The 115,434-nt window shown below is 56.6% G+C and overlaps 3 protein-coding genes across 7 annotated transcripts; 1 reads left to right on the forward strand and 2 right to left on the reverse strand.

The window, feature by feature from the left end:
* The first annotated feature begins 11,745 nt into the window (after positions 1-11,745).
* On the forward strand, positions 11,746-22,588 carry KCTD17 (potassium channel tetramerization domain containing 17). Of its 4 annotated transcripts, XM_059082301.2 has the most exons (9): positions 11,765-12,014; positions 13,204-13,312; positions 15,621-15,712; positions 16,685-16,780; positions 18,538-18,663; positions 20,027-20,120; positions 20,307-20,389; positions 20,722-20,813; positions 21,736-22,588. In XM_059082301.2, the coding sequence occupies exons 1-9, from the start codon at positions 11,772-11,774 to the stop codon at positions 21,803-21,805; spliced, it is 1,005 nt and encodes a 334-aa protein (XP_058938284.2). In that variant the 5' UTR covers positions 11,765-11,771; the 3' UTR covers positions 21,806-22,588. The 4 variants fall into 4 exon arrangements, 2 of the variants coding, with proteins under 2 accessions (XP_058938283.2, XP_058938284.2); XR_010835931.1 differs by having other exon boundaries at positions 20,307-20,763; XR_010835930.1 differs by having other exon boundaries at positions 11,762-12,014; positions 20,027-20,763.
* A 2,616-nt stretch (positions 22,589-25,204) lies between these two features.
* TMPRSS6 (transmembrane serine protease 6) lies at positions 25,205-62,876 on the reverse strand. The gene is made up of 18 exons (XM_059082282.2): positions 62,666-62,876; positions 56,815-57,011; positions 52,677-52,810; positions 51,381-51,448; positions 50,633-50,817; positions 50,320-50,361; positions 47,135-47,339; positions 44,176-44,312; positions 42,766-42,878; positions 42,353-42,462; positions 33,844-33,989; positions 33,343-33,441; positions 32,269-32,382; positions 30,473-30,589; positions 29,967-30,135; positions 28,330-28,601; positions 26,531-26,667; positions 25,205-26,012 (listed from the first exon to the last, which is right to left on the reverse strand). The coding sequence occupies exons 2-18, from the start codon at positions 57,008-57,010 to the stop codon at positions 25,854-25,856; spliced, it is 2,403 nt and encodes an 800-aa protein (XP_058938265.1). The 5' UTR covers position 57,011; positions 62,666-62,876; the 3' UTR covers positions 25,205-25,853.
* A 13,240-nt stretch (positions 62,877-76,116) lies between these two features.
* On the reverse strand, positions 76,117-95,337 carry IL2RB (interleukin 2 receptor subunit beta). 2 transcript variants are annotated; one of them, XM_067008326.1, is made up of 10 exons: positions 95,229-95,337; positions 91,948-92,068; positions 91,399-91,612; positions 90,472-90,550; positions 87,496-87,601; positions 85,882-86,030; positions 84,398-84,563; positions 83,717-83,840; positions 82,223-82,307; positions 76,117-79,201 (listed from the first exon to the last, which is right to left on the reverse strand). In XM_067008326.1, exons 2-10 carry the CDS (start codon positions 92,033-92,035, stop codon positions 78,443-78,445), a joined length of 1,770 nt encoding a protein of 589 aa, XP_066864427.1. In that variant the 5' UTR covers positions 92,036-92,068; positions 95,229-95,337; the 3' UTR covers positions 76,117-78,442. The 2 variants fall into 2 exon arrangements, with proteins under 2 accessions (XP_066864427.1, XP_066864428.1); XM_067008327.1 differs by having other exon boundaries at positions 76,123-79,201; positions 91,399-91,581; positions 95,229-95,275.
* Positions 95,338-115,434: the final 20,097 nt, after the last annotated feature.

The following is a 115,434-nucleotide window of genomic DNA, read 5'->3' on the forward strand; positions in this document are numbered from 1 at the left end:
AAGTGTCTCCCCGGCTCCACAGGGAGACACCTTGAGCTGAGTCGTGAGATTTAAACAAGGAGATTTGGTTAGGCTCCCACCCCCCTCCCCAGACCCACCATCCCTACCCCGCTAGCAAGGAACCCCGGCTGATTTGAGCTGGGGCTTTTTCCTCCTGGGAAGGTTCTCCATGGATCTGGACAGGTTCAGAAGCGGGAGAAGGGAGATGGAGGCGTGCCTTTCTAGGTTTCTTGGAGCTCTGGTTGGTTTAACTTCGCAGGAGTTGGCTAGGAAAGACCCGGGGCCCCCCTGAGCCCTGCCCTGCCTCCCGCATGTCTGAACTCCCAGAATAATTAATTAACCACTCCCTGCAGAGTCCAGGCCTCTGCCAGCACCTGTCCCACCCGCCCCACGTGTTCCAGGCAGGAACTTGCAACATCGGACAGCGGGGATGATGAAATTTTTGTCCACTTGGCAAATATTTGCCGAGCACCCCCTCTGTGTCAGGAACAGTTGGAAGATTGCCGACCTTGTCTCACCAGCTGCACTGGCTCGTTGCCTCCAGGGGTCGTGGCCCGAAGAAGCCCCCACCCCACACAGTGGGCTGAACAACAAAGCGATACGCTTATTTGGTCCTGGCACTGCTCGAGGCCCCAGAAGGTCTGCCTTCCAGACCCTTCCCGTCAGGGCCTCAGTCATCCCATCTGGAAAATGGGAGCAAACTGCCCTGTCACACACAGGGTGGGTGTGATGTCAGATAAGGGAAAGCTCTAAGGCGTTTTCTATTGTAGGTCATTCCTGCTGGAAATAACCCCAACTAGTCATTATAGAAGCAGCATGGAGCTTTATTACCCTTAACACATGGAGAATGAGTCATTCGGGAGAAGATGAGATTTTCAGGTTAACTGAAGGTTTATAATTTTAAGCACCCCCAAATTTAACAGAGGGTGGGACACAGTGTACTGAGGGTACCCGAACTCTTTGTAGCTCTGTTTCATCGCTTTATTGTGGGGGCAGTTTGCCCCTAAGCTAGATGGCCCCCACTGCTGTGACTCTCCAGTCCTCGAATCCTTGCAACTCCAAATCATCCTTGCCAACTGTCCTTCGCAGTTACTATCTGTGCTCTGCAGTCTCCACCTGCTTCTAGGTGGGCCCACTCCCTCTGGATAATGCCCCCTATTCTGGGCCTTAAACCACTGTGTTGAACCAGGGCTTCCAGCAGCCTGCTGGGCTCAGATCCCAGTGTCCGCCGCCTGCTGGGCCCCTCGCCCTGGTCCTCTGTGCATGTCCCCTGTCTCAGTGTGCATGGCCACCACACAGGGGTCACCTGTGCCCAGACCCGGCAGCCAGTTCTCCAGATTGGGCCTCCCTTCCGCCCAGCCAATCAACACCCAGGCCCGTGATTTCCGCCTCTATTCCCATTCCCTTGGTCCGAGTCACCGCCACCCTGCCCCCCGGCCCCGTGCCCGAGACACACAGATGCAACCTGTCCAGTTGTTAATTCCAGCACACACCCTCAGGGACAGGCCCTGTACCAGGATCTGGGGCATGGAGGATAAAGACAGACTCTGAGAGGGGGAATTGTCCTAGTGGCGAGGGGCGGACAGACAGACTGTGGCAGGTGTGGCGAGGGGTATCAGAGGTGAAACGGAACAGGAGAGGGTGGAGCCGGTGGTTCTGGGTCTGAGAAGCAGCTCTGCACAGACCAGTAGCCCCTTTCTGAATCCCCTGGACCGTTCCCCCTCGCTCCATGTAGATAAGCAGCAGGGGATAGGGTTTAAAGCACAGCCTCTGGAGGCATCTGGACCTCCAGCTCCCTGGCTGTGAGTGTGCTTTGATTTCCTCATCTGTAATGGAATAATCCAGTACCCACCTTACAGGATCAGATTCATACAAGCCCTGAGAACAGAGCCTGCACAGTAAGCCCTACATACATGCATTATTCATTGCTCCTGCCTCCCTGAGCTGGCCTGGAAGCCCTTGAGAGTAACATATTTTATTCATGGTTCTCTTCCTGGCCCAGCACAGTGACAGGTCAGGGCTTCACAGATGTTTGATGTATACATATTATTTATTTTTTGGCCTCACCGCGTGGCATGTGGGATCTTAGTTCCCTGTGCCCCCTGCAGTGGAAGCACAGAGTCTTAACCACTGGACCTCCAGGGAAGTCCCTGTTGGACATATACATAAATATCCTGGCCAGGCTAAGAAAGACCGTAATAATCCCTCTTTACCTAGCACTTTCCGTGTCCAGGGAGGATGCTAAGTGTTTTGTACCCACTTAATCCAACCCTGAGAAATGGGTGTTATTATATTCCCTATTTTACAGGTAAGGAAGATGGTGGCTTAGAGAGGTCAGGTGACTCGCCTGAGGTCCCAGGAAGGGTAGGGCTGGGATTGGAATTCTGGATGGAATGATTTTATCATTGTGAGACAGAACTAGGGAGGGGGTCCTAGATGCGGGAGTGGGGGTTCTGCCTGGGTGGGGGGTTTCAGAAGCCCCGTACAAGCGCACTCACACATGCACACATCTCTGCTCACAGGCGAGGAATAATGGAACCAGAGCCTAACTGGCTTGCCAGGCTATGTGTGCACTCTGATACGTTTCTCCAGGACTCTATAAGAGATGCACTTCCCTGGTGGTCCAGTGGTTAAGACTCTGCGCTCCCAATGCAGGGGGACCAGGTTCGATCCCTGGTCAGGGGACTAGATCCTGCATGCCACAGCTAAGAGCCCTCATGCCACAGCTAAAGATCCCGCAGACCACAATGAAGATCTCACGTGCTGTAACTAAGACCCGGGGCAGCCAAATAAATAAATAATTTTTTTTTTAAGATGTACTTCCTCTCTTTAAAGAACGTAGTAGCAGTTGGCAGAGAAGAATGCAAGGATGGAGGCAATCACTGAGTGCTAAAAACCATGCACGATGATTAGGTGCAAGCATGTGATAAACTGCAGAATTTTGTGGCCCAGAATGACGTGGGAGGGGCTTCCAGAAGTTCCTAGGTGAGCTGGGTACCAGGGAGGCTTCTGGGAGCCAGTGCAATGGTGCGGCCCGCTAAGGAGGCTGGCTCCTGTCCACTCTTTCTTCTCACCTTCTTCCCCTGTCAGCCTCTACTCACTCTCACTCCTGCCTCTTGCGGTTTTCCCCATTTCTCAACCATGAAAGGCTTGAAAAATCACATAGATACTAAATGAAACTGCATATGCCTTTACCTTGTGAACCAGCCATCCCACTTCCAGGAATTTTCCCTGAAGATACACCTCCAACAATAAGAAAACACTTGTGCATAATTGGGTTACTTGTTACAGCAGTACAGTATTTGTCATGGTAAAATATTGGAAACAGCCTAAATATACGTGTACAGGAGAATGGTTGAATAAATTCTGGTACAGCCACACAATGGAGAGCTGTACAGATGTGAGAATAGTGAGGAAGATCTCTACAAAATGATGTGGCCTGATTTCTAGACTGTGTTGTTAAGTGCAAAACAGCAGTGGGAAAGATGCTACTTTTTGTGTAAGAAAGAAGGGGCAGTAAGAAAATATGCATGTATCTGTAATTCCTGCAAAAAGAATACAAGAAGAATAAACCAGAAATTTTATTTAATGAGACTGACTACCTATGGGGATGGGTGGGCACAGTGTGGCACAGATGGAGGGGGGCACTTTCTACTTTTCTGTATATGATTTCTTGCATTGTTTTGACCTTATGAGCTATGTTATGTTTTGCGCACTCAAAAATGAATTAGATTAACAAGTATGGGTGGAATAAAATGTTAATGCCAATAGAACAAGTAAACCTACCTCTACTTCAAATGGATAATATAACCACACTGAATAGGGGAAGAGAACTAACCCAGTAAACTCCCCCCACCCATCCAAGTAACTCTTGAACATGGCTTTTTTTTTTTTTTTTGGGCCATGCCACGCTGCTTGTGGGACCTTAGTTCCCCGACCAGGGATTGAACACAAGCCACTGCAGTGAAAGCACCGAAACCTAACCACTGGACCATCAGGGAATTCCCTGAATGTGGTATTTTGGCTATTTCGACTATATATATCCTCTCAGTCAAAAGACAGAAGAAAAAAAAAAAACCTGAAAATAAATATTGAACTCTTGTTAGTAAGTTTGTTTTTCACAGCGTTATGGGTTACCAGTTATGAAGCTATTACAACTGAGCAAATAAGTAAATATATTGCAGTTACGGGGAACTGACATTTTCCGTATTGGAGAGAGGAAAACAAATATGGAAAGGCTGAAGGCTAGAATGAAATCCGTGGTGCCAGATTGGAATTGGACGTATCCGTGTGAACTCAGGATTTCTGAGATAGAGATACAAATAGACATGTGTGCACGTGTGCACGCGTGCGCACATGTTTCCTAACTGGAACTATTCCATGAGAGGGCCTGGAAGCAATGACACACTAGTCCAAAGAGCCTAGCTAGGGCTTACCTTGGCTCTAAATACTGTTACCATCGAAAGGAACTGGAGGTGCTAGGGTGGGGAAAGTCCAATGTGAGCCTGGACCATTTTGCTGTGCCAGAAGCTAAGGAAGTTCTGGCACGGCAAAAGTGAAGGGCAGGTGTCAAAAGGATACAGAAAAGGCGTGGGGGGGGGATTATTGTTTAGTGCAGGGGTTGCCAACCCCTAGGCCGCACAGCAGGAGATGAGCGGAGGAGGGCCAGGGAAGCTTCATCTGCCACTCCCCATCCCTCCCCATCCCTCCCCATCCCTCCCCATCGCTCCCCATCCCTCCCCCTCCCTCCCCCTCCCTCCCCCTCCCTCCCCATCCCTGCCCATCGCTCCCCCTCCCCCTCCCTCCCCCTCCCTCCCCATCCCTCCCCATCGCTCCCCCTCCCCCTCCCTCCCCCTCCCTCCCCATCCCTCCCCCTCGCTCCCCATCCCTCCCCCTCCCTCCCCCTCCCTCCCCCTCCCTCCCCCTCCCTCCCCATCGCTCCCCCTCCCCCTCCCTCCCCATCCCTCCCCATCCCTCCCCCTTGCTCCCCCTCCCTCCCCCTCCCTCCCCCTCCCTCCCCATCCCTCCCCATCCCTCCCCATCCCTCCCCATCGCTTGAGTCACTGCCAGAACCAACCCATCAACCCCACCCCACCCCATCAGTGGCAAAATTGTCTTCCAGGAAACCAGTCCCTGGTGCCAAAAAGGTTGGGAACCGCTAGTTTAATGGATACAGATTTAAGTTTTTCAAGATGAAAAGGGATGGTGGTGATGACATGGCTATAATGTGGATATGCTTAATGCCACTGAACTATACCCTTCAAAATGGTGAAGATGGTTACCGAGGAAAAACTTGTCCTCTACCCTCTCAGGTTTGTGTTTTGGGGGCCAAGACAGAGAGAAGAGAAGAGAGTTTTAATTTTTTGTTTGTTTGTTTGTTTTTGTTTTTGCTTTGTGGCTTGCAGGATCTTAGTTCCCAGACCAGGGAATGAACCCAGGCCCTGGCAGTGATAGCGCCAAATCCTAACCTCTGGACCACCAGGGAATTCCTGAAAGAAGACAGATTTCAATCACAGACATACATATGGGAGTTCACAAAGAAGTATGACTCAAGGAGGGAATTTGGGGCTTAAATACTATTTTAGTGAGGGAAAGGGAAGGGAAAACAAATTACTTTTAGGAAAGATAAACGGGTCCTTAGTTTTGAAACAATATCTGTTTAGGGGTGGTTTGCACTTGCAGTCTCCAAGGATGAGTCAATTTTCCCTGGTTGCTCCTGGAGAGGGGATTTACGACAAGTTCTTTTGAGATTTGGGGGAGTCTCTGCTTTTAGGCTGATAAAGTAGTTCAGGAAAAAAGCCTACTTTCAAATGCCTTCAGCTCAAAATAATTTTTCTGCCACAGTGGCATAATCTGGACCACTTCAATGGTCAGTTTTATGTTAAGTGTATTTTACCACAATTTTTTTTTTTTTTTTTTTTTTTTTTTTTGCGGTACACGGGCCTTTCACTGTTGTGGCCTCTCCCCGTGGCAGAGCACAGGCTCTGGACGCGCGGGCTCAGTGGCCACGGCTCACGGGCCCAGCCGCTCCGCGGCACGTGGGATCTTCCCGGACCGGGGCACGAACCCGTGTCCCCTGCATCGGCAGGCGGACTCTCAACCACTGCGCCATCAGGGAAGCCCTAACACAATTTTTTTTTAAGGTGAAGCATTTTATTCAAGAAAGTATTTTTTTTTTTTAAGATACAGGAGCCAGCTTAGAGGAGTTCCTATTGACCAACTCTTAGACTTTCAGCATCAAAATACAGAATAATAGTAACAGTGCTAGGGCCCCCAAGGACCCGGGCAGACTGGTGCGCCCCCTGCCGGTGAAGCCGAATCGCCGGCCACAGTCCCGCAGGGTCAAGACCGGCCGGGAGCCCACTGAGCCCCCGCCCGCTGGTGGAAGAGAGCAGCGCGCAGGCTGAGGGCATCCAGCCGGGCCCCGGGCTGGGAAAGCGGTACGTTCAAACCCAGCTGCACTTTTGTGCAAACTGGAGAAAGGCACACCTCCTTCCAGACCCTTGGCTGCCCTTCCGCGATGCGAATGGCGCCCCCTGGAGTCTGCACACATCGCAGGCCTACAGTACGGGCTCTTCAAGGGGAGTGGGGTCCGCATCTCCATTTTGGAAACGCTAAAATGGGGCACTTGGGGCAGGCTCTGTGAATATTTGTTGACAAATTAGAGGAAGTTCCAGGTAAATGCGTTGTGGCATACTTGTTATCTTATAGATATTCAAGTTTGTGGACCAGTTATCTCTGAGCCCCGTCTGTAAAATGGGTATAATGATACCCATCTGGGCTGGAGTACTTCTAGCCCAGGTGTGGCACACAGTAGGTGCTCAGTCATAATAGCTAACATTTACTGCATGTAATAACACTGAGAAGTATGAATAACATTACAATGTAAATATTGCAAATGGTGTAAAATGAGAGTTGAAGAGGTTACATAACTAATTAGCGAGGTCTCACAGCCAGGGAACCATGGAGCAGAGATGCAAACTCTGGACCCTGGGCCTCTCAAAGCATGTTTGAATACTTCTGGCTGGTCAGGACATGCTCTCTTTCACTGGCTATGCTTGTTCTTCTGTTCAGGTGACCTGAAAAGGTGCCGACTCAGAACCAACAACCTCCACGCCAAGATAAGAGGCAGAGCTGTCAGCCAAGGCAGTGATAGGATTGGATTTGATGCAAAAGAAAAAGCGCACACAAAAAAGGAAGACTTGAGACTAGAATGTTCTGACATTCTGAACGTGGGGAAGAGGAGAACCGAATCCAAAAAACCCAGCAGGGATGAATGATGTCTTAGTCACGGAACTGACAGCAGATATGAACAAACCCCTCAGATGTGGGGGACGCTGATTAGAAGATGAGAAGGTTCAAAATAGGACACAGTGATGTGCTCAGGTGAGAACTTCAGGATGCATTTTCTGTTCCTTCAGCTCTATCTGGCAGTAAGTAGAGTTTCCCAGGTCCATTTAGGTCTTGGGGGTTTAGCATGAGGAAATGGCAGCCGCCCTGCTCTGGAAGCTGGGTCATTTGGGGTGGCCTTTCTCTCTGCCTCTCCCTCCGACTCCAGCAGGGAAGTGTTTGTTGGGTTGGTTCATCCCTGGCCGATGGGAAATGGATCTTAAGGGGCAGCCTTTGGCTCAGTCTCTGATCTTTGGCCCAAACGACCACAGACAGAATGGCAGGATTCGTTTCACGAAAGCCAGTATTCACTGAGGCTTTGCCCGGACAGTGTGCTGAGTGCACTTCACGTGGCTTCACGTGTTAGTTTATTGAATCCTCACAACAACTGCATGAGCTAGATACTATTATTCCCAATTGAGATATGGGGAACTGAGGTTCAGAGAGGTTAAGTAAATTTCCCAAGGTCACCCAGCTGGCAAGCTGCAAAGCCTGGGCTGGCATCCTTAGCTGGGAGCTTCGTGCCCCTTAATCACCTCTCTGTCCGGTCTCACTTTCAAGCCCTCTTCAGAGCCATGTTAAAAAACACCCGAGAGCTACTCTTCCCAGAAGGGGACAGCAGGGGGCAGTGCAACCGGCCGGCATTTGAAGTTTGGCTGTCCTCCAGGGTAACAAATCTCCAGAGAAAGTGTCTAAGGGATGTTTGGTTTTATCCTCTAAATGGAGAAAACATGCATAAAACTATGAAGAGTACCAGTCTGTGATTACAAGCAGAACAGTCTGGGATTCCATCTTTTGTCAAAACCTCTCAGACTCACCTCCCCCTAATCGAAGCCCCGTCTCGGGCAGGGACTGCCTCTGGCGCCTTCATCTCTGTGTTTCGATGTCTGTCACCTAGTTGATGCTCAACAGACAGTCATGGCACTGAAAGATGGTTGGTGGGAGGGAGGGTGTTGCTTCAGGTGGGAACATTTTAGATGCTTACTGAGGGGATGCTGGTGTCTAGGGATCGTTGGGGGTTTCTGAGGAAGGAGGTGGGTAAGACTGGTTTATCCAAAGCCTTCCCCTCCACTCTGGGACCAAAAGTGCTGGCCTAGCCTCCCCGACGCTTTCAGGACCCCAGCCCACGATGGTGATGAGCCCTGGTACTGGGCTAAGCGGGCCTGCACTGGACCACCCAGTGGTTTCCTCATCTGTACCCGGCGAGCTTAAGAACGCCTGTGCGAGGGCGCATCGGGACTCCATGTTGGCTTGGACTTCAGAGTCAATGAGACAGGCTCGGAGGCCGGCTCTGCCCTTGGTAGCCATCCCCAGCATCACTTAGGGAGGCCCCTGATCTTGGAGCCTCAGTCTCATCTTCCATAAGATGGAGGTGGGAACAGGGGCAATTGCATGGGGCTGTTGTGAGAATTATGCACGGGCTTGGCCTGGTCCAGAGTGAACCCTCCATCGGTGACAGCTGCTGTTGCTGTTACAGAATGCCTGGGACACGGTCTCTGGCATGTTAGATGAGTAAAGGGTAGCTCCTGCTATCACCTGTCTCCCTGAGCACACCTGTTACATGGGGTGATGCGCTTAGAATAGCCTCTGGCACATAGGAAGCACTGAAGCAGTGAAATAAAATACAGCGGAAGCCAGTGTGAAGGAAGAAGACCGATCCCTGCCCAAAAAACACTCCCAGCACTGGGGGTGGGGTGAGGTTGTTCCATTCGCCCCTCCTAAGCCAGGACCAGTGACACCTGTGATACAGCAGCCCAGGGATGGTGTCTGTCCTCAGAATGATCACTGTGCAGTGAGGGAAACACAAGAAAACAGGACATGAGCAGGGAGGGGGAGGGGGCTCTGGGCAGGTCACCCCCATTTCTCCCCCCCGGCCCCAGGATCTCGCCCCAACCCAACTGTGCACCAACACCAGATTAAACTTCCCCAAGTGCCACATGGATGACATGCCTCCTTAGCTTCAAAGCTCCATGCTGTCCAGGTGTGCTGCGTGGACATGCTCCTCGCCAGCAGAGGCAGCCCCAGGTGGGCGAGGGCTGGCCCAAGAAACCTGGGGTCTGCTCCACATCTGCCGAGTAACGCCGTGCAAGTTTTCTACGCCTCCCGGCCCCGGCTTTGTCGCATCTGCAGCAACAGGTTGGGTCAGGCAAGCCCTGGGTTCCCGTGGCTCCACGATGCTACACTTGCCTTCTCAACTTTCCCTCCTCATATGAACTTGCTCATTCCTACTGGCCCCCTCTTGGTCTCTGGAGTATAGCTCTTGTTCCTTGCTCTCCAGACTCTGCCCCGTCCTCTTCATCCACTGGAGCCACCCCCTGAGAGGGCCTTCCTAGGCGCCTCCCCACCCTAGGCTCAGGACAGCCCCACCTGTCCTCTCCAGTCCATGCTGCTTTCCTGAGTATCACACCTGCAAGGACAATTTTTGCTTGGCCCACAGGCACTGCAGATGCAGGCTCCAAACCGACCTCCTCAACGCTGATCACTCCCCATATCTGCCTCTCCTGCTTCAGGGAAACACTGTTGGTTCAAGCCAGAAGCCAGGGCTGTCAGTGTGGCCCCTCCTCCTTCCTCCTCCTCCCTCCTTCCCAGTCCCTTCAACCTTCCCTTCCGCCTCCCAAGTATCCACTGAAGCCGCCCACTCCTGTCTGGCCCAGTTGACAGCGCCTTGGTTGGGGCTTCCCCACTTCTCACCCAGGTGGCCTCCTGGCTGGTCTCTTGAGGCTTCGAACCATCCCCTCTGCAGCCCCCAGAGTGATCCAAGTTACATATCTGACCACACCACCCCCTGCCTACACCCCTTAAGTGGAAAAGAAATATTCCCTGCTCTGGTTTTGTTTTAGCTGACAATGCTTGAGGACTCACCAAGCGCCAGGAGTGCTCCTGATCTTCCAAGGCCAGTTCATATCCTATAACCCAATTCATTCATTCACTCATTCATTTATTCAGTATACTAAAAGCCACGGGCTATGCCAGGTGTTTTACCGACATAATTGAATCTTAACAACGATGTTCTCCAGTAGCAACTATTCTAATTCCCACTTTGCAAAAGAGAAAACTGAGGTCCAGGGAGGAAGTTGCTCAAGATCATACTTGAATTTGTGTTTAAGAGAACGCAAGTTCCCAGGAGCAGGAGGCTAGCAGCTGTGACCCATTCCCTGCCAAGGGGAAAGGTTTATGGAGAAAGCAGAGCCCGAGGGGTAACAGAACCCCCCCGCCCCCCCGCCACTGCCATGCAGGGCCAGGCTGCCCAGTGTGGGGGGCCTGTGTGTGTGTGACACTGAGATCACTGAGGGGAGCCTCAGACCCTCCCCCCTTAATCCAGGACCAGGACCGAAACAGTGAGAAGGAAAGGAAGTTAAGGAGGACAGCTTCCCTTCAGCCCTTGTCCTTCCCTGGTCCCAAACCACATGAGGAGCTGCTCCCTTCTCTCATCCTGCAGGGTCCACGATAGCAGTCCCACCTCTGAGTTATCTGGCTCAGAAGGGCACCCACAGAACCAATGTGTCTTCCCCGTCCTGAGTTACAGATGGGTAAACTGAGACCTCTCCCAGCCCTTCACCCTACGAAAGCCAGGATGAAAACCCAGTCCTCCAAACATTCATCCAGCACCCTCTTGACTCTTCCTCCCGAGAAAACTCTCCCAAGGAGCAGGAAAGGGGCCTTGGTGGTGGAGATACACTTGGAACCCCCCTGGGTTCATGCCAGCCTGCCACGCACCAGCTGTGTGAGTCCAGCAGGTCACTTCACTTCTGTGTCCTCATCTGTAAAACGGATACAGTAATAGCGACCTCACAGTGCACCAATGTCTAATACTGGGTTGGCCAAACAGTTCGTTTGGGTTTTCCATAAGATGTTACGGAAAAACCCGAACGGTTTGGCCAACCCAATATAATAGATGCATAAAGCATCTGGAATATGGAAGGTGCTGAGCCAACTTTTAAGCCTGACTGTGAGGTCCTCAAAGAATTTATGTGGGGAAAGAACCCAGCTCTCCTCACCACCACCACCACCACCACCCCCAAAGGCAGAATGAAAGAATATTAGAAAACAGATACAGGTCAATGCTATAGGAATTTGGGGAGGGAGAAGTTTCTTTTCCTGTCAGCTGTTTGATAACCCAAACTGGACAAAGGGAAAACAATGTGGAGACCAAATGGGAGGATCGCTGATTTGGGGTGCCACTATTTTCCCAGTGACCTCGAACGTGACCTTCCCCAAACACAGAGTAACTTGGCCAAAGAGCTTCTTTAAGAAATTCCCGTTTGTAGGTCTCCCAGGAAGGGCAAAGTAGGGCGGAGCTGGAGAAGGCGGAATAGAGGGCGTCGGCTGACCCTCACCCCTGGCCACGCTCACGCGGGGCGGCGCGAACTACAACTCCCGGCATGCCCGGCGCGCGGTACATGCCCGCCTCCAGCCGCCTTGCCGGCAGGATGCAGATGCTGGGAAGAGCGATGAGGATGGAGGCCCGCGAGGCAGCGCCGCCGGCGGGGGCGGGCGGCTGGAGCAAGTGGGTGAGGCTCAACGTGGGGGGCACGGTGTTCCTGACCACCCGGCAAACGCTGTGCCGCGAGCAGAAGTCCTTCCTCAGCCGCCTGTGCCAGGGGGAAGAGCTGCAGTCTGACCGGGTGAGGCCCGCGGGGTGGGCGGCGGTCGGGGATTCTTAGCTCGCCGGAATCTGGTTGTGCAGCCTGGCCCGCCCGCGGGGCTGGAAACCCAGCTGGGTTTATTTCCGAAGAGCTGGAGGCGGGAAGAACTGGCCGGAGGAGGGGAGAAGGAAATGGATCGGAGAGTGAGGGAATGTGCCCATTGCCGTGGCAACAGGACAACGCCGGGCTGCGCCCATTTGGAGTTTTTGAGCGCTGATTTGGGCTCCCAACCCAGGAGGCTGATGGATGGGGACGCTCCCCCTCCTTTGGGGCTGTGGGAAGAGACAGACACCTAGGGCATTCTCTCCTGCCCAAACTGGACTCCTGCACCACGGAAGGAGTTACTGAGTCTGCTTCTCCCCGCCTCCCCGCCCTTTGGGGTATGGGTAGCCTTGGGGTACAGGGAGCTGGGTGGAGAAATCCTGGGGTGCCTTCTCAGCTGGGCTTCATCAGGTAGGAGCGCTGGCCTGGGGCACTATTTCTGGGTTCCCGTCTCGGCTGTGCTGCAAACCTCCTGCATGACCTTGGGTCAAACCCTTCCCTGCTCAGCCTCCTGTCTGTAACCCCAGCGGGCTGGCCTGGCGATGACCTCTAAGGCCCCCTCTCTCCTGTTTCCTGACCCTCTGGTGCTGTGACCTTGGGCAAGTCCCCTCACCTGTGATGTCTCCGTTTTCTCTCTGTAGAGTTTTATTGATGCCTGCTCTGCCTCCGTGCAGGCTGAGGGTATCCAATGAGATAGCGGCTCTTTTGGAAACTTGTAAACATCCCCAGAATGACAGGGGATCTGACGGAGACAGTGTAGGGCTGGCTTCGGGGAATAACGTCTAAGAGGGACAATCCCTGAGCCCTACGCTGGGTCAGGTGCCACTCAGACCTCACCGGATGGTCACAATGCTCCCCAGTTATGGGAAAGAAGAGGGTGGCTCCGAGAGGCCAAATCACTGGCCCCCGCGTCACACAGTCAGGAAAAGGCCGAGGCAGGATTTGAACCTAGGTGTATCTGACCCCGAAGCCTTTTTACTCCATCAGGACGCATTCTTCTGGGGAAGAGCAGACACTCCGCCCCCTCCCGCCCTCCCTCTGATCCTTTACTGGGACTGAAGTGAGAGGTCGGGCAGGGCAGCGGGGTTCACTGTCCTCTCACTGCCTGTGCCCCTCGCCTTTGTAGGATGAGACTGGGGCCTACCTCATCGACCGCGACCCCACCTACTTCGGGCCTATCCTCAACTTCCTCCGGCATGGCAAGCTGGTGCTGGACAAGGACATGGCTGAGGAGGGTGAGTTGGTCCGGGGGCGGCCGGGGCCCATACCCTAGCCCTGCCCTCTGCAGTCTGCTGGGGCCTCCTGTGGAGGCGCAAAGCCATTTCGGCCGTCCTCAGGGGACATCTGCTTTCTTCCATGTTTCCTGCTTTTTCTCATTCCTGACAGGACTGACTCCCAAAGCCTGTGCCCAGGCTGAGCTTAAGGACTGTGCCAAGGTGACTGGCCCGTGCTTCCACTGGCTGCTGCTGGGGAGGTGACAGAAACACGGAAGCAGAGGATAGAGGGAGCCAGTGAGGCTGGGCAGGGACGCCCTTTCCCCTGGCCTTCTGAGAAGCCAGTTGCGGGTGGAGATGGCCATGGGGAGAGGTGTGGCTCTCTTTGTCGGGGTGATGGGGTATCTCAGATGCCTGGTGAGGGCTCACGTGGGTCAGCAGGTGGGTTGAGTGGGTGACTCCTCACCCAGATCCGGCAGCCCTCGCAGCACGGTTGTGGGTGGAGGCAGGGGTGGGCGGAGCCTGCTCTCAGGCAGGGGTGTGGTCCCCCCCCCCAGGCCTGGCTGGCTGAGGCCCTGTAGATGCCCACTTCCGGGCCCAGCAGACAGTGGGGAGCCATGCCTGGGAGAAAGGCTTGTTGGCAGAGCCCCTGCCAGGAGCAGGAGTGCCAAGTCCACTCTTCCTTAGGGCACAGGGTGTGGCTTGAGTCACCTGACCCAGCCAGGCCAGCTTGGATATGTCACTACTCCTTTCTGAGTCTCCACTTGTGTATATAAAGGAGGGGCGGTGATCTACATTAGGGACATGTTCTGGGAAAACAGATGTCATGAGTCCCGGGGCTTGTACCCTGGAGGTGTCTAGCACAGCCCTTCCCTCCTCACTCAGGCCCACGGTCGGTCTTCCCTCCTGACCCCTGTGGACACAGTGATCTAGAAGCCAGGTGGCTCCCCAGAAGGCCACAGCTTCAAAATCAGAGCCCGCTGTAGGCGTTGGCTCTGCGGAGACCCACAGCTTTCCCGGCAGCCCCTGGGGCAGCAGGTACCATGGCCGTGGCCTGGGCCCAGGAGTAGGTCCCATGGGGAGGGGAGGTAAACACTTCAGCGTCACGGCCAGCACCTGTTTACAGGTTCTGGGTTTGTCAAGCCCTGGCACTCCCAGCACCTTTAGACAGGGCTAGAGCCCCGATCCGAGGGGCCAGGGGATCCAGGAGGAAACTGACTAGTTGTGTGACACCTGGAAAGTCACTTATCCCTCTGTGCCTCCATGCCTGCATCTGTGGAAGGGGGTGACAACAGCACCCACCTTGCTGAGCTGCTGTGAGGGTAAAAGGAGCTAATGCAAGTGCGTCACTTAGTACGGTGCCTGGTACTGAGGACCCGTGATGCAGAGTTAGTTGTCTGTCATCCGAAGGGCTCCACGGGGGACATCCTGGCAGTAGCACTCACTCACTGCCCCCTCTGTATTAGGTGGGTGTGGGCGCCGGGGACATCAGACATGGGCCCTGTCCCCGGGGAGCCCAGAGTCCAGTCGTGGAAAGGACAGGAAGCGTCTGTGCCCCGCAGGAGCTTCGGGGAGGCTTAAGGCCGAGGGCTCTTCCCTACACTGGAGAGGGCACTCGCTCAGTCTCTAAGACTCTCAGTCTCCTTAACTGTATGGGGACAATAACGCCTGCTTCCTCCATGACCCTGGGGCTTGTGGTGAGCACAGGAGGGACTTTGCAAACCGTAAAGTGTCGTGATTGGAGAGGTGCACACGCACAACGATTATGCATCTAGAAGGCAGAGGAACTTGAGTGTGAATCCAGCTCTGCCGAGTGCCAGGTGTGTGGCCTTGCACGGCCGCTGCTTTGCCGGGTCCTCGGTTTCCCTGTTTGTTCAGTGGGGGTGATGAAAGTACCTACTTCTTGTGCTGAGAATTAACTGTGGTAAAGAGTGTAACATACCTGGCACGGAGCCTGGCACACTTAGCGTGTGCTTCATAAATGGGAACGTGTAATCGGGGGCCGGCCAAGCCCCTTCTCACTGTGGCATAGGGTCCAGTCCCAACGGGCCCACTGCCTCTGCAGAGCCCCAGACTAGAGGGCTGGCAGCCATCGCCGGCCCACCGTGCTCGGCGCAGCAGGGCTATAGTAAATGGCAGCCTCTCGCCCCTACTACAGAGAGTGTGGGACCCGAGGAAGGAAGTGTTCCCTCTTGCCTGAGCCCTGAACTCAGAGGCTCATCACCCTTGTGTGACTGGAGCAGGGGCTGGAGGTGGAGGGGACAAGGTAAGAACGGGGCACGGGAGCAGTGGGAGTGACGGGGGTGGGGTGCTGCTCTGTCTGTGCCAGGGGTCCTGGAGGAAGCGGAGTTCTACAACATCGGCCCGCTGATCCGCATCATCAAAGACCGGATGGAGGAGAAGGATTATACCGTCACACAGGTCGGGGGGCAGCGGGGCAGCGGGGCAGCATCCCTGGCCAGGGCAGGGGGTGGCGGGGACGGGGGAGGGGGCTGAGGAGGAAGGTTGGGAGAGGCAGAGCTAGTTTTCCTTGGGGAGGCCAAGCTCTCCTGTAAGGGGAGGAGTGGTTTTCCAGCTCCCAAACTGTTCAGCAAAGCCCCAGACTGGGAGACGGAATCTGGGTTCTTTCCCTGCCTTGGCTCTGTTTGCTGTGTGTCCTTGGGCCAGTCACACCCCTCTCTGGACCTTGATTTCCTCTTGTGGAATGTAGAGGTGCTGAGAACTGCCCATCCGTTCCTTCCTCCCAGGCAAAATGGGGTCATTGGGGAGGTACAGGGGGCCCCGTGGGAGGCCATGTGGGATTATTACATCGTCCACTTCATGGGCTCAGGTGGGCCCCTGGAGGTCACGGCACAAGCTTCTGGAGCTGCCGTTTCTGAGCTTGGACCCTAGGCCTAAGTGGCCAGGCTGTGGGAGGAGCTGGAGAGATTCTCTGCCCACCCTGGGGGAGACATGGAGGGTGGGAATTGGGTAGTGAGGCACCGTCTCCCAGCCCCAGGAGATTGAAGAGAGGGTGCCCTGCGTCCCCTGGAGGACCTGCCTCAATTAGTGCCCCAGGATGTCCCCTAAGCCCCTCCTCCTTTCCCACGTGTATCACCTGTGTTCCAATTCTGGCTCTGCTACTCTTTAGCTGGGTGACCTTGGGCAAGTAACTGACCCTCTCTGAACTTCCATGAACATCCCATAACTCCTAGGGGTTTGGGAGGGATTAAGTGAGAACATGCACGTCGAGTGCCTGGCACATAGTAGGTACTCAGAACATGGCTCCCATCTCCCCTCCCTCACTTCTGTCCTTCTTAGGGGTAGATGGTGGGGGGAGGACGGGTGCTCTTCCCACCCCCGGGGTGCCTGGCGCTCCCACAGGTGCCCTCCACGTCCCCCCTCTGCCTGCAGGTCCCGCCCAAGCACGTGTACCGCGTGCTGCAGTGCCAGGAGGAGGAGCTCACGCAGATGGTCTCCACCATGTCCGACGGCTGGCGCTTCGAGCAGGTGGGCTGGGCCACACCCCCAGGCAAAGCAGGCCCCTCCCTTCCCGCAGCCCCAGCCTTGGGGTGCCCACTGCAGCCCCCACCCGGGGTCTTAAGACAGACTAAACGAGATTAAGAAAGGCCACACTTGGCAGTAGACTGACCAGGAAGGAGAGAGGAGGGAAGCCCCGGCGGCCGCAGGGCGGCTCCCGGGAATCATCTTTAATGGGAGTCCTCCCAGCAACCAGGTAGTGGCCTACACCGTAGTTCGTGAGTCTCTGGCCCCCAAGCGACAGCTCTGGTGTGAGGAGACAAGATCCACGTAGGAGAGCGGAGGTCCCCTTGGGGCCACACCTCGTGTAACAATTCCATAGGCATAGATTCCAGGTCCCCGCAAGGGACATGCCCAGTTCCAAGCATTGCCACATTCAGGGGAGCCCAGAGCAGCGGCTTCCCATGAGGTTGTTTATGGTGACCTGTACTTCCTCCCAGTACCTATGCAGTTTACCACCGGGAGAGATTTTTATCATAAACGGTGTTGCTCTAGTAATGCAGCTGACGTCACACCTCTCTCACGTTTCCAGAGGATCAGAGCCAACAAGTTGACCCAAGGTCAAATTTGCCCTTAGAGAAGGGGAAGGGTTGGGTTACCCTTTATCCATACAAGCTCCCTTGCACCTGGAGGCTGAAGAAGGCCAGGCTTCCCAGGATGGCCGGGCAGGATGGAGGAGCAAGCCCAGTCCAGGAGCCAGAAGCCTGGATTCATATCTAGACCTCACCACTGACGTGCTGTGTGATCTTGAGCAAGTCGTATCTCTCTGGGCCTCAGTTTCCTAACCTGTGACATGGACCAGTAGTGCTTCCTTTGCAGGAATGTTGTGTAGATTAGAAAGACCATGGATAAAGTCCCTAGCCCAGAGTAGGCCTCTCAACATTGGAGCTAGCTAGCATCCTGTGAATTATTAGAAGCATTTAAGTCTATAGGACCCCTGAGAGGACTCGGGGTCCCAGATTCAAATCCTGAACTTGAAGCCACATTCAAGTTCCGATTCTTCCTGGCTGTGGGACTTCACCACCCCTCCAAACCTCGTCTGCCGAAGGGGCTGATTTTTCCTCTCTGTCTGCAGGATGAGGGTTCCTGGGGGCCGAATGAGACCCGTCATGTGCAGGGCCTTTATCAGCCAGAAGGGGCCCTGCAGGTGTGGTTATTTTAGGGACCCCAGAACAAAGGTGGGGCCACTCCTGAAAGCCTAAGGGAGTCTTTGGCAATTGCATGGGCTCTCAAAGGCTGAGCCAGCACGTCAGGGACCACTGGCGTAAGGAACGGCTGACCTGTTCTACCTCTGCTTCCAACAGGGAACAGAATATTCTCTGGAGCTCCACCAGGTCACGCCAACCCCATCCCGCGACCTGGTTCTGGGGCTGCCTCAGCCACCTCTGGGACAGAGGGAGACAGCCTGCCCGTTACAGGCCTCTGCCTGCCTTTAGGTCGTTGCCTGCTAGATATGGGAGAGGAGCAGCAGTGTTAACCCTCCTCCTCTAAGGGTCAGGTCCAGCCAAGCCACGTGGGGAGGCTGGCCCTGGAAACAGACCAGAGGCCTAGGTGGGGGCGGAGGGGGGAGAGGACTCTGACTCTGCGCCAGAGGTGTCCTCTGGAAACCCAGGGCTGGGCCCGAATGGAACAGCAAGATCAGGGCACGGTTGACAAGTGCCAGTGTCCGCCCACCCCGTCCCCTCAACCCCATCCTGTCGTTTTCTCCCCATGCTCCGCCCCTCCAGCTGGTGAACATCGGCTCCTCCTACAACTATGGCAGCGAGGACCAGGCAGAGTTCCTGTGCGTGGTGTCCAAGGAGCTCTACAGCTCCCCGCACGGACTGAGCTCCGAGTCCAGCCGCAAAACCAAGGTGAGCCCTCTGCCCCAGCCCCTTCCCTGCCCCGACCTCGGCCTCCCTGCCTTGCCTCCCTCCCCGCACTGCCCTCCGCCGAGCCATCCGTGCTTCTTTCTCCCTCCCGCTGCACACGCCTGACCCCCTGGTCACAGCCGATGCCATCCATCCCATGCCACCCACCGTCCTGCCTGCTCACGTCAGTTACCCGGGCCCAGACTTGGGGGGCAATAAGATGAGATTATCCCCAGGGCACGGCGAGAGTGGACTTAGATGCCACTTGGATGGTGGTCACGCGGTGGCCACGGGGCAGCGTAGCGCCAGGGGGAGTGCACTGGACTAGGGGTCTGGGCGTGGTGTGAGCGCTCTGCGTGACCTTGGACAAGTCCCGCCCCCTCTGGGCACCCTGGTTGTGTTCTCAGAGGAGTGAGAGGGGTGGCCCACCAGCTTGGAACTTCTGGGATCCAAAGGGCCAATTTATTTCCCAGGGGCCTGGGCTGGGGCAGAGAAGCCGAATCCGTTCACCCTGCCCTTCCCGCAGGCTCCCTCCCTTCTAGGACTCAGCAGCAGAGGGGTCCGGGTGTTTCCACCCTGGCCTGTGAGGCAGCATCAGCTGGCTGGCGGGCAGGGGGCTAATCGGAGGTCCTGCCACCCTGGACCCAGAGCCGATCGGAAGCCTGAGGGGCCTTTGGTAGGACCAGTGGGGCAGGCAGCTAGGCAGGCTGGGAAGAAGGGAGACCGTTCCTTCTAGAAGCCTGTCCCTATGTGCTGGAGACTTAGGAACTCCGCTTCCCGTCTGGCCGTCTGCCTCCCTGGGCTGTGACTTCCCCTGCCCACCCCACCCCCATCGGGGCCAGCGGCCGGCACGGCCTTGCAAGGCTGCAAGGTGAGCTTGCTGTTCCTGCCTCTCTGGGAGAGACCTCAGGACCTGGGGTGCCGGAGCCTGGTGCTGACATCTCAGACCTGGCTGGTGTCTGCCCTGGGCCTTCCCTGGCCTCATGTCTACTCTGGGTCGGTCCTCCTAAAACGAGGCCTTCCCAGGCAGCCCTCAAGGCTACCCTGGCCACACGCCCAGCCCCTTCCTCTTACACCCCTCACCCAGCCTTGCTCCGGGTCCCGGCAGCCAGGCCGATCCGTGAGCTGATCCGTCCTCAGCAGGGCCCCACCCTCTGCTGGTTGCCCCAGGCCCCTCGCAGGCTCCGCAGGGGATCCGACAAGATGCCCCAGCTTCTGTGGCTGTGGCCCTCCCCTGCCCGGGAGGTGCCCCTTGCCCGTCCCCTTCACGCGGAGATGGGGGCCTGCGGGGACAGCCGCCAGCGGGCCCCGGCCCCCTCGTTAGCTCTGCGCTCTTTCTTCCCTGGGTCTGCCGGCTGGTTCACAGCGCGCGGAGGAGCAGCTGGAGGAGGAGCGGCTGGAGGAGGAGGTGGAGGTGGCACAGGTGCAGGTGGAGGTGGAGGCAGATACCCAGGAGAAAGGTGCAGCCAACCCCCAAGGAGAACGACCGCTCATAAAAGCCGTGCCTCCCGCCCGCCCCCTGCTGGAGCCCGCTGCGGAACCTGGGGTCCCGGGACGGCCGGGGGGCGGGCCCACCAGGGTTAGCGCAGCCGCGTGCCTGGCGCCTCACCTGCATAACCATCCCTTCTCTCACTTTCTCTTTGCAGCCCAGTCATCTCAGGATCCCGCTAACCTTTTCTCCCTCTCACCACCGCCTCCTCCTCCTCCTCCGCTTCCCGCCGGAGGTCCTGCCTCATCTTCATCTACCTCTTCTTCCTCCTGGATCTCATCTACACCCTGCCTCTTCCCTCTCTGCCCCTGTCCGGGTTTTCTCTCTGCCTTCTCACACCTCCATCCCGGGGCTGCCGTGGTCCCGGCCTCCTGTGCCCTCCACCCAGGTGCCCCGGCCCCGCATCCCAGAGCATCCCACCTGCCGCCTCCTGCTCCCCTTCTGGCACCTCCCGCCTCCGGACCCGGGGCAGAGGGGCACAGCTGCACCCCCTTGGTGCCCGCCGACCCCGCCGGGCACATCTGAGGCCGGGCCTCACCTCCTCGCCTCCTCCTCACGTTTCCTCCTTGCAGGTTCCTGTCTGCACCCCCCTCAGACCTGAGGCTGCGCTTGCGGTGAGGGCTTCTCCTGGGCCCCTCGCCCGCCCCCAGAGCTGCCATGCCTGGTTTGTAGCTTGGCAGGGCTGGAGGGAGGGGCGGGAGCCAGGAGGATGCTCATCTCTTGTTTTTTGGACTTGAGCCGAAATCTCCCTCCGGCTGATCTTCTCCCCTCCCCCAAGTCTCTCAGCCTATCTTGGCCTTGGGGATGAGGCTCTGAGAGGAGACCAAAGGGGGAGGAAATTCTTTCCCACCTGCCCAGCAGCGTCAGAGCCACACTGGGAAGGAGGGAAGGGAAACGGAAGCCAGGTGCCCTGACCTCATCCCTGCGCGCTCAGGAGCTGCTGCATCACAGCCTCGAGGCACTGGGTTCCCTATGTCTGCGGGGCTGGGAAGGACAGGCCACACCTGGATTCCATTGGCCTAGAAGGAGTCAGCCGGAGCTGGCTGAGGCTTGGGCTGTGGCTGTGGCAGAAAAGGCCCTGGCCAGGTGCCCACAAGCCCCCACTCAGTCTTACCTGCCTGCTGTCTGACCTTGGACAGGTCACTGTCCCTCTCTGGGCCACAGTTGCCTCTAAAATGGGGACAGACAGCCGCTCTCTGTGACCTTCTGCCTGAGACAGTGGTGACCAGCCTCTGGGCCTTGACCCCCTGGCCGGAGCCTTGGCAGAATGTGGCCTCCTAGGCAGCCATCCCCCGGCCCAAGGTGGGGCGTGGGGGCTCCCGGATGGGCGCTCCCCCTCCTCCTCAGCTCTGAATACACTTTTTCTGGGCCTCAGCCCCCCTCCTTCCTCCCAGAAAGGACCTCGTGACTCACCTGACTCTTTCTCTCTCCCTCTCTCCCCACCCCTCCCTCCCTCCATTCCAATCTCCTCTCTGCCCTTCTCCTGGCCCTGCACTACCCCCTCCTCACCGGCCTCACCCTCTCATCCTCCTCCCGGTGTTCTGACCACTTCCCACCCCGTCTCCCTGCCCCCTCTTATTTTCTAGCTGTTACAAGCCAGAGGCACCCGGATGTGAGGCCCCAGATCGCCTCCAGGGACTTGGGGTTCCGTTCTGAAATCCTTTATTTTTGTACCACGGGGTGGGCCCCCAGCCCGAGGCAGAGGAAGAGCTCGCCCCGCTGTCACCTCTGTCTACACCTGCGGGGCTGTGATTTACCCCTGCCCCCCGGGGGCCGGGCGGGGGCCCACTGGGACCTCGAAAGGCCTGATGTGGGCCCTGGGACCCCTGGGCAGAGCCTCCTGCTGGTGGTCAAAGTGTGGCACTGTCCAGCTGTGTCTTCCAGGCCCCTACGCCCCCCTCCCTCGGGTCCCCCGGCTGCATGGCAGATACGCTCCCCCCCAGCCCAGTCGCAGCCCCTCCTTGAGCCTTAGTCTCCCTGTCTGTCAGATGGGTTCACTTCCTGCCCTACCTACCTCAGGCTTGTTGTGAGGTTAGCAAGAGGAGCAAAGGTCCCCGAAAGCCCTCAGGGAGGGCTGCTCGAAGCGCAGACTCGGACCTGCCTGGCCCAGGATGGAGACGGAGGGTTTGGTGGGGGATGAAGGGTCTGGGGTTAGGCCCTGTTGAAGGAGGGGATGGGTGACTCAGCCTTCACCTCGGCCGCGCCCCCCACCCACCCCCGCCGGGAGGAAGGCAGGCATTGGTTCAGCAGGGGCCGCGGGGCCCGCTCAGGAACTGGCGACAAGGGAAAGGGGGACACGCCCCCCTCTGCCCAGGGGAGAGTCTGGGGTGGCAGGGGCTGAGCAAGGGGCCCCTCCTGCGTTTATGGCCTCCCCAGCTGGATACTTGCTTCTCAGCGGTGTCCAACACCACCATGTAATAAAACCTGAAGAAACAGCCAGCCTGGCTGTCTCCCTCTCTTTCTCTGGGCCACGTTTGGGGACAGGGGCTAAACTTAAGGTGGTGTCGACAGCCCAGAGGTAATGGGGCTTTTTCATAAAGCCCAGGGACCCTGCCCTGTTGTCACTCTCCCGTGTGTGTTGCAGGGAGGAGCATCACGGTTGGACCCTCTGTCCTGTGGCCAAACACCGAGGGTACCAACCCTGCCTTGCCGGGTGAACTTTGGAAAGTACCTTCCCCTCTCTGGGCCTCAGTTTCCTCAACAGTAAAGTGAGGGGGTGGACCAGGTGACTTCCAAGGCCCCACCCCCTGAAGTCACTCAGAGATTCCAGTCTCCAGGCAGACCTAGATTCGCTGCGCTGCGGAGGGGTAGGAATCTGGGCCTCTGGGAATCAGAATACCAGGTCCTCCCAGGCCTGGCTCCCTACGTGCCAATTGCCAGGCTCACCTCACCATTCAGGTAAGGTGCTCTCCCCCCTGGCTTCACCCTGCCACCTCTGCTCCCTCCTAACCTAGCAGGACGTCCCCTCTGCTTCCTGCTGTGACACCTTCTGGTCACCTCCACCCTGTGTCCCAAGTCCTAGGAAGTACAACCCCCAGTCTCCCCTCCATCTTCTCTCAGAGTCTGACGGGACCCCCCACCCCACCTGGCCAGTTCCTTCACCTCCCGGGTCCTACTGAGTGCCTGCCTTGCTCCCCAGCCCCGCCCCCCAGCAGTTCAGCGCTGCCGGGGGGCGGGGGGAGACACATCTCTGCAAAGCAGTGCTCCCCTTGACCGAAGCCCTCCCCAGCCCACTCAGCAGTCTGGGGGGAACCTCACCACTCTCCCTGGGGCCACTCGGCTCTCTGAAGTTGACCTCGCTTTTTGTGTCCAGCTTTGCTTGTCAAAGAGTCACCAGGAGCCTTGTTAAAAGGACAGATCACCCCCTACCCCCTAATTCCTACTAATTAAGGCTGGGGTGAGGCCATGAATTTGCATTTTAGCAAAGCTCCCTCCAGCAGTGTTCCGCCCCCCCTCTGAGATCCCTGAGAGGCCACCCGGGGTAGCCCTGCCCCCACCCCAAAGGTGTCCCCCCATAGCGTCTGCTGTAGCTGCTCCATCTCCACAGGCAGGCCCCAGCGGGTGGAGGGCTCTCCACACGTGGATGCCATGGCCGTTCCCTGTCTACCTTTGAAAACCCTCTCGACACTAGGCCCCCTCCAAAGCTCCCCCTTCCTCCTCCTCCCAGCTAGGCTCCAAGAAAGACTTGTCCTCCCTTGACACCCGCCTTTCACGCCTCCACCAGGGCCCAGCCCTGTAGGCCTCCCTGACCACTCCCACTCAGGCCACAGCCCTGGCTGCTAAGACTCCACCCCCTTCAGTTCCCCGCAGTCTGCAGTCTGTGTCTCCCCCACCTCCTCCGTCTTCCCTGGACCACCTTCCTTGCAGGGCGGCTCTAAAATCCCTCCTCCAAACCTCTCTCAAGCTCCGCCTGCCTCCTGGACATCTCCCTGCCAGAAGCATCCCAAGTTCATGACCCCTTCCCAGAGCTTTTCCCTCCCCAGGTGCCCTGGGTGGGAGTGGTCCTGGGTGACTCCTCCCTCACGTCACCCCATCCACCGAGGCACCTGGAGGACAGTAAGGGTCCTTCCACCCTATGTCCATCCCCCTTGCCCTGCTCGACCCAGGCCCCATCCTCTTCTCCCTGGAATTCTGCGGTGGCCTCCTTACCGGCCTCCCACTTCCTTCAGGCTGGTGCCGGTGGTGGTTCTAAAATGGGAATCTGTCCTGTGTCACTTCCCTGCTCTAGAGCCTTCCACGGCTCCCCAGATCACCCAGGGTCAATTCGTAGCTCCACTCCAAGCTCTTTGCCATCTAATCTCAGTCTGCCCCTCCCCGTGCCTTCCTTTTTAGCCCTACCGCCCACCCCACCACCACCCCTGCCAACCTCTGTTCCAACTAAAAACAACTTACTGTTCCCTAACAGGCCACTGACTTGGGGGACTGTTGTCTTTGCACATGCTGTTCCCCTGCCTAGAATGCTGTTCCCCACCTTGGCCACCTTTGAACCCCAAGGCTCCTCCAGGCAGCCTTCCCGAGTTGCAGGCTACCCCAAAGCCCCTTCACCCTGGATCAGCGTCCCCACCCCTCCCGAGGTCAGGAGCCAAGTTCTGTGCAGCTCTGTGACCCTAGTGCAGCCCTTGGCACGTAGTAGGAGCCTGTGAGTCACTTGCTGAATAAATGACTCAGAATGCAGAGGCAGTGCCGTGCCGGAGGGGAAGTGGTAACCTGGGAATCGGGAGATGGGGCTTCCGCTCCAGGCTCCACTCCTGACCCCTCCCTGGTGCAATCATGAGACTCTCTGCCCCTCAGCTTCCTTACAAGCTTCCAGAAGGAGCGCATCACTTGTCCCAGCCCTTACTCTGTCTGACCTGAGGGGCACCAAACCATTGCCTTCCTGGGGTTGCTCCCAGGACCTCGGCAGCTGCCCTGGAGGCCACCGCTGCCCCCACTGACACCCCCCCCCCCACTTGGCCTTCTGGACGCTTAGCCAACAGGCTGAGCAGATAACGGGCTGCTCAGTCAAAGGCATGAGATTGGTGCCCGGGGCCCCATTCAATCCCCAGAACAGGACCTCGGGTCAGACAGCTTTATTCCACAGGGCAGCTGAGCTCACCTCCAGGTGAGAATGGGTAGTGAAGGCCCGAGGAACAGGTAGGCGTGGGAGGACCCTGGACCTGGGGCTCCCCACCCTTTGGCCTGCAGTGGCGGCTGGCCCACTTGGCTGTCTCCGGGGCTCCGAGGGCCCTTCCTGTGGGGGCACCTTCCTCCCCCACCCCTCAAGTTAGGCCAAGGGCTTCAAAGTCCGGAATCAGCTGTCTGGAGAGGATGCTTTCCCAGCAGCCTCTGCGCTGGGGCGGGGGCAGGCAGGGGGCCCGGCAGCCACGTGACTGCCGCTCAACTCTTCCCCACCAAAGTCAGCAGCGGAGGAAGGGGAAGGAGAAGAGAGAATCAGGAGGGGACAGGCTGGATGCGAACCCCCCCAGCTGGGCCTGGTGACCGTCCCAGGCCCTCAGGGGGAGTCTTGACCACCAGCTGATGGCCCTTCTCCCTCCTCGTGTCCTCACTGGGGCAGATGTCAGGCAACAGGTTGCGGGAGAGGAGAGACTCCCCCTCCTGTCCCCACGGAGCCCCGCCACCTGCGGAATACTTGCTCCCCTGTCTGGTGGGTGCCCTGGGCTCTCTGAGTCCAAGAGGTGGGGCCTTGCCCCGCGCGGGCAGCTCCTCAGGCCAGCACCTGCTGGATCCAGCCAATGACACCTGTGATGCGGGTGTAGACGCCAAAATAGTTGGGCCGGCCACAGCCCAGACCCCAGCTGACCAGCCCCGCCAGGAACCAGCGGCCACTGGGCTCTTTGCACACCAGCGGGCCGCCCGAGTCACCCTGCAAGAGGGGAAGAGACAGGGCCGCGTCAGGGTAGAGGCATCCCCTTCCAGGCAAGGGTCCCGACTGCTGGGGATGTTCTGAGCGACACATCCCCTTTGGAAGCCTCCGATAAACGGAGGGAGCCCAAGCCAGCCCAGCCTGGCCTCCAGCAGGGCCTGGCTTTCGTGGAAGCGTGCATGTGTGTCCCCATGCCCTGCCCAGCTCCGCCTGCCTTCTGTGGGTTCCGTCTAGTCCTCTCTGCTGCCTCACGTGGGCAGAGTGCCTCGCGGAGGGCAAGGAGCAGAGCTGGGCTTGGGCCTCAGACCTGCCCCCCTGGGGTCTCTTCTGATCTGGGGCCTGCAACCTGGAGCAAGTCTCTCAACCTCCCGAGCCTCAGTTGCCTCATCCATAAAGTGGGGACAGCCAAGCCCACCTTGCCGTGAGGCTGCAGCAGGCTACTGTGGGCAGAAGGCCAGGCCCTGGGTGATGTGAGCAGCGCCCTCTCTCCCCGATCTGGCCCACCCCGCAGGACTCACCTGGCAGGCATCCTTCTTGCCCCTGCGGTAGCCGGCACACAGCATGCGGGGGGTCACCTGGTAGCGGTAGGCCTCGCTGCACAAGTCCTGCGGGATCAGCTGCACGTCCACCTTCTGCAGACCGTTGCTGGTGGGGCCTGCCCGGTGGGGTCGGGGGCAGAGGTGAGAAGATCGGAGGCGCCCGGGGCCCCCGCTCTTCCCTTCGCTATTCCTCTTGCGTCTCAGGAGCCCCCTTCCTCGCTCCTGCTCTGCCTACCCTCCCCTGCCCGCCCTCCACCTCTCCATCACTCTGTTCTGGCTCCTTCTCCGAGTAGCTCGTGGTGACAGACCCCACCCCGACCCGGCCCAGGGCCTATCTGGACTAGGGTCCTCCTTAGGTCCCCCACTCCCACCCCTCCTGCCTGAGCCTTCTTTAGCTGCCTCCCCTCTGCTCTGTGACAGCCCAGAACACACATCTCACCCCTTCACTCCCCCCTAAAACTCGTCAGCCTCTCCCCACTGTCCAGCCAGCACTTCTCCCTTAGGAGCTTCAATCGATACTGTGCCTAGTCCCCCCCGGAGATCCGGGCTGTTCTGCTGGGGTGGGCCCAGACATCCGTGCCTTTTCTCAAAGCCCTGATGCTTCGAGCAGGTCAGGAGGAGGACTCCTGGCTCCAGATCCTCACCCAGAGCCACCGGCTCCCCCCTGGTGCTGGGTGTTCTCAGGGCTCCCTGGGTTGTCACCTGCGCTCTTACCAGAAACGCCTTTCCCCTTCGCTGGGACGCTGCTGACCTATCCTCCAAGCCTGAGCTCAGCCCGCCCTTCCTCTGGGCTGCCACTGCCCCCCGTACCTCCTCATCCGTGTCAGCTCCCCCCAAGAATGTTTCCTGTTTGCCTTTATATTCCCTTTGTCCAACTCGATGCCTGGCGTATAGCAGGTGCCCATAAATCAATGAAGGAGGAAGTGGACCGATCCTTGTTTTACACTATTCTCTGTCATCCTCTTGGACATGTCACTGTTCACGTGAGCCTCGGTTTCTCCGTCGTTAAGTTATCCCTCAGTCCTGCCCACCTCCAGATTGTAAAGCACGGTACACATTTTTAAAGCCACCACCGCGAAGGGTGCAGGGCATGGCCGTAGTTATGTACAGAACTGAGCGGTGGCCTCTAGGGATGGCCAGCTCCGGTCAGTGTAGGAGGGAGGGGGAGAAACTCATGTTTCTGAGAGGCAGCAGCCAAACAGCAGAGGCTCTGGGGTCAGAGAGTCCTGGGTTCTAGTCTCTGCTCCAACCCTCTCTGGCTGTGTGACTCTGAGTCACAGCTAAATGTCTCTGAGCCTCCGTTTCCCCATCCTTAAGATGGGGTCCGTGATAACCAATGGCTAGGGTCACTGGATGGATTAAATGAAATCACGTTCCCCTAAAATCTAACCTCCATGTGGTAAGTGTTAATAACTAAGAGCCTCCCCCCTACACAGACATATACCCCCCCACCCCCCACTGTCCAAGGAGCAGAGGGTTGGAGCTTTTGCCCACGGGCGGTGGGGTCCCTGGCCTGCCCCATCACGCCACACATAGCCCCTAGGATATCCTGCCATGACCTTGGTTCTCCTTAAATGCCCTTCTGGCAGGAAGGGAAGGGGAGAGGCCCACGGCTGTAGTTAAAGGTTGTTTCTTTCCATGAAATCCAGCGCAATTTAATCCCAGGACTAGCGGGCCTCTGGAAGTGGAGTCCCAGGGCCCCCCGCCAGTTCACCTCCGGGCTCAGAATCTGCGTGAAGGGGACCCATCCCATCTCCCCTGCCCGCAGTCCGGCTCACCACCCTCGCGCAGGGCACCCCAGCCCGTGATCCAGCAGTGCAGGCCTGGTTCGAAGAAGTGGGAGCGCGCGGGCAGGCAGACGGGGTGCACGGAGGCCGAGCGCACCACGGGGTGGTCGAGCTGCAGCAGGGCCACGTCATAATCGTGGCTGTCCTCCTCATGGTAGGGGTGCAGGAGGAGACGGCTCACCTTGAAGGACACCTCACCCGGCCAGCGAGAGCTCTGCCACACTTTGCCCAGGAACACGGTCCACAGCGCCGGGGACGCCATGCTGAGGGCAGGGAGGGGGGCTCGCTCAGCGGCCGCCTCCCCGATCCCATCCCAGACCTCTAGGGTAGCCAGCTTCCCCCCGGGGACACCAGCCTCCAGCCCATCCTCGCCCTGCTCTGCAAGGCCAGGCGGCTGGCGGTACGGTGTTCAGTGTTGGCCCTGGAGCCCTCCTGCCTGGGTTCCAGCTCCAGCGTCATCCCTCCCGTGGTGTGTGTGCACCTCTCTAGGCCTCAGTCACCCCATCTGCAAAATGGGAATAGCACCATCTACTCGCATGTTCCTGAGGGAATTCAATAAGACTGTGTGTGTAAAAACATTAGCACAGTGCCAGGCATTGGCGGATCATTCTCTCCTTTCTTTCTGTGCACTTTATAGATGGGGGCAGCTGGGGACGGCCTGAAACTTGCTGGCCCTCAGGAGGAGGGGGAGGGAGTTGAGTGTGGAGGAATTGGCAGAGACTGGGCTGTGCTGACCCCTGGAGGCCAGCTCAGCATCCAGGTCTTTCTCTACCTTGTGGGCGGTGGGGAGCCAGGGATGAAGCGAAAGAAGCTGGGTAGTCAGACCGCACCCAGAAGGGCACCCGGGCAGAGGACGCAAAAGGGAGCTGGGCTCCGGGCTGCCGGGGTGACCCACAGGTGATGGTGGTGGCGTGGACAGGCCGTGGCTGAAGATTCGTCCAGACCACTGAGAGGGTTTGCTGCCTGGCTGAGTGTGAGGGGAGGGGGAGGCGTGCCCTGGTGGCTCCAGGCCTTTGGCTCGGTGTGTGTAGACCCAGGACAGAGGAGAAGGTGTGGGGACAGAGTCCGGAACTGGCCGTGCTGGGGGCGGGTCTGGGGCACCAGACGTCAGGCTAGGGGTGGAGAGGGGGTGCTGTCCGCCCACCACGGAGATGAGGAAGCTGTCTGTGGGGCAGGGTGAGATGTCCCTTCTCGTGCATGGGCTTCTCGGCCCCACCTCTCCTGCCCCAGGTCACAGACAGGCATGCCTGGAGGAGGGGGGTTCACGGCCTATGACCAGGTCAGGCAGTTCTGTTTTCTGCTGTACCCCAGTGTCTAGCACAGCCCCTGGCACATAGCAGGAGCACGACGAATATCGTTGAACGGATGAATGCGTAAATAAATGAACCACTGACCCAGCTGAAAGCAACATACCGAAAGTAGGGCACAGAGAGGTCGAGCAGCCTCTCCAGGGGCACAGAGTGTGCTCGTCATGGGGCCACGGCTGAACCCAAGTGTCGGAACAGCCAGTCTGAGCGGCTTCCCACCACCCTCCCCTCTGTCCGCTGAGGTTTCAGACACACTGCACCCCGTCACAGCCTTGCCTACCCCACCTCTCGCGTCCCACGCCCCCGTGCCGTCCCCCTCACCTGTCCTCCTGGAAGCAGTGGGCAGCTGTGATCACCCAGCGGTCAGCGATGAGGGCACCCCCACAGATGTGTCGGCCCCGAACCTGGAGGCTGGCCTGCCAGGGCCACTCACCCTCCGAGGACTCGGCCCCGCCCACGATGCGGCCCGAGGGGCCCTGGAGGCCACAGTCTAGGGATGGAGGACGGGGCAGGGATGGACGGAGGGCGAGGGGCCGCAGAGAAACAGACACAGAGAAAAAGAGAAGGGGGAGGCGTGAAGGGAGAGCAGAGGAACGAGATGAAGCGGACGGGGAAGGAGAATGAAGGGGCGAGGGAGGGAGAGAGGCGGGCAGGACCCACACCCGGGGGGGGGGGGGGCAGAGGCGGGGTGGAAAGAGACAGACGGACAGACGATGAGCTCTCCCTCCAGCTCCGCAGGGTGGCACCTCCCTCCCTCCCGCGCCGGAGGGCCCAGCAGCTGGAGGGGTCGGCTGCCCCGCGCAGCCTGTCGAGCCCCCAGGACTCACCGCAGTACAGCTCGTCGGAGCCGTCCTCGCAGTCGGGGAGCCCGTCGCACTGTGGGTTGGGCTTCTTCACACAACTGCCGTCCTCACACTGGAAAGTGAAGGTCCCGCAAGGCACCCCTGGGATAGAGGGGGTGGGGGCAGGGCTTAGAGGGTGGGTCCCTGAGCCCAAAGGAGCCTCCAAAACAAGGCCAGGGAAGACAGAGCCTGGAAGAGGCCGGGAGGCGACCGGGGAGGGTCTCTTGACCGCACCAAAGGGTTCCCTGAGGCTCCTTTAAGGTCCCCTAAAGGCCATGTCGCCTCCGCACCCCTCGCCCCCCACGCTGGTCTGTTAAGAGAAGGCAGTGTCTCCCCTCTCAGACCTGGGCTCCTGAGCGTAAGATTCTGCCTCCCTCCAGGTGTGGTACCTGAAGGCAGACCCGCGCCTCCACTTTCAGCCCAGTGAGGCTCCCAAGAGCGCGGCTATGCCTCTCCCATCAGACTAAGCTCCGCTCCTGGCCTGGCAGCCCTGCGGGCCCTGCCCCACCCAACCACATAGCTGCTCCTCACTGCCTCGGCCGGGAAGAGCTTTCTTCTCCACCAGTCTTCGCCTGGTCTCCTTTCCTTCGCTACTTAAATTTTACCTCTCTTCAAGGCCCAATTCAAAGCCTACCTCTTCTAGGAAGCTTTCTCAGCTTGGTCTCCTCCTCCTCCAGTCTCCATATGCTACTGGACATGATGTCCAGGTTTGCGCCAGAGAGAGTCACCCATCTTTTTTTTTTTTTTCCTACTATCAGATAATCCCCAGAGGGCAGGGACCGCTTTGGTGTCTTTTATCCCCATTTCTAAACTCTGCCTTGCATATCACTGGGTAGTCTGTGCGTGAAGGCTGGTTGGTCAGATGGACGGATGGATGGATGGATGAATGGATAAAACACTGGAGGCTCAGATGGGAGACTGGGCAGACCAACAAAATGGGTGACTTGATGGTCTGGTGAGAAGACTGGCGAGCAGCTATTTGGATGGATAAGTGAGTGGATGTAAGGACCGATGGACAGACGCGTGCTTAGCGAGATCCATGGATGCGTGGATGGAGGATGGAACAATGGACGTACAGAGAGACAGTTGGGTAAACCAGCAAGTGAGTAGATTGATGGCTTAGTGGACAGGGAGATAGGGGGTTGGACAGGCCGATGGATGAATGAGTGAGTGGATGTATGAATCAATGGACAGACCAGATGGTTGGGGACACCAGAAGATGGATGGATGGGTGGATGGATGGATGGGTGGATGGGTGGATGGGTGGGTGGGTGGATGGGTGGGTGGATGGGTGGGTGGGTGGATGGGTGGGTGGGTGGATGGATGGGTGGGTGGGTGGGTGGATGGGTGGGTGGGTGGATGGATGGGTGGGTGGGTGGATGGATGGATGGATGGGTGGATGGATGGATGGATGGATGGATGGGTGGGTGGATGGATGGGTGGGTGGATGGATGGGTGGGTGGGTGGGTGGATGGGTGGATGGATGGGTGGATGGGTGGGTGGGTGGGTGGCTGGATGGATGGATGGATGGGTGGGTGGGTGGGTGGATGGATGGGTGGGTGGATGGATGGGTGGGTGGGTGGGTGGGTGGATGGATGGATGGATGGATGGATGGATGGATGGATGGATGGACGGACATACAGGCATACTTATAAATGGGTTGGTAAGTATTTGGACAAGAGGGCAGAAAGCTTTGCAGAAGAAGCATGCAGAAGGGCCGGGCTATGTGGCTGCGCCCATCCTTTGGTTTCCCTCTAGACACCCGGTCAAACCCGCCCTACCTTCCTGGCACTGCTCCTCATCACTCCCATTGAGACAGTCAGGCTGCCGGTCACAGACCCTGGACAGTGAGATGCACGTGCTGTCCTCTTGGCACTGGAATGTGGCTCTGCAAACTGTATGAGGACACAGGGAGGGGACAGGTGGGAGGAAGCCGGCGGCACCAGGCCGGGACTCCGCGCTGCCTGTGACTGTGCGTTGTATCGCATGTCATGATCACAACTCTCTTTCTCAGCTACTTTGCACCTGAGTGTCACAGCAACCCTGTGAGATACTCCCTTTCAGCGGTGGAAACAGAAATGAAGTGACTTTTCCAAGGTCACCTGTGGCTGAGCCAGAACATGAGGCCAGGTGTTCTGGTCCCAGCATGAGGCACCTTCACGAGCATGAAGGCAGGATCAGCCCAGAGGCAGGCACACCTCCCTTCCCTCCCGCTTCTCTCCCCACCTATGTAAAACTTTGATGGGATGCAGGTGGTCTGGGGAGGTCAGACTGGAACAGGCTGTACTGATGGTGACTCGAGGCCAGAAGCCAGGATTCAGAGGCAGAGGTCTTAATCCGAGAGAGCCCTGGCTTGGGGACCGCCGGGACCCTGAGCCCCTTCTGCCAGGGCTGGGCCGTGGTGAGCACAACCCCAGGAGGAGTTGGCAGCTCCAGTCTGAGCCCCTGCAGTGGAGGACCCCACGCAAAGGACGCAGATAAAGGATCCTCTCCTTGGCCAACATGGGTCTGCTGGGCTCTGCTTGACAGCCTTCCGCCTTCTGGTCCAACCCTCCCTCACCTGCTCTGTTCCTTCTTGGACGGCTGTCCTGGCAGAAGGCTGGGGGGTGATGGCCTGGTGGGGAGAAGCCCTGAGCTGGGAGTCAGGACACCTGGGTCCCAGCTTGTCCCTGTCACTGCCCCACTGGGTGGCCCTCAGTCTGTGCTCCCACCATGCCATCTCAGCCCAGCGAGGGAGCCCTGCTTCCTGGATGCTGCCAATGGGAGCTGCCTGTGGGGGGCGGGTTTCGAAAGGGTGGGCTCAGCCCAGCACAGAGGTGAGGAGAGAGGAGCGGCGGGGTGGGCGGGCAGCTCACCACAGTTTCTCTCATCCAGGCCGTTGGGGCAGTCTTTGACCCCGTCGCAGGCGGGCACACAGAGTCCATTCACAGAGCAGAGGAACTCTCCAGGGCAGGCTGGACAGGGAAGGAGCCATTAGGACACGCGTCAGCAGGAAAACACGTGCGGACACGAGGCACCCGTGTGCTCACGCGTGTACCCACACGCCTGTGTACACGGTCCACGTGGACATACAGGTCCGGCACATGCACGCGGTGCACACTCGGGTATGTATGAGTGTATATTCCCCATGAACACGTGTGACTGCCTTGCACACGTGAGCACACGCAAAGCTGCATATGTTTGTGCACACATGCGCGTGCACGCACGTGCGTGCGCGCGCACACACACACACACACACACACACACACACTCCTTTTGACCAGCCTCTTGGTATTTCCAGGGACAGCTCAGAGGCAGAGAGAAGCTGCGGGAGCTTCAGGGGTCCCCGCCCCAATCCACAGCCTGCCCACACTCACGATCTGACTGGTTGTACAAGCTGTAGTGCACCTGCACGCCGGGCCCGGTGAGGGAGATCTGGGACGTGAAGTTGATGGTGATGCCGGCGGTGGCCGCCACAGGGATCCTCTCGGCGTAGGGCTGCAGGGTGCGCAGGCCACACAGCCTGGGGGCGACCAGAGACAGACTCAGGGCCACACGGTCTGGTCCAAGGTAAGGGACAGCCTGGGTCCCCGTGTACAGACAGGGCAAGGACAGGGCAGTCGGAAAGGAAGGGGAGCCACAACCCCAGCCCACCCCCACTCCTCTGTCTTGATTTCTCCCTTGGGTGGCCACTCACCCCCAGAGTCATCTAGAAAGCAGCCTGGCTATGTCACTCCCCTGCTCAAAAACCTTCAATGGCTCCCCGTTGCCTGCAGGATAAAATTTAACGTCTGGATTCTAGTTCCCGTCACCTAGGAGCTGTAAGAGTCTAGCAAGTCAGAGTCCATCTCGGAGCCTCGCTTTCCTCCCTTGTAAAACAAGGGAAATTATCATCTCTGTTGACCTGACATCTGACAAAAGGCTCCAATGTGTCAGTGGAAGCAATAGTCCTTGACTGGTCTACTCTCCATAGACAGGAAGGGCTGTTCCTCCTGTGCTCGGTGTGGGGGTGAGAAGGCAGCCTCGCTCCCCATTCAGGCCTTTCCCTCCCACTGAGAAGCCTCCACAGCCCTGGTGGCTTCCCTGTGACCCTCTGGGCATGAGGGAGGCAGCAGTCCCGCTCCCAGGATCAGCAGTGCCATGCTGATATGCAGCACCTTCTCCGTGCGCGGCCACACTCGGGTGGGACCATCCCCCAACTGTGGGAGCTCACTCGCATCCCTGTTGGACACCCCCCGCCCCACCGATGATGCTCTTGTTCCCACAGAGCAGGTGGAATTCTCCACAGAGAGCAGGTAAGAATCCTCCCAACTCCAGGGTGAGGGGCACGGGGCTCATCCCACACAGCGCCTGGTCACACCTGGCCTGACAGAGCAAGAGGCCATGCTTTCATGGAGCACGCGCAGCCACGCCCCCCAAGCAGCGGGACCCTCCCCAGAGAGCAGCCTGGGGTTCCCTGCCTTCCCAGGCGGGACACCCTCAACAGAACTGATGGGTCGGCCCCATCAGCTCTTAGGAATGCCTCCCACAGGGAAGGGAGTATCCTCACAGAGCAAACAAGAATGCCTTTACAGGTGAGGGAAACACCCAGAACACGGGTGGAAAGGTCTGCAAAAGAGAGGTGACAATGCCCCCAGCAGAGAAGGTAGGAGGAAGTCAAGAGAGCAAGTGGGAGTGCCCCAAAGCATGATGGGAATATCCCACAGCAGATGCAGCAGCCCACAGAGCTGGTCCCCTAGTTCCCAGGGGCCAGAGGCTTCCTCAGAACTTCCAGCAGACGGCAAGCATTTAATAGTTCAATAATAGTTGGAGGCCTCATTGCATGGGGATTTTGAGGTTCTCACAGCAACTCCACCCTGTGAGGAGGAATTGTTCTCATCCTGCTCTCCAGATGAGGCTCAGGAAGGGAAGTGCTGAGCTGGATGAGAATCCAGCCTCTTCAGGACCCAGGAGGCTCCACCCAGCCAGCACTGTGGGGAGGTGCACCCTGACCCTCACTGCCACATGAGCTCTAGGGGCTGAACCCTCATGTTCCCCACGACCCCCCTCAGACCTGGCCTAAGGTTTAGTTTCCCCATACTGTTTGCCTGCAGCGACTATATTCTTGCCCTCATACCAATAAACAGTTCTCAAAGTATGGTCTGGGGACCACTTGGGGTCCAAAGTAAACATTATTTTTATAATAATTCTCAGGTATCATTTGCCTTTTTCACTCTCTTCTCACACAAGATAGAGTGGAATTTTCCAGAGACTATGTCATGTGTAACCCATTGAATGCAGAAGCAGGTGTGGGGATTCATTTGTGGTCTTCTAATCCAATTATTAAAGAAAGTTGCAAAAATGTAAAACAGTGATATTATTCCTCACCAAATGTTTTTAGTTTTGGAAAATATAATTATTTTTTCATAAAATATGTCCTTTATGTTACAATGTAATGGGTTTCTTACTATCTTAAATGAACTGATAAATATTTTTAAATGTTCTGTTTTCATTTCTAATACTGTAAATATAGGTTACAAATATACTTTTTATACAAGGCATAAAACTCTCTGGGGTGCTCCATAATTTTAAAGAGTATAGAGGGGTTCTGAGATGGAAAATTTTGAGAACCACTGCTCTGCAGCCCAGGGGGACCAGAGCGGGATGAGGTGCCACCAGGGGGCGCTCCTGAACAAGCCTCGTCCTTATCCTTTTAAAACTAAGGAAGCAAGGGGGTGTTGTGGTTTGTTTTTAAAGTAGATAAAAACAAATGCTATCATGGATTACTATCCCCAGAGAATTGCCCTGGGGAGTGGACAGGGGATCTGGGGGCTGGGAAATACCGGGCAGGGGGAAATGAGGAATCAGGTGCATTCGTGAACATGCTTAAGGTTCAGGGGCCTAGGGCACTGTCCCCAGAAGGTCACAGAAGACAGTGGAGAGACAGGGAAGGAACCACAGCCGGGTTGGAGGGCAGAGTTTGAGGGCTGCATGGTCACCTCAAGCCTTGGCCAGAGGCTCTAAGGCACCAGCGTCTGCCAATAGGACATTTCTCTACTGGCATCCAAGAGAGGAGTTCAGGGTCGGCCTGTGGCTCAGCCTGGTACTCAGGAACCGCTCAGGCTGGGAAGCATTTAGTTCTCACCCTGGTGGCCTGGGGCAGACAGGAGGTGGCGGAATTCCTGGGGCAAGGCTCTTCGTTAGCAGGAGCCAGAAAAGAATTCAAGGCAGAAGCTGTAATCTGGTAACTCAGGCTGAATCACTCAGCCTAAAGATGATCTATTTCGCCTATGCACTATTAAAAACTTTTTTTCAAATGTAGTTGCCAGCTAATTTCACATAACATCTTAGATTCTTGCTTCTGAAAAATAAGCCCTAGAAACACTGGCTGGAAGTGATCAGAGGCTGCCCGAATTAGGCAGGTCACGTGTGGCCCAGCTAACCAGGTCTCTCCCTGCCTCCCTCACCCCACCCCACGCAGCCTGCCTCGAGGAACTAGCACTGGCCTGGCCCCTTTGCACGTCAACGTTTCTGGTTCTTGCCACAGTGCCTTCTGCATGAGGGTTTGCGTCCTCTGGCTCTCCAATCCCTCCCCATCCACCAAATGCTGCCCCCTCCCCACAAAGCCTCTCCAAGGAGCACCAGAAGTCTGAAAGCTGTGGAGTCCACGTCTCATCTCAGCTACAAAGTGCTGGGGGTCTGAAGGCACATTTTTGCACCGGGGCCTGCCTTGCTTTCTCACTTTTCTGGATTTGGGGAATTTTCCTTCTTGCCTCACCTAGACAGTAAGCAGAGATCTGGTCAACCTTGCATGTCAGCAACTCTACACAGGGAGGAGTTCAAGAAAGATCGGATGGTGGATGGATGGATGGATAGAAGGAAGAAAGGATGGATGGATGGATGGATGGAAGGAAGGAAGGAAGGATTGAAGGATGGATGGAAGGATAGACGGGTGGATACACACATACATGCATTCCCTTCCCTAAAGACAGGTTAAATGGGAAAGACAGTCAGCGAAGTCAAGCACTAAAAAAAGGGAGGACAGCAGTCTCACTTGGTGGCCAGAGTGGTGGACCTGAAGCTGCAGAGCTGCGGCTGAGGCTGGGCTCTGCCACATGAACCAGCTGTGTGACCTTGGGCATCTGGCTCAACCTCAGCAAGCTCCCATTTTCAAGTCTGTAAGATGGGGTGATAGCTCCCTTGTAGGATGTTTTATGGCATGTATGAGAAATGATTTCTTTGAAAACCAGCTGTTATCGTCGGGCTGTGAGCTCACCAAGGGCAGCTGGAGCTGGAGCTCCTCCCTCCTCATCGCCAGCACCCGGCAGTGCCCGAGGAGCCTCGGTGGCCGCCCAGGGGATCAAAGGAGCAGAAGGGCCGCCCCATAACCAGGCCGGGCCTGAGGGGCTCTTCCTGTCCCCATCGGTGAAGTGGAAATGGTTGGGCTGATCACAAGGAAAGTGACATCACAGGGGAGGAAGGTGGCAGAAGGCAGGTACCCGGAAAGGGGGAACCCTGTGCCACACTGACTCCCAGCCAGAGTGGGTTCTGCGAAACCCAGCAGCTGGCAGCCGGATTTCACGAGGTCAGCTCCCCCCCGCTCCCCCAGGCCACTCAAAGGGCATGAGGCCTCTGCTGGGGAGAAACTGGGTAGAAAACAGGGAGGTGGGGGGAAGACAGAAAGGGCTCAGGCGAGTGAGGGGACGTGCCCAAGGATGCCCTGCCCGTGGAGGGAACCCGGGCCAGCCTCTCCTCATCACTGTGCTGGCACCTGAGGGGTGAGACACCCTCTCCCCACACCCACCCTCTGTCGCTCCTCGTCTATGGCCATTCTGGGCCCCAGGACTGTGCCTCCCCCTCCCTACAAATCCTGTGCCTGGAAACCTACACCCTTCCCCAGACCTCTTGTGTCTTCGCCACCCACACAAGCAGATTTTCCAACAAATGCTTATTCAAAGAATTTCCCAGCAACTACATAGGCTGATGGTTATCAAAAAAGATCAGAACTAGAGGAAATGGTTTGTCCGGTGCTTACAGTCTGGAGGTACACCTCTGCCTTCCCTTCCACACTCAGACACGGGCAGGAGCCTGGGGGCAGGGGGCCACGAGTCTCCACCGGGGGACCCCGGACCCTTAACGACGGTCTGAGAAGACAGGGGTAGGACTTCCCAGGCTGCTCTCGGAGCTGACGAGAGGAGAGCCCCAGAAGGTGTCTGTCCCCTCAGCCAGTGCGTTAGTCGGGATGGCTTGGCCAAGGGAGGAAGCAGCTGGCACAGCGGCTCGGAGGCCCTGCAGGAAGGTTCTGCTTGAGTGTGAGCATGTAGATGAGTACGTGTACGCACCTGGACGTGCGCACACAGGCCCGCACGCCGTCACACATGCTCTGGATCACACTGCCTAGCTCGACTCTGGTTGCTCTAGTTACGAGCTGGGTGACTTTGGGTGAATGCCTTTGCCTCTCTGTGCCTCAGTCCCTCATCGGTCTATGAAGGAGGCAGTGCGGGACCTGCTTGCTCACCAGGTTACTGAGGATGAAGGAAACGGCACCTGACCTCTGGGCCTGCCTGGTGCAGAGTCCAGAGCCAGTTACCAACTCATGGCCGGTGCCTTCTGGAGCTCCTGCCTATCCCGGCCTGCAGGAGCCGGCGTCCTCCACCCACGATCTCATTTACTCCTCCCTGGATGGGGACCTGCTTCATACCCACTTTTCAGATGAGTTACCTGAGGCTGAGAGGGGTGAGTCCTTGCTGAACGGAAGGAGAGGAGCCAGGGTTTGAACACTGCTGTGTCTCATTTCAACAGCTAAGCTCTTTCCACCTCTCCAGCCCAACTTGGAATGACATTTCATTAGGAGCTAATAAACCCAACTTATCGGAAGACATCTTTCTGATGGGTAAATAATAAAAAGTTGGGGCCCTGGACCCTGGGCAGGCCTAACCCCCTTGTTTTACAGATGAGGAAGGGGGTGTACCCAGAGTTACATGCAGAAACCAGGTAACCAGACTCCCCCAAGCACATCTTCAACCCCCCAGCAGGTGGGGGAGGCTTGAGAAGACAGAGGAGGGGGTGGGGGTGCGGGGCCTTGTCAAGCCTCACCCTCCCACCCCACCCGCCACCCAGCTGCACCCTGGTCCCTCACCACCACTTCGAAAGTGCAAAAAGACAAGGACAGGAAGCCAAGTCTTTAGTCCTCCCTAGACCTCAGTTTTCCCACCTGTACAATGGGTGAGGGTAGGGCTCGATGGTCAGCCCAGCCCACTTTCTATAGCTCAACGGTGCTTTGAGACAGTGGGGAGGGTGAGACCCCTCCAACCCCGACAGACTCCGTCACAGTGCCTGAAATCTCACCATTGCACTATCATTCCTGCTGATGAAGTCTCTCCCCATCTGTGGTCCACACTTGAAACCCAAGGGTAGCTCACGAAGTCCCAGCACCCAGAGCCCACCCCTTGGCCCAACCCTCCTGGCTACGTCAAGGAGGCAGGAAGAAGGCCCTGCAGGGGGAGCACGTTGTGGACCACCGTGCGTCCTGCTGTTCACGGCTAGTGATGGGCATGGGAGAGAGGCCGTGACTGCGGGCCCATCTGGGTACTGCTTAATCCCACTGAGCCTCGGTTCCCTCCTCCGGGAAATAGAATGATGATGCCTCCGACATCACAGGCTGTCGGGCCATGAACTGATGCCCCGTGCTGGGCACCAGGCAGGTGGAATGGGGCGCCCGGTGCCAGGGCCCGGCTCCCGGCTAATGGAATAGCCATGGCGGAGGGGGGTAAGTGTGGGAGCGTCAGACCCAGGCCCTCCTCGCCCCTTCCTAGCCCCTCGTCGAGATATCAGATTCGGCTCTGGGGTTGAGAGGGTGGCGGGAAAAGACCTTATATCGCGTGGAGAACCGTGAATCAAGGAGCACTGTCAGGGTCACTCTGGGCTCCTGACACTGGGGGGCGAGTCCAGCCTTCCTCAGTCTGGGCAGCCCCCAGGCAGGTGGGGAGGGGCCCCGAGGGAGCACCACAGAGGATCAAGGCAGCCAAGCCCAGAAATGCCACCCACATGCTGGGACCCGTGGGACAAGATGCCCTCTTGCTCTCCAGAAAGCACCGGGCCAGGGTCACACCACTTGACATCAGCCCAAACAGCACAGGCCTGAACTCACACCCTCGGCATGTCTTCCGTTTCCTTTTAATCATGGTCCCTGATAAATTGCAAAATCCCTGTAAAGGATGATGACAAGTCAACGAACATCATCAATCCCTGTCCCCTTTTGTCTGGCTGACGCGTTTCAAAAGGATCAACCGATAAGCAAAATACAAGCATTGGCCTTCTCTGGTGGCGCAGTGGTTAAGAATCCACCGGCCAGTGGAGGGGACACGGGTTCGAGCCCTGGTCTGGGAAGATCCCACATGCCGCGGAGCAACTAAGCCCGTGTGCCACAACTACTGAGCCCGAGTGCCACAACTACGGAAGCCCGCGTGCCTAGAGTCCGTGCTCCGCAGCAAGAGAAGCCACCCAATGAGACGCCTGCGCACCGCAACGAAGAGTAGCCCCCGCTCGCTGCAACTACAGAAAAGCCCGTGTGCAGCAACAAAGACCCAACGCAGCCAACAATAATAAATAAATTTATATTAAAAAAAATACAAGCATTGGTGAACATGGACACCAACCCCAGAATCCAAGAATCCCAGAGTCCTAGAACTTTCCAATTTTAGTCTACTGGAATCTTGGATCCTCAAAATCTGTGAAACCAAGACATTAAGAACCTTGCATATTAGAATCCCAGCCTCCGTTAGACCCCTAGGATCTCAGGGTTGGAAGGCGAGCGGAGGCCCTATCTGCTACTAGATGTAGAATCTTCTCTTCAGTATCTCTGGACCGCAGGTGGGGAGGGGTCTCCCCAGATCTGCAAGGCTACTTTGAGATCCCTTCTCTCTCCCCAAGCCTCTGCCCCCCCTGAAAAAATGGAGCCATGGGAGGGTGTCCTGCTTTCCCTCCATGCCTCCCACTCCCCTCCCGCCCCGTTATCCCCTGTGCCTGACCCGCCCTCTCTGCCTCTAAGGTACGCTCCCACACAGCATTTAGACACAGAGCCCCTCCCATTATAAATATCCCCTCCCTTGAATGCCCTAGTTCTCTCCTTCACCCCCCAGACCAGGGAACGCGCGTCTGCACTGCCTCCATTCCCTGCTTCCCTGCCTTCCCCACTCCTTTGCAGCCGTCAGGACCAACAGGGGCCTGCAGGGTCCAGCCGCAGGGGGCATTTCCCAGCCTTCATCCTGCTGATCAAACTGCAGGCACGCTGACCAGAGGATGGCCCGGCCACGCTGTGTCCCGCCCACCTCCCCAAGGGACTTGATTCTTCCTCAGGAACTTTGTCACCGGGGGGGCCAAGGGCAGGACAGATAGCAAGGGCTGGCGCCCCACAGGGGGCACGGGTGATTCGGGGTGGCCCTGGGAAGTGGTCAGGTTAGCAAAAGCGGCACGGACACCGGCTCTACAGCTTCACAGTCGGGAAGCCGCTTGAATGTGGCCAACAGCAGGGAGCAGGATAAGGCAAGAGGTGCCTCCGTTTGCACTTGGGTGGGTTTAGGGAAAGGCACCCCAGCACGGCTGAGTGCTGTGGCTCTGCATCATTTCATGTAAGGATTTGGGGTGACAGCACCCACGGGAAGGAAACCGTTTCGCTCTAACTAGGATCAACATCCAAGGTGGCTGATGACAGATGGGTGTCTGAGACTTCTGGGTGGCAGGAGGGGAGGCTGAGGCCCGGGTTGGGGGCCGGGACAGGGACTGGGTCAAGGGTGAGGCAACAGGCCTGACCTCTGCTCTCTTCGCATGATGCCCCTCTGAGGTCCCAGACTTGGGCTCCCAAGGGGGGTTACCTGCAGGGACAGGAAGGGGGTTCCGGGTGGGTACCTCCGGTTCTGGATGGTCCACTGGCCCTGGGTGCACGGCAGGTCGTATTTCTGCCTCCGCAAAGTGTAAGCGTCAAACCAGAGGGCCAAGCCGTAGTCCAGGGAGGGCACCTGGGACAGAGGAGCTAGTCACCAGGTGGCCCACGGGCTGCGGCCAGGCGGTGGTCCCACCTCCCAGGACAACCAAGTGGGGAAGAGGCCTGCCAACACAGAGTGCCAGCTGGGGCTGAGGTCTGTCAGTCACTCAGCAAACAGGCATCGCCATGGCAACAGAGCCATCCCACCCACCCTGGAAGGATTGGTCCCCAGAGCTCAGCCTGTGGGTGCTTCAGCAGAGGCAGGACAGTGCTCCCCTCCCAGCTGGGATCCCCGGAGATCTAGAGGGTGCTCTGGGCAGAGGGTAGGTGGGCTCACCGTGAGGTGCCAGGAGCAGTGGGTGCTGGGTGAGTAGTAGCTGGGGAAGTATGGCGTGCTGAGGACGCCCTGCAGCTCCAGCCGGCCTTCCAGGGTCAGATTCACCTCACAGGCTTGGCCCGGAGAACAGAAGTTACACAGGGTGCCTTGGACCCACCCCACTGCACCTGCCAGCAGGTGGGGGGCAGCTGAAACCCATGCCCGCTACTGCCACTAAACGGTACAGCCTGATGACTGAGTGTGAATGTGTGACCTTGGGCCTCAGTTTCCTCATCTGTGAAACAGGGACAAGGACAGTACGTACCTCATAGGGTAGTTGAGTGGATTAAACAGACGTGGTATGTAGTAAGTGCTCAATAAATGTTCACTACTGACATCAGCTGTGCAACCCCGCCTCACAGTTACGGGGGTTGGGGAGGGAGAATCGTTCCCCTTTTCAAAGATGAGGTTTGGGGAAGAGGAGCAACTTGGCTGAGGTCACACAGTGAGAGGGCAAGGCACGGGGAGCAGGTGTGTCCCCAGCTACCACAACACTTCCATGGAAGTCAGGGGCCCTAAAGCCCCCCATTCCCTCCCTGTAGAGCTATGTCAGAGACGCCCATGAGAACGGGCAGCTCTGGCACCTCTTTAGCTCCAGGGACTCCCAGGGGTCACCTGTGGACCTGGGCCACTAGCAGGAGGCCACTGTGGTGGACACCAGGGCAGGCAGGGGAAAGCCGGTGGGAAGAGGCAGATTGACGGCAGAGGCTTTTTGTGTATAGCTCCTGTTTGTAACCCTCCTTTCCACTGAGCCCAGGACAGCCCAGGACAGCCAGCCATCGGGTGTGAAGGGTGGGACATGCTCTTCCTGAGAAAGGGGGTGGAGGAGGGGGAATCCGGAAGCAGGAGGAGAGTGGGGAAGTCTCAGTGGGGCAGCCTGGGGGACCCTTTCCCAAGGAATGCTGTGAATCGCCCTCCCCTGAGCATCCTACGCCATCTCCAGGGACGGCTGTGTGGTTGACCTTTGGTGCGAGAGGGTTGTCTGGCGGACCCCACCTCCAGGCTCAGCCAGGGTGGGTGCAGAGGGAAGAGGGGGCGGAGACGACAGAGAGAGGAGGGAAGACAGACAGTAAACTCAGGAAAGAGAGAGTCAGAAAGAGGGCAGGAGAGAGAATGAGGGGGAGATGAGCGAGAGATGGAGAGAGGGGCAGGGGAGGGGCTGAGGGAGAAGGTGGGGGAAATGGAGTGAGAATAGAGAGATAAAGGGGGTCCAGGGGTGGGGGTGAGGTTGGAGAGCAGAGGCACTTCCAGAACCTTCCCTCCCCCATCCCATCCCCAACCAGAGCAAAGAAGGTGAAGGCAAGCCCAAGGAGCACCGCTGGCTTCTGCCACTGGGCCCCTCCCATCCCCTAGGGACCCCTGACCCCTCACCCTGGAAGGCCACGGGCTGCACGGAGAGCACGAAGGGGTCATAGTAGCTGTGCAGGCCCTTCTTCCAGACCACCGCCATGATGGCACCCGATGCCAGGACCTCCACCACGGGCTCCTGGCGACTGCAGCCATAGACCCTGGTGGGACAGAGAAAGGTGGCGAGGGGGGAGGCGGGGTGTGAGACGGGCATCAGGGAGGGCAGCGGGTTTCCGGAACAGAGGAGGAGGGATTGGCAGCCTATACATCTGGGTCTTCGGCTAGTCTGCTGTGTGTCCTCAGGCAGGTGTCTGACCGTCTCTGGCCCAGGGGGCTGACTGGAGGCCCTGTAAGGGTCAGGCCAGCTCCTCAGGGCAGAGAAGCCAAGAGGTTACCCAGACTTCCGGAGCTTACGATTCAACTGTGATGGCTCATTCCAGTCCCCTAGCACCCCTCCAGCCCCCCAGAATCCCTGTGAGCCCTGAGTGTCCAGGAGGCAGACCAGACTGGTACTATACCCGCTGGCTGGTCACACCTGACCCCCGGTCTGTTCTGGGCTGGAATAGAGAGAAGACAGGTGTGCGGTCTGGTGATCCCTTGGGCACCCCAGGATTCTACCCAGAGCTTGCCATGGGGGAGGCACAGAGGAAATAGCAGTATCTTAGAATTCTAGGCTCTCAGAGGAATGTCAGCCCTGAAAAGGCTATTCAGAGATTGTCAAGGTCAACCGCTTGGTTTCCAGGTGGGGAAACCCAGGCTCACAAACGTGCCAAGGCCCCACCCTGGGTCCACAGCAGAGACAGGCCCACGCCAGGCACTGCACGTGACGGCGCCTGGCGCCCCTGCTGTGTCCATACCCATGGTCGGCCCATCTCAGGTGGGGTGCTCCTGGCTCCCCTCTCCCTCACTCTTTGCCAGCCTCTGCCAAACTTCCCCTTGCCTCTGACAGAATTCTCTGGAGCCCTTGCCAATCGGCAGAACAATTCCCAGAAAGCGAATAAGCTTGCTTCCCCCGGACGGGCGGGGCGTGCCAACATCCAGCTGCATGGTACCGTCTGGCCAGGTGCCGGCCCTGGAGCTCTGGCCTTGACCGGGGGGACTGGGCAGCCACGCGGGGGGCTGCAGGCATCCAGGGAAGTGCGAGAAATCCACGCACAGCCTCAAAAACACCACCCACAGCAGCCCTGGCGACCCTGACCGCTGTGGAGGGAAGACTGAGAAATCCCAGGAATTTCCCCAGGAGGGTCCTGGCGCCCCAGGGTCCTGGGAAGGGGCATTTCCCCCGGCCTCCGCCTGCCCAGGCACTGGTCCCCACTTCCTCGTCCTCCTGCTTTGACCACCGCTGGCTTGATCTCACTGCAGGGGGTGGGGGGAGGGGTCCACCCTCGGTACCAGGCCCTCCCCGCCTCCACTGCTCCTCCAGGAGGTGGGAGGTAAGATATTCAGATTAAGAGGGACCTGAGGTCGCCTTTAATGGTTGCTTTTAATATTGGGGATTTCTTTTATTTACTTAGCAGCTGAGCCCTTGTTGTAACCAAAACAAGGTGAAAGTTGGTGGACGCCCCACCAGCTCCCTCCGCCCTCCAACCCTGCCCACCCCCGTCTTCCCATTACCACCGAAGTCCCCCCTTCATGGTCTGGGGTGCAAGTCTGAGGACCTCCCCAGTCTCGTCTGACCCATCATTTTACACCTTCTCCAAGGGTCTGAGACGGAGTGAGCCACTTGGTGCCACAGTGAGTAGGGACAGAGCTGAGCCGGCAGTCAGGTCCCCTCTGCAACAGCAGGCTCCCGGGGGCACTTGGAGAAGCCCCAGGGAAAGCGCTGAGGCGTCCCCACCCTAATCAGGCCTGGAAATGAGCTGTGTCTGGCTTCTCTGAGCTCCCCAGAGCCTTCCAAGAACCCAGCCCACGCACACGCCAGATTGCCGTCAGCACGTGGCGGGGGCGGGGGGTGGGTGCTGCAGATGAGAGCGCAGCCTCAGACCCTGGAGAGTCAGACAGGCCCTGGGGGAGGGGGCCAGGGAGAACCTTCACCCAGCTTGCCCTTCAGGACTGCCCTTGATCTGAACATGCAGCTCCCACCCCCATCCCAAAAGCTGGAAGCTGGGTGCCTGAGAAAGACAGAGAAGGCAGCAGCCCGGTGCCCCAGGGTGTCCCCTGACCTCCTACAGACCTACGCCCCTCTCCCACCCCGTCGGGGGGTGATCAGGCTCCTGGAGGCCAAGGCCATTTCCAGCCCCTTCATGGTCTCCACAAGGCCCACCACCTGCCCGCCTTCTGCATTCCATGTCACATGCTAAAGCCCTTCTCCTCTGCTCAAGAACTTTCTGTTAGTTCCTCACTTAGCAAGTACTAAAGTTCAGATTGCTCCTGGCATTCCATGCCCTTCGTGACTCAGTCCCAACTTGACTATATATAATGATAGTAGTAATGGATAGCAGTTACTGGATGTTTAATGGATACATTTAATGTATAGTAATAATGGACAGCATTGCTATGTGTGAGGAGCCTGGCCCAGCAGGTCTGATTGAAATCCTCACAATAACCCTGCAAGGTAGGCATGGCTGTGCACCCATTTTACAGGTGAGGAAACTGAGGCACAGAGAGGCAAAGTAACTTGGCTTAGGGCACACTGCTAGAAAGCAGTAGAGTATGGTTGGAAGTCTGGGGCTGCCAGACTCTGGAGCATTCTAACAAGATCACGTCGCCTCCCAGAGCTGACCTGAGGGGTCATCTAGTACACCTGTTTTGTTACAAATGGGGAAACTGAGGCTGGGGAAGGGGAAGGGGATTGCTCACAGCACATAGCCATTTCCAGTCTCCTCTCACCATCTCCCTCCGGGCTGGTCTCACTGTCTCCCGGATACCAAATACCAGGGCCTGGGGTCACACAGCCCCTTGTCTCAGAACACTGGGTGCGGCTCTGACCTCACACCATCACCCCCTTCCCAACCTTCCCCCCACTGCCCTCCCAGGGACTCACGAGGTGATGAGCCTCCTCTCGAGGGGCCCAGCCACATCATACATGGCCAGCCGGTCCCGGCAGTCAGCCAGCATCCACTCGAGCCGGAGTTTGAGCATGAGATCCTCGGGGCCCTGCAGGTGCCACAGGCAGCTGGAGGCCAGGGGGTCGGGCCCCTTCAGCTGGAGGACCTGGCCCTGGCCCACGTAGCTGTAGCGGTAGCAGCCTGGAGTGGGGAGAGGGACAGGCCCCCTGACCCCTGTTAGCTGGGAGGAGAGACCCGCGGTGGGCCCAGCCCTGTCGGGTCCTCACCCAAGCAGGGGTGGGGCGGGGAGAGTAGCCGGATGGCGATCAGCCCAGATATGCTATATCCCAGCTTTCTGTTTCCCTGCTGCTCCCATCCCCAGCCTCCTCAACCATGCACTCATTCATTGGTTCATTCATTCGTTCCCTTAGCACTCACTGAGCTCTCCACGCCAGGCGAGTGCCCGAGAAAGGTCCCGTCCCTCCCCGGGAGCAACGAGAGCAGCGGGGAAAGATGCAGGCGCTGGGCGGAATAGCTCGGAAGTGAGGGCTCCCAGGGAAGTCCTGGAGGTCACAGAGTGAGGAAAGGGCCGCAGGCCAGGGCGGACAGGGGACTTTGAGTCAGGAGGGCAAGTGGGAGGAGAGAGGCAGGACCCAGATCAAGCCCAGGAGAAAAGCCTTTTCCTCCTGCGGCCGTGGGAGCCATGGAAGGTTAGGCGGGGCTGGGACACGGTCGGGCTTGGATCACAGTCTCTCTGGCTACTGGGAGCAAAGCTGAGGAGGCCGGGAGACCAGCGGGATGGCCAAGCAATAAGGGGAGCGGGCTGAGGGCTTCATTTCAGGTGGAGAGAAGGGAGCGTGTTCCAGTGGGGCTGGGAGGCAGCCCGGGTAGAGGAAGTGAGCTCAAGCTAGTACGCTGCCATAAGTATGTCATTTAAACCTCCTCATGGGCCTGTGAAGCAGGGAGGATGGGTGCTCTGCCGGGAAGCAGTAAGGATTCGGGAGTAAGCCCCGGATGTGGGGGAGGCAGCCTGGTATGAGGGGAGTCCAGACTCTGCACGGTCGTCCTGGCACCACCTCTTATCAGCTGTGTGACTCTGGGCCAGTCACTCAGCCCCCCTGAGTTCTGTCAAATGGACACAGTACTAACCCCTGTCCCACCTCCTTCTCTGTGTGGTTCTGAGGACCAGGAAGGGAATGGAGGTGAATGAACCAAGCTTTGCTCTGATACTGCTGCCTCTTGCTCAACTCCCTCTTCCCTGGCCATCCTGACTCCAGCTGGGGAGCAGACCTCCCCAGGGAGAGACCTCTGACATCTGCAAGGCGAAGGGTCAGGACCCCTGGGGAAAGGTGCCTGGCTGTTCCTAGGCGTTTATATTCTTTAAATCTTGCTCCAAGCTGATGCTTTGCTTTTGCCATTTGAATAATTACTTTTTTTGTGAAGCAAATTAAGTGGAGAGGGATGTGCTGGTCTCTGTTGATAATCAGAAACATCTTTGGGGAGACTGGGAGAAAGTAAATGAAACTGCCTTCTGTGTTCTCCTCACCTGGCCTTTGCTTATGCTCTACCCTCTGCCCAGAGTGTCCCTTCCCCGCTGGACCTGACAGATTCCTACCTATCCCCCAATCCTGAGTCTGTTGCCCCCTCCTCCAGGAAGGCTTCCAGGACCCCCCAGTCAGGAGCAACTCTTTCCTCCCTCTAGAAGCACATCCCTTCCTCTGCTTTGGGTCACAGCCCCCAGGGTCCACCTCTGTCCCCAGGGCAGAACGTTTCCCTTTCTGCAGTGCCTCCAGGACCTCTATTCTAGCCCTGGCATTTGGTGACGTGAGATTCTGTTTATGTGTCTGTCTCCCTCATGGGGCTCAGAGCTCCTCCGAGGGCAGGGGTGAGGACACGGTCAGCTGGTGTCTTCAGAGCAGGCGTGGGGCCTGGCATGGACAAACTGCCCCAAAAGCCCGTTTAGAGGACTTGAATTATCATCCTCGCCCCATTAGACATTGCGCTCCAGGAGGGCAGGGGCTCTGGACATGCACTGAACTAAATAAGGGTCATTATGAAGCAACTGCCAGAAACTTGGGGACACGTGGACACCCAGCACAGGCAAGGGCAATGGAAACGCCCATTCCAGACCAAGGGTCAGAGGAACATGTGCACCAATGCAGTGTTAGATGATAGAGAGATGATAGATAAGCACAAGATCTGTTTCTTGTGCTCTCCTTTGGACACAAGGAGGGAACAGCCTACTGGTCCCTTCATTAGTGAATTAAATAAATCTTTGACATGTGCTCATAGCTTTGTATGAGAATCATGATTTTCAGTATTTGAAAATTGGCCTTGGACTCCATCACCTCCATTCACCAAGGAAATAAGCATGCGACCAGCCACATGGGAGGAGGGGAAGGTCAGAAAAGGTATAAGCAGGATTTTAACTCTGCCTCTCTAGGTAGTCTAGGAAGAATCTGGGAATTTTGGAACTCATGCTCAGAGCCACAGGGTACAGTAGCCTAGGTGACACACTGCACAAGTGCAGGAGTGTCCAGTCACACAGACCATAATGTGCGCAGTGCTCCCTGGCGTTGTGCAGCATGGTGGCCCTGCTGGTGCTTTGCTTCCCAGGGTTCAGTGGGAAGACTGGAGCCCCTTGGAGAAAAGCAAGGTGACTCTAGCAATAGGGCATGGGGGCAGGGTGGGAGGAGAGGGCAGATTAGCCTGGCTGGCTGAGAAAGGGAAGGAAAAGTTGGAGGCAGTATCCTTGAACGTGACAGAAATATCTCCCAAAGACCAAGTTTTAAAGCCAAAGTGATTGATATACCTCGAATTGGCAAGATTATTTTCTACCATCAGTGGAAATGGTAGATTGTGGGCAAATGGAATTCCATGATAGAAAAGTAGGGTCACATTGATGTGCAAATATACCTGCTACCCGCTCACACGCAACACACACGCACTTTTGTACAAGAGACACACACGTGTTCACATGTGCACAACACCTCCTCCCCTCCCCCCACAAGCCCCCAGTCTTGCTCAGGACCCATCACTGAGGCCACCGTGGTGCCTTCTGGGTAACCCCAGACCATGCCCCCTGCACCCATAGAAGCCATGTGGACCCCTGACACTCAACCAAACCAAGGAAAACACCAACTCAAAAGGAAAGTGGGGAGGAAAAACCAAAGTCGCATACCCAGCGTGGAATTCAGTGCAACTATGTCTTTCACACTGGCTTCTGTTAAAAGGAAACGAACAAACAAACAAACAGAGATCAAAAATAAATAAATAAAATGAAATACAAAATGAAAATAAAAATAGAAGAGACTATCAGAGCCAGCCTGTCTGACATTGACCCTGACTGCCCACCCTCTCCCATGCCCCGCCCCTCAGTCCTGGCTCCTGACCACTCGGTGGCGGGCCCATCCCCGAGGGCATCCCAGCCCTGGCGGCAGCCTTCCCAGGCCTTGCCAGACCGTCGTCCCACGTTCCCCGTCCCCAGTACTGACCCAGGATCACCAGGCCCTCGGGGTCCACCTCATACTCGGCCCGGTAGGGAGCAGGGGCCGAGCTGTTGGCCGTGGACAGCAGCTCCTCCACCAGCAGGGCCCGCACCACCTCAGGGCTCAGCATCGGCCGGCGGTGCTCGGGGATTTGGAGGATGAACCAGAAGAAACAGGTGAGCGGTCCCTCCCTGATACGGCAGCAGTGAGAGGGGCTGGGGGCGGAGCCTGGAGTTTGGGCCCCGCCCAGCGCCCTGCTCCTGACGGGAGCCGGGGGAGGACACTAACTGCGGCTCATGCGCACTGAGCGCTTACTGCTTGCCAGGCTCTGCTCTCCACTATCACCTGGAAGCCTCCTAACAACCTCTGAGGGAGGGGCTCTCAACGGCCCCATTTCACAGATGAGAAAACTGAGGCACGAGAGGTTAGGTTGTGTGCCGCAGACCCTGTCATCAGTGAATGGGACAGCTGCCTACCACTCCTCCATGTCCTCACCTGATACCCGTCAGGCCGTTGCTAAGGGCGCCGCGGCCACTGTCTAGGGTAATCCCTACCACACCATTGTGCCTGTTCTCCGGATGAGAAAGCCAAGCTGGGTGAAGGGAGGTCACACGCAGGAAGCCAAGTTTCCTCTCCGTGCCTCAGTTTCCCCATTTTAAAACATGAAGCCGTTGCCTCAGAAGCCTACAGTGTCTTTCATTCTCCGAGTCTTAAGTTTCTAACAGGGGCCGATCGTGGGGCCCGGGCGACTCACCCAAAGGAGTAGACGGAGCTGGAGTTGTAGTAAGTACCCAGGCAGGTGCTGGCAATGAGCTCCTTGAGCTAAAAGGAGGGGAAACAAGCAGAGCCCCCTGGTGACCCTCTGTAGAAACCCCCTCCTGCCCTGGGATGCCCTTTGCCCCTCCCAGCAGCCCTGCTTGACAGAGGAGCCTACGGGGTAGAGAGGCTTGCCCGTGGTCACGCGGTGGGCAGTGGCCACGCCGGGAAACAAACCCCATTCCATCTTTCTACCCCTCCCCCTACACCCGGGCGCTGCCCCTGACACCTCCACGTCTACCAGCTCTGACCTCAGTCAGACCACCAGTGGCCTCTCCCCCTCATCAAAAGTCACTCCTCGACTCTGAGAAGCCCCACTAGGCTCCCGAGTCCCCTCCTCAGCCCCAGCCGCCAGCCACGGGAGCTCAGCTGGTTGGTCTTTGCACGTGTTCGGTGGCAGTGCCGCTGGCAGGGTGGCATGGCAGGACTCTGGGTCCTTAAAGCACTCTGAACGGCATAGAGGTGATGTCCACACTCTCTCCCCCCTCATTTCAACCCCACGACAACCCTACAGACGGGTACTGTTGTTATCACTCCACTTTACACGAAAGGAGAGAGAGCCTTGGGTGGGCCTCCCAGAAGCGGGTCCTGAGGCAGGCGGTTTATTTGGAGGTGATTCCAAGGAACACCAGTGGGGAAGACAGATGGGCAGGGGGGCAGCCGTTCACAGCTGTGAAGGTGCCGGCCAGAGCTGTGGCAACTGAGGTGCCATCCAACAGGGACGTCTGAGAGACGGCGGGGGCATCTTCAGAACTGCTCCCACCAAGGGCCAAGGGAGCCGGGGTATTTATCCACCTTCTCCATCTCTCACGTCTGAGGGTGGCTGCTGGGAAGAACTCCTCAGCACTTCCGGCCCGCCCTTCAGGGTGCTGTCCTGCGGCCTAAGAGTGGCAGGTGCTGGCCATGGGAGACCATCCCCAGTGAAGTAAGCCACTGCCCGGCAAGAGAGGGGGTGTGGGTGGGTCCGGGCAGCATTCCTGCACTGCCCTGATTTCCGAAGGTCATGCTTCTACTAAGTGGTACAATCAGGATTTAGTCCAAGTGCATTTGACCCCAGAGCCCACTAACTTTCCCACCACCCTACACCACCTCCGTTCCATTGTGCCTGGAACAGGGCTCTGATCCCAGTGAGTGTTCTGGATGGACTAAGCCACTGGCTTGACGTGATCAGGCCCCTCCCCTCCCCCTTCTTGTCCCCACCATCCTTCCCTCCCATCCCCTCAATCCTTCCTACCATCATTTGAGCTTTGGTGGTCTCACTGCGGAAGGCGCTGGACTCCCGGCGGGCAAGGTCGTGGGAGAAGTGGCGGTTGAGCACGCGGAGGCTGCCTGAGTACACCTGGCTGACCGTCACCTCCGCCTTGTACCCTACCCAGGAGGAAACCAGCAAAGTTAACCAAGGGAGCAGGTGGGGATGGCTCCTGTGGCCCCCACACCTTCTTCTGCCACCCTGAACCCCCAGCTCAGCCTCCAGCATCTTGGGCCTCCAAGGCACCACCACCGCCGTCATTGTCATTCAGAGTTTGTGTAGTGACAAACTGGCCCCACAATGCCAGGGAGGAGAGAGGCCCACTGATGAATGGTGTCCCAGAGGCTCCCAGGCAGAAGCTGACACAGTGATCAGTCCAGGACATAGATGCCAAGAAACCCACATGGGCCCAGAAGTCAAGTTCTTGGTTTAGCACCTCTGTGTTGTCCAGCGGGTTATCCAGGTTGCACCTACTATGTGGGGTACACTAATAAACCAAGACAGACGGGTCTCCCTGTGTGGAGCTGACAGTAGTGGGTAAGGCAGATGTTCCCCCAGTAACCATACAACCTGTGGGATTCATCTGCCAGCAGTGTCTTGAAAGCACAAGGTGCTATTGAGGTGTGGGGGGGACATGACAAAGAAAACCTGGGCCAGGGTGACCCTCCATCTGAGATGGGAGGAGTGGAGAGTAAACTGGGAAGACAGGAAAAAGGGAAGTACCTTCAGGGCAGCAGGAATAGCACGTGCAAAGGCCCTGCGACAGAGGGATCATGGTAAGGACCAGAGCCAAAAGCCTGTTTGGCTGGAGCAATCAGATAGGGGGAAGGGTAATAAGAGACTGAGACATCAGCAGGGCAAGATTTTGGTCTTTCCCTAATGAGCAAGGGAAACCATGAAAGGTTTAAAATCAGGGATGATGTCATCAGATTTCCATTTTGCAAAGATTGTTTTGGCTGATATGAACACAATAGATTCACAGCCCAGGGTTTATACCCCTATTCAGTCATTTATTCATTCATTCAATAAATATTTATTGAGAACCTGCTATGTTTAGGGACTGGCCTAGAGCACTTGGGAATATATCAGTATAACAATGAACAAAATGATAAAGAAAAAAACAAACCTGTCCTTCAGAGCTTGTAGTCTAACAAGAAAGACAGACAGTAAACAACAAACATAAGACATAACAGGTTAGAGGTGTAAGTGGTGTGGAAGTCAAGGGCTGGTGTGGGCTGCAACTTGGAGGCCAGAGAAGAGGGAGATGGTATCAGCCATATGGATGTTAATCTATGGGACGAGCATTTCAGGCAGCAGACCAGCAAGTGCAAAGGCCCTGAGGCAGGAGCTTGTCTGGATGTTTGAGGAACAGCAAGGAGTGAGCTAGGGGAGAGCAGGAAGAGATGACATGGCGGAGGTGGAGCTTATGTAGGGCCTTGGAACCCTGGAAGGACTTTGATTTTTGCTCTGAATGAGACGGGAGCCCTGGGAGGCTCTGAGCAGAGAAGTTAGATGATTTGATTTGCTTTGTAAAAATATCCCTCTGCCTTTGTGTTGAGAACAGGCTCTAAGGGGGCAAGGGCAGAAGCAGAGACTTACAGGAGGCTCCTGCAGCTGAGTGAGAGTGGTCCAGGGGAGACTGGACCAGGCTGCGCAGTGAAGAGGGAGAGAAGTGATTGGAGTCAGGGTATATTTTGGGGTTAGAGAGGACCAGGTTTGCTGGTGGCAAATTGGGGCTGGGGAGTAAAAGAAAGGGAGCAGTTAGGGGAGCAACGGGAAGGATGGAATGGCCACCACCTGGGATGTTCTCTCCATTTTTTTTTCAATTTTAAAGGATTTTCTTAGGTCACTATTGATGATACCCTAAAGTTATATACCATTTTCTCAACATCTCGTACTTCCAAAAATCTTATATATAAACACACATTGCCTCTGAAACATGGAAAATCAATAGTTCAATATCATTTTATATGAACAACTGGTAAACATCAACTAAAAATGAAAGCCCCGGGCTTCCCTGGTGGTGCAGTGGTTGAGAATCCGCCTGCCAGTGCAGGGGACACGGGTTCGAGCCCTGGTCCGGGAAGATCCCACATGCCGCGGAGCAAATAAGCCCGTGCGCCACAACTACTGAAGCCCGCGCACCTAGAGCCTGTGCTCCGCAACAAGAGAGGCCCCTGCACGAAGAGTAGCCTCCGCTCGCCGCAACTGGAGAAAGCCCGCGTGCAGCAATGAAGAGCCAACGCAGCCAAAAATAAAAATAAATAAAATAAATTTATTTTTTTTTAAAAATGAAAGCCCCTTTAAAATATAATCAAAAGGTAGACTGACAATTCAGAAGAGAGTTAGCTGTCAGTGGGGCCCACCAGCCTTGGGAAGCTGGCCCTCACCCTCTCCTCTCCTGGGCCACTTTCTGGGTCAGGCTGCCACTTAACCAGTCATTCGCTCCTTCAGGCTTATCCTGTTCCAGTGTAATAGACCTCTTGTCCAGCTCCCCTTCCAGACCAGACACAGCGTGTCTCTGATCCATCTCCTCGCCCAGTGCCCGGTACCCGGAGCACAGCCTGGCCCAGCCCAGGAGGAATCGTTCACATATCTCCTAAAATGCCTCCTCTGTCCTCATCCCTTTGGGGAAGGGGTTGGCTTCCCCCAGTGGAGGCTTTTGGGGCACTCACCCCCTGGGTCCTCAACCCCACGGAGCACCCACGCCCAGGGAGGTGATTCACTCTAGGAGGAGTGTAATCAGGAGAAATCAGACTCTGAGAAGAAAGGCAATTGGCACTCACCTTGCAGGTGAGTTCCTGGCCCTCCAGCCTGACTCTCTATGGTTTCCCCTGAAGACTAATTATCCCGAAGCCTAAGGAGGCCTCGGCAGCCCCGTGTTCTCTGGGGCACTGGCTTCCTGCCGGTGGTGAAATGCACACAGCTTCCACTCCCGGCCTGTGTTGCTCGGCTCTCAACAGAATCACAATCCATCCGGCATCACGGCAGGCGGGTCCTCATCAGACCCAGGCTTCCTAACAACTTCAGCCCGGGGGTTCCAGAATACCCCCCCCCCACCTCGACCCCCTTTAGAGCTGGGCCGAGGCTGATCTCCCCAGTGGCTGCTCCAAAATGGGTCCCCTTTCTTTTCAGTGGACCTGAAATTCCACCAGGAGATGCAGTCAGTAAGAAGATGATCTAACTTTTGCAGAGTGCTTATTGGGAGGTCTCTGATCACTTGGGCAAGGTGGGCTGTCCCTGCTAGGGTTGCACCGGGGCCCCCTCAACTTTCTCTGTCCTAGCACTTGCCAAGCTTTATGGTGAGAGAGGAATTATCTCTACAACCTGGCACAGGGCTGGCATATAGGAGGTCCTCAGTACTGAATGAATGAATAGAAGGATGGACGAACGGACCCAGAACATGGGCCAGTTGCTCCTGGGGTTCCAGGGGACTGACTGAGGGCTGTGATACCAGAGAGGGAGGGCCAAAATTCAGGACATGGGAGATGCCTGAGCTACCTGCTCTGGACATTCTTGCCCTCCCCCCCGCCACGCCCACATTCCCTCTGGGTTGAATTCCACTTGTGCCCATGCTGGGGTATAAAGCCATCTGCGTGCATGGACACCCCCCTGGACACCTGAGTTCTGTGCCCCCCTCCCCTTCATTCCCACTCATGCTGGGCCCTGGAGACCCAGAGATGATAGAGCTATGGTCCCCACCCTAGAAGAGCCCCCAGGCCGGGCTCAAACGAGAAGAAGCACTAACTGGTGCCAGGCACCACCAGCACCACTGGGCCTCCACCAGCTGAACCAGGTGGCTCCAAGCCCCAGGGGCAACCCAGGAGGGCTGCAGGTAAGGGGAGGCAATGTTTACACTCCTTCAGCTTGTCACTTTACAAGAACTGGGTACGGGGAGAGCACTCCTTCCGCAGCTGCTGGGAACTGGGGGCACTAGGCCCCAGCAAGGAACTTGCACTCCCATCTCACGGGACAGGAACGGAGACTCAGAGAGAAGTGCATGTCCAAGGTTGCACAGTGGTTTCTAGGCGTTGCTGAGCCTGGAATCCTGATCTGTCCTGCTGTGCCCGTTCAACCACCCCAAGTCCTCCCCAGGTACCTCTCCCAAGGGCCCCGCAGTTACCTAGGAAATACCAGAGCAGGACCCCCACTGAAGCCAACACAACCAGGGCCAGCCACAGGGGAGCCAGGCGGAGGTAGTTGTGGACTTTTCTCTTGGAGTCCTCAGGGGTCTTAAACATCCCCTCTGGCTCTGCCTCTTCGCCATCACCTCCATCGCCCTGCCCGCCAGCCGCTTGGGGGGCCTCGGCCACGGGCATCCTGGCAAGGAAACAGACCAGGGTTGGAAACAGTCTGGCATCTGCAAGGGAGCCTTTACTGAACGCCAGCCTTGCAGAGAAGTAAGACGGCACCCCTGCCTTTTGGAGGAGGAGGAGGAGAATAACGCCAGGTAGCAGTAATTGAAAGTGGGCACTGAGCCAGCTCACAGAGGAGCAAAGCACGTCTCAGAGCAACTCGCCCAGATGACCAGCTGGACCTGGTCTGGCTCCAGAATCCCTACCTTTGCATCTGCGGTCAGAGGAGAGATGGAGGTTTCACTGCCTGAACCCCACCCCCCAAGGCACCCGCGGATGGAACTGGGGTGCATACCTGGAGTACAAGTTTCTGTAAACCAGCTCCTCTTGCCCTCAGCTTCCCTCCCTTTCGGGGGATGTTTCTTCCTTCCTCCTGTTTCTCAATAACAAAGCTTCCACAACATCCATTCAATCCATTCACTTCGCCCTCCCCCAGAAGCCCTGAGTCGGCTCTGTGCTGAGCCAGAGTGCCTTCCAAGGGGCGCCGCCCCTCTTGTCTCCCCACTGCCCCAAAGTCTCTTAGGGGCAGAGGAAGGAGAAGGAGACAAAAACTAATATTCATTTAGTGTCTGTGCAAGACATTTTACGGAGATCACCCCATTTAATCCCCTGGGCACCAGGATGTAGGGACCATCGTCCACATGCTCTTCCTCAGCCCACTCTGTGTAGACACTTTACATGTATTATCTTGCTTAACCTCCAAAAGCCTTTCAAGGTTCTGCACCCATTGGACAGATGAGGAAACTAAGACCCAGAATGTTTTAGCAACAACTCAGTCCAGGGGTTTCCTAGCCTCATTTTCCCAATGTGATTTGAATGTCTGGCATTGACAACCAGCCCATTTTGCAGATGGAAAAACTGAAGCCCAGAGAGGCTAAGCCACTCGCCAAAGATCACACAGCAGGTAAGTGGGGGTCGAGCCCAGGTGTCTGACTCCCTGCTCTTTCCACTACTCTGGGCTACTTCCTGTAAATGAGTTGTTAATGAACAAATCATGATGAAATAATACCTGAATGCCACCCTGGTGAGTGCCCCAGACCTGCGGCTGTGTCTCTAGACCCCCAGGCAAACTTCTGAGTGCTATTTGGCTTCTCTGGAAGGTTTTCCCACAGTCCAGAGAAGGTCCTTCACTCGCCCACACACCAGCAGAGCAAGTGGGAAATTAGCCTCCTCTTACGGCATCCCCAAAGGCCAATGTAGCTTTAAAATACATCCCCAGGTGTGCGTGGGTAGGTGGGCGGGGTGTCGGGTGGGGTGTCCTTTGCTTTGGGTCTTGGATTTTCATACAGAGGGCTTCTGAAAACAGGGATCTTTTGTGATGCTCAGAGGTTCTCAGCCAAGGATCTCTGGCTCCAGCCAAAGGGATCTCCTGAGTGGCCCCCGTGGATGCAAGGAAGGGAGGCGCCTGCTGGTGATTCTTACCTGGGTACAGGACTCCCCTCCACCCCAACCAGAGGACATCTGGGCATCTGTATCAGCCCCTGCTGGCTTTCACGGAGCCAGGGCCACGGATGGGAAAGATCCTGCGATGGGTGGGGCAGCCCCTCCACCCCCTCCCACTTCCCGGACTGTCCAGGACACCCCTGGTGAAACTGGCTGTCCGCCATGAGCTGAGTGGGTGGCTAGAGCCGGGAGAGCCCAGTGACGGGCCGGCTTCTGCCCTCTCTCAGCCCCAGGTCCACTCCCTCTGCCAGAGAAGCACATCTCTACTTTACTCCGAGTCTGGATCACCAAGGAGATATTGGGGACTCAGGGAGCACAGAAGTGATCACAGCTGACATTTATTTGAATTGTTCCCCATGCTTTATACGCACTGTCTCACGTAAGCCTTCCACAGGCCTGGGCGGCGATAGGTTCTCTTATTATCCCCATTTTACAGATGAGAAAGTTGAGGCACAGAGAGATTGAGCAACTTGGCCGAGATCCCACAGTTGGTTAGAGGCAGAGCCAGGCTGCAAACGCAAGCGGTTTGTCTCCAGAATAACGCCTTGACCACTCTGCTCTACTGCCTCACAGGGTACGAGGGGAAACTGAGGCTCAGAGAAGGTTATAGGTCCATTAGAGGAGGCACCTAGGGGAGCCGTCCCAGGTAGGATGCTCAGTACGCCTCACCCTTCCTCTCCCCATCCCCCAAGCCAGGCTTTCACTCCATGGATTTTGCCTCCCTCATAAATGGGTCCCTTGGGCTTCCCTGGTGGCGCAGTGGTTGAGAATCCGCCTGCCGATGCAGGGGACACGGGTTCGTGCCCCGGTCCGGGAAGATCCCACATGCCGCGGAGCGGCTGGGCCCGTGAGCCATGGCCGCTGAGCCTGCGCGTCCGGAGCCTGTGCTTCGCAACGGGAGAGGCCACAACAGTGAGAGGCCCACATATCAAAAAAATAAATAAAATAAAATAAATGGGTCCCACATCCATCTGGGAGAACTCTGAGTATCACGGAAGATCCCATTTTGAGAGCACCCAAGATTAGACACAGCCCAAATTGGTGGGGGGGCCATACACCTGGGGTTCCCATTGCCTCCCACCTGGACTCCCGGGGGAGCCTCCCCACTGCCTTCCTGCCTCCCAGCTCCTCCTCCAGCCCCTTCTCCACATTGTCACGAGAGAGCCACCTCCAGCCATTCACCTGCTCAGAATCCCCTCAAGGTTCCCAGCCACCTCCAAAGCCCTTGCCGTGACACCCAAGACCCTCCACGGCCAGGCTGCTGCCCTCGTCCCTGGAGCCCTACCTTCCATCATGCACATCACCCTGCAGGTCCACAAGATGCACCTTTGTACAGACACACCCTCTGCCTAAAGGACGGTGGGAGCCTTAAAGCCCAGCTCCAAGGCCACCCGCCCAGCGATGGGCCCTGGAGAATAAGCTACCTCCTCCCCTAGGCAGCCCTTGGTCAGATCAACAACCCGACTGGCTTTTGGCTTCGTTTCTCTCCCCCACAAAAAAGGCGGGCCTGTGTCTTATTCACCTCTGGATCCCCATAGAACCCAGCACGGGGCCTGCCACCTGAACAAATCCTCCGGGAAAGGGTGGATGAGTAGAAAGTAACCTTTAAAAACTGAATTAAAATTGAAAAAAAAAAATACAATTAGAAAAAAAAAAAAAAAAAACAGAATAGGTGAGTAGAGCCCCCAGGGCTCCAGACTCGAGTGCGGTGCTCTCTCCTGCATCTTGCTGCCTTCAGGAGCAAGGGCATGGAAGATGGTGCTGGTCTCTGGGGTCCTAGATTCAGTCACCAGACCCCTCCATTTGTATTGAGCACCTGCTTGGTGCCAGGCTCTGTGCTGGGCATGGGGGTCACACTGGTGAATATAAGAGACCTCATTCCCATCCTCTTGGAGCTGATAGCCCAGCAGGAGGAGGACAGTTGTGACAACTGACCGTTGTGAAGATGACCCCAAGCTCCTGTCTCTTCTTATTATTATATAATGGTTCCCCCATTGTTTTGAGGGTCTAGTCACTGGGAAAGTCTGTGCCTCTACCTTCCAACTACCCCCAGAACCCAACATTTTCTTGACACCTCAGTGGCTCCCACCCTCATCCAGGTCAACATCATCTGTCGCCTTGACTCCTACACTAGCCAGTGGTCCGGCCACCCTCACTAGCCAATTCCCACATGACCACCAGAGGGGTCTTCGCCACATGCCCTGCTCACAAGCCCCGCCTACAACAGAGCCCAAAGCCCTCGTCACAGCCCACCAGGGACTCCATGATATGGCCCTTGTGCGCCTTTCTGTCCTCTCCCTCCTTCTACTGTAGCCACGCCCAGCTCCTGACCTTCCACAGATGGAGTACAGGTCGCCTCAGGGCCTTGGCACTTGCTGTTCCCTCTGCCAGAAATGCTTTTCCTTCAGTCTTGCCTCATGACCTGCTCCTTTACCTCCTTCAAGTCTTTGCTCAAATGTTACCTCTTCAGTGAGACCTGCCCTGACCACTCCCCTCTCTCTGCTACATTTTTCTTTATCGCTCTTTTCAAGACTAAAATGGCAGGATATGCTTCTGTGTCCTTGGTCTGTGTCCTCCCTGGCTGGAAGCTGCACCAGAGCAGGGGCTTTATTCCGTCTGCCCTGTGTGCCCTGCACTGAGAGCAGAGAGCGGTTCCTTCCTGCTGGGCCAGGGTGTCGGGTGCACGTGTGGCCTGGCCAACCTTTTCTGCCTCCTTCTCTCCTTTCCCACTCTTCCCTTGCTGCACCCCAGCGACATTGGACTTCTTGGTGATTGATTCTAAAAATGAAGATGGTAGAAACCTTGAACAGATCTAGGGTTCTTAGCCTGCGCTGGGTGAAGAGGCATCACACAATTGTTTCTTGAACCCTGAAAGTTCTTGCTTACCACCTGCTTTCTTCCTTCTGCCTGGGCTGCCCACCTCCTGACCTGGCCCCTTCACACCTCAGCTCAGCTCTCACCTCCTCCTGGCAGCCCTCCCAGAGTGCCTCTGGAGGGGTGGCTGTTCCTCTGAAGCATCCTGGGCCACCCCCATCAATGCACAGCTCATCTTGGGGGTATTCTTTCTGTCCCCTGTGTCCCCCTGAAGGTGAGCGCCTGGAGGGAGGGTCTGGGTGTACCCCCAATTTCCACAGGGGCCCGAGGCTTCTCGCCTGATCCAATAACCTGGACCCCAGCCTGGCATCTGCTCCTCAGCCCCTCCTGCCCTTCTGACCATTGGCAGGTCCTCGATCTGCCCACAGGAGGCTGAGCTCAGTGGGGCAGAGCCGTTCCTCCTCCCGCGGGCCAGCCTGTGCTGGCTGTCACCACAGCTGAATTCCACTTCAGCCTCCAGCAGCCTTGCTGTCTCTACTTAATGGTTGGAGAAACTGAGGTACCGAGAGAGAAAAGGATGTACTCGAGGTCACTCAGCCAGGGCAAGGCAGAGAGAGTGAGGTAGAGCTGGGATTCTTATCTAGGACCCACCAGGGAGGCCATTCGGGCCTAGAATCAATCCGTACCATGAGCTGCTTTGACTCTGAGTCCCCAGGCGTGGGGGGAATGGGTGAAAGTCCCTTCCATACACAAACTCATAAACTCACACACAGATGTACACAGATGGAAACATGCTGAAGTACACGCGCAGCTATCTGTGACATACACACTGCTAGATGCACGCTTGCACGCGCACACACACACACACACACACACACACACACACACACACACAGCCGCATTCAACTCTGAGCTTGCCCCCTGTATAGTGCAGTGGCAGGGGTCTCTGGGCCTGTCTTCCATATCAGAAAACCCAGGTGGGGTGCCTGCGTATGGAGGGGGCGGCTTGTCCAGCCCAGAATCAGGGTGGGGTGCTCAGACTGGCAGACCAGGCCTCTCCCTTGCCCCGTCACTTCCCACAGTCCACCAGCCCCAGCTGAGCCCCAGGCATCCCAGCCCCTGGAACCTGCAGCCCCTCCACTGCCCCGCGCCTGTCCATACACCTGGCCTCCGACCCCAGCTCTGGGGACCCCTCGCCTTCTCCTCACTGGGTCACTCTCTGGCCCGTGAGGCCCAGCGGACCAGGCCTTGGAGCAGGGCAGTTGGCTTAAGCCCCAGGGAGCCAGGCCTGGCTCTCCGGGTCGACGCTGTCACCGGGTCATTCATAGATCCTGGTCCCCTGGCCTGGAGGTCCCCGCTTACCTTTGGGAGTGGCAGGTGGGTGCTGGGCCTGCCGCGCGCAGACCTCAGAGCCTCTGTTTGTCCAGACCAAGGTCTCCCCACCCCCTACCCAGCCAGCCTGGGCTGGATCAATGGCCCACAGCCATGGCAGGGGTGTCTGGCCCTTGTCCCCTGTGGCCTGTGGCCCCAGGCTCCACGGGCCTCCTGTTGGGCTGGGGACAGCACTGTGACTGAGCACGTAAACAGGCCGGAGGCAGGAGGCAGGCAGTGCCCCGCCCCGCCTCGCCCCGCCCCGTGGGCACCCTGGAGGCTGGCGGGCAGGTGCAGGAGATCTGAGCTCTCCCCCGAGGCCTGTTGCCTGGTGACATTCCTGCCTGGTTACAGCCCCTGGTCCCCTAGAGCATGGGGTGGGGTGACCAAGGACTGGGGGCTGCGCGGGGGCCCGTGCAGGGTGGGCAGGGGCTCACGCGGGTCTCCTTACCTGGACAGGTGAGACCAGAGGAGCCAGTGGCTCCGAGAGAGACAAGGAGTCTGGGCCCCTGTGCTCTGGGGACAGGAGGGGAGAAGAATGGAGTTGGGGTGGTGTTGGTGCTATTTTCTATTTAGCTGGAAATTAGTTGAATTTCTACCTGATTCTAGAAAGCTGTGCTGTCCATTTTGGTGGCCTCTGGCCACATGCAGCTCTTGAGTCCCTGAGATGCGGCCAGCCTGAACTGAGACGTGCCACACGGGCAACATATATACCAGGTTTCGAAGACTGAGTGCCAAGAATGTAGTATAAGCTCAAGGAGCATTTTTTACGTTGATCACATGTTGAAACGATAACATGTTAGCTGTATAGGGTTAATAAAGTATATTATTGAAATTCATTTCACCTGCTTATTTTTACGTTTTTTTTTTTTTTTTGTGGTACGCGGGCCTCTCACTGTTGTGGCCTCTCCCGTTGTGGAGCGCAGGCTCCGGACACGCAGGCTCAGCGGCCATGGCTCACGGGCCCAGCCACTCTGCGGCATGTGGGATCTTCCCGGACCGGGGCACGAACCTGTGTCCCCTGCATCGGCAGGCGGATTCTCAACCACTGCGCCACCAGGGAAGCCCTATTTTTACGTTTTTTAATGTGGCTACAAGAACATTGGATACTTCAATAAAGCTTTTAAAAAATATCACATTTGACCAAAACAGCACTGGGGTCACAAGTGTGGTATTGAACGGAGCTGCAGCAGAGATGGTGGGTTTAGACGTGACCACGCTCCAAAGCACGTGTTGGGAACCAGGGTTTTCTGGGTGTGTACAGACTGATGGCCACCTCCAGACAGGGGAATGGCTGGACTCAGGCTCAGGCAGGGGGCACACTGGGGGGGCTGGGTGGGGAACACCTTAGAGATTCGGGGGTGGGGTGGGGGGAACACCTTCCCTCTCTTCTCCTACCCCTCAGCCCTGCCCAGGGCCTAAGCCTGACCTGAGACCAAGGACCCCAGCCTTGCCCCCGCTCCATCGCCCCCAGCCCTGGACAATTTTCCCTACTCCCTGCAGTCTCCCCTCCTCTCAGGCCCCGGCCCCGGCCCCCTGCAAACGTTCCAGGGGACGGGCGCTTAGGATGGGAGCAAGGAACGTTGCGGCGCAGGTAGAGACACCCACAAGCCTTGCCTCTGTCCCCCTCCAAAGCGGCCCAGGACCCCGGACCAGGCAGGCTGATAACTGGACAGTTTTTAAAAAGCAGAAGATCTTTTGCAATCACGTCCTCTGTACTTATCTGCCGCCCAGCCATCGATTGGCCACAGCCTGGGGGGGAGGGCTGGCATGGGGGGGGGCAGCAAAGGGTTAAGGGAGGCATTTGAAAGCAGGGGCAAGGGTGCCAACTCCCCAGTTGCTCAGAGAGCCGTGGGTGGAGACTTCCACTGAGACAGGCTGCCCTCTGTCAACGGGGCAACCATATGGCCTGGAGACTCTTGTCCCCGAGGCAGCGGGACACGGTCACAAACAGGGGAGGAAGGCCTTTCTGCTCCCTGGGAATCTGCATTTCGCACTAACACTGGGTCCCCTTGGTCTGCAGGGACAGAGGAACCACCTGGAGGCCTGGCTGGTGAGGCGTGGAAGTCACGGGGCACAGCAGGCTGACCCAGCAGGACAGGGAGGGACAGGCTTAAGCATGTGCACCACACTCGGGCGACAAGGGTGCAGCTCGGGGCTGGAGAACAGAGGACCTGGCCCGAATCTCAGCTCTTCCACCTGCTGTGACCTGGCAAGACACACCACCTCCCCAAGCTGCCATCTTGTCACCTGTGGAACAGGGACAATAAAGCTGGGTTGTGGAAGGCAGAAAGATGGAACCGGATATGAATGGCAGGTGCTGTGCCTGACATGCGAGAGGCCCTCAGAAAACATTAGCTGCCTTTCTTTCAATCCAAGCCTAGGGTGGAGTCAGGGGCAGGGGCAGGCAGCTACGCCCTCCCTCACCCTCCAAGTCCTGGCCGATGTTGTGAGGTGGGCTCACTATGGACCAGGCATTGGGCCCAGCACTTCTCGCATTATAACATTTACTTCTCACAACCACCCTTTTGTCGATACCATTTTTAGCCCCAATTTGCAGAAACTGAGGAGGCCCCGGTGAAATTTGAACTCACGACTCCTGGTTTATTAATCACGCAAACGTATTAAGCACTTACAAAGTGTCAGGCTGCGCTGGGTGCTAGGGACAGGGACATGAAGGAGACACGTCTGACATCTGCTCAGCAGAGCTGGATGTTATGTAAAAGTCCTCGGTTGCAAAGGAAGGCAGTTGGACATTAGCGTCCCCCTTCGTAAGACATTCTGAAGATGAGTTGACACTCCAAGATGGAGGCCAGGGGGTGGCAAGTCACAACCCTGACCTCAGCCCTGGGTGCCTCCCAGAGGGATGGGTGTTGTCTGCCTTCCTGGTAGTCCAGAGAAGATGCTTGTGATGTGTTGACCTCCCCCCCCCCAATTCATATATGGAAGCCCCAGTACCTCTGGATATGACCTTATTTACAAATAGGGTTGTCACAGATGTAATTAGTTAAGATGAGGTCACACTGGAGAAGGGTGGGTCCCTAATGCAATATGATTCATGCCCTTATAAAAAGGGGAAATTTGGAGACAGACACACACACACACACAGAGAAATCCATGTGAACACGAGGGCAGAGATCAGGATGATGTTTCTACTGGCCAAGACAAGCCAAAGATGGCCAGCAAACTAGCAGGAAGTAGGGAAGAAACATGGAATGGATTCTTCCTCACAGCCCCCAGAAAAAACCAACCCTGCGAACCGCCCTGATCTTGGACTTCTCACCTCCAGAACCGTGAGACGTTACATTGTCATTGTTTAAGCTGCTCCGTTTGGGGAATTTCCTGGCGGTCCAGTGGTTAGGATTCCACACTTCCATTGCAGGGGGCACGGGTTCAATACGTGGTTGGGGAACTAAGATCCCGCCCGCCACGAGGCCAAAAAAGCTGCCTGGTTTGGGTATTTTGTTACACAGCCCAGGCAAACTAACACAAGGTGCTGGGCAAGTGCCATGGCAACTCTGTTCGTGCTCTGTGAACACAGCAAGTGCTCACGGCTGGCCACCAAAGAGACTGAAGAGGCAAATATCTGCATTTTGAGCGGTGTCTTGAGCTCAGTCACGGTGGAGGAGGTTGGGGAAGCTGACCTTGTCTGAACTCAGGAGAGTCCCGCAGAGAGAACTCCAAGAGCCCAGATGCAGCTCGTGTCACAACGTGCCTCTGAAATTATCTCCCGCTGCTCTCTCCACCCCTCGACTGTGAGGCCCGTGAAGACAAAGCGTCCGTCTGTCTGGTCCCCTGCTGGATCCCAGCCTAGAACACTGCCTAGCACACAGGACAAACAAACGTTTGTTGAGTGAACAAATAACAGTCGCTGTCTACTCCATCGCGGCTAACACAGTCTTCTGAGCCCTGGGCCCCCAGTCGGGCCCTTCACAGCGATGCCTCAGGTCCAGGCTTGGGAGCGGGACCATGTGTCTCCACTCAGCAGAAGAGACCAATGTTCTGGGAGGAGAGGTTGGCTTGCCCCAGGATGCACCGCCCGGGGCGGGAGGAACCAGTCTTTTTGATGGGAAGTGTATCGGCTTCCTAGGCTGCCGTAACAAATTACCATAAACTGGGTGGTCTAAAACAACAGGACTCTCTTCTCTGCCAATTCAGGAGGGGAGGCCAAAATCAAATGTCTGTCCATTCTCTCTCTGAAGGAAGAAAGATTCCTCCCTGGCCTCTTCCTAGCTTCTGGGTGTTGCCAGCAATCCTTGGCATTCCTTGGCTTGGAGAAGCATCCTTCCAATCTCTGCCTTTATTGGCATGTGGCCTCTTTTCTGTGTGTCTGTGTCTCTGGGTCCAAATTTCCCTCTTCAGATATGGACACCAGTCATAGAGGATTTAGGGCCCCCTTGAATCCAAGATGACCTCATCTTCACTGGCTTACATCTGCAAAGACCATGTGTCCAAACAAGGTCATGTTCACAGGTGCCCGGTGGACATGGGTTCTGGGGCCACTGTTCAATCCAGCACAGGGGTGATGGTACTGTTCCAGGCTGGAGGACAGCGGGAGAGCTCCCCTTCTGGTCCCGCCCTGGAGAAGGTTCTCGGCCAGCTGAGCCTCCTCTGAAACCCTCTGAGGAAGCACAGGGCTCACAGCCCTGGGGCTGCGGTGAGGGGTGAGGGGCGGGCTCCGGGTGCCCCTGCCAGACACCGTCTAGACAGTGTCTGGGAAAACGAAGCTCTTCTAGGCCCCGACGCGGAGTAGTTGTTTCCTAGGACTGTCTTAACACGGTACCACCAACGGGGTGGCTGAAAACAACAGAAATTCATTCTCTCACGGTGCTGGAGGCTACAAGTCCAAGATCAAGGTGCTGGCAGGAAAACGCTCTCTCCCAAGGCTCTAAGGGAGGACCCTTCCTGCCTCTTCCAGCTGGGGTGGCTGCTGGCCTCCTTGGTGTTGCTTTGGGTCGTGGCCTCGTAACTTCAACCTCTGCCTCCTTTACCGCATGGGCTTCTCCCTGTGTGTCTTTCTCAGTGTCTCTTCTCTTCCTGCAAGGACACCGGTCATATTGGATCAGGGCACACGCTAGTGACCTCATCTAGTCACAACGGCAAAGATCCTTATATCCAAAGAAGGTCACATCCAGAGCTACTGGGGCTTGGGGTTTCCACATATCTTTTGGGGGACACAGTTCAGCCTGTTACAGGCAGGGTGAGAGGGTGGGGGCCAGCTGCTTAGTGACAAAGCTGTGGGCTGCTGTTCCAAAGGTCCGAGTCACCCTGAGTCCTCAAGTCACTTCTGAAGCCTATTCTCTCTTTACACCTGAGCTCCTACCCTCCTCGCCCTTCTCCTACACAGACACAGGTGCGACCTCTGGAGACTCCATGTGGCTGGGAGGAAAGGAAACCCCGTGAGCTGCACACACCTTTCCCGTTGCCTTGACCAAGCCTTCAGAGGCTGCCCTGGCAGGTCCCCTCCAGGGACCCTCTGTCACCTCTGTCCCCTCGCTTGCTCCGTCTTTAAACAGGGGTCAAGCACCTACGCGGTGCCGGCCTGTGTGGACCCCAAGGCCATGGAAACAAGCAAGACTCAGTGTCTGCCCTTGAGGGATGCAGCCCAGCCCGGGGGACACAGACAGCGGGACACACGGCAGACACTCTGTCATCACGGCAGCAGACGGAGGACAGGGTCCTCGGTAGGCTTAGGGGTGCTCCTTAGTGCTTCAAGGAAGGAGAATCCATCAGGATGGGCTACCATCGATTCAAATGCGAGAGCTCTCAGGAGTCACTGCCTCGGTGGCCTGAGTTCCCCCACCTGCAGAAAGATTCAAGGTCCTAAGGGCCCCCGGGACCCTTACAGAGGCTAAGACTCTGTGACTTTATGCTACTGCTAACCAGACACAGGGTTGGCTTCGTCCCCTAATAAGAAAAATGGTCCCATTTACCCCATTTTACTGGTGAGAAAGTGGGGCTCAGAAAGCAAGTGTCATTTGCTTTTGGTCACACAGCCAGGACCCGCTGACTTCAGAGCCCTCTGACGTCATCCCCTCTGGGTGTGTGTCCCTCCCTCCTTGCCACCCCTCCCCTCCTGGCCCTCCCAGCCCTCATGGGTCCGGGTCTCTGGCCTCTGTCTGCTGGGGGAGAACTCACAGGCCCCTGGCCTGCCCTCTCACTGATTTCCCAGCAGGCGGTCAGGGGAGTGGCTTCTGATCAGGGGTTTGAGGTTTGAGAGGTGCTGCCTCAAGCCAGGCCGCTGGGGACCCAGAATGGAAACTCTTCATGTGTCATTCAGCCTGGCCTCCTCCACCGTGGGGTCCCCCGCAGGAGGGGTTCCAGGCAGGGGGTGGTGGGGAACCACCCAAGGTCATGTGGCAAGGCTGCGGCAGGGGTGCAGCTGGAACCCAAATCACCAGGTTCCCAGTCCTGTGCTCTTTCCTGCGTTCCGTCCAAAACTAAACGTTTAAAAATAAAGTCGAAGGGCAATATCATTACTGAACATGCATGTCCTTAGGTGGAGAATTAACAAAAAGTTCCATGGCACACAGAATCCCAATTATATATATATTATATATATATATATATATATTCTCTCTATATTTCTATGTATATATTTTTCTGTGTGTATGTATATATAAATATATATATATATATATATATATATTTTTTTTTTTTTTTTTTTTGCATCAAATGTTGTTGCAGCCGGAGCTCCTCCCTACAGGCAGTTGAGTTTGAGGGTCTGGACCTTGCTCTCCAAGGAGCCCCTTTCCTGCTGGCACTGGCTCCAGCCTTGGCTGGTGCCTCTCTTCTCCTGACACCCCGTGTCATCAGGGCAGCCGTTCGTGCTGGTGGGGCTGTGTGAGGTCCTAATGCCTGTGGGCTCCGTCCCTTTGGCCATCCACGTTGGTTTCTGATTTCTATGCAAGTCCAAGTTCTTGGAACCTCTATGTAAGTGCCCCTCCCTCCCTTCCTTTCTTCTTTCCTCCCTCCCCTCACCCCTTCACAGTCTACACATTCACTCAATGAACATCCTGCGGTAGGTGCTGGGGTGCGCGATGGATGGGACATTGAGGATAAGGGCCGGCAAAGGCTCTCGGAGTGGCTCAGAGCACAGGGGCAGGGGGATGGGGCACCCAGCCCAGTCGAGGTCAGCGGGAAGCGACCTTCCGCAATAAATCCCAGAGGATGGCTTTCCTTTCCTCTTCCTACGCAGACACATTTTGCTTGGCCTGCTTGTGTTTCCAATTTTTGTTAAAGTTAGTTGCCAATATTTAAAAATCAGGACACTACACATAAAAAGCTGAATTTCCAGCTTCCCTTAAATGTTTCGACCTCCCAACATGGCAGCCATCAGCAGTGGCTGCCCTGAGCGATTTCAGTGCGACCCCACCACTCTCAACTGTCTCCACTGTATGGGTTAAAAACACTGGTACTGGGCTTCCCTGGTGGCGCAGCGGTTGAGAGTCCGCCTGCCGATGCAGGGGACACGGGTTCGTGCCCCGGTCCGGGAGGATCCCACATGCTGCGGAGCAGCTGGGCCCGTGAGCCATGGCCGCTGAGCCTGCGCATCCGGAGTCTGTGCTCCGCAACGGGAGAGGCCACAAAAGTGAGAGGCCCGCGTACCAAAAAACAAAAAACAAAAAACAAACAAACAAAAAAAACACTGGTACTGAAGTCAGCAGCCCGGGTTCAAGTCCTGACTCTGACTCTTATTATAAGCCGCATGATCTTGAGTTACAAGTTATTGGATCTTATTGTGCCTCTGCTTCCTCATACATAAAATGAGACAATAGCCATAAGTGGTGTGAAAATTGCAAGAGGTAACTTACGTGGGGAACTTAGAACAGTGCCTGCACCTACTAAGTGCTCACTGCACTTTGCTGGCGTCATCTTCTAGACTGTTGCTATTATCTGCCCCCCTCTCCTTCTCACATCAGCCTCAGCCTCTGAGTTGGCATCCTAGCGGTAATGGGTTTCATTGTGAGCTTCATATTTGCATAAATCACAAGCAACCGACTGCACTTGCTGACTTAGCTCCGGGCGCGATGCTCTGACTGCTGCATCTGGCTCTCCCCTGAACCTATTTTTACAAGCGTCACTGGTCCCTTGGCCAGGGGCCCCCTCTCAAACACTGGGGTTGACCAACACCAAGCCCTGACCCAAGCAATCCCAGCTCCCTCCAATCCAGATGTCTTCTTTGAACAACGCTGTACACACAGGAGGAGCTCAATGAGTTTATCAGAATGAATGAGGCACAGGTTGCCTGCTGCACAGTGGGCTACCAATCACGTCACATGAGGTTTATCTAATTAGTAACTCCCCCAGGCATTTAAAATTGAGGCGGGGATCGGGGAGGAAAATTGCAATGGCAGATTTTCTGGGTCCTCTTCGCCGAGTGAGTGGGGACCCCATCCCCATCCTTCCGGAGGCCACAGAACAGACTGGTTCAGCCAGAAGGAAGCTTCAAGGTAAGACAGCTTCCCCTCGCCCACACCTCTCACCCCAATTTACAGACGAAGAGACGGAGCCTCAAAGGGGACAAGTGGCTCAGGGCTGGGACAAGTGGGACAGCCTGAGTGCCCTTGGCCCTGGACTAGGCTGGTGGCAGCTCACACGGATGGATTTGAGAGGCAGGCAGAAGACGCAGTGGCTTTCCTTCCGCCTTTCTCACACCTCCTGGAATCCCCCTGTCAGCGATTCACGCCTTTGGGCGTTTGAGTACCCATAGGGAGGGTCACACTTTAAACCATTATCCCCTGAGACCTACGCAGGTGCTTGGGGGGAGACCGACACTGCAGTGGCATCCAGCTCAGCCCCGCCCCAAACAGCAACACCAAGACAGCAGAGAACATCTGAGAGGCTGCCCAGCCAGCCAGCTGCCTTCACACCTGCAGCCCTTGGGTTTCCCCTGGTCACAGCCCTGTCCCTGTCCCCTCTCCCCTGAAGCCAGCTCGTCTCTTCTAAGTACTTGACAGGCACTCAGTTCTCTAATCCTCACAATAGTCCTGGTACTCCTCCCTTTTTACAGATGAGAAAACTGAGGCACAGAGAAGTTTACGCACTTGCCCAGGATCACAGCTGGTAGGCGGCAGAAGCAGGATTTAATCCAGGCCACTGGGTCTAGAGTTAGTGCTTTAACCACCACCCCAGTTGTCCCAAAGGGGCCGTAGGGGCCTCAGGGCAGGCTGGCTGGTGTTTCTTCCACTGCTGCATCCCTGGCAACCGGCACCATGCCCTGCACATAAGCTCTCAGTAAATGCACAGCGAGTGAATGAATGAATCTCAGAACAATTCCTCCCTTTTCCAAGAGCCAACCTGGACCAACTTCAGAAAGCCCCCCTTATCCGAGGTTTCAGTTACCTGCGGTCAACCTCAGTCCGAAAATATGAAACAGGAAATTCCAGAAATAAGCAATTCCTAACTTTCAAATTGTGCTCTTCCCCACCCAGGCCGTGAAGTATTCCTTTGTCCAGCATATCCTGCCACCTTGGTTATCAGATGGACTGTCGCGGTATCTCAGAGCTGTGGTCACGTAACCCTTATATTACTTAGTAATGGCCCCAAAACTCAAGACTAGTGATGCTGGCAGTTCAGATATTCTCTTACTGTGCCTCATGTATAAATTAAAATCTACCACAGATATGTAGGTAGAGGAAAACAACATAGTATATATGAGATTCAGTACTATCCTCGGTTGCAGGCATCCATTAGGGGTCTGGACTGTGTTCCTCTCGGATAAGCAGAGACTACTACCATGTGTGTATCCAAAACTAGTCGAATGCGGCTGAGCCCCTCTTGCTAAAGCCCCGTACAACGGTCCACCCTCCGTGCCTGAGTTAGGAGACTCCAGAGCCTTCCCAGGTCGGGCATTTTCAATAGAGGTTCTGATTGACTGCCTTCCACAGCAGGAGGCTGTGACTGTCAGTTGACTTATCTGTGTCCTCCGCGGTCATGCCCTCCTCCACAGGGCTGGGGACTCTTTGCAGACCAGGCAGCAGCCAGCCTCCTCTCTGTGGTCAGGGCTTGGCCTGTAGCCAGGTGCACAGAGGAATGGAAGATGATGCATCTCCCGCCAGTTCCTCCCTCCCCTCTGCATCCTGACTTCCTGGAATTGTAGACTGGGTACCTTTTATCCCCACAAGCAACTCTCCCCACACTCAGCACTTCCGGCCTTACTTTCTCACAGCTTTGTCCGACACCCTCCCTCCTGGGCGCTGCGATGGGATGTGTGTCATACCTGCAGTGGTGGAAAATGTCTCAAGAGCCAGCCAAGGGGATGTCCCGGGGCTGTCACAGGGGCCAGCCCCAGGCTGCTGGTGCTGAGCTCAAGTTTAATCAACCACCCAACCCCCCCTCCTCCCTGCCCCCAAAGGCAGTGGCCATGAGAGAGCAAGATGTAGCGGTGAGACCCCAAGTTTCTAAGTCATCGCTCCACCCACACTTACTGTGTGGCCTGGTACAGGGCGCCGTCCTCTCAGGGCTGCCTGTCCAGATCTGTGACGCAGAACCCAGAATCGTGGTCATTCCTGTCTTGCCAGGTCGCTGAGAGATTGTATGAGATCCTTGAATGACCACGCTTCAAAGCAGTAAAGAGCTTGCCCACGTGAGTGCTAAAGACTGCCTGGGTTCAAATCCTTGCTCCACTGTGCTCCATCTGTGTGGCCTTGGGCAAGTCATTAACCACTCCGCGCCTTAGTCTTCTCATCTGTAAAATGGGTAAGAAGAGTCCCTCCCTTGTGGCATTGTTGTGAGGATCAAGTGAGTTAATACTACAATGCATTTAGAGCAGAGCCTGATGCCTGCTAAGTGCTCACATGCCCCTCTTGAAGAGGCCCTGAAGGATGGAGAACATTCTACCGTAGCCCTCACAGGTCCTCGTCCCCATAGCTCTCCCTCCCCCACTGCCTGTTGATAAAATCCAAATTGCCAAACGGTGGCAGCTGATCTCTCAGAACAATTTCTCTCTCTTCCAAGAACCATCCTCAAACAATTCTTTCCAATACAAGCTGAACTCTGGCTGCCCCTTTCTACAGCCCTGCACAAAATTTTGTCTTCCTTCCCCAAGTTAGAAGCTCCTTCAGAGTCTTCGCACGCCTGGTATTCCCAAATAAAGCTTGTGCTAATGGGGCCCTGGCTGATTTTCTTCCATAGCCGTTATTATCACCCCTGTATCCCCAGAATCTAGCACAGGATCTGGCCCATAGCACAAAAGATGGTTCGAAAAGAGCGGCCTCAGGAGGAGACAGTAGAAGGAGGTAATTAACCCTAATTGGAATGAATTAGAGGGCCTCTGACAAGTGGGGATGCTTGAAGGTCTTGAGGGATGTGTAGGAGTCCGGGAGTGGACTGTTTGGGTGGCGGGACTGTTTCAAACCCAGGGACCGGCATGTGCCAAAGCAAATGAGTCAGTTGCGGTCCCTGCTCTCATGCCCACCCCCCGCAGGCCCAGCCTCCCACTCTTGAAGTGAAATATATGTAGTCCCAGCCACAAGCCACATTCCATGTGGCACCTGAAACCACAGACTATCAGGGCTCGGAGAGCACTTAGAAATCACCCAGTCTGACTACCCCATTCACTGACGGAGCGACTGAGGCATGAAGGCAGATGAGACCTGCCTGAGGTCCCTGCGGCATTGACTGTTACATTAAGGAGTTCAGCCAGTGTCCTGAGGGTTTAGGGAGTCACTGGGGGTTTCCCTGGGGATTTAGGCAAGGGTGTGGCATGGCCAGATGTGACCATGTCTTGAATCCTGGATCTACCAACAATCAGCTGCATTTCTTAACTTCCCTGAGCCTCAGTTTCCTAATCTGCAAAATGGGGAGTATAACACCTGCCTCACAAGGTCCTTGTCAGGTGATGAAATGATGCTTGAAAAGTGTCTGGCCCCGTGTCTGGAACATAAATATTAGCTTTCTTCCCACTTTTTAAATGTGCTTCTTGATGATGTTTGAAGCTGTCCTGGCTGTCCCCAATAATTAGGAGGACAGTGGTAAGTTATTCATCCTAGCTATGAACTGGTTCACCGTAATTTGCTTGGTAACTGCAGACATTGGAAGTTGCTTAGAGTGGGGATTGAGAGGTAGGAAGAGAGCAGAGATAGTGGGGGATTGAGGAAGTGAAGGAAGGACAAATACAGCTCAAGAAACTGGAGAGCTGAGAGGCTGGAAGGCCCTCCCACCTCTCCTCCCTTTTCTTTTATACCCGCATCTGCCCTGGCTGCCTCCTGCTTCCTGCTCTGCATCTGACGGCTCTCCAAGGCCCTAGGCTGCCTGGTCCCCAGCTGGTGGCACTCCTCTCTCCTGCAATCTGACCCAGGCAAGCCTGTCTCTCCTTCATTCCTGCCACCCCTGCCAGCTGCTCCCTCCTCGCTCCATCTCCCAAGGCCCATACTCTAATCCGCACTGGACACTCACACTGTGGCTTCTAGCCCATCAGTCCATCTCCACTTGGAGTAAGGCGGTCCCTTATGGCACTCACTACCAGCTCAGGTCTCCCATCAGGCACAGTAAGGACAGCTGGGTTCCCTGGGTGTACCTGCTCAGAGGGCCCTCTCAGCTTTCCAGTCTCCACCACATCAGCCTCCGTTTTCCCTGCCTAGAAAATCGGAGTCAGGAACAATATAGTTTCTTACCTTTTTTTTTTTTTTTTTTTTTTAATTTATTTATTTATTTTTGGCTGTGTTGGGTCTTTGTTTCCGTGCGAGGGCTTTCTCTAGTTGCAGCGAGCGGGGGTCACTCTTCATCGCGGTACACGGGCCTCTCACTGTCGTGGCATCTCTTGTTGCGGAGCACAGGCTCCAGACGCGCAGGCTCAGTAGTTGCGGCTCACGGGCCTAGTTGCTCCGCGGCATGTGGGATCTTCCCAGACCAGGGCTCGAACCCGTGTCCCCCGCTTTGGCAGGCAGAGTCTCAACCACTTCGCCACCAGGGAAGCCCAGGAACAATAGTTTCTGTCGTGGAAGGAAACTGAGGGATTATCTGGCCTAGACATGTCACCAGGTACCAGCTATGATCAATCCGGCCTGACTACAGAATCTAAGGCTGCATCCAAGCTCCAGAGAAAGGAGGAGTATGGTCAATTAGCAATGTCTGCCAGGCACCACTGCAATTGATTAGCAATGTCTGCCATGAGTGCAGCTTTATGAATGCCAGATATTGCTATTCATGATCTGGTTCAACTTTTCAGGGTCAAGGATACTTGAGATAGATAGATATAAAATCAAGAGCAATATTTTCCCATGAGACCATATCAGATGGTGCCTGGACACTGAATAAGATAAATCTGACTACTCCTTCTAGTGAAAAAGATATTTCCCTTACAATCCTTCTGCACTTTCTCAAGGAAGAAGTCTCTGTTTGGTTCTGGCATGTCTTCCCAACACTTGCTTATTTCCCCTTTAAACTAAGAGATAGAGCAGATTTCCAGCAGGCAATAAATGGAAACATTTTGTTTTATTGTACTTACTTTGTACCGTTACCTTTTATTTATAGTGAATATCAGTTTTCCCATTTACAGAACTAATATAAAATTTTTTCTTTAAATAAAAGTATTAAACAAAAAGTGAATTGATTTAAAGAAAAATATTAAGTAAACAATAATACAGATAGTACACACAGATCATTAAAAAATACACACACACACACACACACACACACACACACACACATGACCAAAGCCTGAGAAATGTAACCCTCCCAAGAATTCTGCAAAGTGGAAATTCACTTGCAGAGAGATTTCCTGGTTTGCCCGAGGACACACAGCAAAGCTTGGGCACTGGGCTTGGGTCTGATGCTCTCCTCAGGACTGAGGAGACTTATGGCCCAGAACACACAGCATCATATGGCAGGAGGTGGGAAGTCAAAAGGCCCGGTAATTAAGCTATTCCATGGTAAGGATCCAAGACTCAGACAACCTCAGGAAAAGGGAGTTTATTTTGGACATAGAAGAAACAGGAATCCTGAATGAAATGCAGTAACCCGCTGGGGAGCAGGAGTATTAGTAATAGGAGCCCAGGCCCCTCTGCTAACTCCTCTCTAGCCTTTTGGGGCTCTTCTCCACATGCACCTGCTCTTGGGGCCACCCTCCCGCCCTGTATTCAAATGTCCAAGACAGAGAAACCTGATTGACCAGCTCAGGCCTGGCCTCCCTGATTGGACACAGCTTCTGTTCTAAGTCATCTCATAGGCTGCTGATGAACCTATGAGTGGCCTTGTGTCCGGTGCCCAATCAGCTGCAAGCATGGCCTATAAATGCAGGCACTGTGTTTTCACACCTTGGGGTTAGCTGGAACCTGCTGGGGTCCCTGCCTTCCAAAGAACTATATTCAAGAAGGGAGGTTGTGACAGGCATCGCAGGTGTGATCAGTGCCAGGGACAGAGGGGAAAGAAGTGGACGTGTGGTGGGGAGCACCGAGGAGGAAGGGGTTAGCTGTGTGTGGCGGGGGCGACTGCCACGTGGGGGGATGAGCCTCTCGCTGAAGCGGGCATGCTGGAATCTAATGGGCCTGGATCGCCGCCTCTCCAAGTCTTGACCTCAGAAACGTCAAGGCGCCAGGGATGCTCCTGTGAGGTGGATGGTACCCCCTGCATGAAGGCAGCTGGGCGCAGGGAGCCCAGGCAACGTGATGCCAGATAGTCCATCAATTCACCCAGGGAAAACGATGGAGTGCCGAGTGCACTGTGCCAAGTGTAGTGAGTGGAGCTGCCATCTGGAGGCGGTGTGCCAGCCCCTGAGCTGCAGAAGAGACCAGTGGAGGGTGGAGCAGGAGGGGCCCAAGGGAGGGCTCCCTGTGACAGCATCAGGACCTGCCACTAGGAGGGGTTTACTTTCCAGCAGCATGCTACTGTGAAGCCACTGTGGAAAGATCCAGCCGATGTCCACTTTGCTGGGGCGTTTGTGTCCATACTTGGGCCACAGCGTTAAGGATGCTGTAGCCAAGCATTCAAAGGTCACAAGAGATCCCAAAGGGGAAGTGACAGGGCCACTTCGTTCAGCCACCCTGTGACCCTGAGAGCCTGTCCCTCCAGCACCGAATCTCAAAGTTTGGGCACATTGGAGGAGGTGGTGTTTCCCTCCCAGGGAAGCAGAACTGACACTTGAAGGATAAAGGGAGCTTGTCCCCTAGATGAGGGAGGAGAGGGCACCCCGGGCACAGGGAAGAGCATGTGTAAAGGTGTGGGGGAATGAGGGAGCTCCAAGTGGCCCGGTAGGACTCTTGGGAGGCTACAGAAGGGAATGTCCCGACACGATGCTGGAGGGGCAAGGGGAGGGCCAGGAGGCGGTGCTGAGGGCCGTGGGGAGCCACGGCAGGGTTTTCAACCCGGAGCAGCATAGCCCTCTCTGCGTTCTGGAAAAAGCACTCCGGTTGTCCTGAGGTGGGTGGGTGCGAGGGGGTGTGACTGGGGCAGGAAGCCCTGCAAGGAGCGCAGGGTGAAGGCCCATGGAGAACCCCGAATTCTCCCTGAAGAGGAGATGCAGGGCTGGAGAGGAGGGACGCTTCAGAGGCAAAACCCGCAGGACCCCACGACCAATGAGGGAGTGCGGAGTCACGGTCCCTCTCCCCCCGGAGTTCTTGGCTTGGGCCGTAGGACCAGGGAGCAGCAAATGAGGTGTGGAAGTGAACAGCCGAGTGTGTGGGGCTGGGTGAGGGCCCTCTGGCCAGAGATGACCGGGGGCAGCTGGACACCGAGTATGGCAGTGGACAAGCCTCACAGACAGACAGTCCTCAGCCGGGCCTGGTGCAACAGCAGAAGGCCACCTGCCTCCCAGCCCTGGCCGTCTGTCTACACTGTGTGAGCCGGGTCCTGATCCTGGAGCTCTTGGAGGGACAGGTAGGCATCGGTGTTCAGGGTCAGGCAGGAGGTGGGGGCCCGGACTTGGCTTTGCCCAGGAGAGCTGGCCCAGGGGAAGCCGGCCCCGTCCCTCGGGCTGGGGAGAGGCACCTCCTCTCCTGCTTCTCCCAGCGCATGCTCCGGGCTTGACTGCAAATCTACCAGGTCAGGGGCTTCTGGAGGGGGAGGCCCCAGGGGCTCGGGGCCCCAGTCTCCAGGGACTCCCTCCTGCGGGGCGGGGGGCAGCCTCGCTTCACCAGCCCCAATGCCCCCCAGGGCAGTGTTTGGGGGGCCTGGGCCACCGAGGAGACTGGGGGAGAAGAGCAGCAGGTCGTCCCCGGGGGGGAAGGTGCAGTAGGCATCCTCCTCCCCTGGCGGCGGCGGCAGGGGTGGGAGGAGAGCCCCCTGTGGCACCCCGGGCCCACCCTCATCGGGCTCCTCCATGAAGGGGTCGTAGGCGAAGTACACCTGGCAGGCCTCGATCTCCAGGGCGTCTGGGAGGTGGAAGAAGAAGTAGCCCTGGTTGGTGAAGCAGCTGGTCACCGAGTGGCCGCTGGTCTCGGTTGAGGATGACGAGTCCTTGTCCTGCTGCTGCAGAAGGAGCAGCTGCGTGGCCTTGGCGTCCCTGTCCAGCACCTCCAGTGGGGAGATCTCGGGCACCGGGCCGCTGGGGCTGAAGGAGGATGAGGGGAAGGGCGAGGAGAGCCACTTCTGCCAGTACAAAGAGCAGAGGGAGGGTGGGTGGTCACCTCTTCCAGACTCAGCAACATCCCCTAACTCGTCCTCCTTTAGCAGTCCGCTCAGGGCTGCCCCCTCCGGGAAGCCCTCCTTGACTGTAGCCCCCACCTCCCAAACACACACACACACACAAACCCTGCCCACTGGTTTGGGGAACCCTCTGCATCAGCCCAGGGGGGTGTGGCTGTTTCCCAGCCCCAGCACAGGCCTTCCTGGCTCGCTGTAGGTGCCCAGGGGATGTCTTGGTTCAATGTGTGGCTGTTTATCGAGCAGCTCCTGTGAGCCTGGTGCCGCTCTCGGTCCTGGGAACATAGCAATTGCTAGAATCCTCAGAGGGTCTGGTGGAGACCAGTGCGAGTGTGTGAACCAGCCAACCACTGCTGAAGCAGAAAGGGTCCCGAGAACGTATCACGGTCACCATCCAGACGCCCAGAGAGGGTCTGGGCCTGGCCCTGATCACACAGCCAGCAGGTGGAAGACCTGGGCCCCACGTTCCCCACTCACACTGCCATGGAACCATCTCCAGTGGGGAGCTAATTGTCCCCCAGTTGACCACTCCCTCCTGGTGCCCTGCAGCCCTCCACCCCCCACCCCCTCCATCCACAGAGAGGGGAAAGCACCCATCAGAGCACTTCTCAGTTGCTCTGGAGTCCACAGAGCCCTGGCAAGGAACAGGGAGACCCGGGTTCTAGCCCTGGCGCTGGCACTCTCTAGCTGTGTGACCCTGGGCAGGTCACTGCACCTTTCTGAGCATCAATTGCACAACATTTAGCTGCCTCTTTCCTGACTTCCTCACTATGGGCCAGCAGAGAGATGTTAAAGAACGAGATGAAGGTGGAAACACCTGGCACAGGTAAAATGCAGACTACCCAGCAGAAGTGTAGGGGAGTGTTCACCCCTCAGGGCAGGGTGATGGGGCCTCAAGAGGGTGCACTTGAGAACCCCCAGAAGCCTTCTGTCCTGGAAGCCCTCTGCAGCCGGACTGTGGCCCCCCCCCCCAGCACAGGGACCAGGCCTGATGGGACCAGGCCCCCTGCAGTCCTGTGCTCAGCACAGGGCCTAGGGACCCAGTTGATGTTCTACAGATGAATTAATGGACCAGAAGAGAAACATCCTGGTTCTCCATCCCCGGAGTGAGTTCCCGGGGCTGAGCCACTCGACAAAATCTACCCCCTCCGCCAAACCAGGAGTTCATGTTACAGAGAAAAGGCCGAGAGAGGGACAGCGAGAGCAAACTAAGAATGGCCAAGAGGGATAGCAGGCCAGGGAGGCAGGGAAAGAGCCGGGTCAGGTGCGGCTCCAACGCTAGAAGAAGCAGCGGAGGGCAGGGCCAGGCAGCGGTGCCGAGCAGTGGCCAGAAGAAGAGGGCAGGCCTGGGGCCGGCACTGCTGTGCTGGGCCTCGCTGGGCCGCCCTCAGAGGTGTGTGTGGTCAGGCACTTCCTGGGCCTAGGCCTCCATCCACAGTGCCCTGAAGCGCAGGTAGGCGGGAGGCACAGGAAGAAACTCATCCCCCTTCACATACACTGGCACACGCACTCCCAGGTCCCACAGGCAGGGCAGTGGGCCTTACGGTCTTGGAGCCCGGGTTTCTGGGGCAGAGAGAGAGAGAGAGAGAGAGAGAGAGCAGCTGACCTGTCACCCACATGCAGAGGAGAGGGTGGGGTCCCTCTTGGCCAGCCCCCAGTCACATCATGCATCCCCAGGGCCTCCTCGGGATACCCCCTCCACACAGCAGGCCTGGACCAGGCATCTAGACCTGGGGATGACCTCGTGGGAAGATGGAGTGGCTTGCAACTCTCTAGAAAAGACCTCAGTCCCACCTCAAAATGTCCTAAGCCCATAGCATGAGAAGGACTTCAAGGCAGAAGAGGTCTGAGGATGTATCTAGTGCTGCTTCCAGCCGGTTCCCATGTAGGAATCCCTTCTGCCATGTGGCTGACACATAGTCAGCCAAGGTTGACTTGAATACCTCTGTTGATGGGGAGCTCACTACATTTAGGGCTGAAGGAGGAATTTTAAGGAGATACATTCCCCCACATCAAGAGTGCTATATAGGTAAGCTACCCCCAGTCATGGGAGTTTTCTGAAGAATTCCAGAAGGGACTCTGATCAGCCCTGATAGAGAACACCAAAGCCAGCTCCTGACAGCTCTGGTCCAGCATGGCTTTCCAACCCCTCAACATTCCTCCTGACTTCTCTCCGCCCCCACCTCACCCGCCCCCCCCCCACCAACACCAATCCAGGGAGCCTAGGGTGGGGGTGGGGTGGTAGAAGCAGCCCACCACATCCCCCTACCCCCTTGAAACTTCCTTCCTGAAGCATTTGTGGGCTGAGGGAGGGGAGACGACTAAACTTTAAATGGCGCTGAGTGTTCTGACATGTGGGCGTGCACTTTTAAAATGAATCTGTGTTTTGTAACTGAAAATGCCTAGAGGCCTTGCTAACATCTGTGATAAGTCACGGAGCCTGGCCAGGGAGTTTCTGCAAGAGCAGGAAGCACTAGCCCCACAGAGCAGGTCTGCACAGGGAGCCGGGGGGAGAGAACTTGCAGCTGGCAAATCCTGCTCCATCAACAGCCTGGTGCCAGTAATTCTGGCTAGAGCTTCGTGAGCACTTGCTGTGTGCCAGGCAATGTCCTTGGGACCATACACATAGTAACATTATCCCCCCACCACCCATCATTTTGCAGGTGAGGAAACTGAGACACCGAGAGGTTCTATAACTTGCCCAAGGCCACACGGCCAGGAAGTGGCGGAGCCAGGGTTAGAGCCCAGGCAGTCTGGCTCAGATGGGAGCTGCCATTCAGCCTGAGAACGCTGGGGAAACGGGCCGTGCCCACCCGCGAGGCAGCTCACTTTACATTTCTTCTTCCACAAAGGGCAAAAACCCGCTGTTCCTGCACCTCCTCCCCATCCATTCCACACCACTGCCCACCCTCTGGCCAGCCTGTGCCAGCTGCCTACTCTGTCCTCCATCCACCTCCAGACTCCTACCTGGAAATCTCCTCCATGCTCGGAGCTCAGCTGGGAAAAGAACTCCGAGGGGTCTGGGATGTGACACTTCAGAACCTTCTTCAGCCTGGACAGGGGAGAGGAAGGGAGGGAAGGAGGGTGAGAAGGGAAGGGGGCCACAGTGTCCTGCCATCAGACCCGCAGCTCTGAGGGCAGGGCGCCGAGCTGTTCATTTACTTTGTCGGTATTAATCGTGTGCCCAGTAAGGGAGGGTATTGTGCTGGGCACTGGGGACACAAGAATAGCCAACAGAGAAGGTCCCTGCTCTTAAGGAACTGACATTCTAATGGGGAGCCAGACGGTGAAGCAAGTGTGCAAGTTTACCATTCATTGTAATGTGGAGACAGAGGGCAGGATGCCATGCAAGAGAAGGCTGTGAGGGTGGGGGGCCACGCAAGCCAGAGCGGTAGGGGACAAAGAAGACTGAAGCAGAGTGAACCAAGAGGAGGGAGGTAGGAGAGAAGCCAGATGGTGGGCCACCTAGTCAAGGCTGCCATGGACGGTGGTTCAAGCTGTGCACTGCCCAAGGGCACCTGGGGTTTTGGGGGGGGGGTAGGGGTGGTGGTGGTGAATGGAGGCTGAATTCCAGCTCATACTCTGCTTGCCAAGCTGAGTGCTCCAGTATCTGTGTGCATCCGCCTCAAGTTGTATGCCACAGCCTCAAGACCCCAGAAAACCTGGCTGCCACCCAGAGGTCCAGGCTGGGGTCCCGAACTCCTTTCTGGTCTCTGGCCACACCCACCTCCCTGAATTTTCAGTTCCTGGAATGCTCCTGCCTTGTTCCCACCCAGGATCTTTGCACAAGCTATTTCTTCCTCCTGAGATGTGCTCGCCAACCCTTCCCTGGCTGGTTCACTTCTCCTCCAGATTTCAGTGGAATCATTACTTCCTCAGGGAAGCACCCCCCCCCCGACCCCCGGCCACCCCTTAGCTGAGGTTCCTTTCCCTGTTGTCTGCTTCCAGTACATATGGTACCTTCCTTCCTTCACCAGCCTAATCACGTGTGTCGTTATAAACGTGCATGATTAGGATGTATCTGCCTTCCCCCATGGGACTGTGGGTCCATGAAGACGGAACTACGTGCCTGTGGTTTCCCTTGCATTCCCAGCACTCAGCACCGCACCCGGCCCAGAGCTAGGACTCGGTAAATAAAGGAATAAACAAATGGATGGCCAGACGCGTGAGGACCCCCCAACACAGGCAGCTGGCACGTGCACACACACGTACTCAAGTCCCGCGCGTGATGCTCTGGGCAGGGCTCCCGTGGGGCTCTCCCTGCCGCGCTCCCCTCGGGCTGGTTCTCTGGGCTTCCAGCTTGGGCGGAAAGGCCAGGGGTCGGGCAGGGAGGGCTCTTGAGAGGCCAGGGTGAGCACTGGAGATTGAGAGCAGGGGGCTCAGCCCAGAACCTGGCCTGGCGGGGAGGGGGTCGCGTCAGACAGGAGCCTGAAGGACAGACAGGGAGGGGAGAGCTCTTACCACGGCCCGTTGTACCGAAAGCTGGTCAGAAGGTAAACCAAGACGGCGAAACAAAAAGCGCAGCTGAGGCCCAACACGATACGGCCCGTCGAAGGGAGGGGCGGCGGGGTCTTCTTCCTGGTTGCTGCCCAGGGTGGGAGGAGGAGAAGGGGAGGGGTTAGAGAAGTGCCCCCACCCACCCTGGCTCAATGCAGCATCCCCCACCCATGACCGGGTGCTGACGGACAGGCCAACCTCTGACCCAAGGCCTTTACAGGGTCCCAGCTGGTCCAGCAGAACTGCTGTGTGCCCAGCCAACACGGGGCATCGCGGCCGACACGCTTCGTCACAGCATCCCTGCCTCGGTACCATGGTACCCGCTTTCCAGATGAGGAAACGGGCTAACAGGTGAAAACGGTCCACCCCTGACCTCGGCAGAAACCAAGAGTTTGAAGTTTCGGGGTGGAGAGAGTGGAAGGAGCCTCGCTGGCCTCCCCACTCACTCACAAGGCCAATGGCGAGTCCCACCCCCTCACTGATCCCCTGTTCCCATCTGTAAAACACGCCCAAGTTGCCCACCCTGTGGGTCACATCAAGTGAGCTAATGATGGCCAAAGGGCTCCATACCTACACCCCAAGCCTCCCGCACCAGCCACTGCCTCATGCCGGAGCTGCCTCCCCACCCCAGCTCCCCATCCGTACCTTCAGGCCTCGTCCGAAAGACCAGCGGCCGGCTCCAGGGGCTCCAAGCCTTGTGGCTGCCTAGCTGGGGCCTGGCCCGCACCTGAAGCTCATACAGCGTGTCTGGAGCCAGCGTCTCCAGGGAGATCCACTGCTGGTTCTGCTTGAGGCTCAGCAGCAGGGTGTCCTGGGCAGAAACAGGGCTGTCAGACCAGAGGGGTCCCCACTGGCCACCTCACCTCCTGTGGCAGGGCTAGCCGAGACACCGAGCAGAGCAGCACCTTCCTTCCTTCCCTCCAGCCGCCTGCCCTCCAGTGTCCACCCTCATCCTACAGAAAGGCTGCCTGACTACTCAGTGGCTGGGACCCAAAACTCCAGGGTCATCCTAAACGCCTCCCACATCCAAAGCCATGTGCCAATCAGCTGGTTCCACCTCCAGAACCTGGCTCCACCACTGGAAACGATTTCTGCACCTTTCCACCTTCTCTCCACTCCTTTCTCCTCCGGGTCTGGGCTCCCACCACCTCTGGGCACCATACAAGGTCTCCCTGCTTCCCCTCCCCTCAACCCCGTGCTCTGCTACAGTCTATTCTCCACTCGACCAGAAAGAGGGATTTCCCAAACACTTCTCCCACCTCTGCATCACCCTTTTTGCTTTTCTTCCGCTGCCCTAGACACACAGGCCATGTCTTGCCTTTGCAATGGCTCTTTCTTCTGCTTGGAAGACCCGCCCCAGATCCTCAAAAGGTCACTCCTGCTTGAGCCCCAGATCTCAGAAAGGCCTTCCCTGGTCACCTGAGTCTGAAGTAGCCTGGCCCAGCCCTTCTCAATTGCGTTATCACATTGAATTTTCATGATAGTACGAATCGACATCCCATAGTCTCCTGTTTCTGGGCGCCGGCTGTCTGCCCCGGTCCCCCATGTGAGTTTCCTGAGGGCAGGCAGCTCATCAGGCCCGCCCTCCACTCTCTCCCGGCATCTAGCGCGTCGTAGGTACTCAGCGAATATTTGTTGAGCGAGTGAGTGAGTCAGTGAGCGAATAAAGGAATGGATAAGTGAATGAGTAAGCAACCAACCCCTGTGGACTTGTCATTTATTATTATTTTTTTTTGGCAGCACCCCTTGGCATGTGGGACCTTATTTCCCGGACCAGGGATCGAACCCACGCCCCCCACAGGGGGAGGGCGGAGTCTTAACCACTGGACCGTCAGGAAGTCCCAAGTCCCGTGGACTTGGACCACACTGGATTTGAAGAGGGAAGGGTGGCTGCCCAGGGCCTCTGAAATCTCCAGAGAGGGCAGTGGCCTGCCTCTTGGCTTTGTAAATCTTGCCTGGAATCCTGGGGTGTCAGGGGACACACGGAGGGAGGGGGAAGCGGGGCAGGCAGTACAGAGGAGCAGCAGGGGTTGCTTAGGGGCTTCTGTGGCTTTGCTGAGATGAAGGACAGACAGGGTGACGAGGACAGGAAGGAATCAGGGCAGGTGGGCATGGAGCTAGGTACTCACCTCCCAGCTGCGGCCCGGGGACCTTGTCTGGGCCTCAAACTCCACACTGCTTTGAATGTAGTGGGAGAACTGGGAGACATTCCAGGTTATGTTGCATCTGTGGGTCCCTATGTGGACGACTTGGAGGGAGTGGGGGGACATCAGACGAACTGGAGACGGGAAGAGAAGAAAGGAGAGAGAAAAAGCTTGGGGGACACCGGAGGCTGATACTGAGACGAGAAAGCCATGCCGGACTCCCACCTCCACCTTTGCACGTGCGGCTCCTCCCTCCCTGCGTTCCCTTTCCCCGGAGACTGGCAGGTCCCTGCTCAAATATCACATATTCAAAGAAGCCTTCCCCAACGACCCACCACTCTCTGTCCCCCTCACCTGTTTCATTTCTCTTCCTAGCACTTATCAACACCCAACGTATTAAGTATCTACTTCTGGTCCTTTATTCACTTTCTGTCTCCCCCACCAGACTCTGAGCTCATTGAGGACAAAGACTTGATTCTTTCGGGTATCCTTGGTGCCTGGAACATTACCTGGCACATGGTAGGCCCTTGATTCAATACCTGCTGAATGAATGAATCAAGGCAGCCTTTCTCTGCACTCAGAATTGATCAGAGAGTTTTACCTGGATCATCTCATTTATTTTATTTAATTCTATCTCATCAACTTTATATGATTGTAAGATTGTATGATTCTGAAGTTCAATTGTTCTAAATTTTTATACTTCTGAGACTCTGCAGAACCACACAAATAATAATAAGCAAATGTTTATTGAGCACGTGCTAAGCAGTTTCTGTGTCTTGGCTTATAGACTCCTTACGGCAACCACGGGCAGTGGGTAATTGGTTATCCCCACTTTACAGATGAGGAAACTGAGGCTCAGACATGTTAGATGATCTGTCAGTCAGATTACACTCAGTTAAGGCAGGGCTGCATGTAGAGCCCTGGATCTCACCCTCTGCCCCCGTCTCTTCCCTAGAGATGACCTCCAAGTTCGGGAAGGGAGGGGGGTGAAGGCTGGGGGTGGGACAGGGCACTCTGTCGTTCAATAGACCTTCCCAGAGCACTGCCCAGATCGAGCCTGATGCTGAGTATTCAGAATGGAGATGTAAGGATGGCAGAGGCTCTACCCTCAGGGAAGTTCACAGCCCAATGAGGGAGACAGACCCATAATCAGGCAGCAAAGACCCAGGACATAAACACCCTGAAAGAGGTGGGGGAGTCTGGGAAGGACTCCTGGGGGAGGTGACTCTTCACTGAGCCTTGAAGGGCGAGTGGGAATTTTCCAGGTGGGAAGAGCCTTCCAAGCAGTGGGGCCAGCGCATGCAAGGACTCAGGGGCATGGATGGGCAAGTTGAATCTGGAGAGCTGGGCTTTGGTGTGTCAGGAATATAGGCCACGAGAGGAGGCGTGCTGGAGAGGGAAGCCAGGCCAAGTGGCCTTGAACGCCAGGGTAGGGACCTGGGACTCCATCCCAAGTTCAGCGGGCAATGGGTGGGTCAGATGTGGGCATGGAAGCTGATGGGGAGAGACTGGAGCAGGATGATCCCAGAGGGGGAGACAGGAAGGGAGGTGCCCACCCCTCCAACCCCCTCCCAGCCCCACCCTGGAGTCCTCTCTCACTGTTGTCAAAGGGCTTGAAATTCTGGGTCATCATCCTCCTCCACCTCTCCCCTTCGCGGCACATCACGGTCAAGTTGATGGCGTCAACTATGGTCAGTTTCTGAGACTGCAAGGGAAGGAGGCCAGGGATGTAGCTGCCGGCAGCTGCTGGAATAAGGACGGGGGAGGACAGGAGGGGAGACCGCGACTGCGACAAGCTGGACCCCCTCCCTGAGCCCTTCCGTCTAAGGCAGGGCTCAGCAAGCTTTCTGAAAAGGGTCAGTTAGTTAATACTTTTGACTTTGCAGGTCATATGGTCTCTGTCACGACTATTCAACTTTGCCATTGTCGTGTGAAAACAGCCATGAAAAGACATGAGAGCGAATGCGCTTGGCTGTGTGCCAATAAAACTTTATTTATAAAAACAGGCAGCAGGCTGGTTTTGGCCCATGGGCCATAGTAATTTGTCAATCCCTGATCCAAGTGAAGTGAGCTGCCTTGGGAGGGAGGGAGTTCCCCGTCACAAGAGGTGTGCAAGCAGGATGAGCCCCCAAGAAGGTGCAGGTCCGGACCTATGCTTGCATTATAGCTCTGAGTGTGAAAGCTTCCTCTCCCCATCTCTCTCCAGCCCCGCACCCTCGCTTTTCTGGAAGGAAATGGCCAGGAACCGAGCATCTCCTGTGGGCAGGCACTGTTCAGGTACCTTAGGCGCTTCTCTGGCTGATGCTCACAGCTGTCTATCCACACATTGCAGGTGAGAAACCTGAGGCTGGGATTGGTTAAGGGACTTGCCCCAAATCACACAACTGGTCAGCAGGGGAGCCTGGATGCAAACTCAGGCCTCTGCATCCAGAGCCCCACAGAGACTGTAGCCCTGGCCAAGTGAACAGCTTAACGGCGGCCTCCTCCCTGTGCAGAGGGCAGCTCTGCAGCCCTGCGGGAGGAGGGTCTGGTGCAGGCCCTGTTAGCATCTGCATTCCGGGGTCCGGGATGGTGTTTTCAGGCCCAGGACCCCGGGCACAGCCCCTCTGACCTGCCGCAGGGCCCACTGTGAGCAAACCTTGAACTTGATCATCAGAGTTCCTGGAGCGGAGAACAATTGCTTTGTCTCCACCCCGAGGACCCTGCCCCAGCCGTCTACCAGCTGCTGTGGGGGCCAGATTTTCCCAGATAATAATAGTATCATCACATTATTACAGTAAGTCCCCTACATACGAACGAGTTCCGTTCTGAGAGCACGTTCGTAAGTCCAACAAAGTTAGCCTAGGTACCCAACGAACACAATCGGCTCTATACCACTGCTTTTATGCTTGCTTCCACCAGGCATCCCGGGCTTGAAATAAAGATACTGTACTGCTGTACTCTACACAGTACTGTACAGTAAAGCGCAAAAACCACTTGTAGAGGATGCACACATGTGACAACGTACGCCAGACACACGAACTAACTTACACAATTGGACACTCAAACGCACACCCGCACCTTTGAAAGTTTGCAGCTTGAAGGTTCGTATGTAAGGGACTTACTGTATTATTATTAATGTAATTGTCATTGTTGCAAAGATGCCAATAATACATTCTGCTGAGTACTGACCCTGTACCAGGCACTCCACTAAGCACCTCACGTATATTATCTCATTTAATTCTCTCAGTACCCAGTGAGACGGGCACAATTACTATTCTTATCCTACAGGTGAGGAGACTGAAGCACAGAGAGGCCGAGGGACTTGCCTAAGGTCACACAGCTAGATGGGGCCAGGATCTGAAGCCAGACCATCTGCAGAGCTCAAGGGGACGGGCACAGCAATCTAGTTCGAGGGGCTCTGCCTTTATCGGCTACACTGTGTCATGTGAGCTCATCTCCACATTCTCCTGCTCCTGGAGAATGTATAGAACCTGATAAGGGTTGGAAAATGTGGTCTGGGCATCCCTGGTGCCCACTGCTGCCAAGAAGGGTTTGCCAGACAATAATTTGATGCACACCCACATGAACACAGCCTCCTGCTCTTTGAGAGGCAGCCTAGTGCAAGGTTGAAAGGCCCAGGCTGGGGGTCTCACAGACCTGGGCTCAATCCCAGCTCTCCTCTCCCTGACTATGTGACTTGGGCAGGGACCTCACCTCTCTGAGCCTCAGCTTCCTCATCGGTAAGAAGGGGACAGTGCTGGTACCCAGGCACAGTCGTAAGGATGCCCTGGCAATCGTGTCAAGTGCACGTTCTGTTCTGGGTGGCATTCTAAGCGCTTGATCCTCAGAACAACCCTACCAGGTAAGGATCGTTATTATTCCCTTTTTTTTTTTTTTTTTTTTTTTTTTTTTTGGTACGCGGACCTCTCACTGTTGTGGCCTCTCCTGTTGCGGAGCACAGGCTCCGGACGCGCAGGCTCAGCGGCCATGACTCACGGGCCCAGCCGCTCCGCGGCACGTGTGATCTACCCGGACCGGGGCACGAACCCGCGTCCCCTGCATCGGCAGGCGGACTCGCAACCACTGCGCCGCCAGGGAAGCCCTATTATTCCCTTTGACAGAAGGGGTAACTGGGACTCAGAAGATGCTCAACATCACCCAGCTGGTATACGATGGAGCCAGGGATGGAAGCCGGACCGTCCAGCTGTGCAATCCACTCTGCTAGCCCCACCCCACCCTGTACTTGCCCAGACCTCGGGAGGAGTCCGATATGGAGGTAATTATGACCAGTAGGTGCTCTCCCCACTTGATAAGGAACACAGGAGCGTCACAGGCTCCGCAAAGCACGGGGGACACAGCAGGAGCAGAGGTAGAGTGGCCGATGTCTCACGTACCTCAGCTCCCTCGACCCCCCAGGTCAGGCCTCTGTTCTCCTTGGCTGCCACCTCCCTCCTTCTGCCTCTCCAGCCCCAGAAGCCTGCTCTGCCGCAACCCCCGGCCACTGGGCTTGCTGGGCCCCCGCTCCTCCCCCGGAAGGACGCCCCTCTGCACCCACCGGCCCCCTGGCCTCTCCCCTCAGCTATGGCTACTCACATCTGGGGGTCCCAGGATGAGGTTACACGCCCAGGATCCCGGCTTCACTGGGAGCAGCTCACAGGATTCGTTCCACTGCCTTCCGAGACAAAAGAACCCTCTTAGAAGAAAAAGAGGGACCCCTCCCCACCCTCCAACAGAGCTGGCCCTTGGGAGAGTCCCCATGCAGCGTTGCTGGTCTGTGCCCGGGCTCTCTGCCGACCCGCACGTGCCCGCCTCCCTTCGTGAGCATCTTTTCATCCCAGCCAGGCCTCGCGGCAGCTAAAGTGATCTAGGAACGAACCAGTTCAGGACACACGGCCTTCCCCGCCTAAAGCCCTCCCAAGTCTCCCCATAGGGTTTAGGGTGAAGATGATCCTTGATGGGGCCTTCAGGGCCCCTTGTAATCACCTTCCACCTGGGAGCCAAGGTCAAACCCCAGAGCCACCTCTGCTGGCTGCCACCAGGATGTTTGGATTCGGGTGACACTTGACCACCTCCTTCCCAGTCTCCAGTTTCCCCAGCCATTGCCCAGTTCCCTGTCCCCACAGCTGCCCTAGGCATCTGTCAAAAATCCCAGGTTAGTCAAAAAGTCTGGGGAACCCCCGTCTGCCCCCCTTTGCCTCTAACACTGAGTCCAGCCTCGGCACAGCAGGCGAGCAGCCCAATGTCCCCAAACTACCTGGTCTGGCTCATGCGCAGCCCCTGCACTGCAGCCTGGACTGCACGCCCCACTGCCGTTCAGCCTCCAGGAGTCTAAATATCCGACCCCCAAGTTCTTCCAGACTCCTGTGACACCAAGAGTCTGTGGGTACTATTAGTGCAAGATTCTCAAAGTGCAGAGTTCTTGGGGTCTGAGAGCTAGGATTTCAATAGTCTAAAAGTCAGTGACTATCAGATCTCACCTCCCTGAGATTCTGTACATTTGTCTGTCGACCCCACACACACCTCTTATCCGGCTGGGCATGGATATGGCAGGTCGTGACCTGCAGTCCCCCATCCCAGCTCCAGGCACAGGAGATATTGGCTCTCGAGTTGTAGAAGCACGTGAGCTTGGAAGCATCTGGTAAGCTGAGGCGTGCGTGGCTGGCTGCAGGGTGCCCATGGCCCTCTGGGGTTCGCCCGCCACTCCTGCACCGACCAGGTGAGGAAGTAGTCAATCCTGGCAGAGAAGGGGTTCGTGAGTCCATCTGAGCGAGGACAAAACTGAGCCCCAGAGCCTGCAGTGACCCCCAGACAGGTCGAGGCAGGGCAGGGACAAGAAGACGGTGTCTTCCTGCGGCTTGGAGGGGCACGTGGGTGCGGCGCGGGCAGGTGGAGGGCCGTGGGAGAAGGTGGATACCTGGTCTCTGGTCCCACTGCACCCCTCCCCACCCCGCCTCCTGCCCCAGCGGATGGAGCTTCTGCCAAGAAGCAGGGGTCCTGGAAGAACTTCTAGAAGGGCCTTGGCCTCCTCCCTGAGGGAAAGCACAGAGGTCCAGATGCGAGGGTCCTCACCGTTCACCGATGTAGATGCCCGAGGGATGGCCGGGGGCAAGAGGAGGACAAGGAGGGACAGACACCAGGACAGAGCAGGAGCCGCCATCACATCCACGGGTGGGAGCTGGGGAAGGGAGCCCTGGATGGAGGAGGAAGGGGAGGGAACACGAGTGAGCACCCAGCCACGCCCTCCCCTGCCCAAGAGACAGGCTGGGCCCCGTCCTCGCAAGGTGCACCCCTCTGCTCCCCACCACGCCAGCCTCAGGGCCTTCGTATCTGTGGGTCCCTCTACCCCACACGTGTTCTTTCCTTCCCTTTGGAGATTCTGGGACCCATGTTGTCATTGCTGAAAGGACTCTCAGAGCAGACCCAACCCCTTGTTCAAAAGTTGGGGAAACTGAGGCCCAGAAAGAGGAAAGATTTGCTTACGTCCACATAGGAAGGCCAGCTCAGAGCTGGAATCAGAACCCATCTCCTCTCTACCCGGCTGCTCCCTTAACACACCAAAACGATTTGTCAAGAGTTTCCTCTATGCTGGGCTCTATTTTAAACTCTTTAACTGCAGCAATAAGAGCATCTACTGGAGATACGCTCATTATCCCCATTTTCAGATGAGAAACGGAGGCACAGAGAGGTGAAGCGATTACCCAAGGTCACACAGCGGATAAGAGGCAGCTGTGGAATCTGAGCCAGGGTAGACTGCCTGGAGCCCAATAAACGTGTGCTGACTACCTCACAGCAATACTCGGAGGGAGTGGGGTCGGGGGTAGGGACTGAACACCCACCCTGTGCCAGGCGCTTCCCGTACACCAGCTTATCTAATCTGCCCGGCCACAGGGGCTGGGTGCGTGCATTGTCCCCTTACACAGACGAGGAGACCAAGGCTCCAAGCCATTAACCCGCCCAAGGTCACATCGGGGAAGAGGCAGAGCTGGCATTCCGTCCCCGCGCTCCACCCCAAAGCCCATCCCCTCACGTCGTTCTGCCCTGCCCAGACCCTGTCCCAGGCGCTGGCCCCAGAGGTAAGGCCCACAGTATCCACCCCCACCCTGGGGAGTCAGGCACCGGCAGGGGCAGGGCCGACCAGTGGGCATCTGGCCTGTGTGTGGCGAGGAGCCCAGAGAAGCACCCGGGGGCACCTCCTGGCCGGTCCCACTGTCCCCGCAGGGCAACATCCCCGGAGCGGACCTGCTTGCCTCTTTCTTCGGACCCTCCAACCCCCTATAGCAAAGGGCACAGGGTTGGGACCCCAAAGGGCACAGAGCCCAGGAAAGGGGCTCCAGCAAGACCCCTGTGCCCCTTACTCATCGATCACGGCCCTGGGGTAGGCGCCCTGTGGAGCCCATGGAGGGTGTCTCCCGGGGCCGGACCCTCGCCAGCAGGGCCAGCCAGGACCAGGACAGGATCGGACACAGAGCCTCAGGGTGAGAGGAGGGGGGTGGAGGCAAAGGCGTGCAAGATCACGGGAAGGTCAGGGCCAAACCACAGCCCCAGCCGAAGCGAGTTGGGCAGGTGAAGTAACATCATCTAGAATGAGCTCCCCTCCACCTAGAGCCGAAAGGGTGCAGCAGTGAACCCCAAGAGGGCAAAGAGCAAAGAGGATGCAGGGGGCAGGGTGAGGAGGGCTTCCAGCAGTCCCCGAGGCTGCACCCTCCTGCAGAGGAGGAGACTGAGTCTCAGGTAGGTTAAGGAACCTGCTCAAGGTCACAGAGCAAGGAAGAGGCCCAGCCTCGGCGAGGGCATGTGGGACCTCTGAGTCCCCAGTGCCTTCCATCCTGGATTCTCACGCGTACCCACCCACGCACGTGTGCCTCGTCCTTTGTGACCGCAAAGCCGATCGATCACACTTACTGACTCACTAGGTCCCCCCCGCAGCCCTGAGAGAGCGTGCCGTCCTTCTCATTCGATAGACACCAAGACTAACGCTCAGGGCTGCCCAAGGGGTGGGACTCAAACCCGGGTCGTCTGACGTCCAGTTAGAAGAGGAGGATAGGCATGGTGATGCTGGTGACGACGGTGATGGTCGTGAGACGGCGGTGATGGTGAAGATGGTAAAGATGATAGTGGCGATGACTAATTCCCAGCCCTCTCTCTGCCCGGCACTGACATTAGCCCTCGGCAGGTATTACCTCATTTATAGTTCACAGCAACCCCGTGAGTAGGTACCAGTATGACTCCTTTCATCAGACGAGGAGATTGAGGTACTCGTTAAGCCTCTTGGAGTAAAGCTGGGATTTGAACTCAGTCATTTGTAGCCCGAGGCTCTGCCAGGGCTGACATCACGGGATGGAGGGTACAGGGAGGCTGGGGGAGGACGTGAAGCACGAACTCGGTAGCCGGAGACACGTCCTACCGGACCTCTGACCTTGATGGACCCCATCTCCCCTCATCCTCTCTGGCCAAACCCCCCACCACAGGGCTCCCTCTTGCTGTTTAAGTCTGGGGGCGCCTCCCCAGCTGGGCGTGGGATGCTGGCTGTGGGGGAAGCAGGGGGACCCTTGGGGATGGCTCCGCCTCTCAGGTGCTCCAGACGCACTTAAGGGTGGGTGGTCTCGGCCCCCAGGAGTGGAGGGAGAGCCTGACGCGCAGGGAGCCCCAGAGATGGAGTCCCATCCCCTCCGGAAGCACCTGGAGAGCCTACTGACCTGCCTGGTCATACAGCCAAGTAAGGGACAAAGCTGAACTTGAACCCAGGGGTCCGGCCTCCAGCCCAGGGCTCCCAGAAATCTCTCAGCACGCTCACTCCATAGCCAGGTCTCAGAGGCCTCCCTCTCTTTTCCCCTCTCCCCACAGCCTCCTAAGGTATCCTTTACACAGGGGCACCTCCCCGATGTAGGCCACGTCTCTCCCACCCACATCCCACACCTTCTCTGGGCATCCAGCACATCTGAGACTCAGCTGGCCTTGCCCCTCCCAGGACTCCCACCTCCTTCTCCACCCCTCTGGGTTGGGGGGCCCAGCACAGGGCCTGGGGAAGCCCCTCATCCCAAAGTAGCCCCCGGCCTCCCACGGGGAGATCTGGGAGGGAGGGAAAGCCTAGGGCCACGGACCAGCTTTTCCTCAAGCCGGAGCCATGAGAACAGGGCCTGCCTTGTCACTGGGGGATTCTAAGATAAGGTTGGAGGTGAGGGCTGGCAGATGGGAGTTCAGGCAGAAACTTCTGGAGGATCTGAGTCAGAGCTGAGAGTCACCCCTGTGACCTTCACCTCCAGCCCCCTGGCTGGTGGCAGGGCCCAGGAGGGAGCCCCTGGTACCTGGGGACGGGGCAGGGGCAGGGTAAGGGCAAGGTGGGACTTTACCTAGCTGGGACATGGGGCTGCGGCGCGCTCTCTCTGCTTCTCTCCACTGCTGGGGCTGCAGCCATCTCCCCAGGGCCCAGCTCCGGCTCCCTCGGCCCAGAGAGTAGACGGCTGATGGGACTAGCCGCCCAAGACTAAAACCCCAGGGCCAGCCCACTTCCTGTGCAGAGGATGGAGGGGGCAAGGCCTGGGGTGGGGAGGCGGGGGAGATCTGGCTGGTTAGAAAGCCTGAAACTCCTGTAGCACCAGGGGCCAGATAAAGATCTCCTTCCTCCGCTGGGGGCGGTGAGGGAATGGGGGGGTGGGGGGGGCACCGTGCGTATTGCGGCAGGAGGCGCGCGTGTACACCCTCACACACATGCTGTCTCTCGCTCTCGGATAGATGCCTTGCCGCATACAAGAGCCCGTGGGGGCAAGGCCCCTTCTTTTCCCTCCCACCCCATCTCACAGGCCACCTCAAGCCTCTGACACCTTCATCCGGTCACACACACTAACACCCAGACCTCACACAAACATGTCCCTTTAGGTGTACCCCAGCCATGGGATACGACACCCCAACTCGCTGAGACTTCCCTATTCACCCAGCCTTCCAGGAAGCCCCTTACTCAGTTTAGCATTCAGAGGCGACTATTTTGGGAGGCTTTGCAAACAATTTGATGGCAACTTATTGAACATTCTAGAACCTCCCTCTTCTTCTCAAGCCATGGTTTATAATCCTTTTTTCCTCCTTTTTGGGGAGGAGGGATCAGTTCAGGGCTCTTTTTTTTTTTTTTTTTTTTTTAATGGTGAAAAGTGACAGACCCCTCTTTGGAAAGGTGCATGTCTATCTACGTGCAGTGTCACAGGCCCAGGGACCCTGTGAAGTTCCATCCAGTGTCAGAAGAAGCAGCTCTGCTGTCTCCTGATTTTAAACTCTCTGCCTCCGGGGCTTTTCCTGTGAGCTGCTCTCTCTCTCAGAAAAGGGAATGGGGAGAGCAGGAGGGAGAGTAGAAAGAACAGCTCTGCAGAAGTTTCTGTCTACAGAGAAGTGAGAAAACAGCATTGAAGACCTTGAGGAGAGAATCAGGCTGACTCCCTTCCAAGCGGGAAGCCGGACCCGATTCGAGGCTGCCTGGAAGCAGAGTGACCTGCTTCCCTGTGTTTCAATGTCCACACCTGTAGAATGAGGGGTAACAGTTCCTGCAGGGGTGTCAGGAGGACCAAACAGCAGGAGAGCATAAAGCACCTCACCTGGTGACCACGCGCAGTTAAGCTCGCAATAAGCCCACTTCTCCTCTCCCCTAGAGCAAGGCTTTCTGGCTGCAGGAGAGGGTAATAAACAGAAGCACCACAAAGTTGAGAATAATAGCCGAGATTTATTAAGCCTAGAATAGTTCCGGAAGCTCCTCAAGAAATGGGAAATTCTGGTTCCCCCAGGGAGGAAAGCCAGGTAAGGGAGGGGCAGGAAGGCCTTTTTTCGCTGTAGACACTTTAATACCACGTGCATGTATTTCCCGCCCCCAAATCCATGAATTCAGTTAAAATTTTTAAAAACGCATATAAAGAAAAAATCCAAGGAAGACAAATAGACAAATATCATGTGATGTCACTTATATGTGGAATCTAAAATACGGTACAAATGAACCTATCTGCAAAACAGAAACAGACCCACAGACGTAGAGAACAGACTTGTGGTTGCCAAGGGGTAGGGGGAAGGGGAAGGGATGGACTGGGAGTTTGGGGTCAGTAGATGCAAGCTATTACGTACAGAACGGATAAACAACAAAGTCCTACTGCATAGCACAGGGAACTATAGGCGATACCCCAGGATAAACCGTCATGGAAAACAATATAAAAAAGAATGTCTATATGTGTATAACTGAGTCACTTTGCTGTGCAGCAGAAATTAACTCAGCATGGTAAATCAACTCTACTTCAATAAAAAAGAAAAAGAAAAATCCATCCCCAGGTGAAGGCAGAAAAAATGCACCCAGCTTGTAACGGTTTTGTCCGTGGGGATGGCCTTGGTCTGCCCTGCATGTACCACCCAAGGCTCGTCGTCCTCCCTCCCTCTGTCCCTCTGTCCTTCTCTCCTTCATCCTGTAAACATTTACTGAGCACCCAGGATGCCCAGCGGCCAAGCTAGGCACGGAGGAGCCTGAGGTGACTGACGCCAGCCCTGCTTCTATAAGCGGCACACGGGCAGGCTGGGATAGGACCAGGGGAGGCGGCTCTAAGCAGCCACGTGCCCTGGGTGTCGGGGTGCAGCAAGTGTAGCTATGAATGGGGCAGCCCCCAGACTCAGCATCTTCTAACTCAGGCCCCGGGGGCTCTGCTTTTGCCCAAGGACCCAGGCTAGGATGCCTCAGGTGCAGAGGCAGGTGGGGGGCTATGGAGAGCCGGGGAAAGTTCAACATTGCACACGCTCTGCATCTCCCCCGAAACCTCACAGCTGTGGAGCATGGGGTGGGGGGTGGGGGGGGTTGCAGCATGGAGACAGCGTGGGAATGTATCCCCTGACCCTGCTGTGCCCCTCTAGCCTGGGCATCAGCTAGACTCTATAGGCCAGCCTCCCTGCAGTTAGATGCGGCCGTGTGACAGAGTCTGGCCAGTGAGATGTGGGCGCAAGTGGTTTCGTTTACTTTCAGGCCTAAAACACCCATTTTGGTCCTCTTCGGGGTTCCTCCCGCTATCCCTCCACCTCTCCCCTCCCCCTATCCTGCAAGAACCCACTGGAGGGAGTGAAGCCCTTCGGGGCGTGGGGGGAGCCACCTGAAGGACAGACCTTCACCCCCTACTCCCCAGACAATCCACATCGGACAGTCACATGAGCAAGAAATACACTTTTATTGTGCTGGACCTCTGAGATTTGGAGGCTCTTGTTTCAGCAGTTAGCAGGCTTTACCCTGACTAGTAGGGAAAGTGCCAGCAGGTACCTGAGCTGACGTTAAAGCCAGGTGAGAGGGTTGGGAAGGGCAGGCCGGGGAGAGGCCCCAGGGCTCGGGTGCGGAACAAGCTGACAGAACGACCAAATGCGTTATTCGGTCCCCACCCCGGTCCCAGCCTCCACTGTCCCCGCAGCCAGGTCCACGGTGACCCCCTTACTGGCCTCCCGGCTCCCCCTGCCGACCCCTCCAGTCTGTTCCCCACTCGGCAGCCAGACCAATCTTTCCCAAAACTCAAATCAGGTCATTTCACCGCACCACACTCCCTTTACAACCTTCCAGTAGTTTCCAGTGCATTTAGAATAAAATCCAGACTCTTAATCTTGGCCTCGAAATCCCAAACGAACTGACCCTGCGCTCACCTCTGAACTTCCCTCCAGCTCTGGCCTGACTGTCGTTCAGCAGGCACGCCAAGCTCCCCAACTCTACCCACTGTGTACACACTGAGACCCACCTAGCTCCTCCCCTGCTCTCTACAGAGCTAGCGCCTTCCTTCCCATTTTACAGGCAAGGAAACTGAGGCTCATGGGTCACCCAACCAGAATGTGGCAGAGCCAGGATTAGAACCAGCCAGGATGAGAATGGAGGACATCAGATTCTTTCTGAGGTGACCTGAAGAGGAATCCAGAAACCTCTCCGATGGCAGGGGACCGACAGAGCCCGCTCAGGCCTGCCCAGACCTTTGTCTCCGGAGTTCCGGGGGCTTAGACCCAGCCTCCTCCAGCAGGCCCCCTCCCCTCCCAGCACCCAAACCACCAAGCACATCAACCCCTCATTCCCGTAACTGTCTGTCCAGCACCCTCCACACTGTGTCCTCTGTGTCCCACTGTGAACCAACTTCCTGCACCCTCAGCTTTTGTGGAGGGTGGAGCCCCGACCCCTGCGCAGAGACCCCACTTTCACAGGAGCCATGGGGCAGGTGCATGTGGGCTCTTTTGGCTCCTGCGTCCCCTCCTGACCGTGACATTTCCACCTGCCCATCACGGGGCTGCCTTTTTTGAGGATCAAGCCAGGCTGCCAGCCCCCACGCCCTCCTCAGCTCTGACATCTACCAAAAGCCCCCTCCCCCTCCTCTGCGCTCCAACTCCTGGGAGACTTCAGGATTCCTGCAAAATCTTCTCCCCAGGGACCCTCTGTCCCTCTGTCTGACTCCACACCTCGGCCCAGGCCCAGGCCCACCCTGGGACCCTGTCATCACTCTGACTTGTGCCAACCCAGACCCCCGAACTACCACCTCATCTCCCTTGCTGCCGCTACCCCGCCCTCTCTCCAACAGTGTCCCAGTTAGGATTGCGTCTAGCTGCGAACTGAAGAGGATAACAGTGCCCTAAAGTAAGAGAGGAGTTTCTCTCTCACATAAAAGCCATCCAGAGGCAGGCCATCCACGGCTGCTGGAAGGGCTCTATGCTGTCATCAGGATCCTGAGCTCACTCTGTCTTGCTACTGGGGCATCCTCAATACCTTTCTCCTACCTCGTGGACCAAGGGAGCAGTTCAAGCTCCATCCATCACAGGTGCATTCCTGCAGCTGGAAGATGGAGGAAGGAGCAAAGAAGGGCATCCTCTACCGGTTAGGACCCTTCCCCAGAGTTGCCCTGGACACTTCTAACTTACATCCCATTGGCTATAACTGAGTCACATGACAAACCCAGCTGCAAAGGAGGCTTTGAAATGTGCCTGGAGGGTACACAGGCTGGGGAGAACAGGTTTGGAGGGACCATTAACTCTCTCTTCTGTGACTGTCCTCTGCCATCATGAAGACCTCCAGTATCTCCTGGGTCACCCACCCCACCGCCGGCCCCCCTCCCTGCCTTGCTCAGCCCTGACAGCACAGTTGGGCAGCTGGTGGACACTCCCACTTCAGCTCTCAAGTCCTTGAGCCCCACCCCTCCCGGGGGCCAAAAGTCAGCAGGTGGCTGAGTCCTCAGCTGGAGAAGGTCCTACCACCACGGAGCCAGGCTTCACTGGTATCCAGATATGGGTCCCCGTCCCTGGTCAGGAGGCAATGCCATGGATGATTTTGCATCCAGCCCTCAACCCGGTCCCCCCGCACCCCACAGACTGTGGGGTGCCCCTCACATCAGATGGGAAGCACGAGGCAGGTCAGAACTGCAGAGCGATCAGAGCAAGACAAGGAGAAAGAGCCGTCTGCTGGCCGACTGCCCCCAGGGCTCTCCTCCCAGCCAACCCCCTGCAGACCATCTCTTTTCCCTGGGACGCGCCACCCACCAGTCCCGGAGCCAGAAGGTGACCCTCCTCCATGGCTCCTTCCTCTCTCACACCCCCCACTGCCGAGCTGTCACCCTTGCTGTCTCTGCTTCGCCAGCGTCACCTGCTTGCCGGCCTCCCAGGCTCCAGACCTGAACACCCGTGTCCATCCGTGATCCTCCACGAGCGGCCGGGTTCACTGGCCACTCCAGCACCAGTGCTGCCCCAAGTAACCCGTGTCTCACGCAGACCATGACGTTCACATAGAAATCATTCCCTGTTCTGGTTCCTCACCTGCACGGCTCCGGGGAACCAGCTGTCCCACTTTGCCGAAGCGGTTTGCAGGACACGGGACTCTCAGCGCTAAAACCGGGACAAAGCGGGTCGCCCCATTCCCACCCCGCTCAGCTCCCCGATTCAAAAGCAGCCCTTCCCGCATCCTCCACCCCAGCCAGGTCGGATTCCGTGCACACGACACTTACCTCATCTCATGTCTTCACCTTCTGTTCATGTGTCTACGCTGGAAGTTCCCCGAGTACAGGAACCGTGTCTGATGCATCCAGATTGCCCCAGAGCCTAGAAGATGAGCCGACATATACAGAGGTGTCAAGGTGCAAAGGAGGCGGCAAAAAAGGAAAAGGACCAAGGTTTCTAAATCTCTAGTAGCCTAAAGGACCCAGAAACGGCAAGTTAGAAACAACCCGGGGAATAATAGTTAAAGTTTCAGAAGGTTTGCCGGGCAAAACCAATCGCAAGGGTGGTTTGCCTTGCTGGCATTCCTCTCTGGGAGGCAGCCTGACATCTACCAGTGTCTCCAGCACGTGACCCAGCAGGGCTGCGCCTCAGACTCGTCCTACAGAGAGATGGTGCCACGTGGGAAAAGCGGGTGAAGGCGTTCACGCAGTAACGAGCCTGGGGGCGGCCTAAGCCCGCAGCCCCAGACGACTGTTGGTGAGGAAATGAGAGACATCGACCTGGTGGATGTCACAGGGTCACCGTGACAAACAGGAAAGGACAGCTCGCCATTCCTGACGTGTGCAGCCGGGTGAGGAGAAGCCAAGTTCAGTTCCAAGCGTGTAGTGGGCCCGCGCTCGTGTAGAAGGACAGGGGTGACGGTGAGCGAGCGTGTGAATGTGAGAGGGTGTGTGCCAGGGTGTGGGCGCACGTCCGCGAGGGTAAGCCGGTGGGCGCGTGTGTGCATTCGTAAGGGTGCGTGTGAGTGGGGGGGGGGGTGAGTAGGTGTGAGTGCCCGACGGGTGTAAAAGTGAGCCTGTCTGTGTGTGAGAGCGTCTGCGGGTGTGAGGGGTGAGTGTGGACGTGTGTCTACTGTGTGTTTGTGAGAACGTGTGTGCGAGTGAGCGTGTGTTGTGTGTGCGAGCGTGTCTGCGACCTGGCATGCGCGTGCACCGAGTGGTTCTGGAACGAATTCCTAGGGTCTGGTAGCAGCATTTTCCTTCAGGGAGGGAAGCTGGGAGACCCAGGAAGCAGAGGAGGGGAAGGAAATTTCCTGAATCACTTTTTGTCCCTTTTGAACTTGTTTCACGGGAACATAATACCTATTTAAGAAAATAAATAAAATTAGAACCAAAACTAAAATGTAAATGTGTGGGACCGTTAGTGGGAGCTGGAGCTCCCCTCAGGGCCCCCCAAACACCAGGCTTCCTACTACCCCTGATTATTTCCAACCTCTCCTGAGAAACCTGAAAACGTTCTGGAGTCACCAGGCCCGGAAGCCACCTCCCCGCGCCGACGGCAACCAGGGAGGGGAGCGTTTTGTCCACGGTCGCGCTGACTCCTAGCCCCCATCTCCTGACTGCCAGGCCAGAGTCTTGTTATGCGGACAGTCAGGAAAGCTCCAAAGACCCTCTGACAGCAGTTGCAATGGTTTCCCCCTTTCCCATGAGAAACAGGTAGAGAAAGATCTTTTCATTTGTTCTTATTCTTAAGTAGGTTTCACCAAGATCTGTGATCTTTCTCAGAAGACAATCTAGGTGTTGCAGCGAGGAAAGAGGACGTGTGATGTTTGCAAAGTGTCTGTGAGAAGTTCCTCTCTATCTAGAGGTTATGCTTGCTTGCTTTTTTTTCTTGGTGTTTTTATTAAGGAATCGGAAAAAATTTAAATGGCCCGTTACGGAGATTGTGCCTGGCTGTCAGCGCTGCCCACAGTGTCTGCTTGAAGGAGAGCAGTAAATGGGGTCAGAAATTCACCCCAGCTCTGGAATGAGGCCCCCAGTCAAGCCTGGCTCCGGGGCCAGGGACCCTAGACCCACCCCCCGACCCCCCCAGAGAACGGGGACCCTGAACTCCCCTGAGCAGTGAAGATGCCGCTTCAGGCTGTGGGCAGGTGCAAGGTGGGCTAGATCTGGGTACCGCCTGGCCCAGCATCATAGAGAGAGACTGTGAAATCTTCCCCTGGTCCCTGATTCTTGGCATCCTGGCATGTCGGTCTCATTGCCACCTCAAGAATCTAAATAAGGTGGGGCTGAGAGAAGACAGGCAACTATATTTTGGCATATCCTGAAACGGCCAACATGAGGATACAGAAAAGACCACAAGTCTCCTTCAGAACAAAGGGGCCACGCTGAGTCCGAGGAAGGGGAGCTCCAGGCAAGTGCAAAGCCTCGGAAGGTGCTGGGCCAGCATCAAGGATTCGTGGAAGAGGGCCCCTTTGGGTGGCTCTCGGGGAAGCATGGTGGTAGGGGGAGGCCCTGTCCTTATTCCCCTGCATCTGCAGCTCGAAGGCTCCCGGGCTGTGTGCTCCCACCAAGCTTAAAACAGGCTTCCTCTGACATCGTTTCTACTCATCCAGGTTCGCAGGCCCGCTCGAGGGCCACCCCTACCGGACTGTATAGACATCAGGGACCAAGTGGAGTTTTTGGACAATCGGAAATTAAGTAACATCCATCTGACTCTCCTGGCCTCCCAAAATCAAGGACTTCTGGGTGAGGGAGGCAGCCTCGCCTCTCCCTCACCGTGGGTTTGGGTGGGGGACCGCGACTCAGATGCCATGGGGGCCAGACGGGAACTGAAGCCTGAGGCCGGCAGATAGAGACCATGACGAACTGGGGGCTCCATCTATATAGGAGACGGCAGATGGGAACGTTGGCTCAATACTGCCAGAAAATTCTCAATTTTCAAAAAAAGCAGAAAATTGTGATTTTTTTTTCTTTTAAATATGAAATTCTCTCACTTAAAATAGTGGTCATTAATTCTAACTTCACCCCACAGCAAAACCCCACCACCAGGCCTGCCGCAGAAAACACACTGCTGACCACGAAGTATGAGGAAGGGGACTTCCAGAGGGAGGGGTGAGGCTGGGGGCTGACAAGGACCCTCTGTCGGAGAGGTTTCTTCTCAGGTGCTGGCCGGATATTTATTTTTCACCGTGGTCACACGGCAGCTTTGCAAACCTTTCCTGTAACTGTGGTGTTTACCTCTCTAGGAGCCCTGGGTCCCAAGCGACAAGCCCAGGCTTTACTTTCCCAGCCTCCCTTGCAGCAGGGCGGTGAGCAGGTCACTGGGCTCGCCCAATCAGGAGTCTCCACTGCAGACCTCGGGCTGGGAGCCAGGGATACCGCGGAGGAGGCAGAGAACTCCAGGATGCTGGTGAGGGTGACATCAGAGCATCACATCTCGGATGCTGCACCCCTCCAAGCCTAGTTTGTAGAGATCCCTGAGCTGCAGAAGGTCCTGAATCGAATGCTTTTCTAATGAAGGTGGCCAGCTTGGGCTCTACGGTTTGCATCTGAGATTCCCAACTGACACAGGTGGTGCTTTAGCCAGGCAGGGAGGAACAGTCACTTAGCAAGCAGATTAAGACTGACATCGTCTTTAATTACCAGCCCCCCACCCCTCCCCACCTCACCCTTCAGCTACGGCTGACCAGCCTGGAAGATGGCGAGGCGGGAACGGAGCAAGAGGGCACAAGAGAGTGTGTCTGCCCCCCGGGGTTTCCTCTCTGCCGGGGCCCTTGGAATAGGGTCTTCATCGTAACACAGGCCCGATGGCCAGGCGTACGCACTGGGTCTCTGGAGCAACACAGGAGGGTCTAAAACAAAAACCTGCCTCGTGTTCTCAAGTGGTAGGTGATTCTAAAGAGGCGGTCGCAGCTGGATGTCTTCCTGGCTGGCTCGGTGGTTGAAGGCCTGACTTCCAAGGCCTGGGAGGCCCATGCACACCCCAGCCGGCTGGCTGACCTTGAATCTCTCTCGCTCACTGGTTTCCACTTTGGGTGCTGGTTAATAAAGAGACAGCCTGCCGGAGGTTTCAGAAGCAGCAGAGGCCCCTGTGTTTGGTGGGTGTCTGGTTTCACTTTCGGAGTGAGTTAGATGTGGCCCCTTGTGAGTCCTCCCACCGCCCCGGGGCACAAACCCACCCTGGCTTACCCGAAGCAGGTCAGCGCATGCTGTGTTTGTCAGATCCGCCTTCCCTGCGGGGCCTGCGCCCCTCATCCCCACCCGGAGCAGAGTTTCTACCGCGCGCCAGGGGTGCTGGGCACGTGTGAGGGCGGCAGAGAGCCTCAAGCGCCAGCTGACCCCTTCCCGTCTCCACGCACCTCCTCCCATTCTGCCCGGCAGTCAAACCACAAACCCCCCGCGCCCAGCACCACCGGGCCAGAGCTGAGCACACGCTTATCTTCTCTTTGATTCCGCTTCATTTCCGTCCTGCCGCTTCTCCCAGGCCAGGGGCTCCTCCCGGGGGACACGAACACTGGCTGAGAGTCTAGAGACCCGGGTCCCAGCAGTGGCCCCAGCTCCCGAGTCGCATGTCCTTCCCTGCGGTAATCGCTATTGTGGGGCTACAGACCGCAGGAACGGGCTGGGGCTAACTTGGGTGAAACAGAAATAGAAGGATCTGGAGGGAGTGGTTCACAGGCTCTGGAGGCAGCTGAAGACCCGGCCCTCAGGGAGTGGACTCCAGATGAGCTGCAGAGGCCTGGCAGCAAAGCTGCCCCCAAGGCACCAACATCTGGCTGTGTCCCGGCCTCATTCCACCAGAATTCAAAACGCATCATGGGCTGTGATGAGGTCAAATGCCCACCCCTTGTCTGGAGAGGCTGGATGGGGTACTTTGGTTGACAGCTTGACCAAGGCCTTACCTAATGCAGGAGGGTAACCTCCAAAGAGAAATGAGTGCTGCTACCAGAAACAGGGGACCAGACAATGCTGAACAAGCAGGAACCAAAGGCTCCAGGCTTCCCCTCTTTGGACCCAGCTTCCTGGCCTCCCAGCCCTACAAGAATGGGATCAGGTCAGATGATCCTGAAAGTTCCTCCAGGAAAGGCATCCTCTGAATGGAGGAATCTGAACTGGGCATCTTCCTTCCTTGGCAGGGGTGGGCAGGGTGGGGGGAGGCAGGGGGGTGGGAGAGACTCTTCTCAGCCCTCAGGAGGGGCTCCCGGCGTGAGGATGCTTTGCGCACCCACCCTGAAGCCCCCCATTTAGGAGAGAACTAGGCAGGGACAGGGCTGCTGCCTGAGTGGAAAGGAGGGCAGTTTACCTCCTCCCCTACGTGTGGCTTAAACCAGTGACCTTGATCTCATGGGCCCCAGGGAGCTCATGAGCCAACCTGAAAGCAGCAGAGGATGAAGGGCCCCTGGCTGCGTCACCCTCTCTCTCGGGGCAAGGCCGGAGGAACGCTGTGACTAGCTCATTCCTCCCGGCCGGGAGCTGCTCTCCGGGAAATGACCTAAACTGGAACTTGGGCAGCAAACCAACTGTACCTGCCAGGAAGCCCTCGCCCACTCCTGACTGATGAAGGTGATTTGTGTACCCACTTTTCATAGGTCGCCACATGGGACCCCTGGAAACAACCCTGGTAGAAAACAAAGCCTGCGGGATAAGGGTGCTCAGCCCTTAAAGGCAGGCCCCCAACACTGGACTCTCTCTCTACACCACCTGCCCGCAGCCTCTTCACTCCCCCATCTCCCAACCTCCACCTCTTCAGAAGCAACTAGGAACCCCAGCCTTACCCCTGCCTGAGCCAGGGCTCGAGGACCAACCCGGCCTGGCCAGTGCACCAGGGCCCGGAGGCAGGGGAGCAGGGCTAGGAAGAGGCCAGGGGACACTTCCTTCAGGAGGAAGTGGTGAGGGCTTCAGGCCTGTGGTCCCAGCCCAGAAGTCCTGCTGGCCCCTGGCTGAAGTCACCTGTGCCCTTCCTGCAGGAAGCAGGGGGCGGCAGGAGCAGAGGGGGCAGGGGAAGCTGCAAGGTATGTGGTTTAGGCTGTGAAGTTCACACCGGGGCGAGTCCGGACACTCGAGTGAGTGGGCCTGCTGAGCCGCCCTGCCGCCAGGCCCTCTTCCTGTCTCCTTCTCAGCCCTCTCCTGAAACCACCCTTTGCCTGCCCTCCAACACCTGTCCCTTCTCAGTGCCCAGAGCACAGACCACCAAGACGTTTCAGAACAGCCCACCTCAGACAGCAGGGGCTCCAGCATCACCAAGACTCCAGAGCGCAGAGCACCAAGAAGGTGAGCTGAAAGAGGGCAGAAAGTTCTAGAAGCCTTCCCTGAGAGGTACCAGGCAACAGTGCTGACAACACTTCCCCAGCCCTTACTATGCTCCAGGCCCTGTTCTTAGTTTCCAGGTATTAATTCCCGAATATGCCAAGTGCGGTTTGAGGTCCTACAGCACCGGCATCCCCGGGGGCTTGTCAGAAATGCAGGTATCTCAGGTCCCACCGCAGACTGAGTCCGAATCTGCATTTTATCCAGGTCCCCAGGTGATTTCTGTGCACACGGAAGTTTGAGAAGCATCATATTAACTCATTTGATCCTGACCACAGCACTTTTAGGTAGGTACTCTTATGATCCTATTTTACAGATGAGGAAACTAAGGCACAGAGAGGTTAAATATTTTGCCCATGGCCACACAGGTGGTAAGTGCCAGGGCTGGGACCTGAACCCAGGCCATCTGGCTCTGGAGGACACTCTCCTAACGGCTGGGCTGCCACTGCCTTTGGAACGGGAATTCCAGGCGCTGGTGGCCATTCAGTGCCTGTCCTGTTAGTGCTGCTCGGGCCTTCCAGAACCCACGCCAGCCTTCCCACCATTTCAGCTTGCCTCTCCGGGGAGAGTCTCAACCATGTCTGACACTCATATCTCAGTCTCCCGGGCACAGGAGGTAAGAACACCTAACAGTCTGCATGGAGCCCTCATCGCGCACCTGTATCATCCCAGCTCTGGGCTGGGAGTTATGGCAGCTACAAAAGATGCTCAAGATTCAAGTCTGCCTCAGGGGGTCCAGGGCCTAGTTGAGGAGACGGGAGACAGGAAATGGTCACATGGGTGAGTATAACTTTAACTGGAGGTGTTCAGACGCTCCCCGTGCAGCTGCCTCTTCAGGGCAGGCCTCGTGGTGGAGGCAGCTTTGAGCCAGACCTTGAAGGCTGAAATGTCTAATACAGGGCAAGGGTCAGAGACTAGGCTGAGCAAAGGGGCAGAGGGGGCAGTAGACACAGGTGTAAAGCGGCCCTTGTGGCTGAAGCAGATGCCTGGAGCTTTTTTTTTTTTTAATAAATATTTTTTGTTTTTGTTGGTTTGGGCCGCACCGCACGGCATGTGGGATCTTAGTTCCGCAACTAGGGATCGAACCTGCGCCCCATGGAGTGGAAGCTTGGAGTCCTAAACCACTGGGCCACCAAGGAGTTCCCTGCCCCGAGCTTTAAGCATCCCCCAGTCCAACCCTCATCTGATGCCAAGCCTCCCACCATTGCATCTCACCCAGAGTGCCCAAACTCCCCTGAAGTCCGCCTGTGTTGAGGAGATCGTTCCTTCCCATAGGGGAAAAGCCAGGCCATCTCTGGTGTGCACACGGATGTGGTTTTTCAAGCCAGTACGCCTGTGTACAGGTGGGTCTCCTTGAAGCACACCTGAGCCATGCAGATCCAGCAGGCCCTGCTGCAACCTGGGGAGTGAGAGATGCCTCATACGCCCAAGGCATCAGCTGTACCAGACGGGCCCCCGCACCTTTAGGCCCTTGAAGTCCTGGCTCCTTGGAGATGCCGCCATTAATCAGGAGTGTATCTGCAGGGGACCTGCACAGCTCAGCTGGGGGATCCTTTCCCACGGCAGCTGCTTGGGGGACCCTCCACCAGAGCACTGGCCGACACTGGAAAGGGGCTCCTCAGCAGCTGAGCTCCACCCTGCCTGGAGGAACCCCGAGGCCAGCGTGTCCACGCACACAGCAGTGCACCCCTCTTGACAGCAGTCTCTCTTGAAGGCCCCGAGCATGTGTGTGTAATAAACACAGCTTGTGTGTCCTGGGCCAGGAATGAGGCTGATACACGCTCCACGTACGATGCCGTTTACTGCCCATTGCAACCACAGGAGCCCCCTCTACCATGGCTCCCACGTAGAGATGAGGACACACAGGACTTCCTCGTAATCAGGATCTGAGGGCAGGTCGGCAACTCTAGAGTTGAGCTCTGAGCACCCACGCAGGATTCCTTCCCCCTCCCCCTCACTGCCCACCTCCTCCACGCCTGCCTCAGTACTCTGCACACAAAGGGTGCTTAATAAATGCCAAGAACACTTGAGTTGGGACTTCCCTGGTGGCTCAGTGGTTAAGACTCTGTGCTCCCAATGCAGGGGGCCCAGGTTCCATCCCCAGTCAGGGAACTAGATCCCACACGCATGCCGCAACTAAGGGTTCGCATGCCGCAACTAAGGAGCCCACATGCCATAACTAAGGAGCCGAAAGCCACAACTAAGGAGTCGGACTGCCACAACTAAGACCGGATGCAACCAAATAAATAAATAAATATCTTTAAAAAAACAAAAACAAACAAAAAAAAAACGCTTGAGTTAAAACACTGCAGGGCACGGTGACATGTGGGCCCAGAAGTTGCCACCAGAGGGCGATGCGTGCCTCTCCCCAGCCTCCACACGGGGCTTGTTCTGCAGGAGGGAAGTGGGGTGAAGGCAAGGAGAATGGCCCAACGTAGACAGTGACTGCTTCCTCCCTGGGGGCTCCAGGTGCCCACAGGATAAGAGGGGGAAGCAAGCAGGGCCCCTCGATTCCAGGAAGGCAGCACGAGGGAAGCCCAAGGAAAGCCAAGAGCAGTGACCTGCAGGGGATCTTGGAGACTCTCAGGTCTGTCCTCTCCCTGTAGAGATGATGAGTCTGAGCCCAGAGAGAGACAGCTATCAGCCTTAGGTCACACAGCATGGCAGAGGTTTCAACCCTGGCCTCCAGCCTCCCAGATTCCTTCATCCCACTTAACCCTCAGATTCAGAGCAGGGAACTTAACCCAGGTGGTTCCTCACCTTCCTCTAGTCAGAACAGACCAGAAACGGGTTCCTGAGACAGCCCCAGGCCCCGGCCCTCTGCCCCTCCTGCATCTCCTTCCCTTAGCCCTGGGGAAGGCGAACACATCCACCTCCAACCCTAACTCCCCTGAATGCCGAGGACTCAGTCCTGCACTCCCGGCCCCATCCACGCTCTCGGCCTCCACCTCCCTTGTCCTGCTCATCCGCCATTCCTCTGCCTCCCAGGTGCCACCGCCATGCTTTGGGCCTCAGCTGCTGTCCTCTCAGAGTGAAAATCAGATAATGTCCTGTCCCTGCTTAAAAGCCCCCAAAGGCTTCCCACTGCACTTGTGATGCAACCTCACCTCCTTGCCCTGAAAGACCCAGCCGCGCTGCCCCTCCCCCTGGCTGCCTGTCAACTCCTGGAGGGCTCAGAGCTCTTTCCTGCCTTGACCCTCACCCACACTCCCACGGAGCTCCTGCTGCAGCCTTCCCGGGCCAGCCCCACCTTGCCTAAAGCAGACACGGGCCTGTTCGGTCCCAGCACTTGCCCTTCTACCCCAGGCATTTGCTCTCATTTATAATTGGTTGGGCACTGGTGAAGGATTTGTTTGGGGTCTGTCCTCCTGGCTGGATTATGGCTCCTCAAGGTCACAGGTCAAGTCCATGGAGACCCATGGCCTCTCCGGCACCTAAAGCCATGTGTGGCTCAGGGTAGGTGCTCAAACTGTATTTGTTGAAAGTAACAAGGCAGGAGAAATCATTTTTAAGACTCTGTAGGCAATTTTGTCTTTAGAAAATGTGGTCATAATGAGTATAAAAAGACATAGAGGGCTTCCCTGGTGGCGCAGTGGTTGAGAGTCTGCCTGCCGATGCAGGAGACACGGGTTCGTGCTCCGGTCCGGGAGGATCCCACATGCCGCGGAGCGGCCGGGCCCGTGAGCCGTGGCCACTGAGCCTGCGCGTCCAGAGCCTGTGCTCCGCAACGGGAGAGTCCACAGCAGTGAGAGGCCCGCGTACCGCAAAAAAAAAAAAAAAAAAAAAAAGACATAGAGCAGGCCTAGTTTAAATAAAACACATGCCAGGGAAAAATAAAACAGATCCTTGCTTGACTGGGGCAAGCAGGGAAGACCTCCCCACATACACCCTTAACGTCCCCAAATTCTGGGACTTGTATGTATCCAGTCAATGAATATTTACTGAGTACCTACTATGTGCGAAACTCTCTTCTAGGCTCATGGACTATAACAGTGTAGAGCTTACAGTCTTGTGGGGGTGGGGAGGTGGGGAGGCAGCGGCGGTAGGCGGCCAGGGACCATAAATGCAACAGCCAAGCAACTTCCATAGGGAGTTAGGAGAAGACAAATGCCGGGGAAAGGAAAGAGCAGGATACGTGGGATGGGGAGGAGCACAGGTTTCAATGAGGCGGCTAGAGGAGACCTCATGAGAAGGTGATGTGAAAATCTGAAAGAAGGGCGGAGCCAGGCAGAACTGGAGGAGGGATAAAAAATAGAGAGTGTCTCCTAAATTTGCACAGCAACTGATATCTCCCTGAAATGTGCCCCAAGATCCCCAGTCCACACCTTTGCCCGTGCCAGCCTAGGAGTTCCACATGGGATGAGGTGGACTTGCTCTCAAAAAGTAGTTGCGGGATTTGTGGATTGGATTGAACAAAATGGAACGCTACCTGCAACCTTCTTCTTCACCTTCCTCCTAGCAAACTCCTACTCATCCTTCAAGACCCAAACATATATGGACAGAGTTGGTTGCTCTCTCTTCTGAGCTACCCACCTTTATACAAACTTTGCACCATATACAAGCTTCTTTTATAGTCCCCAGCGTACTGTACTTCTCAAGTTTGCCCGCAGGTCTAGGCTTTCCCATGAACTAGGAGCCCTCGAGAGGGTCTGACTCGTCCCAGGTGTTTTTAGACGCCTAGAGCCTCCTGGAGACACTTGATTGGTGGTGACAGACTTGAAATGACCTATTATCCTTCAGTGCTCCCTCTCAGGTAAGTGGTTTGCATTTCGGCAGACCTGGGGTACATTTGTTGAGGTCCTTTTAGAGTTCAACCCCTGTTAGTTAACATCGAAAACAGGTGACACTGGAAACGAAGGCAAGGAGCTTGAGCCCCAACCAAATCTCGGGAAGGGAAAAATCAGGGCAGCCCCAGGACCTTGGCACCACCCTGCCTGGGCTCCGTGGTCAGCTCCAGCAGTGGCTCTGCTGGGGTTGGGGACTCCCTTACAGCTCTCAAGTACTCTGACCACCAGGGGGCAGGGTAAAGTAGAGAGAATGGCCCTGGGTAGGGTAAAAGGGTGGTGAGGGGTCCCAGGGAAAGAGGGAACTGAGCGTGGGGACCACACCCAAAGTACCTCCCTCACAGGGCCCTGCCCCACCCAAGCCTGGCCACCACCGGATAGATCCAAAATCCCAGGTCGGGCACACCGGCTCCTTCCTGCCTCCTGGCCTTTCTTTCGGTTCCTGGGAAAGTGCTGAGCAGTTTCCTATCTCCAGGCCTTTGCCCACGTGGGTCCCTCCACCTGCGGTTCTGTCTCACCTTCTGGGCATCCGCTGAACCACCTCTTCCTCAGAGAGGCCGTCTCTGACCCACCCCCCACCCTTCCAAATTAGCCTCTTCCATCATTACCTTGAGAGCACTTACCCTAATGTGAGGTCCTAGCGTGATGATCTGTGTAACGTTCATCTCCCCTGCTAGACAGTAAGCCCCACGAGGGCAGGGACCGTGTGGGCTCTTGTTCACTGCTTTGCACCCTCTGCCCAGCACAGAGCAGGGCCCATCGTGGGTAGTGAACCCCAAACTGTTGAATGAATGAACATATGACACAGGAAGGAAATTATCCAAATAGTTTCTTCTTCTGTAAAATGAGTATAATAAAATGTCTACCTTCCGATAATATTTAAACCTATAAAGAGCCTACTCTGCGCCAGGATTTTCACATACTTACTCCTCTAATGCTCACGACAGCTCTCTGGGGTAGATGCTGTTATTATTATCCCCATTTTCTAGGTGAGGAAACTGAGGCACAGAGAGGTCAGGAGGTGACCTGCTCTCCTTTATCCGGTTAGATTTGAACCCAGGCAGCATCTGTCTCCAGCCACCTCGGTTAAACTCAGGGAAGCTCAACTCTTTTGGGGGAGGGTTGGGGAGGGTTGTGGAGGGCTCGCGGAGGTGATGACATTTGGTGCTGCTATAGCCCCCGTGCCCCGAGACCTCGAAGCCCAGTGGGCAAGGCTAATAACTGATAAGCACTGTGATCAGGGATCACTCAGGGCCAAGGCTGTCCCCCAGGTCTGAGAAGTCTTCCTAGAACCAAGATACCCTGGCCGAGGAAGATAGCCGCACCTGATGACGTGGCTGGAGAGCTTTGATGAGAAATGAACCAGCGGTGCTCTTGACCACTTCTCCCCGGCCACAACGCTTCTGATCTCACTCGGGAGTTCAGCCTAGACCCGTGGGGCTCACAGGCAAATCTTGCTTCCCATCATCCTGTTCTCCTTCCCAGGGGCTGGGTTAGTTGTGGTCATATGATCCGTTCTGGCCAATGAAAAGCGAGCAGGGGCTGCTGGGTGAAAGAATCTCTAGCTCTTCTTTCCCTCCCCCCCGTGATGCCTGATGTGACACCTGGACAACCATCTTGTGTCCACCACCTCGTGGCTGCCATCCTGTGGCCCTGAGGGAAGCTGGCTTGAGAACACAGCTGTTGCACTAAGTAGGCCGAGGGGAAATATGGGACAGATCAGGGTCCTCAGTGGTTCTGCGGAGCTGCCGAATTAACCAGCCCCAGAGCTGCCCCACCCTGGGGTTTAGGGTTATTTTGTCCTTGTTTGAAGCTCTGTGTTCAATATGTGTTCCTTGCACCCAAGGTCACCCTAACAAACACAGCAAGGACATGTAACAAAAAGCAGAGAGAGGAAAGGCGTCTTGTCCAGGTACTTGCGCTTCAAAATAAGAAGGAAAGAGCTGCATTTCCAGCCAAGAGCTTTGGGAGAGGATGCTCTGAGTAGACACGTGGTCCCCTCTACCCAAACACCCAAGATGCCCCCGGGGGAGGCAGGCAGAGGGGAGAAAAGGAGCGTCAGTGTTGGGGTTCCTGGTGAAAGTGGATCCTGCTCCCTCCTTCCCAGCTGAGCCTGGCAAGGGCTCCAGGGAAGACCCCCAGCAGGTCTGGGGCATCTGAGACTCAGAGGGGCCGTTCCTCTCTTCCCAGGCAGAACCCCGGGGAGGTGGCTGAGACCCCAGGGAAGAAATGGCCAGAGAGCGCATCCAGGCAGATAGGGCTGGGCTCAGACGGCCCTCTGGGGGATACAGAATTCGTGAGATAAGCACGCGTGCAGAGAGGACCCAGGAGGCTCTACAGGAATGGGGCTTAGTTCAGCAGGTATGTAGGTGGAACCAGGAGCCTGGAGCAGAGGGGATATTGACACACTCAGCAGATGTCCTCTGGGCACGCACTGCCAGGTGATCCCTCCCGCTGCCAGGATGTGGCGCTCAGATGCAGCCCCCCAGGAAAGGTGGTAAGAGGAGAACCCCAGCTGGCCAAAATCGCATTTCTTCAACTTCAGCAGAAGGAACTTAAGCTTAGTCATGGAGAAATAAAGCAAGCTCTCTTCTGCGTACATCTGAGTTTGCGGCATCAACTCATTCCCCTCAGTGGTGAAGAGCAGTCAGCCAGAAGAAGGTCAGCCACCAGCGACCCCACCCCCACCAACACTGCTGCTTCCCTGCAGAGGGTCCCCAGTTTCCTCCATGTGCCTGCACCCCAGTTACTACTTCCTCCTGTCCACGCCACCACCTGCAGGCGACCTCACACCTCATCCGGACCCTGAGCTGCAAACCCCAGGCCTTGTTGCTGGCCACCCGGCCTCCCGTCTTCCTGGGTTTGCAGACCAGCTGCTCCCAGCCACGCTGGCTTAGCTCCGTGCCCTCTTGACTCATGTCATGGAAATCCCTCCTTCCTTTCTGGCTCCTGCAGCCACCCGCTGGCCCCAGCTCTCCCCAGCTCGGCCCCGCCCATAATGTTCTTGACATCTGTTTCTGATCTCGCTGAGTTTCTGCCCATGTTTCTCCCTTCCTCCAGATGTACACGTGGCAGCATGTGGCTACTGGGACAGGCCTGTGGAGCTGGCAGGGGGGGAGGGAGCAGCAGAGCCGCGGGATTTTATCCCCTGGCCCAGGATTCCTGGTTCTTGTTTCCCGCTGCTCCTCTCCCCCTACGCTCAGTAAAGTCATTCATCCAAAAACCGCTCTCCGCTCTTCAAGGACCCACACGCCAGCTGCTGCTAATGCACAAACACCATTACAGTCGGTCCTCACTCAGGACAAGAAAGGGATGGTTCCCGGGCTGGGCAGGCGGCTACACGGGCATTTCGCTAGCTCGCTGGGGTCACCAGGACTACACGTTGCACCCAGGGGATGTTGTCCCCACAGACCTGGCAGCGGGCTGAGGGGGGCCTCCAGTTTCCCAGGGCCCTTGCCGAAGGACCTCCACCAAGAACTTACCTGTTGGGAGAGTCTCCATAACAAAGATCTAGTGGCTCTTAGCCCCCGCCCCATTGACGATATGCCTCCAAGTCAGGAACTAGGACAGACCAGAGACCTCCTCTGAAGCACGGAGGGAAAAGTGTCTGTAGCAGGTCCAATTAGACAACGAAGGGCTGCCAGACTTTGGAGCCCTGAACTAATGTGGCCTGGAAATGTCTGGGGCCTTTGGCCTCAGCTTGCAAAGGGCAAGCTTCAGTCCTCCTGCAGGTGCTTGGCAAGTAGTGTCAAAAGCTTTTCTGCCTCAGTAATCAGCAAATCAAGTCC

Source organism: Kogia breviceps, chromosome 12 (genome assembly GCF_026419965.1).
Source record: "Kogia breviceps isolate mKogBre1 chromosome 12, mKogBre1 haplotype 1, whole genome shotgun sequence".
Classification (NCBI taxonomy): Eukaryota; Metazoa; Chordata; class Mammalia; order Artiodactyla; family Physeteridae; genus Kogia; species Kogia breviceps.

What these genes read in the sequence shown, in the direction of transcription:
- KCTD17 (XM_059082301.2), top strand. Translation starts at nt 11,772, where the DNA reads ATGCCCGGCGCGCGGTACATGCCCGCCTCCAGCCGCCTTGCCGGCAGG. An exon ending in AGGATTATACCGTCACACAG is followed by an intron (nt 15,713 to 16,684) that starts GTCGGGGGGCAG and finishes CTCTGCCTGCAG; the next exon opens with GTCCCGCCCAAGCACGTGTA. An exon ending in ACGGCTGGCGCTTCGAGCAG is followed by an intron (nt 16,781 to 18,537) that starts GTGGGCTGGGCC and finishes CCGCCCCTCCAG; the next exon opens with CTGGTGAACATCGGCTCCTC.
- TMPRSS6 (XM_059082282.2), bottom strand. Translation starts at nt 57,010, where the DNA reads ATGCCCGTGGCCGAGGCCCCCCAAGCGGCTGGCGGGCAGGGCGATGGA. An exon ending in CCTGCTCTGGTATTTCCTAG is followed by an intron (nt 52,811 to 56,814) that starts GTAACTGCGGGG and finishes CCTCCTGGGTAG; the next exon opens with GGTACAAGGCGGAGGTGACG. An exon ending in TGAGGAGCAGTGCCAGGAAG is followed by an intron (nt 30,590 to 32,268) that starts GTAGGGCGGGTT and finishes CCTCTATCCCAG; the next exon opens with GGGTGCCTTGCGGGACCTTC.
- IL2RB (XM_067008327.1), bottom strand. An exon ending in CCCCGGGCCGCAGCTGGGAG is followed by an intron (nt 84,564 to 85,881) that starts GTGAGTACCTAG and finishes GTTTCTGCCCAG; the next exon opens with GACACCCTGCTGCTGAGCCT. An exon ending in CTTTCGGACGAGGCCTGAAG is followed by an intron (nt 83,841 to 84,397) that starts GTACGGATGGGG and finishes CACCCTGGGCAG; the next exon opens with CAACCAGGAAGAAGACCCCG.